The 138,502-nt window shown below is 36.8% G+C and overlaps 6 protein-coding genes and 1 non-coding gene across 7 annotated transcripts; 3 read left to right on the top strand and 4 right to left on the bottom strand.

The window, feature by feature from the left end:
• The first annotated feature begins 21,158 nt into the window (after nt 1-21,158).
• pdcd2l (programmed cell death 2-like) lies at nt 21,159-24,590 on the top strand. Its single transcript, XM_030136593.1, has 2 exons — nt 21,159-21,680; nt 23,682-24,590. Exons 1-2 carry the CDS (start codon nt 21,203-21,205, stop codon nt 24,302-24,304), a joined length of 1,101 nt encoding a protein of 366 aa, XP_029992453.1. The 5' UTR covers nt 21,159-21,202; the 3' UTR covers nt 24,305-24,590.
• A 632-nt stretch (nt 24,591-25,222) lies between these two features.
• On the bottom strand, nt 25,223-47,213 carry nfatc3b (nuclear factor of activated T cells 3b). Its single transcript, XM_030136592.1, has 10 exons — nt 46,832-47,213; nt 38,626-39,301; nt 37,605-37,976; nt 36,794-36,956; nt 32,162-32,361; nt 31,870-32,042; nt 30,985-31,125; nt 30,803-30,858; nt 28,957-29,587; nt 25,223-25,904 (listed from the first exon to the last, which is right to left on the bottom strand). Exons 1-10 carry the CDS (start codon nt 46,902-46,904, stop codon nt 25,768-25,770), a joined length of 2,622 nt encoding a protein of 873 aa, XP_029992452.1. The 5' UTR covers nt 46,905-47,213; the 3' UTR covers nt 25,223-25,767.
• A 4,374-nt stretch (nt 47,214-51,587) lies between these two features.
• dus2 (dihydrouridine synthase 2) lies at nt 51,588-67,428 on the bottom strand. The gene is made up of 16 exons (XM_030137516.1): nt 67,353-67,428; nt 66,538-66,672; nt 65,038-65,083; nt 64,195-64,286; nt 64,041-64,084; nt 63,479-63,539; nt 63,350-63,397; nt 63,186-63,251; nt 61,877-61,947; nt 61,654-61,740; nt 60,787-60,955; nt 59,547-59,668; nt 59,303-59,443; nt 57,639-57,726; nt 54,993-55,066; nt 51,588-54,066 (listed from the first exon to the last, which is right to left on the bottom strand). The coding sequence occupies exons 2-16, from the start codon at nt 66,655-66,657 to the stop codon at nt 53,793-53,795; spliced, it is 1,503 nt and encodes a 500-aa protein (XP_029993376.1). The 5' UTR covers nt 66,658-66,672; nt 67,353-67,428; the 3' UTR covers nt 51,588-53,792.
• Nucleotides 67,429-75,789: 8,361 nt separating this feature from the next.
• On the bottom strand, nt 75,790-102,579 carry slc7a10b (solute carrier family 7 member 10b). The gene is made up of 11 exons (XM_030137695.1): nt 102,366-102,579; nt 94,450-94,654; nt 91,538-91,689; nt 86,265-86,390; nt 84,436-84,589; nt 82,171-82,294; nt 81,012-81,115; nt 80,826-80,922; nt 77,771-77,920; nt 76,650-76,827; nt 75,790-75,920 (listed from the first exon to the last, which is right to left on the bottom strand). The coding sequence occupies exons 1-11, from the start codon at nt 102,493-102,495 to the stop codon at nt 75,790-75,792; spliced, it is 1,551 nt and encodes a 516-aa protein (XP_029993555.1). The 5' UTR covers nt 102,496-102,579.
• trnal-cag (transfer RNA leucine (anticodon CAG)) lies at nt 94,130-94,212 on the top strand. The gene has a single exon. It is a non-coding gene; the product is annotated as a tRNA-Leu (tRNA).
• A 1,105-nt stretch (nt 102,580-103,684) lies between the features above and the next one.
• On the bottom strand, nt 103,685-106,094 carry faap24 (FA core complex associated protein 24). The gene is made up of 4 exons (XM_030136812.1): nt 105,844-106,094; nt 104,673-104,815; nt 104,438-104,593; nt 103,685-104,143 (listed from the first exon to the last, which is right to left on the bottom strand). Exons 1-4 carry the CDS (start codon nt 105,944-105,946, stop codon nt 103,892-103,894), a joined length of 654 nt encoding a protein of 217 aa, XP_029992672.1. The 5' UTR covers nt 105,947-106,094; the 3' UTR covers nt 103,685-103,891.
• Nucleotides 106,095-108,581: 2,487 nt separating this feature from the next.
• Nucleotides 108,582-130,460, top strand: tdrd12 (tudor domain containing 12). Its single transcript, XM_030135606.1, has 32 exons — nt 108,582-108,605; nt 108,736-108,897; nt 109,003-109,133; nt 110,050-110,169; nt 111,387-111,442; nt 111,821-111,906; nt 113,790-113,967; nt 114,055-114,119; nt 114,421-114,552; nt 118,087-118,173; nt 118,390-118,469; nt 119,133-119,228; nt 119,419-119,479; nt 120,095-120,205; nt 121,767-121,952; nt 122,151-122,304; nt 122,404-122,531; nt 122,987-123,178; nt 123,488-123,616; nt 124,091-124,208; nt 124,320-124,459; nt 124,560-124,789; nt 125,018-125,099; nt 125,350-125,531; nt 125,647-125,854; nt 126,043-126,135; nt 126,396-126,565; nt 126,706-127,020; nt 128,112-128,225; nt 129,436-129,589; nt 130,222-130,285; nt 130,387-130,460. Exons 1-32 carry the CDS (start codon nt 108,582-108,584, stop codon nt 130,458-130,460), a joined length of 4,122 nt encoding a protein of 1,373 aa, XP_029991466.1.
• Nucleotides 130,461-138,502: the final 8,042 nt, after the last annotated feature.

Raw genomic sequence — 138,502 nt, 5'->3', positions numbered from 1 at the left:
GTGTCATGTGAAGCACGCATCTGAAAACCTTTCACAACGTAATACAGTTTTTATACCACATATAATGCTCCTCCACCACCAGAAACTACATGAGCAGATAAACAGGAGCTTCACAACCAGTAAAAAACAAATTATATTTATTTCTTCTTAGATTTAATTTAATACCTGTTGCTCCACTAAACTTATCAATACATGTAAATAATTGGTGTAATTTGCTGATATAAAATGTTTAATCCCTGTTGATCCACATTGTAAATAATTGGTGTAAAATACAGTTTGTCGTCTTTTCATGGTCATCAGATATGATCCATTTGGACGTTCAGAGACTCCGCAGTTACCGTGGAAACACTGTTACCTTCTACAACATTGATTCACCAGTAAAATCCATGCAGTTGGATCAATGACAGTGGATGGAGACACTGCTGTATGTTGAGTTAATGATATATTTTGCTGAAAAAGTCACTTTTTCTTCAGTTTTCTCTGTTTCTGATATAGTAACCCTCAACTTATCTGAGCTTTCATGAACATCTACATGATCAGTTAATTAAATATAGGAAAGAAGCAAGATTTTCACTGAAAAAAATATAAAATACAGAAATAATATTATAATAAATGATGAAAAATCACTTAAGTAAAGGTTAAATGTAGAGAACAAAATCATTTAGAAATGTCCACAAAAATATCACTGGGGTCTTTATGGGTTAAATTAGGATATCTGAGTTCTTTATTTTGATTAACTATGTGTGACAAGTATTTTTTTTAAAAATCCATGGAGTTGGATCAATGACAGCAGATGGACACTTGGTTTATGTTCAGTTAGTGATATATTTTGTTGAAAAAAGTCACTGTTTCTGATATGATAACCCTCAACTTTAATCTGAGCTTTTATGAACATCTACATCAGGGGTGGCCAACCCTGGTCCTGGAGAGCCATTATCCTGCATGTTTTAGATGTATCCCTCTTCCAACACACCTGATTCAAATGATAAGCCTTTCATCAAGATCTGCAGAGGACTGATAACAACTGTCAGGTGTGCTGGAAGAGGGACACATATCTAAAACATGCAGGATGGTGGCTCTCCAGGACCAGGGTTGGCCACCCCTGTGTTGTGTAAAATTTACTGCCACAGGTGGGAGACCTCTTTGGTCCCTTTGACGCTCTTCCACACTGTACTCTGGCATGTTGAATTTATGTTTCTGTCCTCCCTAATCTATGTTGCGGAGCTTCGTCAAGTAAATGCACACAGAGTCAAATCAAAGTCGGAGATCAAGCAGAATTGGAGCCGCATAAAGTGTTTATTTATGCATAAAATAAACACTGAGTTGATATCTGCAGAAACAACTGACTTTTCACTCTGGGAGACCACTTTTATATTGTCAAAAGTAGGTTGGGTTTAGCTACAAACCATACCCATTTTTTATCATTTTGAACATTAATCTAGTCACCTCAGAAACCCCCTTTTTAGCTTGTCTCTGATAGGGTATGGTCTTTTTTGGTGTCTGTAAGGATTGGTCAAAATATATAAATATGCAACTGATTCCCAGTATTAGTTTATCATATATTAATATGAAAGTTTTTCCCAGAATATGTAAATTATTTTACCAGAATGTCCAAAATTTCCACTCACGTGTACTTCTTTTGTACACCACGTTTTCCAAAACTTTCCATGAGCTCACATGTTCTTTCTGCCTGCCCCGTTTTGTAACTTTCCATAAATTCACGTGTTCTTTCAATGGCTACATGTGTTTGTTCTTTTGTGGTTCTCCCAGGAAAAAAGTCAGCTACTCTGGTACAATCCACACATTACAGTAAGAATAACTTCTGGCATGCAAATGAATACAGGTTAAATACTTTTGAATACAAATTGAATACTTTTGATTAAAATACTGGGGTTTTTTTTTGACACCACACCTGATCTACATGATCAGTAAATTACATTTTGGAAAATACCTGATTTTCACAGAAAAAATACAAAATACAGAGAATAATATTATAATAAATTGCTATAAATAATTTTTAAAGAAAGGTTAAATATAGAGGAAAAAATCATTTAGTAGCACTGGATCTTTATGGGTTAAAGCCAGTAGTTTAGTCATCATCATGTTGGCCCTTTGAAACCAGAAGTGACTTTATTTGGTCAAAAGGGGTGTAAACTACAGAAGCCGAGTGGTCAGAGATGAACAAATGCTACATGTTAGTTTAGTGACTCAGTAAAACAGTCAACTTTATCAAGCATTATGCAACAACGTTATTTTATTGTCTTAGTAGGATCTATTAACCATAATTACAGATGAGATGTCTGGGGGAAAAAAGTGTTTTATTGCATAAATGAACACTCTGAAAGTACAACTCAGCAGGTATACATACATACATACATACATACAGACCTGTCAATCAAAGCCCGACACAGCAGACATGGAAGCCTTCCATTTGCTCTAAGGTCTAATTAACAGATGAAAAAAAACATGTAAATGTGGACCACTAGATCACTTATTAGAGAGTCCAATTAAAATGGATGAGACTGAAAAATAATTATTAATATACTTAGAAAGCAATTAAAAGCAAGTCTATCGGAGACAGGGGTTTCTAGAGCATACCCTAGTGACCATCAGGTGTATTACAGCACTAAAATGTATCCACTTTGGCTTCATTTGGAGCAAAGGTTCTTGTCCTTTGTTGTGGAGTAGAGTTACAAAAAAAAAAAAAAAAAATTCTGGCTGTTACAAGACACAGGGCTTAATTTGAGCAGGATCCAGCAACAGACCCGGCACCTCCAATGTTGGATCCGGAACCTGTGTCATTGGATACAGCTCCTCAATGAAAAACTAAATAGCCCAAATGAAAAAAAAAAAGAAAAAGTACATTGTTCAGTATTGATATCTGTCTTGTTAATCTATATTCCCCATTGAAGTTATACAACGATCTTGTGCTCAGATGCAATTTAAGGTAAATTTTAAGGGAAGCACGGAGGGAGCTGACGGTCTAAAATGCTTAATGTAAAAAAGCTTAACATGGTTTATTGTCCAAAAACAGTGATCAGTCATCACCAAACTATACATGGACATCTCTAATCATGTCCACTTTCCCCTCCTAAAATCAAAATGAAAAGCCCAGAATGATGGATGCTGTCCATGTTAAGCCTTTTCCTCTCCATAGGTGCAAACCCCCCCCCAAAAAAACAACAACTTAAAGGTGGGGTCTGAGATATTTAACTGGAGCATTTTTTACTTTATTCCTTAAAATCCCTTTCACACACCGATTACAACTAATTAATTAAATGCTCTAACACACAAAAAAAAAAAAAAGAGTCCCCTGTTGAACGGACAGGACTGAAAAAACACCACCCAATCATTTTGAGCGCCCACTCAAAATGATTGAACGGTGGTATGTCTGTCAAACTCAACTGCCATTCGCCTCTCGCCTCTCCCCCCTTCCCCCCTCTGCACGCTCCCCTCTTTGAGCATGAATCGTGCGTTCCCAGAGGCTGGAAGCGCTTGTACAGGAAGTGAAGCCAGAACCTGGCTATATTAGTTATATTAAGATGGAAAATTCACCGGCAAACTGTTTTGTCACTAACATAAATCACTAGGAAATGTAATATTAGTCAGATAGGTATGAACTGGAGCTGTTCTGGAAGAGTGGGGGTGTTGGAGGAGACTGAATGAGGTATGCATGGATACGCGAGCCGGAGCCTCAGCCCGGGGCCGTAGTCAGCGTCGGACCCCGAGGCGGGGCTGTATGGGACTGGAGCCGGAGATGGAGCCTCAGGCGGATTCGAAGCCAGAGCTGGGGCCATGGTCGGAGCCTCAGCCGGTGTCAGAGACAGAGCTGGGGCCAAGGCCGGGCCAAGCCGGGCCAGACCGGACCATAGACGGCGTCGGAGCCCAAGCCAGGACCGGAGCCGGGGATGGAGCAGAGCCTCAGCTGGCAAATTGTTGTTGTGCAGCACTCGTGAACTCTCGGGAACAAGCATTGCGCGTGCTAGTACTCTGGAGGCGTGGCTTCAGAGGGACATCTGAAGAAAGGGGTTTGGACTTTTGAATTGAGTATTTTCAAAATGTAGCTTGCTCGAACCGTTTTTCTAAGATCTCATACCCCACCTTTAACATAGTTTAATCTTAGAATATTAGTTTTTTTTCATTCATTCATTCATTCATTCATTCATCTTCTGAACTGTTTTATCCTGGAGGGGGTCACTGGGGTATATGGTAAATAGTAACTAGACTGAACTTATATAGCTCATTTTATACACCCTCATGGTGCCCAAAGCGCTTTACAAGGCCTCACATTCATCCATTCACACACACATTCATACACCAGTCGGCAGCTGCCACCATGCAACTGAGCCGCAGTCGCCCTGGGGTACTGGAGGCTATCCCAGAATTAGAGATGTCCACGCACAATTTGGTGATGATTAATCACAGTTTTTGGGCATTAAGATATGTTAAACTTTTTTACATGAAACATTTTAGACTGTTCCCATTACCTCCACCCCCACTTTAAGTCAGCGGATCCACCCCCCTTCTGTGTTCCAGCACCTCCCACTGTACAAATTAAGCACTGACAAGACACAACAATAAGAGATGAAGTTCAGTTGGTTATCGTCTGCAGTATCGCTACTGTACATTACTAAATATCACACACTGAACCTTTAATTGCACAGTTTTCCATCAAGTCCACAACAGTGAAGAGGTTCTTCATCCTCTAAAGGCAAACAGAGGGACTACACTCTAAGGCTTTTAAGTTCCTGATTGTTGCTGATCTTTTTGTTTTGTTACTTTTATATTTTGTTACTGACATTGACTCAATTAACTTGGGCAGGACTGTAGTCTGCATCTTTGCCCTCATAAATGATTATGAAAACCTAAGCATTACTGGGAGCAGAAGTCTAATTTAGAAGATATATTCACCATATTACAGTAACATGTTCCAGCAAGAGCAGGAAGTATAGATCTTCTGTCAGAATTATTTTTGAGTATTGACTTCATCAATAAGTTAGAGTCAGCTATCATTCAGAGGTGAATAAGATATCTGCACATGTTGATGATTTGCGGTGCATAATTTCAGATGGGCTGAAGTTAAGATGCCTCTGGACCTCTGGGTAAACAGGACTTTCTGAGTTTGTGTTTGATTTCTGGGTTTATGACAGCCACAGAAGGACAGGGGTTAACACGATCACCTCACAGCAACAAGGTCCTGTGTTGGATTCCAGCGCTTTTCTGTGTCGAGTTTGTATGTTCTCCCATGTCAGTGTGGGTTCTCTGTGGGTACTCCACCCTCGTCTCACCTCCCACCATCCATATGTGAGAGTGAATGGGTTAGGGTTAGATACACAGGCTGTCCACAAAGTCTCTCAGTTGATGAGGTATGTTAATCAGATTTGTTCTATGTACAGTCTACTCTCGTTATACCGCCAACTTCCGTTCACAGCCAAATTGGCGGTATAGCGAAAATGGCGTTACAACGGGTTGCGTCCATAATGTGCATGTCTTTACTATATGATGTCTATGCTGCCTCCGTTAACCCGTTCTAATTGCGTTTCTAAATAAATATTGATTCTGTTATGTTGTAAGGGATCATTTAAAGTGGGGAAACATTTTAAGCATTATAATACCGTGTCGGGAAATGACACCCCATCATCTTGAGGCTTTGGCTTAATCCCACGTCCTCTTCCCGACATCCTGACCCACTGAGTGTTCTGCGGTGGCCGGTCCGTAGACCTACTCGTAGCTTGTTGCGATCAGCATCTGGCGCGTTTGTTTCAGTGCATTGTTAAAATTTATGTGTACTCGATGGCAATCACACTGGCGGTATAACGGTCGGGAAATCAATGGTATAAGTGTTGTTTGTGCATGGAACTGGGCTGGCGGATGGCGATAGGCGGAAATGGCGGTAGCTAATGGAATAATGCATTGGGGATTTTTGTGCAATGGTTTTGGTCGGCGGTGAGCAAAAATGGCGGTATAACGGCGGGCGGTTTAACGAGAGTAGACTGTACTCAGTGGTTTTCAAAGTTTTTAATCACATTGTGGATCATGTGCAATCCAACCACTGGTCCATTTTTCTTCAACAGGAGATCAATTACTGCATCATGTTGACCTTGACCTTTTGACTGAATATGTGTCACCACAACTGGATGACCTTCAACCAACCATCATTTTCCAGGTAGATGGTGCACCACCACATTGGGGACTCCATGTTGGTGGGTTCCTAAATCAAACATTTCCAGATTGGATTGGAAAGGATGGTCCAATTCACTGGACACATTGTTCACCAGATATCACTACCATGGATTTATTTCTATGGGATTATGTTAAAGATATCGTGTGTCAAACAAAGATACAGGAAAACGACCTGAAATAAAAGATCACTAGTGCCCTCTTTTACTCTGGCTGTCACACTTTTAAACTCTGACAGCATCCATTTTATATGAGATTTTTTAATGTTAGCTGAACTAACAGGGTCTTGTAGTCTTTTGTATTTATTGATTATGTATTGTTGATTATTTAGTGTATCTATTTGTAGTTGCCTTTCAATGGCCTGTCTTGTCTTGTATTTGCATATTGATTCATGTTTGTCACATTGCACTGTGAATGTTGACTGATGTCTGTGGTTTTCTGAATCTGAATCATTGACACCATTGATGAGGCTATGATACAGTCAACATGGCAAGAAATCCAGTACAACTAATGGTGTTCATATAGAGGTGGATTAAAAGAGGCAAAAAAACTTCAATATCTACTTTTCATTTTGTAATTATGTCCGCAGATTTGTCGATTCATATGCTTTGTAATAATTTTTTTTAATTGTAAATAGACTTTATGGACACCCTGTCCATGACATATACAGATATACATATGTATATGTCAGCGGTGCGATGAACTGGTGAAACATCCATGTTTACTCCACCATTGCCGTTTGGTAACCACGATAGGCTCCAACACCCCCAAAACCCTCGCAATGACTTAATTCCCTTAACATCAGTGCATTTTTTTTTTTATATACTTTGTTTTTTTTTCAACAAACAGACAATACAACACACAACTCACTGGTTGAACACAAAATACTTAAATCACAGACAGCACTAATTGAGTATTGTTTTGTTTATAGTCCAGCCATTTTCTCCAGCGCTTCATGAAGATATGTTCCTTGAGTCGTAGGTAGTAAGTCAGTCTTTCCATGGGGTATATTTCCTCTATTATAGCCACTGATCCTCACGAGGTGCATCCATTTTGAGCCAGTTCCTTTTAATGGCATTTTTGGAAGCGATTAAAAGAATTTTAAAGAGGTATTTGTCTTCTTGTTCTAATACATTTCCAGGTAGCAGTCCCAGCAAAAGGAATCTGGGGTCCTTAGGAATTGTGAAGGTCATAATACCCTCAATTATTTCAAAAAGCCTTTCCCAGAAAGATTTCAATTGTATACAAGTCCAGAAAATGTGAGAGTGATTAGCAATTGCGTGCCCACACTGTCTCCAACAATATTGTTGATGTCCCTCTACTTTAGTAGTGATACGTGGTGTAATAAAGAATCTGATCAGGCTTTTCCACCCAAATTCCCTCCATCTTTTAGAGCTTGTAGATGTTTGTTGTGTGTTGCGCATTGTAAACCAGTCGCTCTCAGACAAGACAATACCCAGCTCATCCTCCCATTTTGATTTAACATATAATGTGTTGTTTCCATTTAATTTCTGTAGCCCCTTATATAATTTAGACACAATTTTACTTGGCAGACCTTTGTAGGCATCTGTAAAAATTTGTATGAACTCAGCCCCACTACTTGAAATCCCTTTTTGTATTTCTGTATTGTAAAAATGTCGTATTTGTAGATGTCAATACAAATCTGTATTTTTTAGATTGAATTCTGTTTTTATCTGTTCAAATGATTTAAAATATTTCCCTCTACAAACAACATCAGTGCATTTTTAGTCCATTTGTTTGAGTTCAGTTATTTTTCCAGAAAGAAAGACATAAACATATACATTTTATATGTGTCTATTACACCAGAGGCATAGGTGTACTTACTTAGTCCTGTTTTACTGTTGTGTTTTGCTATTGCATGTAATTATCCTCAACAAACAGGCTTTCACAAGGTCTCAAGGTTTAACAAGGTCAGAGTGTGATGAGTGTTTTAATCAGTCATGGCCAACATGTGTTATTGTAACTTTCAATTACCTTCAGTATTCCTAACAAAAGACAGAAGAGAACAGAATAGAAGAGTAAATAAAGCATATATACAGTACACTGAAAAAAATATTTTTTGGTGCAGTAATATTTATTAGGTCATCTGTCACAATTTTTATTTTCTAATTGTAAGTATCAGTGAGAACTGGAATTATTCAAGTAAAACTAAATATGTCATTTGGGTAGTAAATAAACTGTGTGGGAAGAGTAAGTTGTATTATGTATTTTCACATAATATTCAAAGGTTATAGTCATGACATAGCAACTTAGAAATACGAAGTAAGTTGTAATAGACAATGTAAACTGCAGAAAAGAATTGTAAACTGTTGTGTAAATGTTACTTAAATATTGTCCATTAATAAAAGTTACAAAAAGTATTGCAGCGAGCCAAGTTCTAGCTAAGTTCTGCCTATAGGGGAGAGTATCTGCGTGTACTGGGTGGAAGGAATATTTCAGTTTGACACCATGACTGAATGGTATGTGCTGCTGTCATACAGTCTATGCTGTTTTTAACATGCATTGTTTTATGAAAGTAAACTTTACTGTTGAGTGTAACCAATGTTCACTCTCTGGTAACTTTGTTGTACCAAAATGTTATAGTATTTGAAAATTACCTTTAAAAAGCCATTAGCTTTGGGTGCATTAGCATTACTTAGCTTAAAGCAGTCAGAATGTAAGTAAAACATACAAAGAAGGAGAAAGTAAAATTCAATGACCATATTAATAATCATCAGTAAATTACCTGAGGTTTGCTAGTGAAATAAACATATATCCGCAAGTAAAGTTTACTTGATGATCGTTCGTGTAGAATTTACTTACAATTCTAAGTGCAAATACTTTCCTAAGTTTTCCTAAGTAAATAACACCCCCAATTTTTTTCAGTGTACTGTGCAAAAGTCTTAGGCCAACATTAGGTTTGTTGGTTTTGTAAAGTTCTTTTGACCACACATTTGCATTTGTCAGTCTGTGTTTTAAGATCCAATCTGATATATGGGAAGCATGTACAGCAGTAAAAACAAAAGTTCCATGGAACAAACAGCGTCTATAAACCAAAGTGATCATATTTAATGTGACCTCTCTTTGCATTTAACATGTCTTTAACCCTTTTGTTCAGACAATATGAGAATTACTGCATTAATTTTCTTATATTTTATATCAGGTTTCATTCAACGTATATCAGATGTTTCTAATTGTTTGTGTTGCTTCTTGTCATGGGGTCAGAGGTCACACTAAATAGTGGCTTTGTGTGTCTTTTAAGGTTGTGCACATATTTCCTGTATTTTCTTCTTGTATCTGAAGAAAAGAGATTGAGAAATAAACAGGTGTTCTCATTTTAATCCTGCAAAAACATGAAGGTAAAGATGTTTAATACTTTCGCACAATACTATATATGTGCACTAACAGGAATAATATTTCACGGGAGAAGAAAATCTACATTTGAAAGTAAAACAGAAACAGTGAGAACCTGTTCTATTTTGTTCTGTTTTGAATTGTGTGTTTTCTTGTGCATAATTAAATACATTTCTACCATGAATCGATACAGAAAAAGCACCAGTTGTTGAGTAAAAGCTTGAAACTTTGATGCACTTCCACATAAATGTTCAAACAAAACCCACGCATGGTCTGAGGTATTTATCAGTGAGTCTACAATCTAGTTTCCCTCATATGTAATTAATAACTTTACTGTTATATTTATGAGTTATTGTTTTGCGCTAACATGGTGCAGCGTGTTGAACCAGTTTCAGACATAAGGGACATATTGTACCAAACCTTCCCTCATAGTGAATGTCTGCAGACTCCATTCACTGTTTCCTTAATTATGCTGTTAGTCAAAAGAGGAACAAAAAGATTTCCTCTATGGTTTGTGAGTATATGACAGCTATGTGTGAACAAGATAAAGATCTGTTCCTCCTGAAGCATCTCTAATAATTATAGTAATTAGAAATTATAATGCTGAGTTGCCTCTAGTGATTATAATCTGTGAGAGGCCTCTGGGTGCTGAGATGTGTGACATAAACTGAGTGGGAAAAAACTTCACTCATCTCTGAATGAAGATAAATACTTTTTTTTAAATTGTGTTTCATCACGAAGCATGAGTTGAAGCTGAATATGATGTGTGACTGCCCCCTGCTGGCTGGAGATCTAACAATCACCTATGCAAAGACAGACTTCAGACTTTTAGTTGAATACTGCAGTGAAATATTGTATCTTTTATTCCACTAATTTTGTGTCTTAGAGCACAGGTGTCACAGGTGCCAGACTGGACTCCAAAGGGTCCAGTCTGGCCCGTAGGATGAATCTGTAAAATGGAAAAATTACACTGAAGATATTAATCATTTTAGTTCAGGTTCGACATACAGACCAATTTAATCTCCAGTGGGTCAGATCAATAAAATACTATTATAATAACCTGTAAATACTCACAACTCCAAATTTTTCTCTGTAAATGTAAACATTTTCATGCCATTTTACTGTATTTACAAAAAAACAAACTACCATTTCACAAAAATGTGAATAACCTGAACAAATATGAACATTTTGAAATGTCTGAAGTGTTTACCAAGTTTGTCTGTTATAAAATGTTTTGTGTATTTGTAGATCCACTGTGATCTGTAATTTTATATACTGTATGTAAATGATGTAAAGAAATTTCAGTTTGTTCATGCTATTCACATCGTTTTAAAGGATAATTGGTAGATGTGAACATTTTTATCGCTTAATTTTACTTTTTTCTCTCTAAAACATTGAGGAAAGTTTTGAGTTGACCTTATTTCTATATTATTATGTTATTATTTCACTGGTCCAGCCCACTGCAGATCAAATTTGGCTTTATGTGGCCCCTGAACTAACATGAGTTTGACACCCTGGTCTTAGAGCTTCATATAATTTTCAGATTGCATATTTCCATCTCCTTCCTGTCAAGTGAAAACCATGCATCTCCAAATGTGCAGAATTTTACTGAAGGAAACGTTGAGTCTCAAATTCTCTTTCTTCTGTAGTAAAATGAGCTTGGATTCATTTGCACATGCATCAGTGTAGAGCTGAAAACATGCCTGTTTTTTTCTGAGCTCATGAATATATGACTTTTTGGACAGATTGTTATTTTCATAGGACACAGGTGTCAAACATGTGGCCTGGGGGCCAAATCCAGCCCACCAAAGGGTCCAGTCCGGCCCTTAGGATGAATTTGCGAAATGCAAAAATTACACTAAGATATTAACAATCCTTTTAGTTCAGGTTCCACATTCAGACCAATTCAATCTCCAGTGGGCAGGACCAGTAAAATACTACTATAATAACATATAAATAATGACAACTTCAAATATTTCTCAAATATTTTCATGTATTTACACTAAAACAAAATATAATTTTGCAAAAAAAAAATGTGAATAACCTGAAATCTCTTAAGAGAAGTAAGTACAATTTTAACTACATTCTGTCTGTTATTAAATGTTTTGTGTTTGTAGATCCACTGTGATCTGTAAGTTATAATGTACATGTGTAAATGATAAACTGAAGCAGAATATTGTTAAAATTACAGTTATTTTTTCAGTTTGTTCATGTTATTCACATCTTTTGAAAGGAGAGTTTGTAGATGTAAACCTTTTCATAATGTAAATTTACTTTTTCACTCTAAAACATAGAGAAAAGTTTGGCATTATTTGACATGAGTTGACATTATTTATATATTATTATGTTATTATTTTGCTGGTTCGGCCCACTGCAGATCAAATCTAGCTGAATGTGGCCCCTGAACTAAAATGAGTTTGACACCCCTGTCATAGGATGACAACATTATGGTATATTATGATCTTACAGAATATAATGCATGGCTTTAGTTTAAACTCACTAACAGTAGATAAAGAAATAAATCAAATGAGTTTAACCTTAAACTTCTACAGCAGGAAAAAACAAAATAGTAAAACAGCAAATATTGATACAAAAACACAGAAGTGGAAGGACGGTCATGATTACCTCCGCCAAGGAGGTTATGTTTTTGCCAGGGTTTGTTTGTTTGTTTGTTTGTTTGTTTGTTTGTCTGTTTGTTTGTTTGTTTGTTTGTTTGTTTGTTTGTCTGTTTGTCTGTCCGTTAGTGTGCAACATAACTCAAAAAGTTATGGACAGATTTTGATGAAATTTTCAGGGTTTGTTGGAAATGGGATAAGGAAGAAATGATTAAATTTTGGTGGTGATCGGGGGTGGGGGGGCCCACGGGGGGGCCCATTTCCAACAAACCCTGAAAATTTCATCAAAATCTGTCCATAACTTTTTGAGTTATGTTGCACACTAACGGACAGACAAACAGACAGACAAACAAACAAACAAACCCTGGCAAAAACATAACCTCCTTGGCGTGGGGGGGGCCCACAGGGGGGGCCACTGATCAGCCTTGGCGGAGGTCTGCGCTCTCCGAGTGCTTCTAGTTTATGTACATTTTTCTGATAATACTTAAAGTATTGTGCAAAAATCTCAGGCCACTGATGTTATTTTTACAGGGTTGTAATGAGCATAAAATCTGCCTCTCAGTGTCTTTATCAAGATACAAGAAAATGCAAGAAAATGTTGTATAAAGTGTTAAAAACTCACAAAAATAGCTTAGAATAGAATATCCTTCATTGTCATTGTGTGTGCAATGGAATTATTAGTGCTACTCCAGTCAGTGCAACAATATGAAAAAAAAAAACCATACATCAGAAAAGAAGAATAGAGCACATAAAATTACAAAAAAGATAAAATAAGAAAATAGAATATTAAATTTTACAGAAAATAAAATAAGAATAGAACTAGTAGAACTAGGCTGCTATAGGCAACCATGCATAGCCCAAAAAACATGTTAAGTACAAAGCAAAGTCCTACTAAATACAGACACGTGGTTTTTTTCATGGTTTTAATGCTGTTCTCATGTTTTCTGTGTCTCTTAGACAGTATAATATTTAATTATTTTGCTGAAACAACAAACCTGCCAGTGCCCTGGGACTTTTGCATAATACTGTACATTCATCTACTTAATTAAGGTTTTTAATGCTGAAGTTTTCTTTTAGCATATTCATTTTGAGTATTAGTACTTTTGCTTGAGTAGGGGATCTGAATACCAGTTTTTTTTTCTGGATCACTGAATGTTATGAAGGAGTGTGTGTTTGTCACTGTTAAATCCTCTAGCTTCTTCAGTTAAATACATTATTTGCTCCTTGCATTGCCGTAGATTAACAGTATATAAAGTAGTTAAAATAAGTTCAACCCTGAGAGCATAAAATTCAACATACAATGTGTGATGAAAGACAAGCCTCTGTCATTTCATATTATGGTTTATCATTGATATTGTTGGATCACAAATGCAGAAAAGAGGACAGAGAAGAATGAATATGTCACAAAGTGGAGGTAATTCTGAACAGGAATTATTTGTATAGATGTTACAGAAAAATTACATTCTGTAATTGAAGGATCAGCTGTACAGTGTAGTTAAATTAATCCAGAAACATCATATCATATAATGATATAATAACATAATAATAATAAAATGGTGACAGGGACCATTTTAATGCACAAAGACTACTTCACACTTTAAAGACCCAGCACTACTTGAAATAAAATTGTCTCTTTATCTAACCTTTCTTAAGTGATTTATCACCACTTATTATAATATTATCCTCTGTATTTAGCATTTTATCAGTATCAGATATTTTCTTGCATTTAAATTACTGATCATGTAGATGTTCTTAAAAGCTCAGATTAAAGTTGAGGGTTATATCAGAAACAGAGAAAACTGGAGAAAAAGTGACTTGTTAAGTAAAATATATCATTAACTGAATATAAACTAAGTGTTTCCATCCACTGTCATTGATCCAACTTCATGGGTTTTACTGGTGAATCAATGTTGTCGAAGATGACGGTGTTTCCACGTTCACTACGGAGCCTCTGAACGTCCAAATGGGTCAAATCTGATGACCATGAAAAGATGACAAACTGTGTTTATATCAGTTATTTACCTGTATTGATAGGATTAATGGATCAACAGGTATTAAACAGTTTAGTCACTTCAGTAAATGCTTTTGATTGTCAGTGGACGTTTGGGTCTGTATGGGTTAAATTTATTTTGTTCATGATACTTAAGTATTTTTACTTAAATATGTTTTTCAATGTACAGTTTTTAAATGTAGTGGAGTATTTTCACTGTATATAAGTAACTTGTTCTACCACTGGTTTAGATTGATTCACACATTGTACTTGACCTTTGACCTTTCTGCCCTATACACACTGCAGCCTGTTTTCAACTACTGATATGCACTTGAGCAAGACATTCTCTAACTCTAAGTAAGTGGATCAGTCAGCGAATTTGAAATTAAGTGAACATGTGTGAACATACAGTGATTACTACTACTACTACTAATAATAATAATAATAATGGATTAAATTTCTATAGTGCTTTTTTGACCACTCAAAGCGCTTTACATTATTGACCCATTATTCATTCACATTCATGATTAAAATTTAGATGGTTTTGTATTCCCATCATCACATCATCACAGTTAGAAAGTTGCTGCTTTTGAGTCTTTTTGCTTTCAACTATAAACTAGTTTCAACTCTAAATGAGGGTTATTTGAAAGACTATTGAATAAATTAGTTTCCCCTCTTTTTCACAGTGAAATACACAGTATGTGGGACATATTTCCAGGGACATGGGGCAGGTAAACCCACCTGTTGTTTTTTTTTCCTCTCTCTTCTGCCCAGTTCACTCAGTTCTGGTTGTAGTTATGGTTACCATTATAATTGTCACCATGGTTGTTACTGTTTGTATTGTTGATACTTTCTTATGAGGGTCTTCACCTTCGCCGCCTTCTTCTTTCTTGCTCTCTCCCCTTCTTCACCCCCCCCACCCCACCCCCAAATGTCAGATCCGGCATCGAAATGTGATTCAACAAAACTTATAATAAAGACAGTAGAATATCAAGGGAAGTTTCATATACTTTATGAAGTTTCCCTTGGCAAAGCTAATTTGTTCAGCACCAAAAGGCAACCAGACTACCATTCTGCTGTTATCATACTGGACAAGACAAGTTAAAAAAAATAAAAAATTTAGATGGTTTTGTATTCCCATCATCACAGTCAGAAAGTTGCTGCTTTTGAGTCTTTTTGCTTTCAACTATAAACTAGTTTCAACTCTAAATGAGGTTTGTTTGAAAGACTATTGAATAAATTAGTTTCCCCTCTTTTTCACAGTGAAATACACAGTATGTGGGACATATTTCCAGGGACATGGTGCAGGTAAACCCACCTACCGGCCCCATTTCTGTCATGAATATACATCTTGATATTATCCACTGATGGAGTGGTTTGAGTAGAGTGTTAGTATTGTATTCCTGTGTACAGCTGGTCACACAGCAGAGGAGTTTCAAGCCTCCTCTGTGGGTTCGGGAACGGGGTCAGCACTCATCAGAGCTGGAGATAATTAATTGCTTTTGCTAAAAGTCTGAATCAGAACACAGAGTGACGAAACCACTGCAACTGTTATAGGGTAATCTGAGAAATGTCTTTTTTTTTAGATTCATAAAATAAATGTTATTTAAAATCCTTCAAAATAAAGGACTATATCCTCCTGAGACCCTGGAAAGTAAAATATTTGTATTTTTTACATTCAGTAATTGCCTTGGTTAGAAACAGCGTGATGTAACGCTTTTTTCAGACACATTTTGTTTTTTGTTTTTTTGTGATGCTGTGAAACTCTTGTCCCCTACAGAGAAAAAAAACATCGCTGGGTCCCATGAGCATATAATCAAATATGAATAATATTATAGAATGGATGTCAGAAAATTGAGTCTGATAAAAATATATATATATTTATTTCTAAAAAAACAACATCATATTTTTATGATGTCTCTGTGGTACAATTATTATCATTATTAGTTTTTTGAAATGATTTTTAAATAGAGGTAGAGTCTCAGTTTTTTTTTCGAAATAAATTAAAAAGGAAAGGCGTACACCTCCCATTTGAGCAAAAGTTTGGAACAAAAACAACCTGAAATAAACAACTTACAAATAAATCCCTCAAAACTTTACTGCCTCCCCCTTTACTTCCACTATGTATTGCAATATTTTGAGAGAGAAGATGGTTCCCTTGCAGTGAAAGCTTGGTCAAATAACTATTTCAACACAACACTGAACCTCAGCGTTGCTCCAAGCAGAATACTGCGTTTCTGAAGCAGAGGCCCCGCATGACACCTCATCTGAATCCAATACAGCACATATGAAGCCTGAACACAAGGTGGAAGAACATCAGGTGTCCAAAAACAGACAGCTCACACAAGTCATCACGGAAGATCACGGCGTTTATAACTGAACTGGGGGCTTTTTAGGAAAACGGGGGTTCTTGCGTAAAAGTATTTTCACTGGGTCAGAGTCTATGCAGTGCCACTGGCAGGATATACACAATTTTGACACCACTGTTTCAGAAAAGCCTTTTTGTGCTTGAACTCGCTATCTACTCTTTAAAGAAAGAGCCTCTAATGCATTTGATAATGAAATCAGTTCAGATGCATAAAGGGTTTTCTCCCTTTTTGGAGCGACTATACTAGAGACCAAATGAAATGACTGATTGGAACACTCTAGTAGATTAGGAAATGTCTGTATTAAATTATTTAAATATTGTAATTCCAATATGAATCTGAATATTACCAATATGTAAATTACTGATGTCTGATATACCTGCTGATTTATTCACTGTATTCACCATCATTGTTGGTTGAACTGATTGAGTGTCTGCTCCAGCTTCAGCAGCCACATTGTCAGGTCTGCTACCCTGTTATCTCTCTCCACTGTGTCCTTGAACAAAGCACTCAGATCTGGAGTTGCTCTATCTGTGCTTTGAGTGGCAGCCCACTGCTCTTTGTGCACTAGGATGTGTTAAAAGAGGTTGAATTTCTCTGCTCAATAAAACACCTCCTTCCCTCTCTGATGACCAAAGACTTCCAGCATGATGGACATGACATATTTTACTCCAGGCCGGAACGCAGACACAAGCCTAAAAACAGTGTTTAAGGTGTGTGAAATTAATGCTACTTCTGAGTCTTCTGAAAACAGTAGGGGATTGATATAGTTGGTGAAACTGTATTTCCAATCACACAGTTTGTTTATAAAGCATCTGAACAGCTCCTCCTGCGTTCGCAATAATTCCAATTTTGTTTCATTATATCTCATCATTGTGTCATTAAGTCTTAACTCTCTCATTATTGTAATGGTTGCGTTGTTGCTTTTATGCTGCTCTAATTATGTTTCCCATTTGTGTTTATTTATTCATTACTCTATCCCATTGTTATAATGCCTCCCAGTTGCATTTAGCTCTTGTTAACTAAGTAATGTCTGCTTTACTTGTAATTACCATAATTCTGCTGAGCATTTAAAGGCCACATCACTCATCCTCAGGCCCATGAAAACATTCAGCGACTATTTCAGTCGCCCATTGGCAGGGTTGTCCTCCCTACTGCCCTGTGCGGTACGATTTTAAAAGTTCCTCTCGTAACATGAAAGAAAAACCTCTGAGCTGCAACTACACACTGAAAATGACTAGTTTTGTTTTTAAGTGGTCTTCTGTTGGGATTTATTCATTTTGATACCACAGTGTGCTTCCTCGTGCACACATTCCGCCAAAATTTCTTTCCTGACACTATTAGGCAAATGTTGAGCACCAGCAAAGACAAATGCAGTTTGTATAGAACTATTATAAACCCAAAGATTTTTTTCCCTATTATAGAATGATAGTGGATTGTGCCTGATATATTGCCTGCACTGGCACGGCGCTAATGAAGTGTGGAGGTCTAGATATGCACCAAAGGTACTCCAGACAACTGTGTAAATTACTGCATTAACATGATGGACAACACCTGTGCATTACGAAGAGCTCATGAGACTTGTTAATTAGCATAATTAATGCCCTTGTAATATTAGGGCTGTGCATTCACAAGAATCTGGCAATACAATATACGCAGGGGTTATGCTTCAAAATATTGCAAAATATTACAATACTGCAAACAAGACCATATCAGAATCAGAATACTTTATTACTCCCAGAGGGAATTTATTGTGTGTTACAGTTGTTCCATTCAAGTATAATAAAAAGCTGCAGGAAATGAATCATCAATATAAATAAATAAATAAATAAATATAGGGGGGGGGGGGGGGTATCTTAGAAAAACTAGTTTTTATATAAAATATTTTGACTGGATCAGAGTCTTTAAGAAGGGGTGGATCCCAGCGTTGGCCTGCGGGGGCCTTTCTCTGTTGAGTTTTCATGTTCTCCCCATGTCTGTGTAGGTACTTTCTGGGTTTTCCAGCTTCATCCCACCACCCGAAGACATGGAACTTCAATACGTTAATTGGTCATACTAAACCACCCTTAGGTGTGAATGACTGTCACTATGATAAACAGGTGACACATTCAGGTTGCACCCCACCTCCACCTGCTGGTAGCTGGGATAGGCAGGATACTCCCCACCCTCCCAAGGATGATGCGGTTGTGTGATCTCTGATGGTTTCTTTGGTTTAATGCATCAGATTTTCTGAGAGGAAGAATCCCTATCAAAGGTACTAAAAACTGAATTTAAAATGCATCAGAGAGGGTATGCAAACCCTGTGCAGGGAGCCATCTGTTATAGGCACATGAGACTTGTTTGTGTTGTGAACACATAGTTTCAAGTCTCCAAATGCTTTAACAGATTTCTCCAATAAACACAAAGTAGTCATGTGAGAGGCTCAAATTCACTGAAAGGGAATGATGTGTGTTCAATGGTTTGTTCATTGAAGTCAGAGGCTCCAACTGCTGCAATATGAAGAATCCTAAATACTGCAGATCACTCCAAAAAACAGTTAAGTGCCAAAAGTCCTTAATGTTTCACCCATAACTGTGTGTAAATCCACAACAGTCATCATCATTAAGTTTGTGAATGACCCTACAATGGTCAATAGAAGGTTTGACACTTGTAGCCTCTCTATAAACACCCCTACTCTTCACACTCTTGTCCACAACAACTGCACTGAAATGCAATCGATCATCAGCTTCCGGTTTTTGGGCATTCACATTACTGAAGACCTCTATTAGACCCTGAATACATCTAGAGCAGCGATAGAGGCAAAAAAAACAACTCTACTTCCGCACAAGGTTGAAGAAGGCCAGACCCTCTAAGTAGACCTTGGTGAACTTCAAATCATTTAGCAGGTGGTTAAGGCTGCAGAGCACATTTATAACACCAAAGGCGCCACTAACGGAGGGCAAATGCTGTCTGAGGAGGAAATTAATCATCCATAAAGACATTTTCCCATCCACCCCTGTAATGGAGTACTCACACTTCAGGTGTCTCAGAACCAGAACCACCAAGTTGAATTTTTAGCCCTGTGCCAAAGTTAATTGTGTGTATTATTATTAGGAGTAGTACCTTATATTTGATTGTGGAAAAACCTGTTGCTGCTGTTGATATTTTTTATTATGCCTGCTGTATTTCAAGGGGATACATAACTCTTCACTGTGCTCCTTACACTATAAAATGACAATAAAGTTGGATTAAATTGAATGAAAGGTCCCTTCTAGAATAAAAAATGTAGGAGTCTCATTTGAAGAGATGAATAAGAAATTCCGAAAAACCAAAGAAATATCCAAAATGGTCAAAATGATCATATAAAATATTATTTTCAAAATGGCGAACGTAAATACCCTCACTGATAATTAAAAATTATTTGTATTTAGTGTAGTGAATATACACCAGTCAATAGAGAACATAAATGAAGATATTACAAAAACTTTGGTGTTTTGACTGTGTGTTATATACTTTTTTTTGTGTGTATGTACTAAGCAAACATTTTCGGAGAGATGTATTAATATTGATCTAAATATATTTCAATGATAGATAGAAATAGATAGATATGAATAACAAACTTAATTGGCTGACATATTGTATTCTTTTTAAAAGTCCTGTATGGTTATTCCATCTTTGCTGTCTCATAAATGTTTTCTGATCAGCAGGAGTAAACATTTAGATAAGGTTGAAAAACCTAACAAGATAACACTAAACTTATGTAGTACCTTCTTAAAACAGTTTATAGGTTGCTTATAAGTAGCTTATTTATAGTTTATGATATGATATATTATATAATGTGAACATACACACAAACTTTACAACATAAAAATGAAAACTTAACTCGTAAAAAAGTAAAGCCAAATCCAAATGTTGATAAATTAATAAATACATAGATGCATAATTAGATAAACACAAGATATAGTTTAAAAAATTAAATAAAATGAATTACTTAATTTTAAAAATCATCATTGTAAAAACACCTTTTTGGTGAGTAATGAAACTACGTTTTTATCTGTCCAAAAACAACCTTAAACAACATTACGTATTTTGTTTGTTAGGTTTAATTATTGGACAAATATCTAATTTTTGTGCATCCCATTTTATTTATAGATCTTAAACATTAATGTCCTGTAGCTGACAGAAGTAATACTCCCAACATAACAAGATAACACTAAACTCATGTAGTATCTTCTTAAAACAGTTTATAGGTTGCTTATAAGTAGCTTATTTATAGTTTACGATATGATATGACATTATATAATGTGAACATACACACAAACTTTACAACATAAAAATGGACACTTAACTCGTAAAAAAGTAAAGCCAGATCCAAATGTTGGTCAATTAATAAATACATAGATGAATAATCAGACAAACTCAAGATAATGATTTTTAAAAAATCATCATTGTAAAAACGCCTTTTTTGGTGGGTAATGACACTACGCTTTTATCTGTCCAAAAACAACCTTAAACAACATTACATATTTGGTTTGTCTGTTAGGTTTAATTATTGGACAAATATCTAATTTTTGCGCATCCCATTTTATTTATAGATCTTAAACATTAACGTCCATTATCTGACGGAAGTAATTTGGGAACGGACTACACGGAAGTATTTTTGTGACGGACCGCAGCGGCTGCCTTAAACTTCCGGTCGGTGCTTTTCAACATGTGAGATGGCTTCACCGAGTCCGGACTTAACTCTGATCGGTTTGTGTGACGGACAGCTCGATACTAAAAGACACCAGTCTACATTTTTGACCAACAAAGTCGGGGGTCAGTCGGACGTCGTGCCGGTTGTGTCAAGGCAGTTTCCCCGATGCATTCGCTGTGGAGCTGCGTTGGCCCATGTGGTTCAGGTGTACTGCCCCCTGGAGGCCTCGCCCTACCACAGAAACCTCCACCTGTACGCGTGTGTAGGTGCGGAGTGTAGCGGCAGGTCAGAGTGCTGGAGGGTACTTCGCTCTCAGTGTCTGGAGACGGAGGTAGCCCAGACCCCCAGTCAACCTGTCCCGGCTCAGGAGGCCCCTCTCTCGGCCACTGACTGGTGTGACACCGCTGATGACTGGGGGATGGAGGAGGAACAGGAGGATGGATGGGGAGGAGACGCCAAGAGTCAAAACACACCGCAACAGGAAGCTCCTGAGACAAAAGGTAGAGTTCAACATTTATTTTAATTTACTCAAATAGTTTTATTAACCCTTTGATGCATGAATTATAAGAACCTTAGTAAATATTTTTTTCCTGGGTTTTTTATTCCTCTTTAGGCATGAAAAAAACAATGAGATTGATTTTTTTTTTTTTTTTTTTTTTTAATTAACCTATTTTTCATGGAGTTACAAAAAATGTCCACTCATTTGGATATCATGTGTTCAATTTTTGAAGCAAAGAAACATGTATTTAAAACACAATATTAGAAAGTGATTTACTGTGTGAAAACTATGAAACAAAGCGTCGGCTTCCTGATAAAACCTGTTATGTGACTTTTGGCAAATTTTACAGGAAAAACAAAAAACTGTTTGTATAACAGGAAACTGTGAAATATGACCAAAAAAATTATCTGTTCCTTTAATGTTGGTACTTACGATGGAATGTAAACAACTTTCACAGGAGACTGAAACTTGAAGCTGTAATAGGGAAGATAACAGGTTTTTATTCCCAACCAAAAATGTCACTTAGCAGGTTTTATCAGGAAGCTGACAAAAAGCATTTTGATGCAGCTAATCTAATGTTTTTTCACCTTTTAACATACTCTAATTCTAGTTCTTACTCATTTCATGGAGATAATTTAAAAAATATATCTATTTGTTTATGAAAACGGTTAATTACATTCTAATAACAATTAGCAGTTGATTTCCACTCAGTCAGGTTACCGCAGATCATGTTTATCAAGAACATGAAGTTACAGTAATGGTGCATGCATAAGCATAAGGGTCCACTGTGTTGGCTGATATGCAACTAAAACAACAAAACCCATAAATATACAAGAGAACAGCTGTAGAATAGCTGTCCACTGTAGTGACCAGTATGAATGAAAGGGTTAAGAACAAAATCATCCTGAAGGCGTGGCTCCAAATACCTTTGACAATTAGATTGTAATAGAATAAATGTGGACTCTGATAGACTTTAACCCATAAAGACCCAGTACTACTTTTGTGGCAGTCCCAAAGTACTTTTTTCTCTATATTTAACTTTTCTTATCACCATGTATTATGCTCTGTGTTTTGCATTTTTCAGTGAAAATCAGGTATTTTCCTGTGTTTAATTTAGTGATCATGTAGATGTTCATTGAAGCTCAAATTAAAGTTGAATGTTATTATACCAGAAACAGAAAAAACTGAAGAAAATTTGACTTTTTCAGTCAAATCTATCGGTAACTGAATATAAACCCAGTGTGTCCTGTTCACCCACTGTCATTGATCCAACTCCATAGGTTTTACTGGTGAATAAATGTTGTAGAAGATGACAGTGTTGCCACGTTCACTACAGAGCTTCTGAACATCCAAATGGGTCATATCTGATGACCATGAAAAGATGACAAACTGCATTTTACACCAATTATTTACATGTATTGATAGGATTAGTGGATCAACAGGTATTATAGATCAGAAGATGGTTTTGATCACCGGTGGATATTTGGGTCTTTATGGGTTAAACATTATCTCCCATAAGGGAAAAGTTTATAAGTCATTTGTTTCTATCATTTAAGTCCTCAGACCCTTTACTAAAGTACAAGCAGAAGTACCACAGTGTTGCAATACTCCATGACACCTTAAAATTCTCAATATGCAGTGACGATTATTTTATTGTTGTATTTCAGTTTGTAAAGTTGCAGAATAATTTGTAAACTACAGGGTTATATAAGAATGTCATGCTTCTCTTGTGACTTGACTTCAAAGGTGTAATCTGAATAGTAAGCTGAGATGACACATATAGTGGAGTGTAAAAGTACAGTATTTACCTCTGACATGTAGTGAAATCTAAGTATGTTTCCTAAGTATGTCAAATTTGTACTAAGAATAGGAATAAAACTATTGTTTACATTTCTGGATTAATTTAAAAACAAACTGCAACAAAAATGTATTGTCCAGAAAAATTTCAAATTTATTGTAGATCTGACTGAATTTTGTGTGTTCTTCTCATGTTGTGCATCAGAAACCCAAGCAGCAGGTGAGATGGATGTGAGCAGCAGACTTCAGGACCTCCATCTGGGAGGTGCACCTGAGGATGCTCCTGTTTTTCATCCCTTCTTCATTAGTGTGGTGGAGGAGTCGGATCTGGGAGGAGAGGAAGACGACCTGGCTCACGCTCAGGATCTGCTGAGGGACTACGAGAGGAGAGAGGGGGTGGCAGTAGCAGAGCTGGAGGGCAGCGAGGGTGGAGGTGGTGGGGAGGAGAAGTATGAAAAAACCAAAGCCAGACACGGAGACGCCATCTTCTCCAGGTTCATGAAGATCATCTCACTTTGTCCCCAACAAATCCTGCGCTACTGCCGCGGCGGGAAGCCTCTTTTCATCTCCGAGCCACCGTCCAACATGGCTCACGTGGTCTCGTCGTGCAGCTCCTGTGGAGGCTCCAGGACGTTTGAGCTGCAGCTGATGCCGGCTCTGGTCAGTCTGCTGCAGAGGGAGGGCGGCGGCAGCTCTGAGGCACAGCTGGAGTTTGGGACGGTGTTGGTTTACACCTGCACAAACAGCTGCTGGACAACTGGCTCAGCCTCAGCTGTGGACGAGTTCTGTTTTGTTCAGACAGACCCAGACCAGCAGCTTTTTAAATGACCACATCCTCAGTTCATCCAAAAAAGAAGATGTAATATATACTCTACAGTCGGGTGAAAAATTAAAGGAAAACTAAGTGTCTTAGGGTGGTGGTCCACGAAGTGCCACCAGAACTGTTTCAGTGCTGCTTCATTCTACAAGTCTTAGCTTGTCTGTTACGATGATAAAATGTTTGGATGCTTTTATGAAATTAGAGCTACAGTAAAAAAGTAAGTAAAGTTGACACTTATCCTGACTATGGGATGTAACAGTACTTCCAACAAAGTAAAGTGACTGATTAAGGGAGAAAAAAAATGTGTATAAAATAAGTAACTTAGAATGGAGTCACTATTAACAGCTATTACAACTGTATAATGTGGTCCATCCCACATTTATGCAAATGAAATAACCCAAGTGTAATATGGCACATATTTGTGTTAAAAGTTCAACTTTTAAAATGTTGATGAATAAACTAGTTGTATAATATCAAAATGTCTTAAGACCTACAACAAAGTCAAGTGTTTTAAAAAACTGTTTGATTCCATGTTGTTTTGGAAGCAGTGTGGCTGGGCAGACCCCAGAGACCCTTTCACAGTTGTGATACTATTGAATATTAAATATCATCTGGTCTGGTGACTGTTAAGGCCATATCGTATGATTCACATCACCATTTTCCTTTACTTTGTCACCCATCTGTGTGTAGGGCAACTCTTGCAGCTTAGTAACGCTACAATGCTGTGACCTTTGACCTCTGATAAGAAAAGTTGCTCTACAAATTTAAAGTAGCATTGACTACGGTTGACTTGACAAATGTTGGAGCTGGAAATTAATGGGAAGTTATGATGCGTCTTTTCCATCTTTCAGTCCAGTGAAATCTGGATTTCTAGAGAATATATAGAATAAAATATATATTTAATTCATTAAAAACACAGAGCCCAGTCTTTTTTCATATTTTACTTCAACCTTGCAATATATTTCTACAATTCAGTGTCACACCAAAACAGTTCAGGTTGAACATCAGTAATGAAATTCAGCAAGAGTAATAATGTAAACTGTACAGAGAAAAAAACAAGCTATAAAAATGTAAATGATCAGCTCAAGGACTTCAGATTTTACTGGAAAACATCCAGAGTATCAAAAATAGATTTTTTAATTAACTGGCCAATAAATAGATTCAGAATATTTTCATTTTTGTACAACTTTAGCCTCTGTAAGGACACTACAGACCATTAGGGTTCTTGTGAGACAGATAATTTCAGCCCTTTTTGTTTAAACAGTCCTACCAAATCAGCCATGACAAAAAAAAAACCCTTTGGTTTGTCGGTGAGGTACTAAAATTCCTGAGACGAACGAGAAAACCTGATCAGAGACCGGAGGCTGTTGTTTGGATTTCAGGCACTTGAAGATTAGTTTGATGCACTTTGTGCAAACTGTTGATTAATTTCTCAAAGCTCTGCAGTTATCTTCTAAAGATGGCTGAGCGTCTACTTGTGGCCTCCACAGAATGGCAAGGCAGCATCCTTGGATTTGTGCTCCCAGTCATACTGGTCGTACTGGTCGTACTGGTCAAGCTGGACGTTGCTGCTCAGGCCACTGATGTCCCTGCCGATGATCTCACTCACTGCAACAAAAACAACCAGGAAAAATTATCCACAAATACACACTTTTACTGTTGCTTAATTCACTGATTCTTCTCTTTATTAATATATAAACTGTATAACAAAGCGTCAGCCAGTTTAACAATTATTTTAGCATTTTTTCCAAAACAGGATTCTTTGAGGGATACAGAAAGAAGAAAACCTCAACTGATTTTGCTTCTCCCTCAACCCCAAGAAAGGTTGTCAAACAAACCTGTAGGTCAGTATTACCAGAAAAATACAGTTAAAGTACTGAGAACAAAGTAGTCCTTTACCAGTAAAGCTGTTAATGAGGGTGTTTTACTGTTAAAATTGATGCCTTTGGATTCATTTTACGAGTGCATTAATGTGAGTACTGGAGTTTATAGATGTAGATGTTTCAGGTTGAGCTCATTTATTATTTTACATACTGCTGACTAGTTTTAATCCATGCTTAATTAATGTTTTCACTGGACAAGAGGGGGATACAAAGCTAAACCTTAATTAAAGCTCTCAGAGTCAGAGGTGCAACATGTGGCTCTGAGATGCAGTGGAGTCAAAGTGTAAAGCTGCAAAACACAAATCTACAATCCAGTGCTGCAGTTCCATAGACAGCCACAGTGGGGCGCAACTGGGTAAAAATTGCCTTAGAGTTGTAAACCACCAAATAGACTGTATTGCTTCTGTGCCCAGTAGAATGACCTCGACGTGTTTTAAAGGAGAAACACTCTCAGCGTATTTCTGTATCTTGTAATACCCAGTCTCAGTGAACAAGTTTACTTTATGACAGACACAGTTCAAACTGGAGGCAATAAACAATATTGGTCGCAGTAGTGAGAAACTGCTCAGTGCTGAGTCTATTTGTGGGGCAGCAAATGTCTTCATCTCCCCACCATTCAATCTAATCATAGCTCTGCTGTGAAACCTGAAGCACATGGAGCAGACCAACACAAAAATCCAGTAAACATAAACACTAAGATGCCCGATATAATATTTAACCCACATCTGGATAAACATCAGCTGAAAAACACATCTTTATCACTTCATAATCTGTTCATAAACTGCTCAGGGTTTTCCCTTTTGCACACCATCGAAAGTGGTGTCTACCTCCTTTTGCTGTCAGTTAAAATTATGTTTTATTTTACACCCTTACTTTGTATAGGATTACATCAGGACTTGTTTAATTTCCTACCGATGACAGCGTAATGGTAAAAATCTACAACCTGCAAGTACTCCTATATAAAGAAATAATTGCAACAGCCCATGTGAAAATGCAGTTTTTAGTTAAATACAAATTGCACAATCATGCAAAACCCAACTGCCACTGTAACACTTTGGAAAGACCCTCAGATGCTGCAACATCAAACTCATAGGTCCCATCCCCTAAAAGTTTAAGCCTCTAAAACCTATTTTTAAAGAATAGGACCAACGGCCCTGTAGCTTACCAGCATGCTCATTGAAAAATCAATAACAACTTGAATTTGCGAGGTTGTCAGGTTCTGGCGCTATGTTAGAGTCTTGTGTTCTTGATGCAGGAGATCAATCTCCCAACAGAAGTGGGTGGTACTTTCACTGGAGGAGAACTGACTTCCTATCAGTGCTCGATAATAACTATATTTATATTTGTAACCATTGCCATGGTATAAGCTATCAAACTATGGGCTATTATAAGTAAAGACAAATGTTTAATATTTCAAAAATCAAAATTTCAGAAATTTTGTAGACATGGTCCCAAGGAAGTTACGAATAAAATTTAAAATAATCCGACCAGTAGTTAGAAGAAGAAGGTTGTTGAAATGTAGACATTGGTGACCTTGAGTTTGACCCTTCAAGGTCAAAACTTATGGGGCTTGACCCTTCAAGGTCACTCAAGGTCAAAGGTAAAGGACCCAAATGAAAATCCATATGACTTCCTATCAGCACTCAATAGTAACTATATTGATATCTCTAACCATTTCCATGTTAAAAGCTATCTAAATATGACCCATTATAAGTAAAGACAAATTTTTACTAATTCAAAAATTAATAAAAAAATTCAAAAAGCTAAATTTCTTAAAACTGTGAATAAACTTTTTAGACATTGTAAAAAAAAAATACCTAAAAATTGAAATGATTCCAACCAGTAGTTTTGTCACAGAACATGCTTGAAGAAAATGCTAACGCAGATGACGTCAGACACAGCACCTTCACAACAGCTCATGGCCTATCAGCCGGTGAGCTGCAAAGAAAGACACTGCAGTGACAGACATTATAAAGCTGATCAGATGTTTTAATTCTGTTATACTGAGTGATGTTAATCCAGCAACAACACATTGAACTGTTGAAGTCTCAAAGTCAAACTGAAGTGCAACGAGGGTGGTGGTCGAGCAGGGGGTCAGAGGCCTGACAACAGCTGCTGCCCGCCAACAAATTTAACCTTCATCTGCATCATTCAGACAGCAGCTAGCAACCAGTACACATGGCTATTATTAACCCAGATCAGAGAGAAACACAGTATTCACAGACAAACACACACAGAGGCCCGAAATATAAATAACTAACATCACAGAGCAACAGAGCGTAGAAAGACGTAAACATGCAAACATCTCATGAGGCCGACAGCCACACAGCTGCACAGCGGAGACAAAAAAAAGCTCAGAGCACTGATTTGGATTGCAGAGTATGAGTTAACTTCAATGCTATGGTACAATTTCAGCCCTCACTTGAATTTAGCACCAGTTACCCCAACTTAAACCTGGGCACATATTCCATAAAAGTAAAGATTTTTTCATAGTGTCATGGTGATGATGATGAAAGAAAAGCAAGACAAACGTGTGTGGTGTAGAAGGAAGTAATAACCTCAGCTTATGTCATACCAATATTGTTTTTGGAGATGTAGCTTTTGTTCCTGTTAAGTGTCTCCTACATAATAAAAATGTCTTTCAACAGCCGATTAAATTTGATGGATGTGAATAAACTAACTGAATGTGTGTAATCATACAACTGTTAGGCAATGCATGACAAAGTAAATGAACAGAAAAGTATTTTACAAATCAATAAATGAATAATAAAACTTGCCATCATCCAGTGTGATCTCCTGGAGGCCTAAGGATCCCAGATTCGGTTGGTCCTCAGGCTCCTGCTTAATGTTCAGCATCTCCCCAGCACTAGACAGCGGTGAGTCCTTCTGGGGGTCAGCAGGGGTCACAAAAGCTCTCCTCGAGCTCAGAGATGGAGAATGCTCCCCCTGAGGTCCACTGGAGGAGGTCTGCGGGGGGACTGAGAAGAGCTGAGTAGGCACGGTGGAGGTCTGCAGAGGGATTACAGAGGTCTGATGGGAAGCGGAGGTGGTATGAGGAAACAATACGGAGGTCTGAAGAGGAGCAGGGGGGGCAGGAGGATGATGGAGACGAGGAGCATTTTGGGAAGGAGGACCACAATGCACTGGGAGCTCGCAGGAATCATAATAGGCCACATGGTGTGAGGGCTCGGGGGAGAAGCCAGGTGGATTATGGGAGATTTGGTCCACTTCCCAGAGCTCCTGTTTAACCAGCTGTGATGCAGCAGCGAGGTGACGTCTGGCTCCTGGCATAAAGGTGAAGCTCTGCGTTAGGCTTCTTCTTCTCTTCCCATTAGAGACGTAGAACTGGACTTGGACTGGACATACTGTCTTTTTATTGTACGGAGGAACCTCCACCACAATGCTGGACTGAAAGACGGAAACAGACAGACATGGAGACAATTACTGCCACTTGGCCTGAAAGATGAGAGAGGATTTGAAAAAAACTACATCAAACCCCAAAACAGTGGCTCATTTAGCGATGAAACATTTAGCAGACTGACGTTCTGCCAAAGGAGGTTTTTATAAAGCACACGTTGGTGCCAGTTAAAGTATGTTTTTGGTCATGAGTTTCAGTTCTGATTTTTCAGAGAATAAACATTTCATAATTTGTTATTTGGTCAAATATAATAAAAATATATGAAATGTTGTGTTGAAATAACAGATACTGTGATTATATTTTTGAACCGACAACACAAGATTCAGTAATATGGTGTAAACCAGGGGTGGGCAAGTCCAGGCCTCGGGGTCGGTATCCTGCATGTTTTAGATATTTCCCTCTTCCATCACACCTGGACCATTACATCGTTATCAGGCTTCTGCAGAGCTTGATGAGCAACTGATCATTAATTGAACCAGGTGTGTTGGAAGAGGGAAATATCTAAAGCATGCAGGATACCGGCCCTCGAGGACCGGAGTTGTCTACCCCTGGTCAAGATATGTGCGCTAACTTAATAAATGCTCACAATGTGTGAACCATTCTTTAAATCAGGGGTCACCAACTCTGGTCCTTGAGAGCTACTATCCTGCATGTTTTAGATGTATCCCTCTTCCAACACACCTGATTCAAATGATAAGCCTATCATCAAGCTCTGCAGAAGACTGATATGACCGTCAGGTGTGCTGGAAGAGGGAAACAAGTAAGACAGGGGAGGGCAACTCTGGTCCTCGAGGGCCGGGATCCTGCATGTTTTAGATATTTCCCTCTTCCATCACACCTGGACCATTACATCATTATCAGGCTTCTGCAGAGCTTGATGATGAGCTGATCATTAATTGAACCAGGTGTGCTGGAAGAGGGAAATATCTAAAACATGCAGGAGACTGGCTCTCGAGGACCGAAGTTGCCTACCCCTGATCTAACACATGCTCTCGAGGACCAGGGTTGGTGACCCCTGTCTTGAATGAACATCCAAGCAGCACCAAAGATCTTGTGAGTGTGTTAAGTATATTAATTTATTCTTTAGTGAAAAAATCTTCAAATGTCAGCTAAGTGGAATAATCATTCTATAATGTATAAATGGAGTCATTGTGTAAAAAAACAAAAAACAATAAGCCATGTCTTCATGTGTGAAGACTACTTACTCCACTACTTTTTTCAGGAACGACTCTGGCCTCCATTTCCCACAGCGTTCTTCCATCTGAAAAGACACAATCACCAAAAACATGGTGTTAAAATCCTCAGTACAGGCTCTTCTATAATATGTCCGCTGGAGGAAAAACACAGGACTTTTGAATGAATATAAATGAACATAAACTGATCTTACCTGGTCCTTTCTCCATGAAGACAACTTTGGACTGGGTGGAGATGTTGGACCCAGTGATCACCACCTCCTCTCCTCCATCTACAGAGCAGCTCAGTGGAGTAAAGCTCTCCACCTGAGGAAGCTCCTGGCCTGAGCGCTGGGCTGCAAAAAACACACAGCTCTGTTGTAGTAAATTAAATACAAGCAAACATACAAACATGTTTATACATTTATGGTTTAACCAGAAAAGAAAAGTATATTGCTTGAGTGTTTCCATTTTATGTTTCAACTGCCCTGCATTTCAGAAATAAATATTACATGTTTTAATGCAGTAGATTTCTGTCTTCTTTAAAGACTGAATCTAGGAATATTTTTCATGTTAAAGTTTATGTAGCAGTTTCTGACTTTGGTTGGACAAAATCATAATCTCAACATATAACATTTTATATCATCTTTTGGTTTGCAGTCCTGAGTAAAATTGGATTAGCATAAGAAAACACTTGTTAATAAGTCACCCTTCTTAGAAAAATCAAACCAAAATTAAATAGTCGTGTTTGTAAACTCTACAATATCATATATGTATACATATATAAAGAATTACTTTTATTTCAGTATAGAATAATTCAGTGTATTGTGTGGCGAACAATAGCTGCAGCATTTACACAGAGCAGAAAATTAAAAGAAAAAACGACTTACTGATTAAGATCTGTGTTTCATAAGTTTAGCAGAAGTATGAAGCAACACATCCTCTGCATTTCCTCCTGTACTTGTTCTATTATAATCAAGTTTCGACATTAAAAAAAAAACCTATAACCCTTCTTTGGCTTGTTTTCCATAAATGTGCTTTTTATGTGACGTTACCGTAATAACAAAATCAGGTGTAAATGTGTATTTATAGGGACTTACAACACTCGACAGGAACAGAAGCCGTTTGCAGCCACAGCATTTGCCCGTCTGGCTGAGCGACAGCAACCCTGAACACAACCCGTACTCTTGTGTTCTTGCGCCCGATGTCCGTCTCCCCTTTTTTCAGTTCAATGTCGGCATTACGCAGCTTTAGAATGCCAGCACAGTCAATGCTGAGGAAGATGAATGGACAGAGTTCAAAGACAAAACAGTTGGTCTCCATTTTGCAAATATGAATGAACAGAGTTGAGCGTCATCAACATAAACTGAGTATAAGATACTTCTCCGTTACCTAGCAGACATGTTGTTTTCTGGAAGCAGTGGGATCTCCAGGATTTTGGTGATGCCCATGATTTTCTCCTGGCAGGTGGTGGTAACAGTTTTTCCTGTTACCCGGTGGACTTGGTAGAAGGAATGAGGGCGAATGTATCTGTCGTCTGCAGTCCCAATGAAAAGCAGCAGGCTGACAGGCTGCTCATTGTAACCGCTCAGCTGCAGGGAGAGATTTAACCAAGAACAGATCATACAACACATGTACATATGCATATACAATGGAGCTTCTTCAGTTTGTCAACATATAACGAAAATTACACAATATAAATGTGAAAAGATGAGTAAGTCACAGAAAGGGTAACAAGTTAGACCTTGAAGCCACAACATGTCACAACAAATGACACAACACCCACAAAGCATAGAGTATCAAATTTCTTAAAAGGTGTTTTTTTCCATACTCAACAACCCCTTACCCAAATCGACCAAAGAATCATCAGTAAATTTAATCTTTGTTCCTTTTTTAGTAAATGGGAAAAAATTATGTAATATTACATTTGTAAAAGCATTGGTTTCTTCAGAATTTAACCCATAAAGACCCAAACATACATCATCAACCAAAATCATCTGCTGATATAAAATGTTAATCCCTGCTGATCTACATTGTAAGTAATTGGTGTAAAATACAGTTTGTCGTCTTTTCATGGTCATCAGATATGACCCATTTGGACGTTCAGAGGTTCCGTAGTGAACATGGAAACACCATCATCTTCTACAACATTGATTCACTAGTAAAACCCATGGAGTTGGATAAATGACAGTGAATGGACACACTTGGTTTATATTTGGTTAGTGATATATTTTGTTGACAAAAGTCGCTATTTTCTGTTTTCTCTGTTTCTGATATAATAACCCTCAACTTTAATCTGAGCTTTTATGAACATCAACATCAACATTATCAGTTCAGAACGCGGCAGCGAGACTACTAACAGGAACAAATAGAAGAGACCACATCACCCCTGTGCTCCAAGCCCTTCACTGGCTTCCAATCGAGTTTAGAATTAGATTCAAAATCCTCCTCCTCACATACAAGACCATTAATGGTATGGGCCCCTCCTATCTCAGAGATGCTCTGGTGCAGTACCATCCTAAAAGAACCCTTCGTTCTCAGAATGCTGGTCTACTGGTAGTTCCCAGGGTCTGTAAAAGTACAGTAGGAGCTAGAGCCTTTAGTTACCAAGCTCCTGTTTTATGGAATCAGCTTCCAGTTAACATTAAAGAGGCCGACACAGTCTCTACATTTAAGGTCAGACTAAAAACATTCCTATTTGAAAAAGCTTATGGTCAGGCTAGTTCAAACCAGACTGAACCCACAGTTCAGTCTAAGCTGCCCTAGGAGCAAGAATGCTGGGGGAAGTACAGGCACTGAGTCCTATCTCCTGTTTCTGGTTCTACGTACCATTCTGGTCTGCACTTATATTTTTAATATTTAGCCAACTTAGTTTGTGCAGTACTATTCACCTGGAGTCCCCTTTCCCCACTCCCCTCCGGGGGAGTGGCTACTTTTTCAGTTGTAACCGCTTGGGAGCCAATGATGACAGGATCTGCGCTGACCCATCTGTGTCCTGCCCTGTCCTGTGTCCTGCCCTGTCCTGTGTCCTGACCCCCTCCCCACCTGTCCTGGATGGACATCCTCGGCCTCACCACTGTGGATGGGCCTCCTCGCTCCTGCCTGTCTCATCCAGTGGGATAGACCCCCCATGTGTCCACCCTACTGCATCCTTGCAGACTAGAACTACATCTGCAAATGGACGTCCATCAGTCCTGGTGCATCTATAGCCTGTCCGTCCATGGGAGTGGATCTCTCCTTCACTGTGGTTCTCCCCGAGGTTTCTCCCTTTTCCCACTGGGTTTTGAGTTTTTCCTTGCCGAGAAGGAGGGTCTAAGGACGGGGGATGCCCTGGACACTACTCATTTTCTTGCTGTTTATTTGACTGTTGTTTACTCCAACTGCCTCTGTAAAGCCCTTTGAGATAACCTTGTTGTGATATTGGGCTATACAAATAAAGTTGAATTGAATTGAATTAAATTACATTTTGGAAAATACCTGATTTTCACAAAAAAAAAAAAAAAAAATACAGAGGATAATGTTATAATAAATTGCCATAAATAATTGAAGAAAGGTTAAATATAGACACAAATTTAGTGGGACTGGGTCATTATGGGTTAAAACCAGTAGTTTGGTCATCACCATGTTGGCCCTTTGAAAACAGAAGTGACCATAGATAGATTTTGCTGAAAAAGTTACTTTTTCTTCAGTTTTTTCTGTTTCTGATATAATAATCCTCAACTTTACTCTGAACTTTTATGAACATCTACATGATTAGGAAATTAAATGTTGGAAAATCCCTGGTTTTCACTGAAAAAAAAAAAACACAAAATACAGAAGATAATATTACAATGGTGATAAACCACTTAAGGAAGGTTAAATATAGAGAATAATTCATTTGGGAACTGCCACAAATGTCACACCGGGTCTTTTTGGGTGAAGTACCATTCTGTGAAATACATGTTTTGTTCTGGAAGTTCTGCAGTTCCACAGTCATTTCACAAAAAAATACCACCACAAAATATCTTCTACAGATAATGCTGTATGTATCAGCGTAGTGATCTGCTTCCTGTGCAAACAAGCTGCAGTCTGTTGTCCTTGTCTTGATGGTAAGCACAGTCAGCTTTTGCACATCTCTCTACAGGAAGTTCATCTGGCTTTAGCAGTGGCCAGAGATTGTGACACCCAGAATAACCCTGCTGGTGTCTGTTACATACGAGGCCTTGATGGGGTTTACTTGTCTGACCCTCCTCTGTTCTCTGATCCAGAGAAGCCATGAGGGTGTTTATACACAGCACCGAGAACACACACCTCTGACACAGCCACCTGTTTCATCCCAGGTGGACCATTAATGGATACATCAATATGAGTTTCCCAAAAAAGTAGCTGTAACCAATGTCTGTTTTCTCTTTCTTTTTTTCTAAATAATTTATCTGTTTTTTATGCAACATATATATCATATTGGACTCATAATTAGCCTTTACTTATGCATAAATGTCATTGTATTAAATTAAATTAAAAAAAAAAAAAAAACAGGTACTGTCAGTGCCCCAGACCTGAAGATCTGGTTCCTGAGTGACTTCAGTGGCAGCTCACTGCTCCTAATGTGAGCCATATTGCTAATGATAATGCTGGGTGTGTATTATGGGTAAAATATAGAGACCAAATTTCCCTGCAGGGATAATAAAGCAAGGTAACCTTTAGCCTTTAATAACAACAGGAAAGCTGAGATCTGAATTGCAGTATCACTGGCTGAAAAGTGCTTTGGTACAACTACCAACTAAATAAACAAAAAATAGTGTTGATTTATTTTTTGTTCATCAACTGTTCATAATTAGTTTGAAAACAGACCTGTAATTGTGTCACTATCACATATATTCATAGACATTATTATGTTTAATTAATCTGATAGTAAACCTAATCAAGGAACTGGATCTTGCTGTGAAGCTCCACAGAGTTTAAGAGACCCGAAAAGAAGCTGATAACTGTGGGTTCATTACACACTGACGACAGACTCATAACAAGATGAGTTGAATCTTGCAGCCACTTGCAATGCACGGGTCTGCAACACTGGGGACATGTGCCAGCTTACACCAAGCACTGAATGAGATGGTGTATCATTTCAGGGTTCATACATACTTTTCAAGGTCAAATTCAAGCACTTTTAAGGGTCATTTTCAAATTTTTCCAGCATAGCACCTTATCACTGGAGTAAAATACACATCTACAGGACCTCATGATTTATTTATTTATTTTTTTTTTTACTTTTTATCCCAATGATGTACATTGTATTATGCTACAAACATCTAAAATTATGTTTCATAATAGCAAAAAGTTTAGAAATAAAAAAAAAACAAAGTTTTATCCAAAAAAAGGGAAGCCACTTTGTATTCTTCAAGCACATTCGCCCCGAGCCAAAGATTAAGATAAAAATGTACCTGGAGTCGACCTAAGAACACCCGCTAATTTTCTTTTTCGACATCAACTTTTATTTTTCAAAATATTTCACCTCTCTGTAAGTAGCTTTGGCTTGGCATCTAACCTGGCAGAGTTAATATTAAAGATAAATAAATAAATCACATCATAGAGTTAGAACTGTAAGCACTTTCAAAAACAACATTGAAATTCAAGCATTTTCAAGGATTTCAAGCACTTGTGCAAACCCTGTCATTTCTATAGAACTGACTCTGCTTCTAATTCCTGACTTTTCGGGCTTTTGTAAGTGAGTTAGAATGGCCACAGTGAATTATTTGCTAAGGCTACAATTGTAGTTTTGATCAATGGTGAAAATATTAAGATGTGGGTTGAGAAGTTGGGAGAATTTGGTGACATTTAAAGCATATTTTGCTATGAGTTTATTGGCCTTTGAAACAGGTGATGTGCCTTAAGTTTTAAAGACATAACTTTCAGGTGATTATACATTAATTAAAACTTAATTATGAATACTGTATGTCTTTCGTTAGATCTTAAATCTCATATATCTTATACACCTTGAAGTATCAAAACAGAAATCTGACCTTCCCACAGTTTTCAGTGAGAACGAACCTTGACAACTGGATGTCCTCCCGTAGCTGCCTTAATGGACCCTCGACTGCCCTCGGTCTCATAATGGGCCCTGTGGTAGGATCTGGGCTGGACCTCCAGCTTTAACTCAAACTGGTCAAACTGACTGGGCAGAGGCCAATCCAGAGGAGGGGGTGACGAGGTCCTGGAGGCAGAGACACCAGGTCAGTTACAAGTTCTTCAAAAGCAGGGTACAATGTATCTTGGATAAAGCCATTTCACACCAGAGTAACAATAATACAAAAAAGATGGTGAGTTTCTGGAGCTGATCCAGGAGAAAGCAGGCACTATTTTCCCAGATGACTGTGGACTGTAGTTTGAACTGACATTTACAAACCATAATGCCAGTGTTGTCTTTGTGCTGTTTGAGTAATGTATTACCTAGGAGGTGCTTCACTTAAGGCCAGATATATGTAGGTAATAGCACACAAAAGTATTCATGTTGATGGTCTGTAGATTGTGTGTACAATGATGTTGATTAGCGTCATACTGTTTTATTAACAGTAAAACTTGTCAGCCACAAACCAAGACAGACAATATACATATACTTAAAGTAATCAGTAACAACTGTGTATATGTGGTATAGGTATGCCATTCCTACAAAAAAGAAATAAAGGGTTTCATTGGTCAAACATACGCTCCAAGTCTCAAGATCAAAAACTTGCTGACATTAAGGGATGTACAACCGAAATAATTTTTTCAGAAATTTCTAAACAGTGTTTTGGATGAAAATATGTGTTTGGTGTGAAATGGCTTTTAATCTTTTGAGAGCTGTCACATCAGTGAGACCGACCTGAACAGTGGAGGGTTTCCAGGTTTGGGTTTGTTCCAGCTGAAGTGTGATGGGACCTGAAGGAAGAGTTCGGCCAAGCCGTCTTGTTCGCGTGACTCCTCTCCTGGGGAATCCTGGAAGGGTATCACCGTCCTCAGCTCCTCAAGCCCTGGGTCTCCCTGTCCAGCCAGGAGGCCCAGCTGGCTTCCAGATGTCCTCCTGGTCTTAGAGGGGACGTCCAGCTCCTGATAGCCAGACATCAAGAGGGTCCCCAGAGCACCTGCAGGGCTTCCCACCCATGTGTCATCAGTTACACTGCCCCTTGGGGAGGCCCCTGGTGTGGGGCTGGGGGAGCGTCTCTTCCCACAGGGGGAGGTTGGTCGGGATGAAGGCCTGAAGGGGAGAAGGAGAAGCTTCACTGCAACTGAAGTTGTTCTTCTAGCAGCCTTTTTAGTCACATCTGTCCCATTCTTTGGCTTTAAAGAGTTTGAGTCAGTTTTGCTACATGAGTCTGGTGCTGATGTAGGTACTGTGGAGGAACCTGGACTTCATCTGATAGAAGGGTTTTTTTCTATTACACTTGTTACTCGCCATGTACTGGATGCGAAACCAAGACCAGATCCATGACACATATATCTCCATATTGTGTTACTGCACCTCTCACAACATGTTGCTACTATTGTTATGCTACACTATTACATTACTAATGAAAAAAAAAACTTTTTCATTCCATAATTAATGATAACCAATGCAGATCACAAAATCATTAGACAAGCTGTATAATTTATAAACATCACATATTACAACTATTTTATCATCTTCAAACTGTATGACTGTCTTTGTTCAGGTCTGTTTTTGGTAAAATGACTCATGCAACTGGTCTTAAAATGTTTTTTTTTTACTTTTTACTTGGCTCATGTTTGGTTAACGTACAAAGCTACATTCAGTGTTCTTTAGAGGTCTTGACATTCCAAACTGCAGTTTATTTAGTAAATCAAAGAATGTTTTAGTCATTTCATGTAATAACTATGGTGGATTTTACCTGGAGGTGGGCCGTCGGTTTAACCAGCTCTCCTCTGTGATACTGGTGCGAGGGGAGTGACAGGGCGACTGGCGTGGTGACTGATGAGGTGACAATGCTGGGCTAAAGGCCAGAGGATACTGGTACTTCTGCTGCCAAAGCTCCACACCAAAGGCGCCACCACCGCAGCCTGGTGATCCCAGAGGAGACCCCTGAGGGGACCCCAAGGCAAGGTGGGCAGCATCTCGCAGCTCCCCCTCCACATCATCATACACATGAGAGAAAGACTCACAGGAAGACAGGTCAGACATCCAGCTTCTGGAGGACAGGCTGCTGCACGGGCTTGGACAGAGCGCCTGGTCCCTGTAGCAGGGGTCCACAGGCAGGTAAAGCTGGTCTCTGGACCAGGATTGCTCAGAATAACCCCCCTCTGCCCCACCCACTGCTAGAACATCTTGACTACTACCCTGCTCAACATGGTTGTTAGGAGCAATGGAGGTGATCTGGATGCTGGGGCAATCAAACGCCCTGAGGTTCCCCTGGGTGCCATACTGGGCTCCCTGGGACTGGAATCCCACACACTGGTAGTTGTTAGTGGTGGGGAGATATTGAGGGTAACTCTGCTGTTCCTGGTTGATTGCATGCTTAGCCAGAGCCTGTGTGGAAGTGGGAGGTGACCTCGCATTGACATCTGGACCTGTGAGATGAACGGATGAACCAGGATGTAAATGTCTTGTGTGATCATTTGCAATGCAAACAGTTTTTAGCTGTACTGTAGCAGCTGACAGACGTCTGTGTACCCATGAGACAGAGCAGTCAAATTCTGACAATAACATACATTACATAGATTGACATTTGCTTCAGGAAAAAAGGCACCTTTCTAATACCAAGGTGCATAAATGTAATGTGAGTAAAAAAAGAACAAACTAAATCACTAATAGTACAAGATGTGACAGGATCTGAATAATACTCAACAATTCCATCAATCCTTCCCAGGCACTGGGCAGAGGTAGGGTACAGCTTGGACAGGCTTCAAAACAACACTAACACTTCAAAACAGAAAACTGCTCAAGCTCTAATTACTTCTGCAGGCAACTTTGAGTCCCACACAGACCACAGTAATAATATGCAAACGCCTCACAGAAATGCCCCTGAACCCATTCAGTCTATCACTGATTTTATGCAAATTTATAGTTCTACTCCATTACATCTCAGAGGCAAATATGTCTTTTTTAGCTCTACATCTGACAGCACTAGTTCCTGTTGTGACAGTTGTTTTTCATTCACTTCCTGTCCAGTGAAAACCACATATCTCCAAACATGTTGATTTTGAAAACTCTCCTCATTCTTAATCTTTAAAAACACTTATGGATTGTGTAGAAATTGCATAATACATTTCAAGTTTATGTAGAGTATGCAAGTTGTTTGGATTTTTTTGAATTGATGATTTAAAAGTACAGTATTTTGGAATAGGTAATAGTTGTTGCTTTCTTGGTAATTGTGTTTATTTGTTTTGGACAGTCATGAGTCATGACATAAGCAGTTGTTTTTCTGGATTCAGGAAGTGGAAATAGTTTAACAGTTTTTTGTTTTTTTTTTACCGACAGATTTATAACAGTACAATTACTACTTTTTTAATAGTTGCACATGTTGCTGACAGTATTTTCAGGAGGTAAAGCTTTAAATGCATAACTTTGACTTAAAGTGGAGTATTTCGCAGTCCACTGTTAGTACTTCTACTTGGGAAACGGATCTGATTACATCTTTCACCACTGACACTCACAGTAATATGAGATGTGCACTGACCAGCAGCAACATTACAGTGCAACTACTGTGGTAATTAACAGTATATGCACTGAAGTAATTATGGTAACATTATTTACGATAGTCTGGTTAGTGCATTCACACAGCTGCACACACTCATCACCACAACCCGACTATTATTACCCCTCTTTCACTGTCTCACACTTCAAATGCTACATGCAAAAAATGCGATCTGCTCCGACAACTTAACCAGCTGCAAGTAACTTACTATATGTTGGACAGAAGTACATGAAGTATGATGCAACCAGAAGAAAAGGGGAGGAGTAGGTAACACCAGCTGGGTGCCACAGAGCGGTTACAAAACCAGGAAGTAAAACCTGCTGGCAGACAGCATGGGTGGTATGTTGGTACCATAGAGGCAGACCGCATGCACCTAGTCTGTCTGTCTGCCAGCAGTACTAGATAATAATAATAATAATAATAATAATAATAATAATAATAATAATAATAATAATAATAATAATAATCTGCAAGTTTTTGGATCATATTTTAATTGTTTCAAACATTTTCAAGTAAAAAAAAAGCTCTCAAAACTGTATCATTTTATTACTTACTGAAGAAACAACTGTCTAAGTTAAAATTGTGAATCTCTAGTTCAAACTGTAATAAATATATTTTAACATCTATCTACTGTACCATCCGTGCATTTTCAGTATTTCTCCTTCTTTAAACCTTTTTAGAATCTTCAAAATATTCTCTTTTACTAAACTCACTCTCCACTGATGAACAAGCACTTTATCACCACAATAGCTCTGCATTTTAACACACGTTAAAAAAAAATGTCATGTGGCTATAACTCAGCCACCAGAAACTGAAAACGGCAGCAATTTAATTTAACTTCCGAATGGTTGACCAGATTTTTGAGGACTATAATAAAATGCATTCAATGTGACCTGATTAGGGCTGCAGCTCATGGTTGTTTTCATTAACCGATTTCACTAACCCTAAAGCCAATGAAAGGATTTTGCCTATTTTAAATGATCTGTGATTAAAAAAAACAAAAAAACCTTAAGTTTTCAGCAAGATATGACAATTTTGAAAGGCCAAAAACCAACATTTTTAGGTGAGCAATAACCAAGAGGATCAATAGATTGTAATAAAGAATAGGCAAACTGGTGTACTGTGACTTGGCCAATTATTGATCATGACTAATCATTACAACTACAAAGAGAAAAACCTCTTGTAAGTTACTTCATGAAGAATAACCTATGTTTGACTATCCATGATTTGTTTTTTTCATCCAAAACAGTATATTAATGTAAATTCTACATTCTCAAAAACAATTGCAATAATGTGACAGTAACAGAGCACAGTCTAGGAGCTGAGGTAATGGACGCTAACATCGGGCTGGGCAACAGAGCAATAATGACATGTCATAAAATAATTTTATACTGCGATAAATGCCATTGCACTAAATGTTTTTATATAGTGTCCTTATACTTCACTGTACTATCTCAGGCTTAGTTGTTTTAATGCATATAGTAGCAGTGTTGGGTAAACTACTTTGAAAATAAATAAATAAATAAATAAGATCTAGGAAAATTAGAAAAATTACTTTAACAAAGATCAAGCCTATAGTGTACATGTGATACAACATTGTAACAATACATAAAACAAAAAACACATTAGGGCTGTGCAATATGATAACATAATTATTTTTTTCATGTTTATGTCAATGCTTTTTGGCATTTACATGCTTTGCACAGAACACTGATGGAAAAACATACAAAACATGTCACATAACTGAGTAATTCCCATTAGGGACTGATTTTCTACAAATAATCCAATATGATGAAGTACAGCATTTCCTGTTTGAGCAATTTATTAACTGAATTCACTCATAATTCACTTCATGGTTATAATAACTGTATCGTGATATGTCCTTTAATATGATGTACAAGTACATACTCTGAGAATTTGGCAGTACTGCCCAATTTTAAGCCACATATCAGAAAAAATTGGCAATTCGATTAATTGGAAAAAGTGTGCTCTTGTTCACAGGACCAAACAATAAAAAATACCCCAGTACTCACTGGAAATATCAAGACATGTCAATATCTAATGTCTGTGAGTCAGATACTGCATCAAGATTATCCACTCAGACAAGTACCTTCCAAAATAACAAGAAACCACTTCTCTTAACATTTGTTAATACATTGAAAAAAAATATTTGACTAGAATTGAAATAATTGATAAATCAACTCAAATCTATTAAGAAAATATTTGATAACAATTTTCCTAAATCAAAGCTTCATTGCCTCAATTTCGCTGCTGCTAAACATTGGTTCTGCTGTTGTTCACACGGATGCTTATTGTGATGCACATGACGCCAGGATCAACACAAAGTTGTATGTTAGTTACATCTTAAATTGTTAGCACATTAATAAGTTATAAACAAATTTGTTGAAGACTGCAGTGCACATGTTGTTTGGAGATGTCATTAAACTTGTTTGTTACTGTTTATAGATACTTTTATATATAATTTTATACTGTTGTTATTGTTGTTATTATTTCTATATAGATTTTTTGTTATATATGTATATGTCCTTTTACTGTTATACTTTTGTGGTAGTGGTTTCAGCTGATTCTGGAGTAAAGGACAAGTTGTTTGTCATTTTCAGATGTCTTTTTCACATTTTTACTTTTTCTCACCTATTCAAATACTCATTTAATTGAACTGAAGAAAATAATCTACATTAATTGATTACAAAAAAATAATCACTAACGGCAGCTCTATTTTTGATTAACTGAAACCTAATATTTACAGCAGATCCAAATGAAATACAGAAGTAAAGATGATACAAAAGCAAAGACATTCCTCTCGTGGGAAATTTGACATGAACAAGGGACTAATAAGCTATTTATACACTTGAATAACTAGAAAGGGTGGGATGATGGGTGAGAATAACGCAGAACAATAGGAAAGTTCTGAAATAGCAAACATTTCTGAAATTGTGTTAATAAACAGAAATAATTGATATGTACTGACTGATATAACTGATATAGTCAAGTTTACCTGTATCATATTCAATATACAGTAAGAACTCTGTTATTATATGGGCCAAAATACTGCAACAGCTAAATAATCATAAGCAGAAAAATAATGTAACTATTTACATCACTATGCACATGTAAATGTAGATGAAGTAGCATAAAGCTGACTCCAACCCTGGTTGCATAAATAATCTTTGTCATTAAACATGTGTGTAGTAGCAGTGTTTACTAGTGTCTGTCCAGCAGGTTTAGTTACATTACATACTCAGAGCGGATAAATAACAGCCGACATCATTAACTTCAGCCAATAATCAATACACTGAAACTTTAGCCAGATACTTAATTGCGTCTCTTTGACATTGTGTTATTTCACAGTAGGCTGATTAGGTGACTTCACCTCCTGAGACACACTCACAAGTTCACCTAAATTTAACAGTAGACAGCGCCACATGTCACACACACTATCACAATGACACTTCCTCTTACGCCTGTCAAAGTAAGAGCTTCTCTCAAGTTCACCCTGAGAAGACAGTTTTACTAATGATGATGCACTTTTATTACTTTGTTTATTTAGATTAAGATAACTTCACCTGTTTTATTCAGATTGGCCTTTTGAAACCTTAATTTACATCTACACTTTTATGTGGCACCTTTAGATGGATATAACACAGTTATAATGAAACTATACCATTGCACATATATGTAGCCACAGCCATGTCTTTGTACTTGTCTGTACTATATTTCACGTATCTATGCATAATGCACATCTACTACTATGAAAGTAAGTTTGTGCCATCAGATTTTGAATTATAAAAGCCATTGAATTTCTAGCACTGATTTTTTTTTTTTTGCACTGAAATTAAGTATATGAATTTTTTGCACCTGAATGTTTGCATCTGAATTTTTTAAATTCTGAATTTATGAACATAGTTGAATTCAGAGACAAACAATTCAGATACTTAATTTCAATGCAAAAAAAAAAACAAACAGATAATTTCAGTGAAAAAAAAAATTTCAGATACTTAATTTCAGTCCAAAAAAAATCAGATACTTAATTTTAGTGCAAAAAAAAAAATCAGATACTTAATTTCAGTGCAAAAATAAATTCATTGCTGCAAATTCTATGTCTTTTATAATTCAAAATCTGATGACACAGATTTACTTCCATATACTACTCTTATTTACTTTTTTTTTCTATTTAGATGGTCATATTGTTGACTGTTTACCTTTTATACGTTTTTGTTATACTAGGCACTTTCCAGAGATGTAAACAAGATCTCATTTCATTATACTAGTTTTCTGCAATAACAATGAGCCTAATTCTAAGACATTCTATTCTATTGGTTGAATAAACAGTTTTGGCAAGTTTTTAAAACATTATTTTCTGATTTTATGCCACCTCTAAAGCAGTGAAAGGGACAAATTTGAGGGTGCCACCTTTGCCTCTATTTCAGGTTTTTAGAAATAATGTTATACCTCTTATTACCTCCGCCAAGGACGTTATGTTTTTGCCAGGGTTTGTTTGTCTGTCTGTCTGTCTGTCCGTTAGTGTGCAACATAACTCAAAAAGTTATGGACAGATTTTGATGAAATTTTCAGGGTTTGTTGGAAAAGGGATAAGGAAGAAATGATTAAATTTTGGTGGTGATCGGGGGTGGGGGGGCCCACCGGGGGGCGCAGACCAGAAAATTTCATCAAAATCTGTCCATAACTTTTTGAGTTATGTTGCACACTAACGGACAGACAAACAGACAGACAGACAGACAGACAAACAAACCCTGGCAAAAACATAACCTCCTTGGCGTGGGGGGGCCCACGGGGGGGGGGGCACTGATCAGCCTTGGCGGAGGTCTGCGCTCTCCGAGTGCTTCTAGTTTTATCTTTTTATATTAAATATTGACATATAACAACTGCTCAGATCATTATATCAATCACACTTAGTTACACCCTAAATGTAATAACACTACCAGGATTAAGAGGAATAATTAAACTTTAGCAATGTATATTCACTTTTTTTGGAAGCTGTTTTCAATAACATGCGTTGGTTAATCAGCCATTACATCAGGGGTGCCAAACTCATGTTAGTTCAGGGGCCATATTCACCCTGGTATGATCTGCAGTGGGCCGGACCAGTAAAATAATACCAGTGAAAAAAGTAAAATTACATTATGATAATGTTTATGTCTACATCGTTTCCTTAAAAATCTGAATAATGTGAGCAACTTCAAATGTCTTAAGAAAAACAAGTGCAGTTTTACCAATATTCTGCATCAGTTTATCAGTGTATTATTTACACATGTGCATAACAACTTACATTACAATTACAAAATACACAAAACATTTAGTAACAGGTATAATATTGATAAAACTGCATTTACTTTTCTAAAGACATTTCACATTGTTCATATTTGTTCAGGTTATTCGCATTTTTTTGTAAAAGGGTAGTTTGTTAATGTAAACATTTTCATGTAATTTCACTTTTTTACACTAAAACAAAGATAAAGTCTGCAGTTGTCATTATTTATAGATTATTATGAGAGTTTTTTTTTTTTTTTTTCTGGTCTGACCCAATTGAATTCTAATAAGTTTATATGTGTATGTATGGAGCCTGAAATAAAATGATTTTTATACAATTGATTGTTAACCCTTTCATGTATAGTGGTCACTACAGTGGACAGTTATTCTCCAGCTGTTCACTTGTATATTCATGGATTTAGTTGTTTTAGTTCCATATCAACGAACACAGTGGACACTTATGCATCATCTCATAAACTGCAATTCATACCATTACTGTAACTTTGCTGTTCTTGATTGGTTCTTGAGTGGAAATCAATTGTTAATGGTTATTTTTTGCATAATATCTCCATGAATTGAGTAATAACTAGTATTAGAATATGTTAAAATGTGAGAAAAAAATCAGATTAGCTGCATTAAGCATGATTTCATTTCACTGTTTTCATATCACTTTATGATATTGGGTTTTAAATACATGTTTCTTTGCTTCAAGAATAAAATTCATGGTGTAGCTGAGTGGACATTTTTGTAAATCTATGGAAAAAAAAACAAACAAAAAAAACTTAATCTCATTGTTTTTTTCAACACTAAGAAACACTAAAAAAAAAAAAAAAACCTCAACTAAGGTTCTCATAATTCATGCATGAAAAGGTTAATAACTTCAGTGTAATTTTTGCATTTCACAAATTCATCCTACGGGACAGGCTGGACCCTTTGGCGGGCCGGATTTGGCCCCCGGGCCGCATGTTTGACACCTTTGCATTAAATTATTACCACTGTTACTCCAGTACACGACTTTTATTTTGAAAGCAACTTCCGGTGTCACTCACTCTTATTGTCGCCATCTTGACACTGTTGTGAAATTGCTAACTAATGTCGCTAAAATGACACGTACCTGCCGTCTGTCTCCCGTCTCCCTCAAAGATAAGTCTGAAGTCCAGCTCCTCAGTGCAGTTTACTGCGGACATTGAGCCCCGGAGACACTAACCGTCCACAGAGAGCTGTTAAACCGACCTGTCTGTCTCTAAAACTGACCTGTCTCACTCACTTCCATCCGACCGAAAGCAGAACTGTTTCAACTGGAGCGCCAACAACAGCGCGTCGACTATTTTCCCGCTAAAAGTTGTTAATCGACATCGACACGATCAATAAACACGGTTTCGGACTCTGTATGTTCGCCAAAAACGTCCCATAATGATGTTTATTAGCTACTTTTCGGTGTTTCTGTTCGGCTGCAGCGAGTTTTACTCTCCTCCAGGTTGATCCTTATGTTGCATTCAGGGTTTCCTCGGACAGATGCATTACATATACGCTGCCAATGAACAACGCACCCTACTGTTTATTTGAAGATTTAATTATTTTCATGCCATTTCCTCTTTCGTGTGATGAGTGTTTTACTTTTTTTTTTTTTTTTTTTTTTTTTTTACGTTTTAAAATAAAGTCTTATGTTACAGTTACCCCTGGAATTGTAGAACTACTTAAATAGTGTTTAAGACTGAGAATGTTTGTAAAATAGTTTGGGTCGGCTGTTTATTCAATTTATGCTCCATTAATTATTTCAACAAAACATGTTTATGAATATTATGTGTTTGCGTGTGTGTATGTATGTGTGCATTTTTTCAGGTATATATGGCACCATCATTTTTTTTTTATTTTTATATTGGTTCATATTGTACAGCTGAAACAAGGATTGTATCATCCAACTCCTTAGATGTAGCCAGCACTGTACGAACTAAACATTCTAATTTACTTAGTTTACTTAATTTACTTGAAATTAAAAATATATTTAGAAAAAATCATTTTAATATCAATTTTAATTAACCCTTTCATGCATGAATTATTAGAACCTTTGTCGAGATCTTTTCTTGAGTGTTTTTTATTCCTAGGCATTCCTTAGGCATGAAAAAAACAATGCAATTGAGTTTTTTTTTTTCATGGATTTACAAAAATGTCCACTTGGCTACATCGTGCATTTTATTCTTGAAGCACAGAAACATGTATATCAGAAAGTGATATGAAAACAATGACATAAAAACATTTTTAATGCTGCTAATCTGATGTTTTCTCACATTTTAACATACTCTAATACTAGTTACGGCTCACTTGATTGATTGATTTGATTGACTGATGTATTTATTTCGAATATGAATGTCAAAACAGAAGAAAAGAAATTTAAAAAACACTTAAACATAAGACATATAATACATATCCGAAAAGGAGTGAGAAGAAGCATAACTTATAAAATCCCACCCCTTCTCCTTAAATAATTAGTAACAGTAATAATCTTCCTAGTTCATGGAGATAATATGAAAAAAACAAAACCTTTTTATTTAAAAAAAAAACAACAAAAAAACCCTGTTAATTACAGTCTAACAATTAACAATTGATTTACACTCAAACATATTACTGCAGATCAGATTTATCAAGAACAGCAAAGTTACAGTAATGGTATGAATGTGAGTGTATTGGATGGAACTAAAACAACAAAACCCATGAATTTACAAGAGAACAGCTGTGGAATAACTGTCCACTGGAGTGACCACTATGCATGAAAGGGTTAACCTTTAGTTTCACATTAATACAGGCAAAATAACACAAAATACGCTTGTGTTGTGAAATAGAACCTAAAAAACACAACATTAAACCTGGCATATACATTTCTAATAAAAACGTTAAAGCTTCTTTGCAGTACGGTGAAATAGATTATGGGTTTTAAATTTCCAAGTGACTTGAATGCACCATCAGACAGCCCGGTGATGACGTCGGTTGTTGGGTGTGTATCATATCTCAGGTTCATTTCAGGAGACCAAGGGTTAAACAGTAGGAGAAAACTGCAGCCTTTTTACACTTTAATCACCTCCAACTCACAGTGCATGTGATATTATGAAGGAATATGTCACATAAATGCAGCACAAAGACTTTCTGATGTGCATCACAGCATGACATTAACCCTTTCATGCATTGTGGTCACTCCAGTGGACAGTTCTTCTCCAGCTGTTCTCTTGTATATTTATTATAGGTTTTGTTGTTTTAATTCCATATCAGCCAACACAGTAGACACTTATGCAACATCCCATAATACACTGCAATTCATACCATTACTATAACTTTGCTGTTCTTGATAAACCTGATCTGCAGTAACATGTTTAAGTGTAAATCAGTTATTTGTTTGACAAAAAGAGTTGTTTTTTGCATATTATATGAGGTAATAACTAGCATTAGAGTATGTTAAAATGTGAGAAAACATCAAATTAGGAGCCTTAAAAATGTTTTTATTTCATTGTTTTCATTTTACTTTCTGATACTGGGTTTTCAATACATGTTTCTTTACTTAAAAAATTAAATGCATGGACATTTTTGTAACTCCATGAAAAAAAAAAAACTCGATCGCAATTTTTTTTAATGCCTAAGGAGATATAAAAACACTCCAGAAAAAAAAAAAAATATTGACTAAGGTTCTCCAAATTCATGCATGAAAGGGTTAAACTAGCTCATGTACATTGTGCAGTAGGTCATTAATACCTCAGCCATATTCAGGAATAGTGATTCATGTTTTTACATTTATTTTTAGACACTTTGTGTATTTATTACTGAAATACAATTTTGACCCATAAAAGGAAAGGTATAATTTAACCCTTTCATGCATGAATTATGAGAACCTTAATTGAGATTTTTTTCTTGAGTGATTTTATTCCTCTTTACGCATTAAAAAAAAAAAACAATGCAATTATTTTTTTCTTTTTTTTCTTTTATGAAGCTATTTTTCGTGGAGTTGCAAAAATGTCCACTCAGCTGAACACCATGTGTTTAATTTTTGAAGCAAAGAAACATGTATTTACTGATATACTGTGTAAAAACTATGAAATAAAAACATTTTAATGCTGCTAATCTGATGTTTTCTCTCATTTTAACATACTCTAATTGTAGTCATTACTCACTTCATGGAGATAATATGCAAAAAGGAAAAAAAAAACTTTTGTTGTTAATTACAGTCTAATAACAATAACAAGGGACCGATTTACACTCAAGCATGTTAGATCAGGTTTATCAAGAACAGCAAAGTTACAATAATGTTGTCAATTGTATTGAATGGGATGATGCAAAAGCGTCCTCTGTGTTGGCTGATATGAAACTAAAACCACAAAATCCATGAAAATACAAGAGAACAGCTGGAGAGGAGCTGTCCACTGTAGTGACCACTATGCATGAAAGGGTTCATTTTTACTTGCTCGCTGCTTTTCTGCTGTAACTGAAACCAGTTTATATATTTGGTACCAATCAATCTTAGGAATCGCTTATTGTTATTTATTTTTTATGCATGTTTTTGTTTCAAAACTCTGTTAACATACATTTCCATTTCAATCATTTGTTCAGTCAGTGTAACCAAAGTACCAAGAGATAATCAATAGGGATTCATCGATTCTAGGTCGAAACTGATGTTATTCCCTCTGATGTTATCATTCGTCCTTGATTGATGGCCAGGGAACAAAGACATCTTTATTATGAAAAATAAATAAATAACTGAAATCTTCCACATCTATCACTGTCTATAAATGAGCACAAACTCAATCATACACATTCATGAGAGAATCTTTAATGTAACAAATAAATATCGGCCACGGCATCAATGAAACATCTTATCTGCTGATAAGAAATAGATGATTTACATAAAATTAAACATAAAGGAAATAAAAGCATCTGTGTTCTGCTTTTTTCAGCTGATGGTGGTTTGGAAGACTTCTGTCCTTTTCCCCAAAGTAAGCCAAAGTTATTTTACAAAACAGAACTTCATCTGAACAACAACTACTAATGAAGTGGCAGGAGATGATGTCGTTAAATCCACCCAGTGTGGATTTGTAGTTTGAATAAATACATGTACGTTTATGCTTTCAGAGCAGCTTCGCCAACACTGAGAAAAGGTTTTTGCGATGCTTTTAATAAGTTTCAGAACATTCATCTACTACATCACAGGTGTCAAACGTATGGCCTGTGGTCCAAAACCAATCCTGTGAAATCCAAAAAATTCCAATGAGGATATTAAGCATGTCAAAATTGTTGGATGTCAAAATCATTTTAGTTCAGGTTCCATTTTCAGACCAATATGATCACAAGTGGGTTGAACCTGTAAAATAATAACATAATAACCGATAAATAATGACAACTCCACGTTTTTCTGTTTTAGTGTAAAAAAAGTAAAGTTACATGACAATGTTTCCAACTACAAACTATCGTTTCACAAAAAATGTGAATAATCTGAAGAAATATGAACAACCTGAAACATCTTAAGTGAAGTAAGTGCAATTTTAACAATATTCTGCCTGTTACTAAATGTTTTGTGTATTTGTAGATCCACTATGATCTGTAAGATGTAATGCACATGAAAATGAGGCATAATATTGTCAAAATTGCACTTTTCTTTTTTTAAATTTTATATTATTTATGCTATTTACATTTTAAAGAAACACTGTAGATGTAAACATTTTCATAAAGTAATTTGACTTTTTTCACTGTTATTATTTTACTGGTCCGGCCCACTTGAGATTACATTAGGATGAATGTGGCCCCTGAACTAAAATGAGTTTGGCACCCCTGTACGACATAATACATTTATCAGCATGTCCACAGCCCAATTGTCTTTTTTGTTAAGTCACTGTATTATTTATTACTGTTACAATTAAACTGGCTCATGTATTTATGATTAAGATGAAAATACAAAGAAAATGTTGTCTGGAAGACTTAGAGGTTTTCATAAATGTAAAGGCAATATCAATGTCAGCTTTTTGGCACCACAAATCACTTAAAAAGTTAGTGTAATCAACAGAAAGTACATGAGGAAACACAAAAAGTTTGTGTTTAAGGCACCAAGGTTGATTTTATACATTTATCTGAAATGAAGAGTGTGAAGGCGCACGACTGTCCCCGACTAGCAGCAAATCCAACTTCAGGTACTAAGTTAAAACATGGATTTAAATATCTATATATATATATATATAAATTAAAAAAAACTGAAAATCAGGTTATGCAATGGGCATTTTTACTTTGGAACTGCACTTGAGCTAGGGCTGCACGATACTAGCAATTCAAATTGTTCTTCAATATTCAGAACACACGAGTTCTTGAGCTGTGTGACGACTCCTCTGAAATAGAGTGCGACATTAAAATAATTGTAACCTGTTGTTTTTAGCATTCATATCGCAAGACTAATGAACACCCTTCAGTCTTTTTTAGTGAATCCATCAGTGTTTTACAGGAGTTTAACATGTTTTGGAAATAAAAGTCATAAAAACGAGTCACAACAGTAACTCGGTTCAATTCTTAATGCCTAAAATGACTGTGTTTTTTAATAGCCTGATATATAATTGCCAGAATAACTTGATGAAACACAACATCAAAGATCTTCTATGCCATTATGAGAGGGAAAATTGTTTTCAATTCATTATGAAACTGGAAAATTAAATTAGACTGTAGCAGGCTACCACTGTGTAGATAATTACAATGATGAAGACAAACAAACTCTATATAAATTGTAAATTTGAGGGGTTTTTTTATAGATCAGAAATAAAGAAGACTGAGCAAGTGCTAAATTAATCTAATATTATCTTTTTTAAATTAATTTGCTTCAAATGGTCTCGCACGTGATGACAATGCTGAAGTGTTATCATGCAGCCCTTCTCTGAATCGTCTTTCCAAGGCAGTTTTTACTTTTCTTTCATAAACACACTTCCCTCATGCATGGAGGGAGGTGTAGAGCTGGTCAGATTTAGGCCCCTGTCCACACTAACGTGCCTATTTGTTCTAATAGGATATTTTCTTCCTACGTTTAAAAAAAAAAAAAAAAAAAAAAACACTTTACAAAACATCTGTCCAAATCAACACAAAAATGACCCCCCCAAAGACCTGACAAATTATTTTTTGTTGGACTTTAAACTGTGACCACTGTGAATAATACTGGACGTCACACATGCACAGGGTTTAATCTGTCATGAATGTGAACAGCAACAAGTTCACTTATAAACTTCAGTTACCTTAAATGTTAATTGGGGTGGTTGATGTGTATCTTTTACCTGGTGTAGATTTAGCCATAACACCAGTCTGGTCGATCTCTCGAAGGTATCTGTGCTGACCTCCATCTGCTGCAGGTCATACACTCATTCATACACCTGGATTTGATGTTTCAGATGCAGCTTCATTAGACAAAGCAAAATGGGGTGTGACACCATAGTTTTCCAATCTCTCTGTCCACATGGATATATACAAACTGGTTTTTGTTTTTGTTTTTTTAAATATTCACTTTGGATTCAGAGTCTCCAATAAAAAAACAAAACAAAAAAAAACCACCATTAACATGTGGACGAGGCACAAAGTACAGACAAAATACTTGATTAGCAAAATACCTGCATTAGTGTGGATGGGGCCTTTAACAGTAGAAAAACAATATATTCCTGAAGTCATCTTTGTTTTTGTTTTTTTGGCCTAAACAATATACCTTCAATCCTGTATGGAAAGCAAGAGGGATTATAATGACCTGAAACTATGGTTATAAATAAATATCTTAAATTTACTAAGAGGCACCAAACCAGCTGATCCAGTTGAAGACCACAGTCGTACTTGGTGGCTACAAGTACAAACGTAAAACACTTGAAGAGATGAACAAAAAAAATGGTCCAGTAACATAAAGGCAGAGTCATGCAGCAGTGGGAAACATAAAATTCAGGCTAAATCTGTAAAAAGTCAATACGCTGTTTGGTGTTGAAAAAATAAAAGTCACCGCTAAAGGCTGCTCATAAAACTCACATCAGTTCCATTTCCAGTGTCTTTTCCTTATAATTCAATTGTTTCTGATGTTTGTTTTGTTTTTATGAACTCTTCTGTCGTTCTGGAGGTGTGTCTGGTTTGTGATGGTTGCCGTTGGTTACCACAGCAGTCTCTGAGGTCTCCGCTTCCTGTTGGACATCAGCTACGTGACGTTTCTTGCTGATTTCCTCCTCGGCGCTACCGTTCACCTTACGTTCCCTCTTCCTCTTGCAGACCAGACCGGAGTCTTCCTCACCGATGCGGCCTTCAGGAATCCCCAGCACTCGCAGGCAAACGATGGCAGCGGCTTGTTCTGCGAATTTCTTTGACTTCTCCCTGTAAAATTAAATAAACATCTTAGTTTTAACTTTAATTAAGAGATCAGTATTCTGGTTTCTATGGAAGTCAAGAGCAGCCGTGCTTGAAATGGTTTATTTAATGCTGTTATTTCAAGATTATAAGTTAATTATTTCATTTACCTCATAATAACAGCAATCCTCTATCCTTAGAAAAGTTATTAAAAAAGCTAATAGTGTCATTAATCTGCAATTATTTCATCATCTTGTGAAGTCTTCCTTTTGTTTTCTCAAGATAATAAAAGAATAACCCTCAGCATGAGAGGATTAAATAATAATTGAAAGTATAGATGTTCTCAGCTTCAGCAAGTTTATTTTGCAACCTTTTATATTTAGTTAAACAACCTGAGTGTCCACCAAAAAACATCTCAACAGAGCCTCAAGTTGCTCCTTGTGAAATTAAACACCTCGTGAACTTGTGTTATTGGTTCAGTACATTCCTTAACTTAGAAAATCAACACATTTTCCTTCTTTCCGTCACATTAACCTCCATATTAAGAGGACTGAAATGTTGTTTTCATGTGAATGTAGCGTTTAAATGATAAAAAGATGCTTGTGCAAGTTGCAAGAACCACACATAAACCATGATAAAGTTACCACAGTAAAATCAAGATGAACTTTTTTTCACTTTAAAAACACATATCTTAAAATCAGAGTGAGTGGTTTATGAGGATACGGTGTCACGACATTCTGAAAGAGAACAAGACGGTAAACTAATAAACAATATTATCCATACGAGGTGAAAATACTTTTACAAATGTTTGATTAAAAACAGATGAAATGTTAGACCTTAGGGACAGATGTGAATGTTATGGAGTAATTCTGAGTGAACATTGGCACAGGAGCCTTTTAAGATAAGAATATGGATTCAAGAATGGTACAAAGGACACAGGTGCGTTTACTGACCACAGTGAAGATCTGTACTTCTTCTCCGCTACCATCACTGTCGACTGAAAGGCTCGATCCTGAGCTCGCTGTACCTGAAAACGTATCACACGCAAACACTGTTAAATCCTTTTCCATCTCAACCTGGTGGAAAACAGTTCAGTTCTATTTCATATTTCATCTGGAACGAGTTCAGCAGCCTTCTGTTTACAAACCATTATTACCTCCGCCAAGGAGGTTATGTTTTTGCCAGGGTTTGTTTGTTTGTCTGTCTGTTTGTCTGTCTGTTTGTCTGTCCGTTAGTGTGCAACATAACTCAAAAAGTTATGGACAGATTTTGATGAAATTTTCAGGGTTTGTTGGAAATGGGATAAGGAAGAAATGATTAAATTTTGGTGGTGATCGGGGGTGGGGGGGCCCACGGGGGGGGCCACTGATCAGCCTTGGCGGAGGTCTGCGCTCTCCGAGTGCTTCTAGTTATTTATTCACTCATTTGCTTGTTAACTCAGTTTACACACAGCACAGACCATTGAATTTATTATTGATATCATATTGAAATGGCAGGAGCTAGTTAAGCTACAGCTACAGGACAACTTGAAACAGATGTGTATATCAGTGGTTGGTGTTAAACTCTGGAATTCTCTTTATAATGAGCTGAAGGACTGAAAAACATATTCCAACTGAAAAACATGTCTAAAGACAGAACAATGAAATTATATGAACAGTTATAAGTTTTTACACTTTGCTTTGTATTTGTTTTGCATCTTGTGACACATTTATTTACTTTTGGTCCGGTATCGTAATTGTTTTGCATCATTTCGTTAGGTAATATATTTACCTATGTTTTGTTTGTTTTGTACCTCCTGGATATGTAGTTTTGCACTAGGTTTTGTATTCATTTTGTATTACCTTTGGATGTATTTTGTTTGGTTTGTTTGACTTTACACAGTATGATTTTATAGCTAGTTGTGTATCGCTAACCATTAAGGGTATTATTATTTACAAGGGGGCAGGAAATATAAGATTTTCTTCATCCTGCTCCTTTTCGAGCATGGGTGTGTACATGTTTGTTCACCTGATGATTATTGAATGTCTGCTGATGAAATGCACAACTATGAATCAAATAAATGAAATGAAAATATTTTGGTACTTTTTTTATTTTAATAAATCTGTTGCCTGTATTTATCATGTCTGCACTAGTTAAAGGAGCCTCATGACACTTTCCATTGTACTGCTCCATGTGTTCCATAATGATAATAAAGTTCAACTGGGAACAATGACCTCAAAGTGTTTTGGCAACAGTTTAGAAATTAGAAATTATTCATAGTCAGGGTTTAAAAATCACTTGGTATTAGATTCCTACACATTTTCACAAATAACATTTCACTATTTTTCTGGGAGCCATAATAATAAATAATAAATGATAAAACAACCAAACACCTTATGTAGTTGGACTACACACACTTTCCAAACCACCGTAGAACACTTAAATCACTGTGTCACTTTATATCACTGTTTCACTTTTTTTTATCAATGCCCTGAAATGTGAATACAGTCAGAAGTCTTTATGTACAGTACTGTACAGGAAGCACTTTTAGAGTAGTTTCTTTAGCAATTGTCTCTTAGAGTGTCTATACCAGGGGTCTGCAACCCTGGTCCTAGAGAGCCACTATCCTGCATGTTTTAGATGCGTCCCTCTTCCAGCACACCTGCTGGTCATTATCAGGCTTCTGCAGAGCTTGATGATAGGCTTATCATTTGTTTCAGGTGTGTTGGAAGAGGGATACATCTAAAACATGCAGGATAGTGGCTCTCTAGGACCAGGGTTACCGACCCCTGGTCTATACTAACCTTTTTGTCAACCTGGTACTAACCCACTTTTATGTTGTGTGTAAGCTGCTGAATACTTGAATTTCCCCCCGGGGATCAATAAAGTATCTATCTATCTATCTATCTATCTATCTATCTATCTATCTATCTATCTATCTATCTATCTATCTATCTATCTATCTATCTATCTATCTATCTATCTATGCATGTTATTTCAATGATCATTCATAATAGTTTATACATAAACAAAATACACTTGAATGACAATTTTGGCCAAAAACATTGCCAGCGACACAAATGTTGTTATCGCAAGCATTGCTGCCTGTTTTTTTTTTTTCTCCACACATTTCTGAAGTGCACTAAAGAGCAATACTAAGCATGTTATACCTGTCAGAGACTATTATTGGCAAGTGATCACATTTATGCAGAGTGAATTTATGTCACTGTGACAACTTTTTTGACCCTGACTGTATTGTGTGAAACTTAACAGGAAACATTTTCACACCCACTCAAACTACTTTGTAAAACTGTTAAGCTAATAAGATGTGTTGTAATGGTTGTAATCACAAAGATCCAGAATTCTGCAAAAAAAAAAAAAAACTTCAGCAGCAAAATAAAGTGAAGAACTAATCCTAGAATGAATTAATGCTACTGTTCCGACAATGACAAACTAAAAAAAGAAGTAACTTTGAAACCCACCTTTCTGAATTTACATGGTCTGAAATTCATTCAACATTTCACTAAAGACATCCTGTGTAAAAATTTAACTCCATGATTTTTTCCCTGAATGTCCTCGAGATACTACACAGTCGTACCGTTTCAGATACTTATTCTTACCGTCTCGTAGAAGGGCTGCTCCAGTTTCTCTTTGCGGCTCCATTCCAACAAAAACATCTTTGGAGTAATCTGAGGTGGATACTCCCTCCTAAAAAACACAGAATCAAATCACAATCACAGAACATACATATGACACATGGGATATGATAAATCTACATCAGTTTTACATTAGATTCGATTTGATTGGATTAGATAGATCTTTATTGATCCTTTGGACAAGCCCTCAGGAAATTGAGGTTCCAATAGCAGCACAGCACCGAATATACACACAAGAAAATAGCAATACAATAACTATAAAAAAAATTAAAAAAAAAAAAACATAGCATGCTGTGCACTTTTAATCCCCCTCAGGCAAATATAGCATAAGATTCTGTTGAAAGTTACTGCCCTATAATTTAGATTAGATTGTCTTTGTGTAAAACTTATCACATACATATTTATATTTGAAAGTACTAAGATACTATAACTGCACAAAGCCATTTGACCTTGAAAAAGTAGGTCAAGGTCACCTATTTTCAAAAGGCTTCTACTCCATGCCAAGATGCATTCACAGTATAAATTTGGCGCCGATATTTCAATGCATTCTTCAGATAACGTGATTAGGTCATTGAATGGACAGATAGTCGAATGATTACAATACTCCCTCACCCACAAATTGGCCATGGGTAAAAAAAAAAAAAAAAAAAAAAAAAAACAGGGCATGTGACACAGGTGACACATGATGAGATGAGATTCTGAATCCAATTGTAATTTTAGCACCTTTGATAAATAAACGTATGATAATTCTTGATTTTTACATTACAGTATACCATCAAACTGCAAGCCTAGTCACATGTGAGCCAAAAATTAAGAGTCACCAGAATTACATTGGACCATTTTTGCCTGTGGTCTAAACGCAGCCTTAGATCTGATGATATTAACTCACCGTTAGGGATGTAACAATTACCGGTATAACGATAAACCGCTGTAAAATTGCAGACAGTTAGTATTACCGTTTAAATTCTAATTATCATGATAACCGTGTTTGATTACAGCATTTTTTAACGGGAAAAAACACCTATTTAAAGATCTGCTTTTATGTCAAATATTTGAGTATAGTTTTAATTTATTACAATTTAAATTTTCTATACCTAATATTTGGAACCAATATTCACTTTTAAAGTCTTTGAAAAAGTTCATTAAGCATCTTTATGTTATTTATGCAATAAAGTATATACATTTTTCAAATCGGATTTTATACTTTTTGTGTGTTTGTTGTCCTTTTATGTTGATATAGTAGGTTAAAGTGAAAAAATAATAGGCAGATGACATATATGAGGTTGTGCTGAAAAAAAAGATATCAAACATGGCTATAATAAACATTTGTTTATATAGTATATAAAGGCAAAATCAACAGTACTGAAAAACAGCCAAAATAGGCTCAGACCACTATGAGTTTATAATTGAATGTTTCTGCCAAGAGAAAGTACATTGTGCCAATTATTTTATTTTCATTTTTTTATTTTTTAAATACAACTTGGTTAAATTATTTCAGTGTGTTTATCAGTACTTTTCGAACATTCTGAACACAATTTCAACAATACCACGATAATAATGATAACCGTGATAATTTTGGTCACAATAACCGTGGTATGAAATTTCCATATCGTTACATCCCTACTCACCGTTCAAACTTGACAGCCATGGTGATGACGTCTCCATCCATGACAGGCTTGTCGGGCTGGCTGCCATTCTGAAGGGCGTCCCTTCTAACCTGCTGCTGTTCCTGGATCTGCTGGTAAAACTCCTGCAGCCCGTACGCGTTGCTGTAACACAAAACCACCGGTCAATCACATCACACCTCACGGATACCCGACATCGGACACTGACGATCGCACTCTGTCACACCCAAGGGTCATAAAGCTGTACCTGATCTCAGCGTTGGTCTGGGCCGCCTGCACCTGCTTCCCCAGAGGAGACTCCACCTTATCTCTCAGCATTTGACACAGACAGTACTTAGTGTTGAAAGCGTTGTTGTCGTACCTGATGGCCTGTAAAAACAAAACCAGAATGGGAGTTTAGTCTGGATCCAAACTACAAGAAGATGCAGAAGTCACAGCCCTGCAACACACATCTCAGTCACTGCTTTTATGCAAACACACTAATAGTGCACCAATATTTTCCAAACATGACAAATTCTGAAATTACATTAGGTTGTGCAAACACAGAGTTCCTACACGTTAAATTTAAGACTTTTTAAGACTACTTAGAACAGAATTTAAGGCCCATTTCACGGCCATACTGGCAAAAATTCATGACTCCTAGAATTTAGAAAACTGTACTTATTTACTCCAACACCTTGATTCCTATCACTCCGAGTCATTTCTCACCAGGGGCTGCAAAGTTAGCAATAGCGGTTTCCTAATTTTAATATAAATTGTCGGGTTGGCACTGAATACGCTAACCTTACTTTCTTTGCTTGGTTATTTCCCAGACACTTTAACCATAATGCAACCAGCATGTTCATGGCAACAAAACTTAAGACCTACCATATCACATTTAATACTTTTTAAAGACTTTTTTTTAGGTATTAAATGCAGATTTGTAAATTGAAGACTTTTAAAACTTTTTAAGACCCTGCAGGTACCCTGAAACGACGTATTCTGCTTAGATAGTTGGAATTAGCTCTCATCTTGAATATCCGTAACACTTTTTGATTAAGAAATGTGGAATATGCTCATTTTATTCCAGCTTTTTTAGGATTCTCTTGACATGAACACCAAACGTACATCTCATGTGGGATTTTATTGCAGTTTCAGGCGCAAGGCCCCTGTTTATAGTCGGTTGGAGTGGAAACAATGATGCTCTGGTAAAAAAAAAAAAAAACACATTTCTGATGAAAGGAGAAACACACCTATTTAAAACATTCTGAAAGACAATATCGACAGGTTTTTGAATATCACCATGTTGTCCTTTTCAAGAAGGTAGTTGAACGAATGAAGAAAGAAGGCTGTGCTTGCATGATCAAAAAAGTCAGAATAGTCATGTTAGCAGCAGCAGGAATATTGTCTCTCTTTACAACAAAGATTACAACACAAATACTTTTTGTGTATATTAATGTATTGTGCATACAGGATATAGGAGGCAAAAAGTCAAGATCCACACTCACGTATTTGAGGTATTCCTCCATGACCCTTTCAACAGGAACTGGACCCTGGCTGTTGAACACTGATGCGTTCCACATGGCGGCCCGGGCCAGCATGACTGACGAGGCTCCCGTTGCCTTCCTGAACTCCTCAATGTCACCGTTTTTCTTCACCAGATCCAGAGAACCCCCGCTGCAATAGGGATGATCAGGCTATGACTAATGAACAATCTATTATAAAGATTTTTACAATACTTCACTTTTTTTTTTTTTATATTTTAATTTTGCGGTTCTTACATATTACAGGGTTCCTACAGGTTTCTACAAATGAAATTTAAGACGAATTACAACAGAATTTAATGCCCATTTCACAGCTGCTCCCCTCTACTCATGTCAAACAGGTCAAGAAGGATCTTTTCTCCAACCAGGCATGATCAAACTTGCACTTCACCTTCTCCCTTGCTTGCTTTTTGCTTGCGAGCCATCCATTAAAGTTCCCAAAGTCAGGTTTCTCGGGCGACTAACAGCTGCACATGTGTTAGGCTGAATGTTCTGTGATCATTTCTCACTGGGGGCTGCAAAGTTTGCGATAATTGGTTCCTAATTTCAATATAAATTGTTGGGCTGGCACGGGTGGAACTGAGTCGACTAACGTTACTTTCTTTACAGCTTGGACATTTCCCAGACACATTTAAACACAACTCAGCCAACAAGTTTATGGCAACAGAACTTAAGACCAACCATATCAAATTTAACATCTTTTAAAGACTTTTTTACGGTATGAAATGCAGATTTGTAACTTCAAGACTTTTAAGACCCCGGAGGAACCCTGTATTAAATTGAAGCACCATAGAACAAATTTTTATCCCTACTGACCTAACATTTACTTACTTGGCGATGACAGGGATGGAAACCGCCTGAGAGACAGCCTGAATGTAATCGCAGTGGACCGGGTGCCTGGGACGCTCCTCCTTAAACCTGATCCAAATGATTACAATAAGAAAAAGAAAAACTCAAACAGCCATTTGTGAATCCTAACATGTGGATGTGAGAAAACACAGTGTTGCCAGGTTGCTGATGTTTGTGTAAAAGAAGTGTTTGTAGAGTGGTTTACCTGCCATGCACAGCGATGGCAGCAACGCCAGTCTTCTCAATCCTCCGAACTAGACTGACCGTGTCTTCCACCTGAAACCAGTAAAATCTGCAGATTTATTACTCAAAGTCAGAACATTTATAAAACGGATAAGGATAAGAGTTAAAGTACTTATGATTCCCTCAACAGAGACAAACCTGTTTTCTAAAATTTAGTCAAAGCTGTTAAGCATCATGAATTAAACCATCTCATGAAAGTAATCAGGAGGAAAAGAACTTCAAAAATACCCACATATTATGGACGTGTCCTAAGATCAGACCTTTCTGGGATGATATATTTGTCGCATTGAACACAGTTTTCAACCAAACATTTTCTAAAGAATTAACGTTTGTTATTTTAGTGTTCTATCTTGTTGATGAATAAGCGGAGAAAGCCCTCTCCTCCCGCCCACTTGTTATATTTATTCTATATTCTACTAAAAAACTTGAAATATCATCTTCATTCACATTTGAGGTGTAGACATTGAACTGTACCCAAAAGGGAAGCTTTGAATGATCTGCTTCTCCAATAACACAAAGAATGGAGAAAAAAAAAATGCTATTTTAGGTGTAGCCCCAGAAAGTTTAGAGGGAAATAACTGAAAAAATACCTTTTGCGAATTTTACTAACGGCAGCCATTAACCTCCTAAGACCCAGCTATGGGTTTTCTGTCCACATATGTGGACAAGAGTTTCACAACTTTATACAAAAAAAAGGAAAAGAAAACTGTCCACCACAAAGGACATTCCATAAAAATTGTAAAAACTGCATCTGAAAAAGCTGTTGCATCATGATGTTTCCAATATAGGCACTTATTTAATAAAAAACAAAAAAAGTTTGTACTTTGCTGACATTTCCTGGGTCTTAGGAGGTTAAATGCATCACTATCAAGTGGTTGAAACCTGAACCTCCCACATATAACATTTGGATTGAGAAGGTGAGGAAAGTCTATTAGATGGAGCAAGTTACTTATGTACTTAGAATTCAGGGAGAGCTATTTACAAAGAGATGGAGTCCCATGATTAACCTTTTAATGCAATAAGCATCAGAAGTGGTCATCTACATGTATGTTTTTTTTCTTTTTCTTGGTGTCATTATAGGGTCATTCATATTTCATTTGTGACTAATTGTAATCAATATCTACTGCAGATAGATATTTTTTCATATATGCCATACAGGGATGTTTGATTAGATATGTTTATGCATGTAAAATGCTGTGTAAATTTGTATGAGCAAAACTAAATAAAAATCAAGTTTAAAAAATACAAAATGCAGTGAATTCACATCTTACCGAGGGCAAGATTCTGATTTTACATGTCACAGGAATGCCGACTCCAGTCACCAGCTTCTTGAGGATCTACAACAGAGAGAAAAAGAAAAAAATACAGAATCAGTTTCTGGATATAAGAAAGAGGATTAAAAAGGGAACTGTGATCATGGTGTGGTTATACTCACTGCCTCAATCTTATCTGGATCTGACAGAAGAGCAGCTCCCATCCCACCCTGGAGGGTAGTAAAAGGTCAGAGATCAAGTAGGGGTCAAAGGTCAGAGTAGCAGAAACACAGCACAGACAGATAATATACCTTAGTGGAGTATTCCTTAGGGCAGCCCATATTTACATCGATAGCGGCCACATCCTTTTCCCTGTATGAAACATACATCATCAGTTACTCAGCTACTTTTCATTAAACTATTGTTTTTATACTTAATCTGGGTTAATTGGAGCTGGGACAAAAAGGAGGATAGCATACAACAAACACCCAGAGCCAAGAGTAAAACCAACGACATTGCTTTTCATGGTTCATGCCTTTCACCTCCTGGAAAAACCACTAAACTATGTTATGCTGAAACAGCCTCTGCTTCTCAGCTCAAATTGTGTCAACGATCATTTCATACCAGCTCAATCAGAATTCACAACTTTTTCCACACTTCAAAGCATGGATCATTTCTCATTTTGAATCTTTTCATAAAATAACCTAATATGCTTAAAGTAGTACATCTAAGTATTGTTTATCTCTATTGTTTGTAATGTTTCTCCTTTTCTGTTTTCTGTTTGTGACTTCTGAACTCTGAATGAATAGCACAGAGCAACCACCACTGTTTCCCTTAGGTTCTACACAATCTGAGGTGAGGCTGTGAACTTACACAAGCTGGGCCACAGTCAGTGCTCTTTCTGGGTCAGCAGTTCCCTGAAAAAAGAAAAGAAGAATCACTGCTCTGACTTTTAATCAGTGGCATACAGAAAAGATCAAAACATAGATTACAGTGTCTATAATAAATGCATGTTCAGATGTCTCACCATCTGGAAGACAACTCTGTCCCTCTCCCGCTCACAGGTCCTGAACATTACACGATCATCAGGAGCAACAAAATCCACCGTCTCCAGCACCTCTGACAATGTTTGTGAGGAAAATAAATAAACACATTTTCAAACCAAAATGTTCCAATGATGATGTGTGCGTCACTGTTTTCAGAAATGGTGGAATGTAACAGAGTTCTGAGATGAGTAGGTGCAAAAGTACAAATTTGGGGAACTTGTATTTTGCTGGAATATTTACATTTTAAACAGTTTTATACATCTTCTCATCTTCATAAAGGAATACTGTTGGATATTTTATTGCACTTGATTTGTCTGACAGGTTTAGTTACATTTCAGTTGATAGGTGTCCATCCCCTTCCTCTTCTTTGACAACCACATATGTCTAAATTCATTATCTGAAAAGTGATCTTTTGGGGCCAGATTCAGTATCTTCCAAATAACGTTACAAAATCCTCTTGAATTGACCACAATGAAAACATGTCCATATTTCTAAGCTTCAGAAACTTATTTTAAGAGGACAGGACCACAATGCTATCCACATATGAATGGAAGGATTAAACCACTCAACAGTGTATAAGGGAGTTCAAATAAATTAAACCTTGAGATCTGCAGCAGTGAAATACAAAATATACACTAATGCAGCAGAAAAATGAATCCAAAATTATCATCAGTGCTTTCACTTCTAGAGGAGTATTTCCAAACTGTGCTATTTGTACTGTTACTCCAGTAAGCAGTCTGAATCCTCTGGATCTAAGTCTGGATCATTAAATGACAGCTCATATGAAGCATGTGTAAAGGAAAACCAAAGTGTCAACTTCTTACCGTTCACCACTCTCTGACACTGGGCCATTTTAATGTCAATCAGCTCCTGGAACAGACAGAGCAGAGTTTAACACATCAATTTGTTTAACTCATAAAGACCCATACATCAACCACTGACCAAAACAATCTACTGATCTAAACTGTTGATTCACTAATCCTATCAATCCATGTAAATAACTGGTGTAAAATGCAGTTTGTCATTTTGTCATGGTCATCAGATATGACCCATTTGGACGTTCAGAGGCTCCTCAGTGAATGTGGAAACATCATCAACTTCTACAACACTGATTCACTAGTAAAACCCACAGAGTATGATAAATGACAGTGGATGGAGATGCTTGGTTTATGTTCAGTTAATGATATATTTTATTGAAAAAGTCACTGTGGCTCAGTTGGTAAAGCGGGTCGTCCAATGACCAAAGGGTTGGCAGTTCGAATCCTAGCTCCAACTGTCCACATGTCAAAGTGTCCTTGGGCAAGACACTGAACCCTAAATTGCTTCCAGTAAGGTCTAGCAGTGCCTTGCATGGTGGCAGCCGCCTACTGGTGTGTGAATGGGTGAATGTGAGGCCTTGTAAAGCGCTTTGGGCAGCTTAAAGTATATAGAATGCACTTCTATTTACACCCCAGTGAATACATGTTACTGACTTGACTTCTTCCCTGGAGTTTCTGTGCTTTATCAGCTCACAGGTTTTCCCAGGATCATCACAGGTTTTCCCTGGATTATCTCTGGACTTGCTGCTGTGGTCCTACCTCTCTCTCCTGCCTTCATCATTATCACTCACTTATCCATATAGTTATGATAGTGTTTATTATATAGTTCCATAGATCTTCTAGTTCAGTTATCTGTGCATCAACTGCATCCATGCCCCCCCCCCCCCCCCCTGTCTCTCTCTATCTCTATCGCTCTCTCTTTTCTCCTCCTTTACTCTGTATCATTAACCCCAACTGGTCAAGGCAGACGGCCATCCTCCAGGAGTCTGGGTCTGCTCCAGGTTTCTGCTGTTAAAGGGAAGTTTTTCCGTCCACTGTCACCGGTCACAAGTGTTTGCTCATGGAGGATTCTGTTGGGTTTCAGTAAATTGGCTTAGAGTCTGGTTTTGACCAGCTCTATATGTAAAGTGTCATGAGATAACTTTTGTTATGACTTGGCGCTATATAAATAAAATTTGATTGATTCATTCATTGATATATATATTCAGTCCATTTACCATTTACTTCCCATCAGTTTTTTTCTGTTCAGATACAATAACCTTTGACTTTACTCTTTTATGAACATCTACATGACCAGTCAATTAAACATAGAAAAACAGACGATTTTCACTGGAAAAAATGACAAATTCATAGTATAATATTATAATAAATGGTGATAAATCACTTGGCAAAGGTTAAATACAGAGAAAAATGTATTTGGGAACTGCCACAAGAGTCAAACTGGGTTATGGGCAAAACCTGATATTTAAATCAGTGTTATATCTCCGTCATAGCCTCGGTTCTCACCTCACAGTAAACCACATCAGCTCCATAGTCCAGAGCCAGCAGCCTCATGGGGAGAGTCCCCACCCGGACCATAGGAGCCAAGGCGGTGATGTTACTGAAGCTCAGCCTGGCTGCCATCATGGCGGCTCAGTCCACCTGCAAACAACACCACAGAGGAGGTAACAGTCAGGGCAGCCTCATCCATCTGTGCTGCGTAATAATGAATTAAGTAGTTTGTTTGTGTTGTCCAAGAAACACGCCTCATCTTACGTCTTCAACTTTAGGCCGAATCTCTGCTGAAAACTGGGCTATTTAACGCCACCTCCAAGCAAACGGATTTCACGCTTATATAACATTGACCAGAGAGATTTAAAACGCAAAGCTTGTATTTGTTAACGTCTTTATTTGATGTGATGAACCATTAATAAGCCGTAAAAAACATGACACTAAATTCTTAACTTTTAATAATGTTTTTCTTAATGTAACTACTCCTACAAGACAGTAAGCTATACTGCTGTGTCAAGCGAGAACACCTGAAACAAAAGTTAAGATTTTTGTAAATACAAATTAAATATGCGATTCAAACCTATGCCGATATACTCACAGTACAATGCTGATTTGTTTGGCATTTTGATTTATATTCTATCGGGGAAGAAAGGTATAAAATCAAACAACAAATACTAAAATATTGTTTATTCTGCTATGCTAACACTACAGCTGCTCTGTCAATGTGTTTTAGCATCACATGAGCTAAAGTACATAAAAACACAGCAAGGGGCCTCGGATTTACAGAAAACACAATGTATATTATGCGTTACTTTAAATACACAACTCACCGGCATTTACTTGTTGTAGATATTGACGACTACAGCTGTACTGTGCGATCATGTGGGGAACAGACCGACGCATGCGCTCTTTAAACTTTCTGTTTGGACGTCAACGTCACCACTACGGCGTCGGTGAAAGGCCAAAAAATATGTATTTATGTCATATGAAGCAGCATGCATGAAACAAAAATTGATAACGTGTTACAATCTCAAGCTTTTATCAAATCATAAAAAACATTTTAAATTATATTTAAAAAAATACTTAACATGACAGTGTATAACATTATAAGCAGATTCTTTACTCAGGTATAAGTCACATACTTGTGTTAAAGAATACAGGTTTGTTCCTCTTGTGCAGTGAATTCTCTGTCACGTGATTTAGTGATTACTAGTTTGTCTAAAATTATCCAGTTATTCATAATGGATGTTTAAATTTATAGGTCTTCTTCATCACTCACGCAGAACTCTTAAGTGTAGTATAAAAATATTAAAATACAGTATACCTTTTTACACAACTTTTACAATATTGTAAAAAAAAAAAAAAAAAATCATCAGTCTTCTACAGCTACTTTTATTTTACGTAAATTAACATGAACAGTTGTCTTTTTTAAAATGTTTCTACAAATGCTTATTTAAATTGAAATTTGTGATTATCCAACAAATTAATAGATGTAATTTTTTGTATTTGATGTAATATTCGTATATATACAGGGTGGGGAAGCAAAATTTACAATATTTTGAGGCAGGGATTGAAAGATAGTGTATGACCAATTAGTTTATTGAAAGTCATGAGAATTTATTTGCCACAAGAAAATTTACATAATAGAAAATGTTTTTATTCTGTGTGTCCTCCTTCTTTCTCAATAACTGCCTTCACACGCTTCCTGAAACTTGCACAAGTGTTCCTCAAATATTCGGGTGACAACTTCTCCCATTCTTCTTTAATAGTATCTTCCAGACTTTCTCGTAATAGTTTTGCTCATAGTCATTCTCTTCTTTACATTATAAACAGTCTTTATGGACACTCCAACTATTTTTGAAATCTCCTTTGGTGTGACGAGTGCATTCAGCAAATCACACACTCTTTGACGTTTGCTTTCCTGATTACTCATATGGGCAAAAGTTTCTGAAAAGGTATGGATAATAGTGTTAGGTATGATTATGACATCAATATATGTTTGGTTTCAAAACAATTGATGTACTGCCTGCTGAGAAAAAAACAACTAAATGTTCATTGTAAATTTTGCTTCCCCACCCTGTATATATATATATATATATATATATATATATATATATATATTTGTGTTGTAAGAGATAGATGACCTTGTTACAATGTTAGTTCTTAATTAAATAAATGAGACAAAAACATCATAAATCTATTACAGATTTGCCATGTATTGATCAGCAATACTGAAACTGTTATACATAAATTCAAGTTTACAGTTCAATTTAATGAAAAACGAACATCAGTCCTCATCAGTTCATTCTCGATTTATTGTGCTGCTATAGTTATTTACTCTTTTTTACAAAAAGTGCTCTAAAATACATCCCAGTTAACATTCAATGTAATGATCCCATTGTAAACACTGGATGTTTTACAAATAATTTACAGAGGAAAAAGTGTCTACTTCAACGCAAAACAAGACATGTGAAGGCACCGCATCCTGTGCTGTGGTTCTCCTGATCTTTTCCAAGGGGAATACAACTGGATTTCACATTTTAACATGTTATTATACCTACAGCTAAACAAGTGTCTCTACTCTAAAACCATTAAAATGCTGCAGTGTAAGACATTCGTAGACTTTAGCAACAGATTGCCACCATTTGAGATAGCAGATTCACAGAAAACAAATAATTTCACCCAAAAAAAGACATGTTGAAAAATAATATAATCCCAGAACATACTTACATATTAATATCATAATGCATCTGAATGAGGTGTTCATGTGTTGCTGGGAAAGTTTAATATCTTAGACATCACAAATAGATTTTTTGTTTAATCAGAAAATCAAAGGGAAGGGTGATAAAGATAAATAGAGACATTTTGAGTGTTCGGTGTTAAATAAATTAAAACTAAGTTCATTATTTAATAGCATTCAGAGATTCTGCCTCGCCATTATGAAATAATAAATCACTGGGAGAAAGTCAGTTATTAAAGATTTTAAAAAAGACATTTGTAAATAAAACAGAAAATATCCTGCAATAAATTGTGTTGTAAACAGAATCAGGGTCAAATAATTCATGATAACATGCGTTTGTTGTTTACCTCTCAAATATATTTAGTATTTGATTGTTTCTTTAATAATTTCTCATAACATTTTGTATTATAGAGGGGTGGGTACGGCCTGTTAATAAAATACAGTGTTATTCATCTGAATAATATTCACAAATGACCAAAATGATAAAGGTGTCACCTGATGTCTACATTAAACTTCAGGTTAAAATGGTTATAACAGACAAACATGAATGCTAAGGTCTTGAACATGTCATTTTAAGTTGGAAATACTAATTTGCCAGAAAAGGTAGATTCAGAGTAGCATATTTGTTGAACTGTAATTTGTTGAAATCTGTAAATAAAACGGGCATTTGTGGTTAAGATCTGTTTTTAACCCAGTGTATCTCCACACTGATGCACATCAGATCTTTAAAATTTTGTTTTTTACTTCTCATGTTGTAGCACTACTGTTGTGACAGTATTTTAATGAAAATAAGTAAAATTTTCTGATTCACAAGGCAATAAAATCATTTGATGCTTGTACTTCAAATGCATATTACTCATTTATGACAAGGTCTACTGCAAAAAAAAACAATTATATCACTGGGAAGAGCATATCTGTGTTGATAAATGCACAAAATATAAAGTTGGTACCATCAAGCAAACTATTTTAGGGTATCATGTAATTAATTGCAACCAATTAATTATTTCTGACTTGTACACGAAATGAAGACTGATACATCATTTACATCAGCTGGCAATCAATGAAAACATTTTCTATGTAGTTATTGTCAAATATCCAACTGTGAATCATCGTTTACTATCTAATGAAAATATGACAATAATGTTTGTATGATGTTCCATAGTGCATATAGCAGTATTTTTTTTATATATGAAGCAAATTAGAGCTGGTCAGTTGAGAGACCTCTGGTTATTTCACATTTACTGACCCTCAGATGTGTGTATAACACACTGTATAAAGTCATATAAACTCTAACAATGAAATACAGACAGATAACCAATTAAAGGAACAGCATCATGTATTGGTTTTTGACAATGAGAAAAGGAACAGTGGGTTGTTTTTTGTTGGTCTTAAGGTGCCCATTTTTGTTTCACAGTTAAAAAAAAAATGAAATGGCATATCCAACTTCAAGTTTTTGGTGTCTTGACACTTGTTTTGTGAGCAAAAAGATCCTTAGATATTTTACTGGAAGCAGGTTGTCAGGACTACAATACCCATAACCACACGGCAAAACAGCTCACTGAATGGATGGATGGAAACCGAGTGAATCACACACTACAACCTTCATTCACTGGATAGCAACTGAATTGAACATGAGAGATTTTAGGCTCATATGTTCGCTCTCCACCTCCATTATCAGAACATCAAATGTAGGAATTGTAGGAGGAGAAAACGCCTGTTATCTTCAAGGAAAAATAGCGTGGCAATTTTTTTTGTTTTGTTACAACATGCTCTTTTTCTAAGAGGTGGTTTTGCATGATTCCTGATTATGCTGCAGTAAATCATTTGATGCTGATTGATTCTTATTCAGTTTAAACCACTAAGGTATGATGAATTAAAAAAAAAAAAAAAAAAATCTTGTGTCTTAGTAAGATATTATCAGACCATGTGCTTCCTGAACAGATTTGACGCCCCATGTCATCGACTTTACTGAAGGGATATGAAAACCATTCTAGCAAAACATATTCCAGTGCAGAGTGTTATCTAACATATTGGCCCAAATCTCCTATAGGTGTTCAGTTTTATTGAGATCTGGAACTATGAGGACATTAGGAGGAGACATATCATCCAATGGATGGCAGTGATGTCATCCAGGAAGAGACCACTCCCATTAGGTTTTACATCAGTGTGACACCTGTCTGGACCAGTGTTTCCCAACCACTGTGCCGTGGCACATAAGTGTACCGTGAGAAATCATCAGGTGTTCTGTGGAAGATTATCCAATTTCACCTGAATGGTACTGGAAGTGAGAAGCGTGATATACAGGGGTTGGACAAAATAATGGAAACACCTTCACCTCAAGATGATAATGCCCCAATCCATACAGCTAGAATTGTTAAAGAATGGCATGAGGAACATTCTAATGAAGTTGAGCATCTCGTATGGCCGGCACAGTCCCCAGACCTCAACATTATTGAGCATTTATGGTCAGTTTTAGAGATTCAAGTAAGATGTCGATTTCCACCGCCATCGTCTCTAAAAGAGTTGGAGGGTATTCTAACTGAAGAATGGCTTAAAATTCCTTTGGAAACAATTCACAAGTTGTATGAATCAATACCTTGGAGAATTGAGGCTGTAATTGCCGCAAAAGGCGGACCTACACCATATTAAATTATACTTTGTTGATTTTTTAAGGTGTTTCCATTATTTTGTCCAACCCCTGTAGATACATAAAACTGCATGCACCAATGATCCACTCTACAACAACAGCCTCCTGTTTCCCTCTGCAAAATAAAAGTGAAAATGAACCGGCCCCGATGGGGTGTGTTCTGTTGATAAAGCTCCCCTCACTAGTGATATGTGGATTGTTGAGTTACTGGCAAACCCTGGGTATCAGGTTGGAGGGGGGAGATATGCCTCCCATACTATTACATGATGGACCTCAATCTGTAAGCTGGGGGGTCCATCTGAGGGGTTGCTGATGCAGCCCTCTCAGCTTTATTGTTCTAAATGCAATACAATGTTGCCAGAGGACCCCCAAAAAGGAAGATTTGTGTGTGTCTTTCTTCAATTCCTGCAAGAATATTAGCTTTGTGTTCAACTAAATAGGCCCAGGTTTCACACTGAGAAAGTAAATTCAGACTAGATTTGCATTATATTTTGATAAAATATACTTTTTGTGACATTTTTGTCTGGTGGTGTGCCTTGTGATTTTTCTAATGTGAAATATGTGCCTAGGCTCAAAAAGGTTGGGGAACACTGGTCTGAACATTATTCAACACAGACCCCATCAAACACATCTAACTATCAAACAAGTTTGCTAAAGTGTGTACAATGCAAACCTTAAGACTAACTCTCCTCTTAAAAATCACAGTTCTATATCAGTAGATGTATGAGAGCTACTAATATCATGCAACAAATAAATAGCAATTGCTTCACAGGAAAGTTCTACAGCATGCACTGCCTGACCAAAATAAAAGGTCCCATGTGTAATATTTTATGGGACATATTCACCATGGCAACCACACAGTGCTTATGCAGAGTCACAATAATGGTCACAACATATTTTGTGTCTGTACTGATAATGGAAGTCAGACCACCACATGCCAGAGATTCTTCTTGGGTTCAGGTCTGGACCCTGTGGTGGCTAATTAATGTGGGAAGATGTGTCTCATGGTCCCTGAACCTGTCTTTCATAAAACTGATGAGCCTGACGACATTCTCTGACCTTTATACTCTCTATCAAACTGATGGTTGTTGAAGAAATAAGAAGCTACTCACTGTTCAGGTTAAGGTTAACCAAAAGCATCTTCTGATATAAAATGTTTAATAACTTTTAAACCATTAATCCTATCAATACATTAAGATAATTCAGGTAAAATGCAGTTTATCAGCTTGTGACTGGAATCAGACATGACCCATGTGAACATTCAGAGGCTCTATAGCCCAGGTGTCAAACATGCGGCCCAGGGGCCAAATCCAGCCCACCAAAGGGTCCAATTTGGCCTGTGGGATGAATTAGTGAAAAACTGCAAAAAAAATTACACTGACGATATTAACAATCAATGGTGTCAAAATCATTTTAATTCAGATTCCACACACAGACACATACAGTCCAATTAGATTTCACGTGGGTCAGACCAGTAAAATATTATCATAATGACCTATAAATAATGACAACCCCACATTTTCTCTTTGTTTATTGGTGTCAAAAAGTAAAATTACATGAAAATGTTTACATTACCAAACTGTACGTTTACAAAAAATGTGAATAACCTGAACAAATTTCAACAAACAGAAATGTCTGATGAAAAGTAAATGCAATTTTACCAATGTTCTGCCTGTTACTAAATGTTTTGTGCGATTTTAATGCTCATGTGTAAATGATAAACTGATAAACCGAGGCATAATATTGTTAAATTACACTTGTTTTTCTTAAGACAATTCAAGTTGTTCATGTTATTCAGATTTTTAAGGAAACTTTGTAGATGTAAACCTGATCATAATAGAATTTTACTTTTTTCACTGTTATTATTTTACTGGTCCAGCCCACTTGTATGCGGCCCCTGAACTAAAATGAGTTTGACACCCCTGCTCTATAGTGAACATGGAAACACTGCCATTTTCTGCAAATTTGATTCACCATAAAACATACATTGACAAATGACAGTGCTTATAGATGCATATATTTATGTTTATGTTCAGTTAATGACATAATTTGTTTCACTTTTCTTTGTTTTGACATAACCTTTGAATTTAATCGGAACATTTATGAACATTTACATGGTAAGTATATGAAATATAGAAAAATACCTGATCTTCACTGAAAAATGCAGAGGATAAAATGATAAATGGTGATAAATCATTTAGAAATGGTTAGATTTAGAGAAATATCCACTTGGAAGTCACCAAAAACAATAGTTCTAGATCGTTTAAGGTTAATCCCTACAGTAATTATCCAAAGGAAGGCTCTCATCTATTTGCTTAGTTAAATCCAGGTAGTGACTCTTCTTTTGGCCAGGTTCTGTACTGTGTCCTGTGAAAGTGGGCAGTTCAGTCTTGATTTTGCACAACAGCATCTTGGAGTCATAATTCCTCCAGCAGGCTCAAGTGAAGGAAATGTGATTAAAACCACAGTGTGAGTGTTATTCCATCTGACTTAGACAGCAGCAGGTAAAGTGAACACAGCTATTTTGTTAAAAGTAGATTAATAAGCTCCAGTTTCTCCTTGGTCTCAGGGATGTAGCGGTGCTTTGTGCAAAATGACTCCAACCTATGAGGTGAGTTCATACTGATAGATGATGATGAGGGAACAGACCAAATGGAAGACCAAAGTGCTTCTCAAATAAACAGATGCAATACACAAAGCAAAAGGCACTCATAAAATATATTAAAATCTAAGATAGTGAATCAGTTAATAAACATTTAAAATACATTTTCCCCAGTGAAGGCCTTTTCACACGAAGTCTGACAGTCTTATGTAATATAACTTAATAAATTGTTGTGTTCTGATGGTGTATTGTAAACTCGTTTAAAACAAAGTTACTCTCTTATGGATTAGTTTTTTAACATCATATATGTGAGAATGATGCTGCTTTCCAGTAGACAACAATTTCAATATAACAATAAAAGGAACTGTATGACATTCTGTAGAAATAAAATTATTAATTATCAATATTTCTTGATCAACAGATATTTAGGATTTAACAACAAGATTACATTTTGCATAGCGCAAATGAAGTGATATTTACAGGATGTCTAAGAAACAGGCAGCAAATTTCCTTCTGTAAAGCTATTGCGATGTGGTGAAAAGACTCTCGTAAAATGAGTCTGAGTATGTGTACATCACTAATGTCTGCAGATTGATTTCAAAATATACATGTTGTGTATTGTTGTCTTTCTAAGAAGTTCAGGGTGAAACATTGGTGATTTGGTGGTGATCCTGCTCAGTATGCATGTGTGTGTGTGTGTGTGTGTGTATACCATATATATATAATTCATTTTCCAAAGTACCTAAGAACTCAATGCAAAAAAGACAAGTTGCATACATTTATATTTATTAAAAGTTGATTAATAATACTGACTGCTCTCAAATAAATAAATTGAAATTACTTGCACCAAATTATGTGTACAAAGGGTGTTTTACCTTTTTAATGTAGAAAAACAATAGTTCTCTTTCAGACTTGATGTGAAAAGGCCTGAAGGCACAATAAACCCCTGCAACATTCAGACAAAGACGAAGAGTTCTGTCAGGTTACATATGAGGGAGCAAACGGTCCAAAATGGAAATAAATGTCAATTTCACAGTGTGAAACCATTGACATTAAGTTGTTGTACCCAATGACTTAGTAGAAAAGAGAAGAAAATAAAAAGTGCACACAGCCTGCGCTGAACAACAGGCATTTCCTCTCAACTGTAGGGAAACCAAAGTCTCAGAGGGTCAAAGGTCAGACCGGAAGCTCCCAAACCAGGAACAGGTGTCTGGACTTACACAGAATAAAAACAGGAGGTAAAAACAAAGATCCAACAAAGATACTCAGCAAAGAGTTTTAAGAATTGGCAGACAGACTGCTCCTGCCTGATGACCTGTCAGTCCATTCTGAGGGACTGGCGATCTCAATGGGGTCGATCTGAGGAAAGACCACAAAACACAACCTCTGACCCACATATGTCGCCGTCTCTGCAGGGAAACACAACAAACATAGAATCAAATTAGCTCTTACAGCTATTAGACAAAGCAGTCGAGTTTCCATCCAGATGTATCACAAGAGACAATGTTAATTAATACATGTATCTATCTACTAATGTTGTGTGAGTATTAAGAGCTATTTCATCATCATCATCATCATCATCATCATCATCATCATCATCATCATTATCGTTTGACTTTTTTCCTGTTGTATTTAAAACAGTTCCATACGATCTGAGCTGATGAAATGGTGAGAAGCCAAGAGATGTAAGAAATATTGTGTCAACAAACTGAAGCAGTTTTAGCTGTTGTCCAGGAACAGGTCTGGGTCAAATGGAAATAAACTCATCCACAGTCCTCATATATGGTTCAACTCTTGATACATTGTGGCATTTTATTGTTGCTACAAGTTATTGTCATAAATCAACACTGAATTCTCCTTATGAGTCTACATATCCACACAAACATAATTATTCATTGAATCGTTTAACTTCCTTTTAATTAATATGTACTTACCTTTTCCTGATACAACAGCGTTTCCACTTCTATTGAGCATAAAATTATGTTTACAATATTTCAAGTTTTTTCAAACTTCCACCATTCTTACTTTGCTTTTTTAATGCACTAATTAAAAATGCAAACAAAACAGATGAATGGAAAGACACTTAATGTGATCAAAACTACATGTAAAGATCTCAGAGACATGCTTTAAAAACATACCAATGAAATCGTAGATACATTTTGGTTTTTCTTTCCAATGGACACCCAGGAAGTAGACGGGTACACCGGTGAGCATGATGACAAGACCCACACCACAAACCACCGGCTCTGAGTAAAGGCTGAAACCCAGTAATAAAGCCCAGAAGAGCAGGTAACACACAGGAACCAGAAGATTCACCTGGGAAAAAAACACAAGGTAACACGTATGATAAACACTCATGTATTAAACATTTTGCTATTATTACTGCAACCATAAAGTCATTCTGATTTTATGCAGTTGTAAAAATGTAAACTATACTCCAAGTGAATTAAAAGTAGAATTAGTAGAAGTAACAGTAGAGTACTTTTTTTTATGACACTGAGGGCATTCATCTGTATACTCTATTGCAAAGAAAGCTGTCACATACTGGTCAATTTTTGCTGTACAACATAGTAATGACAAATAAGTATAAGAATAAGTATGTTCAGTTCAATTCAATAACAGCTTCTCAAGGTCACTACATGAAGGTAAAACATTCATTCATTCATTCATTCATTCATCTTCTGAACCCGGTTTATCCTCACTAGGGTCGCGGGGGGTGCTGGAGCCTATTCCCAGCTACCTATGTGCAAAGGCGGGGTAGACCCTGGACGAGTGTAAAACACTTTAAGGAAATTTTTTGGTTCTAAAGAGATTTGTTTTTTTTGTTTTTTTTACATTTCTGTCCAAAAATGGCTTGTTAAATAGAAAATGTTGCCAAACCTCGGCCTATGTCTGATTCCCTTTTGAACCACCATCACTTTTGAGCATTAACAGAAAAGCAGGTGTAATGACATCTAGGGGGGATATGATGATCTGATGTAAAAAACAGAAGTGTAACCAAAATTTTAGTGATGCATGTCTTTTTTTTCTTGTTTTGCCAAGAAAAGGATTTGAAACTAACAGACCAATGTATGACAATAACTTATTCAATACTTAGATGTCTTATGTGTCAAAGAATCTGGTATATTTTAAATCTTACTTACTCCTGTTAACAAGTACTGCAATACATTAAACACTGAATCATAAATATCAGTCATGTAGTTCAGAAGTATTCTTCAGTATTATATGTGTGTCACTGTACTTCAGATATTTGTGGTACCTTAATGGGTCGGTACAGGTTGGGTTTCTTCCAGCGGTAGTACAGAAGACCTGCGATGGTGACTCCGTATGACAGATAGTTGATGAAGGAGACGTAGTTGATGAGGTTGTGTGTTTCTCCAATGCAAAGAATTACAATGGTGGCAGTGCACTGTAATATACAACAAGCATAACCATCAATTAATCAATATTAATAGTAGCTTTGGTGTATAATATATGATGGGTTTTTTAAACACTGTGTGTGTTGTAAACAAAATCATTAACTCTTTCATGCATGAATTATGAGAACCTTAGTCAATATTTTTTTCTTGAGTGTTTTTATTCCTCTTTAGGCATGAAAAAAGCAATGCAATTTAATTTTTTTTTTTATGAACCTATTTTTTGTGGAGTTACAAAAATGTCCACTCAGCTGGACGCCATGTATTTAATTTCTGATGCAAAGAAACGTGCGTTTAAAACTCATCATCAGAAAGTGATATACTGTGTGAAAACTATGACATGAAAGTATTTTTAATGAGTGCTAATCATATGTTTTCTCAAATTTTTTTCATACTCTAATAGTAGTTATTACTCATTTCATGGAGATAATATCATCCTGAGACCCAGGAAATTGACAATTTTAGCTTTTTTACATTAAAAAATTGTCTTGATTGGAAACTGCATAATACAACAGTTTTTTCAGATACATTTTTAAAAATTATTTTTATTTATTGATTGATTTTTTTAATGGAATGTCCTTTGCAATGGATAGTATTTTTTAAGTTAAACTGTCAAATATTTGTCCCCTACAGAGGACAAAATGCATTGCTAGGTCTCAGGAGGATATGCGAAAAAAAAAGAAAAAAAAAAACTTTTTGTTTCAGAAAACTGTTAATTACAGTCTAATAACAATTAGCAATTGATTTACACTAAAATATGTTTCTGCAGATCAGGTTTATCAAGAGCAGCAAAGTTACAGTAATTGTATGATATGCAGTGTTTGGGATGATGCATAAACTCCACTATGTTGGCTGATATGGAACTAAAACAACAAAACCCATGAATAAACAATAGAACAGCTGGAGAATAACTGTCCACTGTAGAGACCACTATGCCTGAAAGGGTTAAAATGCATGACATTACAGCTCTAGATGTTGATATAAAAAAGGAAGAAAAGCATGTAAACTATGATTCAGCATAAATATCACTTTAAAACTGCAGGAGATGAAATCAGAAGAACAAAACCACCAAAATTCGATGATGCAGACCTTCCTTGTGTGGTCAGTCCTCTCTGTCCAAACACAACGATGACATATAACAGGGGTCACCAATCCTGGTCCTCGAGGGCTACTATCCTGCATGTTTTAGATGTACCCCTCTTCCAACCCACCTGATTCAAATGATAGGCCTATCATCAGGCTCTGCAGAAGCCTGATAATGACCATCAGGTATGCTGGGAGAGGGATACATCTAAAACATGCAGGATAGTAGCCCTCGAGGACCAGGATTGGTAACCCCTGACATATAACAACAGATGATACTGACACTGCTTCACGCTGTTTAAGAAAAAGAGGTGACACTCCAGGAGAGGTCACGTCTGAGTGTCTGTGACCAGTAATTGGTAGTTACAGCTGTCAATCATGTATTTAACCCTCCTACCACTATTAAAACACCTATGTTTAGAGTCTGAGTCTGAGACATGTGGTTGATTTTCTACTGTCCAAAAACACTACACAGACAGGAGAAGAATGAATTCTCTGATCTCCTCAGACCACCTGAACTATCATGTGCTGAAAGGCAATTATGACTATCATTTTATCAGTAACGCCAAAAAAGATCAAGCATTAAAACTCAAGCATTAAAGTGAAACAAAATGTGATTCTGAACTTGAAAATGGGATTTTAAGTGAGTATAATGTAAACATTGCTTTCAATTATATTTCCGTGAACATATTTATTGCACATTTTGCATTATAAAATCTCAATGGATACAATCAAATTTGAAAAAACAAAACAAAAGGAAACAAAAAAAAAAACCCTGAGGAAACTCACAAACACATTTTACAGTCACTTGAGGTCATTTTTGCCTTTTAGGGAAAAAGTGGAAATGGGCATAAAAGGAAATGGAAAAACCTGATGCAGCAGATATTTTATTCATGATTAAACAGCTGACTCATCCCCAGTGTCTTCCACAGTGTTCCCATAAAGCACGAAATCATATCTTGTGGTAGAAGTAAGTGAGTAGACAGAACAAGCTCAAACACCACCTTATGTAGACAATAGCAGAAGAGTTTGCTTCTTTACCTCTGTTTGTTAAAGCCATACTTAATGTAGCCTACACCGCCACCCTCTGATGATACTGTGCAGCCTAGGTTATTCACTGTAAACCAGTTTATGGAACTGCACATAATATGCATTTTCCTTTTTGCTACATCTAAAAATAAATAAATAAATACAAAATTACTTGTCATTTTATAGAAACACAACTATTTTCGGTTCCTGTCAATTTCAAAGCATTATACTGAAAATAAAGAAATATGTGGCAAAATGAAATGCATTTTTATTATTTGATTGATAAAATAATATTATATAATATATAATTATATAATAATATTATTTTATTATTTATTATTATTTTTAAAATTATGTTATTCATGATTAAACAGCTGACTCATCCCAGTGTCTTCCACAGTGTTCCCGTAAAGTACGAAATCATATCTTGTGGTTGAAATAAGTGAGTAGACAGAACAAGCTCATCTAGAGGAGTCTCTGCTTCTTTACCTCTGTTTATTAAAGCCATACTTAATGTAGCCTACATCGCCACCTTCTGATGATACTATGGAAGTGCACATAATATGCATTTTCCTTTTTGCCACATCTAAAAAAATAAATAAATAAAAAAATTACTTGTCATTTTATAGAAACACTACTATTTTTGGTTCCTGTCAATTTCAAAGTATTACACTGAAAACAAAGAAAGGTGTGGCAAAAAATAAAAGCATCTGCTATTAGAATATGAAGATAAGATAGACTTGGATCCAGCAGAGGATGGTTTTATAAAGGTGAGGTTATACATACGCAGACCAGCAGGGCAGGAATAGGTGTGCAGTTCTTGTAGTGGATCATGGCGAGCAGACTGGGCAGGTGACCCTCTCTGGCACCAGAGAAACACAACCTGAAAAAAACAAACAAAATAAACCATCAGAGACAATATTAGAAAACATGTTTGAAGACTCAGGGTGTTGAAGATGTGCTGGAGCTCACCTGGAGGAGGTGAACAGGTAGCCGTTGATTCCTCCAAAGGTGGACAGAGCCACAGAGATTGGCATGATGACGGAGAACATCCCCAAGAGCTTCTCTCCAAACGTCTAAACAGAAAAATGGAACTATATTATGTATTAACTATTCAAAATATATTGCATTTTCACGTCATTGCTTTGTAAAACTTGCATGTGGTGTCTGAATGCAATGTTTAATACATTTCTCAGCATTTTATGTTATTATATAAACTATGGTGGTTATTAAAAAGTATGAAATGTGCAATTTCTACATAATGTACACGTAACATAACAGTGTACTAACCAAAATCTGTATAACCCCCTGGGACCCAGGAAAGTAAAAGTTTTGGCTTATTTTTATTATTATTTTTTTTTAATATATAATAAATAGTCACCATGATTGGAAACAGCATTATGCAACAGTATTTTCAGATATAATTTAAAAAAAAATAAAAAAATGGAATGGCCTTTGTATTAGACAGTGTTTCTTTCTTTTTTTTAAGTAAAGCTGTAAAACTCATCCCCTACAGAGGACAAAAAATGCATCGGATCTCAGGAGGATATGTGTCATATTATTATTTTTTATATAATTAAGCCACATTAAATGTCCTAAATATTAATTCAGACTCTGATCTGAGTCTAAGTAGAAGTAATAGGATACATTTTTCATATTTTTATTATAAATACACACAAACTCAAAGATTTCACCACTGCGATGGTGGTGAAAAAAGGGCTCATCAAAAAGACAATTAAAAACCTTCAGCTGATTCATGAACTTGTAATAATCACCATCATACATTGCTACAAAATACAAGTTATATTAATGAAGTTATAATATGTGACATCATGAGTTATTACATACTGTTTTGTTTTAACCTGTTGTGTTGAAGAAATCATTTCTCTTAATCTGGTGTAGGTTCTGTTCCGGTGCAAAACATATTTCACCACTAGAGGGCTCTATAAATAACATGCAATACCCTTAAGTGCATCTGAGTTTTTTTTCTGATTTCTCCCTTTGCCTTTGGACTCTTTTTGTTTTAATGACCTGAGCTGGATGTTAATTCAGATCCCCCAACTATGAGCTAAGGCGTGAATGTGACAGCAAACTGTTGTTGACGCTCATTGTTTTTTGCCGCTTTACTCACTACGGCCACAGCATTGGATGAGAGCAGCTCCTCAGGAGACATGGAGGAGAAGTAGGCGATGTTGGTGAGCGTGTACACAAAGGTCACCAATGGGATGGAGATATAGATGGCACGAGGTAGATTCCTGAACGAGGCAGCGCACCATGCACAGATGATAGAGTCAAAACCAAAAACATCAATGAGCCATGCATGGAAGATGACAAAACAAAAACAAGCATTAAACATCCAATTTCACATTGAACCAGCCAATATATATGGCTTACACTTATATTTTATATGAGTTTATGTTGTTTGCTAAAAGAAGATATGAATAATACACTTGCATGAGTCAGGAAAACCTCTATATGGAAGTAAATCTGCCTCATCAGAGTTTGAATTATAAAAGCTATTGATTTTCTTGTGTTGAATTTTTTTTTTTTGCACTGCAATAAAGTATCTCAAGTTTTTGTCTCTGAATTCAACTATGTTCATAAATTTAGAATAAAAAAAATTTTGCATCTGAATTTTTTGCTGTTGAATGTTTTGCAGCTGATTTTTTTGCTTTTGAATTTTTTGCATCTGAATATTTTTTGCTTTTGATTTTTTTGCATCAGAATTTTTGGCTTTTGAATTTTTTGCATCTGATTTTTTTGCATCTGAATTTTTGGCTTTTGAAATTTTTGTATCTGAATTTTTTTTAATTCTAAATTTACGAACATAGTTGAATTCAGAGACAAAATTTCAGATACTTAATTTCAGTGCGAAAAAAAATTCAGATGCAAAAAAAATAATTCAGATACTTAATTTCAGTGCAAAAAAATTCAATGCTAGAAATTCAATAGCTTTTATAATTCAAAACGTACTTTTTCTCATTAGCTTTTAATCAGTGAGTGACATGTCTGTTTTTTTATGCTGTTTTTAACAGATTTTAATTTGTCTTTGTTTTTATGATGTTTGTATTTTGTTGTTCTTAGCCCACTTAATACCCTGTGTTTTCACTAGTTTTATTTGCTTATTTAATCCCTTGTTTTATGTTTGGTGTACGGCACTTTGGCCAGCTGTAAAGTTCTTAAAGGGCTTTATAAATAAAGTTGGTATGATACGGTATGGTATTCAAAATCTGATGAGACAGATTTACTTCCATAAGAATCGATTATTTATCCTTGGTGTCCCGGATGTGTAATCTGAATTTTTTTTTATTTTTTAATTCTAAATTTATGAACGTAGTTGAATTCAGAGACAAAAAATTCAGATACTTAATTTCAGTGCAAAAAAATTCAGATTCTAATTTCCGTGAAAAAAAATCAGATACTTAATTTCAGTGCAAAAACATTCAGTGCTAGAAATTCAATGGCTTTTATAATTCAAAATCTGATGAGACAGATTTACTTCCATAGGTCTAGGTGCTCAATATAATAGATGAATGATAAAAAGAAAATTACCAACTGCCTAGGTGACGAAAACCCATTGAAGTACATATAAAGGCAAATGATTTCACATTTATAAATGGCTTTTATCATTTTTATCTGTTTTCTTTTTTAATAGATTTCTGAGTTACCTGAAAAGTAGAGCTTAGAAAATACACTGTTGCCCATAAAGTTGGAATAAGTTTGTTTTCAGACACATTCCTCTTTTTATTCCTGTTTCTACACATCAGTAATCGCCTTTGACCAGGGACAATGATTACATACTGAGTCCCAGTTACACTTTATCTATCTAGAGAAGTGGTAAAAATATTTTATTCCAACTTTATGGGCAACTGTGTATTTAACAGAACACTGTGACAGTAGTAAAAAGCAATTTGCCATGAAGTAAAGCCTTCTGAGTTTTCTTGCATGCACATATGAAACAAGCATCTGGAAAATGGCATATGAAACATTTTCTTAAAAAATATTGCCGTACTTGAAAGCATAATATTAAAATTGCATAAATTAAGGATTGATGTTCAAAAACAATGCAGTCATAGTTACTACATCAAGAATAAAATCTCCAAGAGTTATACTGAGGAACTGTTATATTAAATTTCTACTGAAAATCACAGCTTGTCTATTAATTATTACCAAAGCTATGTACATTAAATGAAAATAAATAAGATGAAACACAGTAAAAAGATTAGGATGAGGGATCATGGTCTTGATAACAATTAACTAATAAAATGTAATTGAGGTGAAATGACCCTGATATTTTCCATACATTTACATGTCTGAGTCAGTATAGAACAATAAAAGCAGCAACATTTGAACCAGGAGACATAGGCAAAGATAAGATAAAAACATAAATATTCACCGTCTAGGTTCAACCACTTCCTCTGTGACATAGTTGAGGAAGTTCCAGCCGCTGAAGGCGAAGGAGGCCTGAAGGAAGGCCAGAGCGATCTGTCCGACTGACGGCGTCCTGTCCAGGGAAAAGGCCACCTGAGGAGTCAGCGCCTCGTAGTTCCCTGAAAGACAAGTCCATCTTTGAGTTACTGTGTCTTGTTTTATATTTATTAAAGGCTGAAGGATTAGAGTCAGGGGTTTTTTGAGATAATTAGGAGCTTTGGTTGTAGTGAGGAAGAGGTTATATGACTAAAAATTGCATTTTCACATAGTTTTCAACTATAACGTTATGTGATTTAATATAAAGCAGTAGGGGTTGCCTGGAATTCAGATGGGGTCACCTGAAATTTCTAGTAATTGCTAAAAAAAAAACAACTAAAAAAACATACTAATAAAAAATATATGGTGAGTTGAGAGAGACAATCACAATCCATAAAAGACATGACAAACTGTGAATCTGAAACTGAAGTACTGTGGTACTGTTTATCTGTCAAATGTTCATTGTGGTCAGTTTCAGATGCTGCAGCTCTTTCATAATTCATAGTTTGAGTTCTTGTTTGTTCAGTATTAATTGTCAGCCTTGTAAATCCAAGCTGGACTGACTGTACATATCCTGACCGAGGAAAATAAAATTCTCACTTTGTGCAGTAATCTACACCTGGCTTTTCTGCCTCCGTCCATAATGATATACATTATATAGACTAAATGTTATCTAAAATTAATGTTTATTTGCAACATAGTATAGCAAACTATTACATGATCAAAAACACATTTTTAGCAAAAAAAAAAAAAAGTCTCTGTTTTGAATGTCTGGGGTCGCCAGAAATTTGTGATGTTAAAATGGGGTCACGAGTCATAAAAGGTTGGGAACCACTGCTATAAAGTAATAAAATATATGTTTTTGTTTATTTTTCAAGCTATCACCATCAACGTTGCAGTATGTTGTCGCTTCTAGGTAATTTAAGTCAGTTAAGTTGAACGTGATCCCATCTGAATATTTATTTGATTTGAGTGGGAGCCACAACAGGCAGTTATTTACATAGAGGTAATTTTGTATCACTGTTAACTGATTTGTTAAATATACATTAGTTGTGCGGACAGTAAGAAGTCTACCTTAAAACTACAGAGTTTACATGCAGAACTTTTTGGGAGCACCAAAACTTAGTTAATATAAAATGAATGTAGAGGGCATCAAAACTAAATAGAATGATCTAGAATGCTTTTTAAAATGTTTGTACACATATATAATGTTAAAAATGGTCCAAAATAATGCTAAATTATATATATTTTACTAGAAAAGCTGATGTTTTGAAACAGGTAGGGAAAATGCCCAATCCTCTGTAGAAGGGAGTCTGAAATCCAGGGGAAACCCTATAAATGACTTCTAAATAGGTTATGATTTACATTGTTTATAATTTAGGAGCAAAATCTCTTAATGTAAGTATTTTAGCTGTAATGTGATGATGGTTATGTGTTAGTAACTTATTATAAATGCTGCTGATGTAAAGCCCAATATGACAGCACATTTCATGACTGATTAAGTGTTCGCAACCTAATTAAAAACCTAATTAATTATTAGTCATATATCCTTCCTAATGCTGCTGTTATTGGAAAGTGTCACTTGTCCAATACATAAACAGGATTTTCCATTTGAAGAGTCAATGGAGCAAGCAGTAATTTACTTTTGACTGTTGTTAGTTGTTTTCTTACTTTAATTATATCACTGGAACATGCACCACATTGTGTCACAGTGTCTTCAGTATGTCACATGTATAAATACACGGCTGTAAAGGTTACCATTGAAGATCTGGACAAGGCCAACGACGATGATGAGGCCCAGAGCCATCAGCTTCCCCACGGTGAAGACGTCCTGGATCCTGGTGGCCATACGAACACTGGAGCAGTTCACCCAGGTCAGCAGCACTGAGCACCAAAGAACATTAACCCTTTAACCCCTGAGACATTATTTCAGGTAAATGTGCTGCTGTGAATTTGCATCTGTGCAAGTGTCATAAAAGCTGCGGTGAGTATGTGCTTGTGTTCCTTTTCTTCAGCGGTTTTGTTTTACTGTGTGTTTTCAGGTCAAAACAGGGTGGAATAACAGAAAAAAACAGAGAGGAATTGAAGTTTGACAGGTTTTTACTAAATAAAGCACTCAGAATGTACATCAATGAAAGATTTAGGACATTTACCATGAACTGTATACTGGAACACACTAAACAAGTATTTGAATTTTGGCCCTTTTTGGCACCTGGTTGAACTTCACAAAGCAGTTACATGGTCGAAACTTGGTAAAAACACAGTAAACAAGAAAAGCACCCAGAGAGCACAGACCGATGCCAAGACAGATCTGTGCCCCCCCCCCCAATCACCACCAAAATTTGATCATTTCTTCCTTGTGCCAGTATCAACATTTCCTGAAAATTTCATGAAAATCCATCCATAACTTTTTGAGTTATCCTGCTAACAAACAAACAAACACCCAAACAAACACACAGAGCAAAGCCTGGCGGAGGTAAATTAATAAAGGAAAATCACAACAACGCCATAAACAATGGTAAAAACAAACAAAAAAAAGCCTACTTTTATAGTGAGTTGGTCTCACTCAATGCTCAGTGTTTTGCCCCTCATTCCACAGGTGGTGGGGGGTGCACTGAGCATGCTCAAATGTCTATGGAAAGCACACAATCTATTGTATCAGCATGTTTTGAAATCTTTCTTATTGAGCAAACTGTTGAATTTCTATGAATATTTAAAATAAATCATACATTCAGAATGTTCGTCACAAACAAGTTAGGTTTTAAAGGCTTTAAAGAGTTGAGAGAGACAATCACAGTCAACAAAAGACATGACAAACTGTGAAGCTGAAACTGAAGCACTGTGGTTCTGTTTATCTTTCAAATGTTCATTGTGGTCGGTTTCAGATGCTGCAGCTGTTTCATAATTCATAGTTTGAGTTCTTGTTTGTTCAGTATTAATTGTCAGCCTTGTAAATCCAAGCTGGACTGGCTGTACATATCCTGACCAAGGAAAATAAAATTCTCACTTTGTGCAGTAATCTACACCTGGCTTTACTGCCTCTGTCCAAATAATATACATTATATAGACTAAATGTTGTCGTAACGTTTAATTGCAACAAAGTATAGCAAACTATTACGTGATCAAAAACAAATTAATTTTAGCAAAAAAAAAAAAAAGTCTCCATTTTGAATGTCTGGGGTCGCCAGAAATTTGTGATGTTAAAATGGGGTCACGAGCCAAAAAAGTTTGGGAACCACTAGATTAAAGGGTTAATCACCACAAAAATATTATCAATAAAAGTTGTATATATCAAATTAATAAATAGAAATAATTTGCTACTCAAAAGTAATACATATTGCACTCCACAAGTTCCATTTTCTTACGAATCATTTTGATTCTTTGTAGAATTAATACAGTTTTATCATATAGAGACGTTTTAGGTTTCAGCACCCCTTTTTTGCAGCAGATCGGGGAGGGTCTGGGTGAGTTTATTACAGAATAAATTGTTGGATGTTATTATCATCCATCACACGCCCACGTGGCTCCATCTTTTCATGGACTCGGACGCAGCAGCCGGTCGCCATGGGAGGCAGGAATGTGGGAAACTGGTGAATGAAGATGGGCGTGATTGTTTCAGCTCGTCCATCATTGTCACCAGCTTTACCCTGCTCTCTCTCAAGGTGGCCTCACTCTCCAAAACAAAGCGGAGCTGTCAGCCCAACGAAACAAACCACTTCCGTTGCGAAGGGCAAACAAAACGTGGCGAGGTACCCCCCTCCACAGCTTGGAGGAGGCTGGACAGAGCTCACGTTTCGGCATCCAGCATCAAAAACAAGCGTGAATGATGGCATCAGAGGCAAGGAATCACACGCTTAAGTCCCAAGGTTTCACCTCGTCTCCAGAACACTATTTTATTGGACAATGAGGCTGTGTGGATTAATGGGAGTGAGTGCAGGTACTCTCAGGCAAGACACCAAAGTAATTAGGCAGCCTGACAGGTCCACACTGGGTAATGAAATGTCCCCTCTGGGCTGTACTCCGAGGTCCTGTGTGAATGAAGTTTGCCTGGCCTGCCATGGCAGGTCTGGAGCGCCAGTCCTCAGGCTGCATTTCCTTTTTTTTGTGGAATACATCTTTAATGTGAATACCTAAATTTTTTAGAGGCAAAGATGCCTCTCCGGTCCTTTCAGATTACGTCAGAACCCCTGTAGGTGCATTTCATGTGTCACAGAGCAAACTGAGACAGAGACACAAACATATTCAGCAGTTTTCAGAAGCCAATACAAACTGACAGGAGGCCAGGAGTGTGGCCGGGAAAGGGCAACGAACGTACAAACACATCTTTTGCTTTGCACTGTTCTTATTCTGCAACACCCTCCTTCTGCAGTTCTGTCCAAATGAAAAGAATAAACATAAGAGACAGATGACCTGGTGCTATTTCATGCTGCTATGGAAGAACAAAGCTAAAATATTACAGTTATGGAAGCTGCCATGTTGTTTCTGCATCAAGCCACAGACTAGAGCAGTAGTGTCTCTACACTACGACGCAGTTGTGATTGACCAAACTTTCTCAAAATTTTTGTTCGATGACTAGATTTTCCACATTCTGTGAACAGAATTAATAGGTCAGAGGAAGGAAGAAGAAGGAGGAAGAGGAAGAAGAAAGAAGAAGAAGAAGAAGAAGGAGAGGAAGAAGATGAAGAAGAAGCAGCTCCATCTAGGAATAACTAGGAATAGTAGCAGTCGTCAGTAACTATTTTCAATATGTATGTTCTGTTTATAAAACAATCTCTAAGTTTCCTTTAGATTCACTTTAAGTCCTTATTGTTTTCAAACTAATTTGTTTGAGAATATAGAGAGTAAACTTCACAAACATGTGTCTTTTTGGGAGAAGTGGTGGATCACACATATTCATGACCAGCTTTTGTTTTCCAGAAACCAAACATTCCTCCTCATCCCGTCTCCTAGCCTGCTCGCCTCTTGCCTCCAGGGATGCCATGCATTTTTTACTACAGCTCTACAAAAGGTTTTAAAGAGCCTTCCGCCTGGAGTTACATAACAGAAATGTTACATGTGACCACTGCCTCTGTGATGCATATGCAGATAGAAAGAGTTTCTTGACTACTGACTGTCATCAGCCGCAAAAAGGACATGAGTGATGGCAGACATAGACCAGAGAGCATCCAACAACAGCAGCAGGATAACCGCAAGACAACATGTCATCCTTAATGAATGATGCAAACGCACTTTAGCTTAGTCAGCACTAAAGTAATGCAGTGAGCCAAGGCACATCAAGCCGAAACTGAGAAGAACGAATGTCATGATCTCCAGATTACTCGATGAATTTATCTCAAGAAAACAAATATTAAATCTGTAAGAACTGTTGTGTTACCTTGTTACCTCATTATGAGACTCATTTGAGCCATTTGAGTCATTTCTGCAGATACAAATGTCATAATACATAAAACAGGGGTGAGTTTCTTCTACAGTCTGCCATGTCACACCATATTTCTATTACAGTTTAGAACTGATTTTTATTTCTTCCACCAATTTTACGTGGGTCTTGTCCTATGGTGAAAAATGCTGGTTCTGTATTTGGAGAGAAACTGGACACACTGGGGACTGTGGTGGAGTGATGCACACTGAGGAAGGTGGAGGACATCTTGTAAAATCCAGATCATTCTCTATACCTCGTTTTGGCAAATCAGAGGAGCAGCTGCAGTGGGCATCTGACCTCATTAAAATGCACGACTGAGAGGTACAGAAGATCCTTCATGACAACTGCCATCAGAGACTACAACACCTCAGTCTCATGATTCAGGTTTTCTTTTATTTATTTTGGTTTTTAAGCTGATTCAGTTTCTTAAATTTACCTAAAATCCTCTGGGGATCAATAAAGTTCATCTGTATCTGTATGCAGTATTAAGGTGCATCGCTGTAATCTATTATGCTTATGTTCACACTCCAGGCAAAAATGGTGCATATTTTGACTCAGACCTGTTTTCCTTTTGTTTGTTTTTTTCTTTTTCATTATAGTGTGAATAGCACAAATCACATGGAATCTGATCTGGGCCATGTCCATATTTGGTCATTAATCAGATACAAATCTAATCTTTTTCAATGTCTCAGTCTCAACAATCAGGTCAGAATTTACGTAAGTTTAACATCACCTTAAATGGAGATTCATCACAATTCTACACTAGAGGGAGTCGCTCATGCTATAAAGTAGTTCACATGTAGTATATACAGGAATGCACCTGTAAAATGAATTCAAAACACCACTTCTGCTGCATGTAAGGTAAGGCTGTGAACGTACAATTTTTACTTGCAGAGACGTATTTTCACTGCGTGCATTATTACTTTTACTGAAGGGCATTATCTGAACACTTTTAACTGCACTCCTTTGTGTTTGGGTCTCACTCCACAACTGTGACCAGTTCACATTGGAAACTGATACAAACAAACAGATTAGATCAGAGACATATCAGAATTTAACACTAAGGCTAGCTAATAAATATCAAGATAACTCAAGATAATAAATATTAAATCTGTTATTATGGGGGTTTGTTTCCTTTTATTAGTTATGTTCATCAGAAAGTTAGATGACCTCTTGAAAACTGCAACAACTACGTAGTTGCAGTTCCTCTGTATTACGTCATCTGCCAGACCAGTCCTTGTCATTTAATCAGGTTATAGTGTTTGTAGTTGTTTGGGGACATCTTCTGCATCATCAAATAAATAAAGTACAGACTGACAGCCAGACAGGAAATACACTGCAGAGAAGATGACTTGAAACAATGGATACAAGCTTGAACCTGGGGCATAATGTTATGACCTTAAAACACGCAATGCACTCTGCTAGATGAGCAAGCAGTTCCATAGCTTCCATAGCTTCTAAAAGTAAACTTTGTTTTACTTAACTATGCTCTTCACTTGTCTGTCATCTTAATCTCCTCTGTGATTAAGATGTGGGATAAATCTGATCAACATATGGGACAAATGTGAGCCCTCATGAATAATAGGAAATGAATGTTGAGGATGTTACTTACAGAGACAAGTGGCAGACAACATCCGTGTTGCCATGTATGGAGGGACACAGTTTGGGAAAACAGGCTGCAGGACGTAACTGGAGAAAGTGAGGGCAATGACAGCCAGTGTGGTTGGGTACATGATGAGGACAGCACTCCACAACAGGAGGAACCTAGAGGACAGGGGCAGAGTATCCAGTTTATTTAGCCGGCCAAGCTGCCTGCTGGACTCCATCGAGGAGGTGGTGGACAGAAGGATGTTGGCTAAGCTGACATCCACCATGGCCAACCCCTCTCACCCCCTGCATCAAACTGTAGAGGCCCAGAGTAGCTCCTTCAGCACCAGCGATACCCCAGGTCAGTCCTCCCCACAGCCATTTAGACATGAATAGTTCCTAGCAACAGTAACCCCCACCACACATGTGCATGTCTGCATGTGCAATCACAATGTAAATAATAACATAGATAATATTTAATTCTAAATGTATATAAATATATGCATTCATTATTGTTTGGTCCAGTAGTAATACTGTTGCACTGTTGTTCTGACAGTTGTCTTTGCTCTGACTGTTTATTATTACATAATATTACTATTAATTTCTGAGAAAGTCACACTTGATATCTGGATCTGGATCCAAATCTAGGCCATCTCCTGGGATGAACAAAATATGGGATAGACCTACCTTGTGCAAGATCTTTAAGTTGAGGTGTGCTGTAGTGTTTAAGTTACAAGTGCAGATGGACAGAGAGACAAATGATCGTAATACCCTTTTAGGAGCAAGAGTAATAAAATATTAATAAATGAGAAACTGAAGGGGGAGAGTAAATAGCATAATTCTTCACAGGTAATTTATGGGGACCATTAAAAAATTCTTTTGACCTGTTTTACAGTCATTATTGTAGATATTTTACAGCATTGTCAAAATAATGAGCTAACCCTAACCCTTAAAGAAATAAAGAAATAAAGAAAAAAAGGAAAAAAATAATAATAATAATAATGAGCTATAAGACTGAGGTTGTCAATATGACAGTGGCCTTAACATGTAGGTGTGTAGGTCAGGATGGCTGAGTACACTAAGGTGCTACTTTAGGTTGCAGTTTTCCTGGGAGAAGTGGGTTCAAATCCCACTTCTGACAATATTTTCCTTAATTTCCAAAGATCCATCTAATCTAGGTTGAACATGGTACATAGAAACAGGTCCATTTGTATATGACTGTGCAGAATAAGGATGCAAAAAATGCAGCTTTGCCTTATAAATGTTAACAAAATCAAAATAAAAAAAAATAAAAAAAGTCAAAAAAACATACATGCTACACATAATTTCTTTGACCTTGAAAACATCCTCCCAGGAAGTAGATTCATGTTTCTGTCATCCATTGATTTGAAGTTAGTAGTGGTGGAGTGGATCTGATTTCAGTGCCAATACTATCAGTTCTAATATCGGACTGAGTATGAATGAGTCCTACATGAAAAAGGAATGCATGAACAGAACAGTAGAAATTAAATGAAAATATGCTTTCAGTTCTGTCAAAACTTGTTCAAAGTGAAATATATACTGTATATTTTTTCAAAACTGTCTTTAGTATCTGCCTGTTTCTTTCATTAGTTTTTAGGTCCCTCTCCTCTTTTGTTGCTCTTATCGCTCTAATGAGTTACTAATTTTACTATTTTTTATGTTTTTTATATTTTCTCTTTTCTACCCATTATCCCACTTTTATTGGGACTGGCTAACGGCCACTGACTTGTTTTCTTTTCTTTTTAATTACTGTTAATTATTAGTTAATTATTTCTACTGTAATTCTATTTTTGTTTGTATTCTTGCCTTTATGTCATGACACCCTTACAGAAGCAAGGGTAATATAAAAATTATGATTGAGAAACCGAAGGGGGAGAGTAAATAGCATAATTATTCATAGGTAATTTATGGGGAACATTAAAAAACTCTTTTGAACTGTTTTACAGTTATTAATGTTGGTATTTTACAGCACTTCCAAAATAGATGGCTATATTTATTTATTTAACCTTTATTTCACCAAGAAAACCTCACTGAGATTAAAAATCTCTTTTCCAAGAGTGTCCTGGCCAAGACGGGCAGCAGTACATTAAATAGTTACAGACACAAACTTTCATACATAAAACGAAAACAAGTTTTCAATACATAAAAACACATAGTGAAGTCAAACCTTCCAAAGTCAACTTTGCAAAAAGTTCTCATGAGATGAAGACAAAGTGCGTCAGGCAAAACATCTGCAGCCAGATGTCTCTCTCTCTAAGTCATACAACATCCTCTTAAAAGTTTCTAACGAAACCAGATCCTCAGATTTCAGGTCTTTTTGTAGTTCGTTCCAGGTGAATGGGGCCGCAAACCTGAAGGCCTTTTTTCCCTGTTCAGTTCTAACTTTAGGAACAGACAAAAAGAAAAGATCCTGAGAACGAAGATTATAAATGTCTGTGGTTCTCTGACTGATGTAGGTCAGAAGGTAGGATGGGAGCAGACCTAGAATAGACTGATAAATTAAAATACGCCAGTGACTAAGTCTGCAAACTGACAAAGATGACCATCCTACACAAGCATGAAGCTAATAATAAAATATTGAGCTTATGAAGTGTAAGTCAGAATGGCCAAGTGGTCTAAAGCGCTGTGTTCAGGTCACAGTCTCTCCTAGAGGTGTGGGTTCAAATCCCACTTCAGACAATATATTCATTAATTTCTGGGAGGGTTCTCAATTGTAGGAGGTTCTTTGGTTGAGATCATGTGGAAATGTTAGGAATAACAAATTGTGCTGTTTTCACACATTATATAGTCCTTGACAAACATTAACCCTGTGTTTTTCAACCTTTCAATTTGTGATGTTAAACTGGGGTCACGAGCCAAAAAAGGTTGGGAACCACTGAGTTAACCAGTAAAGTGCATTAGAGAGTCTTTACTCACCCCATAAGACCTCCAAATATCTCTGTAACATAAGAATAATCTCCCCCAGATTTGGGGATGGTGACGCCCAGTTCGGCATAGCAGAGGGAGCCCAGGGCAGCGATGCAGCCTCCCAGGACCCAGACCACCAACGCCAAACCAACCGAGCCCGAGTGCTCCAAGACGCCTTTAGGAGAAATAAAGATCCCAGAGCCGATGATGTTTCCTGCAGAGAGAAGAAAGAAAGTGAAGGTTTAAGGCAAGTCAGATTTAAGACCATGTAACGTGTGATTGTCTAATGCCACTTGGAGATGGATTTAAAAGTAAGTTCAAAGTGACAAAAACTAAGGAAAAAACTTGAGGGTGACTGTTACTTTAAGAGTAACATAGATTATCAGGACACATGGGTAATAATTTAACCATCAAAATATTAATATCCAACATTGTTTATCTTTTATAAAACCAGTGAAGTTTCTATTAAAGTTATTGTTAAGTTGGTTTTCCTATCCTGATCTTCATGATGTTAAATGTAAGAGGCATTTGTTCAGTTATTCTATAAAAAAGAAACCAATCCAATCAAGTTGAGATCTTAACCCATAAAAACCCAGTGTTACTTTGTGGCAGAATTTTTCTCTCTATTTAACCTTTTTTAAGTGATTTAACATCATTTATTAAAATATTGTCTTCTGTATTTTGTTTTTTGTTTTGTTTTTTTTCAATGTAAATCATGTATTTTCCTGTATTTAATTTATTGATCATGTAGATTTTCATTAAAGCTCAGATGAAAGTTCAGGGTTATTATATCAAAAACAGAAAAAAACTGAAGACAGAGTGACTTTTTCAGCAAGTATAACAACGAACTGATCACCAGCATTGATCAGCCATCCACTGTCATTGATCCAACTCCATGGGTTTTACTGGTGAATCAATGTTGTAGAAGATGACAGTGTTTCCATGTTCACTACAGAGCCTCTGAACGTCCAAATGGGTCATATCTGATGACCATGAAAAGATGACAAACTGTGTTTTACCCCAGTTATTTACATGTTGTGATAGGATTAGTGGATCAACAGGTATTAAATATTTTAGATCAGTAGATGGTTTTGGTTGACGGTGGATGTTTGGGTCTTTATGGGTTAATGCAGTAGTAACATGAATCCAAATACCAAACCAACTGAAAAACAATTGCAATGACTACTTTTACTTTTAGCACTTTTTACTATTTACAAAAGGTTCTGAGTTTGTAATAAGAGCATTTGTTACTTTTTTTTAAGAGTGGAAACTTTTATTAAATAATAAAAAAAATGTACTTAGGGGGTCAAATGAGTGGCCATTTTTGTCAAAAAAAAAGTTGTAAGAAATGCATAGAACTGTGTTGAAATAATGCTAATATATTTGTGCACAGACTACTGATATTATTTGACAGTGGAAGCTATATTTTCAGAAATATTGGATTTTGAATAGCTCATGTATGTGAAAACTTTTGCTGGTGGACGGACGTGACATTACCCATGATGATCTGGTCAGTACCAGTACTTTATTAGTAATAAACGTATATACTTACTATTGCTAATTCTCCTCTTATTCATAAATGTTAGTATCGTGGATCTAAAACAATAACAGCTGACACAAAAACACAAAATGTGGCAGTGGACGGATGTGACATGGCTGTTACAGATCCCATCATACTGATGCTCGGCAGCCATGTCACCGTTTCCACAAATGATCCCTGTGCAAAAACTAGGATCAGAATTATTTATGGTATAGTTTATCATCATACTAAAGAGTAAATAACAATATAGAATTGTTATTTCTTTATAAAAATGCTTATTATTAGAAAACTGTTGATTTAAAAAGTGACGTGTGACATTCTTAATGTATGTATTGGTGTAACATAAGCAGGATGGATCAGCACCATACTCCATATTGCAACCTGTAAAAATAAAACATGTGATATGTAGGATAGAATCTTGTAAGAAAAATTAGGGAATCTAAAAGAATAGAATATTTGTTTTTCAGGTAAATTCAGTTAAAATATAACTTGGCCATTTGTGACATGAAAATATAGCATTAATTGTGATGAAATTGGACATTTTGGGCCTGAAAACATAGTTCATATGACCATCAACATGTTGCAACAGAAAAGAAAACCTGTAAATTTGCATAACTTGCATTTACCAACACGAAGTTCCTTTGGGGATTCACTTATATTGATTTCTTATGCACAAAGACATAAATAAGACCTCTACGCAAATTTTAGCCGATATATATATATATATATATATATATATATATATATATATATATATATATATATATATATATATATATTTTAGTAACCTTTCTTTTCATATTTTACTCCTGCTGCATTTTCTCTTTTTAATCACTGTTGCTTTTTATCCCTGCTGCTCATTTTAAATTACGTCTGTATTTTGCACGCATGTACATGAATTTTTAATAACGTTATAGTAGTATTTTATAATTATTTATTAAACAACTTAGCACTTTATATTAGATTCTTGTCCCGAGCCAAATGCAACGAAATTTCATTCTGTATACACTTTGTGCATACCTGAATGACAATAAGATTTGTCTAAGTCTTTCTCTCCATTGCATGTGTACATATAGAATCCAGAACATGTCCAAACATCACACATGCTTTAAACATGTGACTTGTTTGTAAGAGTTTTCACATCCTTTAGAGCATCCCCAACTTTTCCACCAGTGACCCATTGAGACTCTTGAGCAACCCCAGTCACACCATTCACCACTTTTCCCCTCTGAGTTTATACAGAGGGCATTAAAACACAAAGAGCTCTATCACAGAGTGAGTTAGAGAAGGAGGTAAAGCCCATCACTCAGCCCGGGACAATCCCTCCTGCCCAGAGCTTCAGTATGCAGTGTAGAGTACCAGCAGATCCGACACATTCAGACGATAGCACTACCAGTAGCACGGCAGAAGGCAGCCAAGTGGCACAGACAGCCATTACATAACCAGACATAAATTATCCACTCCATGCTGCAGAGGTGGGAAGTGACCGACTCACCTCCCGCATCTGCTTTTATTCCTGCAGCTCCCGGAAAGTGACGAGGAGGATTAAAGACTCTGCTCCACAGTCTATGAAAAGCTCTGTTCACAACTTCTGATGCTGAGGCAGGTCCAGTGTGCTGAGCAGCCAGTCTGTTCTCTGTATTTTTTCTCTCTGAATGGAAAGGTGCTTCAGCATTCTGCACACAGGACTTTTCTCCTGTTCTGGACACGGATTTTTACAATAATGCCCCTACTGAGCAAAGATCTAGTCAGTCAAAACTCGAACAAAACACAGAGCAGGATACAGGGCCAGTGTTTGGGTCACTGTGTCATTCACTGTGGAAAATACTTCACATTTTCTGTTATCTTTATTATCTACTACACTATATTTCAGAGGAAAACATACTTTTTTTTTTTTTTTTTTTTTTTTTTTACAGCACATCAACCTGCACGTAACAAAAGATGCATTCAGATCAGATCCTTTACTTAAGTATAAGTACTCTAATATAGAGTGAAAATACTTCACTAAAAGGAAGTTCTGCATTCAGCACCTTACCTAAGCAAAAGCAGACACATATTATCAACAAAATCCACTTGGTATGAAGAGTAAAAGTAGTCACTATGTAGTAACATGATCCCTGTTAGTGATTTACTGTTCTATATGATGTTTTTACCTCCACCAAGGAACCGTGGAGGTTATGTTTTCATTGGGGTTTGTTTGTTTGTCTGTTAGCAAGATAACTCAAAAAGTTATGTACAGATTTGGATGAAATTTTCAGGAAATGTTGATACTGGCACAAGGAACAAATGATAAAATTTTGGTGGTGATCGGGGGGGGGGGGGGGGGGGGGGGGGGGGGGCACTGATGTGCCTTAGCAGAGGTCTGTGCTCTTCGAGTGCTTTTCTAGTTTATGTATATTTCTGCTGACTAATGCATATCTTGTATTTTATTGATGCTGATGTATAAGGTTCAGCTTATTTTGACTCTTTTAACCCTTTAACAACTGCAATCGCTCCAGCGTTGCATTTGTACTTTATACCATTCAAATTATTGTAACTCCTGAACCATTTGTGCTATCCACAAAATTCAAACACTATCAGAGAGCTGAGATCCTGAAGTTTCCGACACTATATAACATTTTACGGGACTCTATTACAAGTAGAAAAGAACTTTTTCATAGTCTTCCACACAGGCTTAAAAACGCCTGGAAATAACAAAATATATGAAGCCATAATAAGGATACTGAATGTTCAACACCAAAAAGTATGTGTGAGCAGATGTAAAATATTTGAAAGTTTATTTCTGCACTTTCAAAAAGTTTTGTTATGGACATTTACAATTGTTTCTGATAATAAATATGCTAAAAACGTCAAGTCTGGTTTTTTTTTCTTTTTTACTAAAACACACTGTTTTAAGCATTTATTATTTATATTAATGATAATTAATGGACAGATATTGAAAGTTAAGTTCTTCCTGAAAACAAAGGTGCAAAAGAATTGTCAAAAATGACATTTTCTGACACTTTTATTGCGAAGAAACGATGACGACACCTAGACAGCCTTTTATAATGTCAGTCTTAAAAGGATTAAAACTACTCTGTACTGCTATGTAGTTTTATCTGATATAATGCATCTAATTCATAAAGTGCTCTGGTTAGCTTGGATTGGAAATTTACTCTATGACTTAAATAAAATTTCCTGCCATTTATCTATAGGTCATTACACAGTTTTTGGAGTGGATGTTTTATAAGATCATCATATGTTTGCAGGTGCTGTTCTGTGGGAACTAGCAAACTTTTCATCAGCAACCAAACCTGCTTTTAGATTTGTGATGGTGCATTTTTCAGCTAATGCATGAGGGATTAAAACATTTTATTTATCTAAAGAAGCCAGGAATTTGTAGTTCAATATTTCCATTTTATGCAAGTGTTTTCAAAGATTCATACTTGGGCTTGTTGGAGAATCAGCGTTCCGTTTCTATGCTCCGTATATCTGGAACAAACTACCAGAAAATATCAAGTCTGCTGAGAGTCTGAGTTCTTTTAAGTCAAGGTTAAAGACTCGACTGCCTTTGACGAAAAGGCTTTTTACTTTTTAAATTTGATATTCTTTCTCGAAACTCTGCACTGCAACTCTTCTTTAATATGTGTGTGTTATGTGTTGTTTTCTTACTTGCTGTTTTTAATCACCTTTTTACATGTTTCTTTTATAATGTTTTAAATGTGTTTTTTTCCCTTGTCATTGTATTTCAATGTCCTGTGTGAAGCACCTTGAATTGCCTTGTTGCTGAAATGTGCTATATAAATAAACTTGCCTTGCCTTGTTGTGTCGTTATCGGATAGAGTAGGGTAAGTCAGTAGAGACAGGGAATGCAGGGAGAGAGTAAATGGGAATAATCAGAGCCCAAATAACTAAAATCAAACCAGGACATGTGGTCCACCAGCTGAGCCTCTGGGACACCCACCATTACAATGTATTTTCATGACTTTGAGGGGAATCGTTGATTATTTTTACAACATCAAGATTTCAATTTAACCCAAAAACACCCAAACAGCCAATTACTTAAGTAAGGTTATAGATATAGAGGTATAGAGAAAACATCATTTGGGAACTGACATAAAAGTAGCACTGGGTCTTTATGGGTTTAATGGGTGGGTCATTCTGGTGTATATTAAGTTAACGCACACCAGAATGGCCAAAACCAGCCAAAACTCCTAAAAGTGGTACCATTTGAGGATCGATAGTCAAAGGCATTTGCTCAGTGGCATCTGACTGCTTTTTAATCTATGGAAGGGCATACTTAGTTTTTCAAGCATCACTTCTCAATTTTGGCTTACTTTTCGTTAAATAAATAAAACTGGGAAAACTGTAGAGCTGCAACCAATTAATCGACTACGTGCTTGAAGTCAATGCAGAAAGTCCCGATTCGATTAACTGACTCAAATTGATTGAAGGGAGATATTGCATTGCAGTTTTCCTGAATTGAAGCTTCTTTGTGCGTCACAATAAGCGTCCGTGTGAAACACAACAGTGGAACCAATGTTTAACAGCAGAGAAATGAAGGAAACAAAGCTTTGATTCAGGAGAATTGTGGTTGAATGATTTTTTTTTTTTTATCACTTTGAGTTGATTAATCGGTTGCAGCTCTAGAAAACTGTTGTGTGTTGTTTTACATTTGAACGTGGATTTAAATAATTTTAGAATCTGGTAAGGACCAGATCATTTTCTAATACACAACACCAGTGTTCAAAGCAGAAAAGGTGTACATTCTTTTCTCTCATGACAGTCTATATAGTCTCTAAGATATGGATTCTCGCAAGCTATTCTCAAAACACTGCAATAATATCTGTTCAAAATCATGAAAAAATCCAGTGATTTTAGCCAAATAACAACTAAAAGCCATCACGCCACAGCTAGGGTTTCAGAAAACTCAGCTCTAAACTAAAGGAAAACTTAAATTGCGGTTGTTACCAATCTACATTTTATAAGAAATGAGAAAAACTGAAAGATGACAGATCTGTACAAATCAGTGTCATTTGTTCTTTTGGCCATGTTATTATTATTATCATAATAATAATAATAATAATAATGATAATAATAATAATAATAATAATAATAATAATAATTATTATTATTATTATTATTATTATTACCACTTTTATTTAACCAGGAAAAAAGCTCATTAACATTAAAAATCTCTTTTTCAAGAATGTCCAAGACAGCAGCAGCAGAAGTTATACAAAATAGAAATCACAGCCATACATCCACACTAATATACCTAAAACACAACAAAAGTCAGTTCTAAAACCATACATAAAACACTAAAATAAGTACATATTAAACACCATCATTATTTTAAAAGATACTGAAAGTATAACAACAATGTTCTTTGAAAGCATCTCAAAGCAGAACCCAATTCAATCAATTAGAAAAACATCTACATCCAGATTAATCCTTTTCCCATTCATTTAAAGTGACTTTGAAGGTATTTCAAGAGACCAGTTCCTTCAGTTTAATCTCCTTCTGTAAGTTGTTCCAGGCAGTGGGAGCAGAATATTTAAAGGCTTTCTTTCCCAGGTTTGTTCTGACTTTTGGAGCTCATACGGATAACAGATCCTGGGACATATCACCAAAGTCACAAAACAGTCCAGTCTGTCAGTTTTCTCCTCTGTGTCAATGGAATGAGCATGCAGAGAAGCAGTGTGACTATATATTAGACCTGTGGGAGTTAGACTGACAGTACCTAAGAGTGTGACTATATGATAGACCTATGTGAGATAGACTGACAGTACCTAAGAGTGTGACTTTATGATAGACCTGTGGGAGTTAGACTGACAGTACCTAAGAGTGTGGGGCCACATTTTTTAAGGGCCCCATAAAGCCTTGGACCAGTCCTACCTCCTGTTTCCTCCACCACTGATATTAACACCAATACTCCTGATAATGTGTTCCCAGTGCATGCAGCCTGACTCCCTGCAGGCCTCTCCCTCCATCAGGCTTGGATGCTCATATTTACGCTGCTTAGGTGTGTTTAAGGTCCCCGCTGTTCTTTCTGCTCCACCACACAATGTCATTCTGCTTGACCAGCTTCTACACTTAATATACTTTAGCCACGTAAGCACTACAACTCAGTTTGATCTGAACCCACATGCAAACAAACATGGAGTCCCCTCATTTTCTAAACTGGGGGTCCCTTGTATTTGCTTTTCTGTGGTTTAATCTGATTTCTTAATACTCTGAGGGGCGTTCAGGTACTCCCATTTGAACACTTAGTCTAATTGTGATGTATGCGTCCTGTTGGAGTCTGTCTGAAAAGTCAAACAACACACAGAGGCTTTGAAAAAGTTCTGCAGTGATAAAGGCAGAACTGATCCTAAGTGGCAGCTCTCTTGTTTTCCTGCCTCACCTATGATGATGGTGCAGGCACTCAGCAGTCCGATCTCCTTCTTCAGAGTCACCCTGTCGGGGATTTTCTTCTTCTTCATCTTTCCGTCCGGCCGGGAGCAGATGCTGTTGCTGCCGTTCTGTCCATCCATGTCCTCCGCCTTCCCGGGTCCGGTCCGGTCCGTCCAGTCCACTGAGTCCTCCGAGTCCCAGTACTCCCAGAGCTCCTGTCCTCTCCTCACTCCGTATTCATGCAGACTGAATGGGCTGCGCTTGCGCAACAACCTGCCGCTGTCCAGGGTAGAATGTTAAATACCCAGGGCTCACCATGAGGCGTTCAAGGACACCGGGAGGAACCGTGTGGCTGCTCTTACCTTTTCCAGGGATTTGTTTCGTATAATTTCAGTTATTCTGTTGAAAATCAAAATAAATATTCAACTGTAAAATGCAGTTTTGTTAAGAATAAAGAGTTAAAGCTGTAAGCCCGAGTTGAGGATTGGTAGTTGGATAACTACAAGTCATTCCTTGTATTAATGTAAAAGTACTAATACCACACGGCAAAATTTCTCGAAAGTGCAAAACCTTTCCATTAACATCTCTGTGTTAGCCATGGTAAACAAAAACAGGTGACTTCATAAGAGTCCAACCTACATTTATTTTTATTATTATACTCTTCAAATGAATGTTTCTATCCTTCCAAACTATTCCTACAAAGATATAAAAAAAGATATCAGTGTAGATTGCTCATTTTGTAATCAGCCAGAAGAAAATGTATATCATCTGTTTTGGTCCTGTCCCTTTTCAAATATTTTCTGGCAAGATGTCTGTTTTTTTTATTTGTCAAAATATAATTTCTTATTTTTCTTTTACTTATTCAAAAATATTGATTGGTATATGCTCATATCCTGCTAACAAATCGGATCAATATTACATAATCAATTTAATTATATTTTTGGCGAAATACCACATTCATAAATGTAAATTATAAAATCTCAAACCTTTTTTAATTTTTAAAATTGAGCTTACCCAGTATATTTCAAACATTCAATACTCTAAAAATAGAAAAACTATCAAAACCACTGATTTATGCAACAGATTTGAACTTTGTGTAATTTGATATATTTTCTTTTTTTGTTGTTGTTGTTTGTTTGCATGGTTTGTCCCCTGGCTATGTTCTGTTCTGTTCATGTCTTATTAGTATGTTAATATTGCATTGTACTTGTCATGTCATTATTGTACTTTATACAAGATTAAATAAATAAATAAATAAATATGTTGGGGGAAAAAAAAAAATTATACTAAGAAAAATAAGAACTCCTGAATGAAGCATTATTTTGTCACATTTTACAATATGTAGCCCCAAATTCTATTGCTGAGATTAATACATAAAACAGAGACATGACAATCTGACCAAGATATTATTTTAACATTTTTTTTTATTAACCAAATTTTACTTATAGTCACATTTATACAAATAACAGTAATTGCCTTCTTGATGAAAAGGAACCTCATCCATATAAAATAAATAAGACCTTAAATTGAGCATCTTCAGTTATCAGCTGTAGTAGGTTTGTGGAAAAAGCTGTGGATTTGCTGCGCAGCAGCCTGACCCACGATGGACTCCAGCTCAGCAGGGGCAGCATTGCAGAGTTGGTGGATGCTAGAGAAATGCTGCAGTAGGGCCAGAGCTTTGACCCTGCCCACTCCAGGGACCTGCTGGACCAGAGCCAAGACCAGCGGGTCTAAGAGGCGAGATGAACTCCTCCTCTTGAAGGGGTTTTCTCTGCTCTCTCCATGAACCTGCAGATGACCAGAGCAAGTTATATTCACACCCGACATCAGACTCTACTGCTACAAGACTGTGGAGTTGGATATTTCAATGTTCATTGTGACCAAAGAAATTAAATCAAATTTTCCTTGATTTGATTGATTTCATTTACTAAATTCACCTTTACTCGTGATCCTTCAGTCAAACTCAGACTTAAGTGCTTCAGATTAAATCAGTACAAATTAGATTTAATTAAAACTCAGGTCTAAGTCAGAAAATCAAATGACTATTCTCATAAAGCCTTCTGCACTGTATCCATTACTTACTATTTGAGTGATAAGTTGTGAAGCCTCAGTCTGTCCACTGACTGGCAAAAGTGTCAAGCCCAGGTCAAACAACACAAATTTCTGCACAGCTGAGAAGTACTGCTCACTGAGCCTGGTATTCTCCACCAGCACCAACTCCTGGAAACTACTGCCAGCCTTCAAAAACCAGTGGCAGACAGTTATTTTCACATACAGCCCTCCTCCCAAAAAAACCCACATAATTTATTAAACTCACATTTCTGTAGCGAACCAGTTTCCTTTTGTAGCTGTTTCCTGCTATAATGTCACACTCAGATATATAAAGGATGCAGCTTTTATTGGGAAGATGAAAATCAGACACACCAAGCTCATTTTCAAAGATGATTTTTACACCTCCACCTAAGAGGAAATAAAAATCTATGAATGACAGCTTTATTAATTTGTACACTTTTCATACATTTATTTAACATATGATGAAGTAGCCTAAATATTTGCTGTTGTGCTGTTGCTCTTTTAGTATTTTCTTTTGCTTTGTATGTGCTTGTGATAAATAATACTGAAGGGTTAAACTATATGTGCTATTATTTATGTATTTATTTAGTTATTAGTTTTTTTTTTCTTCGCCTTGATGGCCATATGGAGGTTTTCTCATCCTTGATTGCCATGCCAAAATAAGTGATGAGAATCCTTTAAATAGCTTTAACTCTCTAGACTTCTGATTAGCTTCCTGTTTCTGTCAGCAGTGATTAGAGTAATATTATATATTGCATTCATACTTTTTATTGTTTTTATTGTTTTTAATTGCAAGTTTTGTGGTTTTATTGTCATATGTTTTTATGGTTTATCAGAGAAATAATGGTGCACCAGCATTATTTCCCTGATTATACTGTTTTCCTTTGTGTACTAGCCTGTTGGTTGCAGCATACACTATGCCCAAGAAAAAATATGTATCATACTCCACCATGTATGATATATGGCATTTATGGCAAAAACAATACAATAAACAGATAAATAAAACAAACACAGTATGATATACACTTTTAAATGATTCAATTCATACATTGCACCTAAACGTTTTGGTGCCTGTGCTTCATGAAGTACTACATCCAGAAATCTTATTAAACAATGCTTTAATAGTCAAAAGAGTTAAGTGTTGATAAATGTTATAAACTAAAGACACTTGTCTGATGCATTACTTGTCCATCCTCCTCTTAAAATAATCGCAGTATACTAGGATGCATTTAATCCTATAAAAGGTCAATGCTAGAACAATCATTTTTGTTTTAATATGAATAAACCAGCTTAGCTATGATGACAAAACTCCGAGTTAAAGCTTATAGCAATTTAAAAAAAGATACATCATTAATGCTTACAAACGCTTCATGTAAAAGGCAGACTCTGACCTGTTAAAAATATATGTTATTTACCCTTTAAATGTTGAATAAGAGACGTGTTTCTCCACTTCTCACTGGCAATAACATGTCCATAAGGAGGAACGGCGTTTATCAGAACAGGCGCTTTACTCTCCATAAAGGAAATGTTTCACCGTCTAGATAGGATTAAAACGATGTAAAAACCGCTGCTTTCATTATAATGGAAACAATTAAAAATAGCTGAATGTATATCTACACCAGGGTCTTATGTCTAACTTGTCTGTTTTGTTTTGCCTCCAAGATATCCGAATCTTTTCCTCTTCTGATGATGAGTACGACGTTTCCATGTCGCCCCCTAGAGGACGGGAGGGGAAATGTATTTTATATTTTATGAATTTAATAGAAAAAAAATATTTAGTATCCAAATACTCATAATAAGTGTCATTAATTTATATTTTATCACCCATGTTGTTTGATAAATGCAGCTTATTTTACAATTATACAAATCATTTATCCAAAAACACTATGTACAATTGGCCTTTACAGAAATTATGTTTCTAGTTTTTTTTTTTTTTCATAATTGTACTACAGAAACAGTTACAAGTTTATGGTTTGAATTCATTTATGGCCAAATATTTGGAAATAATTTTAAACATATTTTAAATGTCATGTGCTGCTAAAGTGAGTTCACAGAAAAGAGATGCTATATTGAATCATGGAAAAGTAGCGTGTTTTGGGTTTTTTGTTTTGTTTTTTTGTCATCTCAATATATAATGAATATAATAATTAATTTACATAAACCCCCAGTGGCATGCTCTGAGTGCATTAAACATAAACACAGAAAAAAACCCGGGCTTGTCTTTTAATTCTTATTTTATATGACTGATATCCGGCTGATGTTTTTAGATGCACATGGTCTGAAAAGAAAACTAATGTTCTCAAATTCAATATGAAATAAAACTGGACTTATAAAAAATGAACATATGAACTGTAAACTATAAAACTGCATTCCTCATGTGTGTGTAGTTGTTTTGGTATTTTGTTTATTGTTAATAATAATAATAATAATAATAATAATAATAACAATAATAATAACTAGAAAAGCACTGGGAGAGCGTGCCCCCCCCATCAGCACCAAAATTTAATCATTTGTACCTTGTGCCAGTATCAACATTTCCTGAAAATTGCATCAAAATCCTTCCGTAACGTTTTGAGTTATCTTGCTAACAAACTAACAAACTCCAATGAAAACATAACCTCCTTGGTGGAAGTAATAGAGGGTATGCATGTGACGTCACCGCTAGCGAAAGTCACTGCGGTTATGCCCCCTGAGTGGCAGAAAGACGGAGATGAGTAGCGGCTTTGGCTTGAATACTGCGAAAACTTTAGAACAATCTAAAAAATGGGGATGAGCTGTTGTGCCATTGATTGCACAAATAGGTTTAAAAAGCACTCGGAGCTATCCTTTTAGTGGCGACCTAAAGCCAAAGACAGAAGAAGCAGATGGATCGCTGCAATTCGTAGAAAAAACTGGAATCCAGGCAACGAAACCTGGATTTGTGGTTGTCATTTCATGTCAGGTAACATTAATTTATGCTGTATTCTTGTGTAAAATCATACCTTAAATTACATATCGTTTTGGCTAACATTACTTCTTAGTAAAGCTCTTAATGTTAGCATCTGTCATTTAGTTCTATATTTCATAACTGAAATGTTTTTGCCTTCAATTGTGTGATTCTGAACCTTGTGCTCTACATGATTTGTAAACTAGCTTAAACTGAGGCTAACCTAGTTTTCCAAATGAGGGGGTACTCTGGCACAAAGCTGTTGTAGCTGTGTTGTATCAAGTATTTGATGTTAACTCTACTTACATCTCCACAGTACCAGTAGATCATCCACTCACTTGGGTCAATACTAAGGGTTCAACTCCAGTAAATCAGTAGTGAACTGTGAGCACTACTGCTGGGCCTTTACCTCGGCAATCACCGCCAAGAAAATACGTCTGCACTGACAGAAAACCTCAAAAACAATAGTATGTTGAATTGAAAGCACTCACCAGCTGTAATACTCTAATTAACGACGACGAGGATGTCAACAACTCTTTGGCTTTTGTATGCTTTCAGCCTTTGCAGTGGGTATTTTCCCGGCGATGAAATCAGTTACATATAAATGTCAGGACAGGTGATTTCCGGCCACATATTAATGTTCGTAGACCACTTGTTGTTTGGTAGCTTGTATGGATCCATGTCGAGTCCAATTGTCTTTAGTTTCATGTTATATTCCACATTTTTCCCAGTCTCGCTGTAATTACTGCTATGCTCCGCCATGTTGAGCCGGTTTGTTTTTGCCACTCAGTCTGATTTAGACGGGCGTGGCCCAGGGGGGAAGTGACGTATGTACATTCCCTCTGTCATCACAGCCGCCATCTTAGAGTGAAAAAAACGCAGGGGCGCCATTTTGAGCATTCTAACAGTGCCAGTCACAGGTTTGGAAGCAGGTTATTTTAATATTTAACGCTGCCTAATATAACAGAATCTATTATTAAGGAACAGAAACCTGTACTTGTTAGCAGTGAACGGTTGTTGTATAAACTACCCGATTTAGTCTTTCTGTGTTTCTTCTCTCTACTAACTTATATACCTTTCCCTTTAGGATGGGTCCTGTTAATGCTAGCTAATATAGCGACTGGCTAGCGAGCAGAATCCGTCTTGGCTGATATTTTTCACCGGTACCTTTGGATATAATTTGCTTTCCTTCTTGTGTGGTATCGCAGTTGTTAAGCAACTCAGAGGATGTTCAAAATATCCATTTTGAAGGTATGTTCAGTAGGTTTGTCGAAGTTTTCGTACGCCAACCTTTTGCACATGGTCATCGTTAGCTTTAAACATGTTAGTTAGCTATCGGTCTGACTCAGTTATTCGTAACTCGTGCGTTTTGGCCTTGTAGGCGGAGAACCCATTCAGCATCTGGGGCCAAGTAGTTGGTGGTCCAGGAGAGGACATACAGACAGAGCAGTATGACGATTTGGTGAACCAGATGAACCTGTACTACCGCAATATTACCCGGAATCCGCAGCTGCTGAAGCCTGCCTCATTGGGGAAAGGACAGGTAAGGAAACACCATGAACCCTCAATGCATTTTACACCTAATGTGTATCGTAGGTGGGCTGGGTGTGGGTATTGGACGTGTTTTTCTTCTTTTGTGTCATCCCAGATGTGTGTGGTGTTCTGGTGGGTGAATAAGTCGTGGTGTCGGGCAATGATAGAGTCGGTCACGGATGACTCGGTGTTCTGTCAGTGCCTCCTGGTTGACCATGGAGAAACTCTCGTCGTCCCCTCTGACCAGTAAGACCTTGACACTTGTGTTTGACTTTGGCAATAACAGATAACTAAAAAAAAATCTTCAAATGTTATACATACAAACGTTTGCTTACAAGTCATGAAATAGTAATAAATCACATTTGTGAGGTCATAATTGCTACATTTGATATATTTTAGTCCATTCATTGCATAATTTATCTTTCTTAAAGTGGGTCAAGGTTGTTTTTTTTGCATTAAAGTCCAATTTTCTAATATTTCATAGTTTTCAACCTTGCACCGAACTGTTATTTTACTTAATACATGCACTTATTTATTTATTTATTTAGAACATGCTAAGAAACAAAATAAAACAAAACAAAGCAATAGAAGACAAAAACAAAATAACATTTAACTGAACAGAATCTATCTTCAAGTACATGCAAGTCTGAATGTTTCATGCTGGAAAAGGAGTAGGATGAAGTATAAACTTATTTAATCCTACCCCTCAAGTGCTTTTACGCCTTTATCACTAACTAAATACAAGAATCAAACAATACATTTTTTCTTAATTTTAGCATTCAGCCACAACTAATACATAATGCAGTAATTGAATCATACCCAAAAATGTGATCATGGCACTTACCTGTATATATTCCAATAGCAATATTCCCGCTTAAAACCTATTTCTGTAAGGCATCACATACATTACAGTACCTAGATTTATTCACATATACAAAGTTGCCCTTTCTGAATGTTACTACCCATTGCACCTTACCTCGGAGAAAATAATGTAATGATGTTATATATTATATGTGTCAAATATGATATATATATATGTGTGTGTGTGTATATATATATACATATATATATATATATATATATATATATATATATATAGTGTTATAATTATTAATTGTGTGTCTGGGCTTTGTGATTTTTATCCTCTCTTGTTTGTATTCAGGATTCGAGTGGTGATGGAGAACTTTCTCCAGCTGCCTTTCAAGATGAAGAGGTTTTACCTGTCAGGAATCAAACCAACAACCCTCCAGGTGTCTGTCCATGAGGAAAAGGCAAAGCTGATGTAAGATGAAGTCATTCTTCACCCTTGAAATGTTAAGAGAAGAGAATAACCATTCAGTTTTGTACATATACAGTGTATCTCACAGAGTCGTACCGTATCTATGGTGTGCATGAGTGGGGGTAGTTGATATTATGACTGAAATTGTAAGGTATTTGTGAGGGTATGTCACTTCTGGCCAGCAATGCTGCTCCCCATAGGTTCTGCCCCACTTGTAACTTGCGCAATAAAAAGGTTCAGTGTGGTGCATTTATGGCACTTTTTTTTTTTTTTTTACTGAATTTGCGCATCTCTTGCTTATAAGTAATTCACAAAGTACAGTTAGTGTCATAAGCATGACCCGTACAGGTACACTTTAAGGTTAGGCAAGACTCTGGTCACAGTTCTTGTGGGTAATAATAAGACTGAGTTGGAGCAAAATAGAGTAATGGGAAACACTGCATATCTACAGAGCTTGATTTGTGGAAATTAAAAATAAACTAGTTAGCTAGCTACAGGTACAGATGTGTCAGGTCAAGCGATGACATGGTTACATGTTTCATGTTCAGTGGGCTCTAACTTTGTACATATATAACCTATATCAGTGTGTGTTATATATTTCAGTAGGTATTTGCAAGTACTTAAATGTAGTGAGGATGATGATTGCATAAAAAAACATTTTTGACCAAAAATATTTTAAAATGTGCTTGGTAACACGTTTCATCAAAATGTCACTGATTTTGACAAGGTTTACGCCAACGTGCTTAACATGTGGTTCCCGCTGGAAATTCACTTAAATTTGCCAATGATTTGTTAAATAACATTAAGTTACGCTGATGTCAAAATTTAAGAAAATATATTGGAAACTTTTGGACTTATCTACATAGAACACAGTTTTCAATGGGCATAGTGACACAGTTTCAATTCTTGATCTTATGATGATGTAAGGACCAATGTGTCTGGAAAAGAAGTCAGATATTTTTAATACAAGCATTTGTTTTAGATCACAATAATAAGCCAACAAATGAGTGCATACAGAATAGGTTAAGAGAAACTTAGATTTTTCTCAGATGTGGATGTTCCCTTGACTTGACCCAGATATAGGTGTTTTTGCCAAAATTGGGGCAAAACGACCTCACTCAAATCTCAGAAGCATCACTTACCTCTTTTTTTCTATTTGACCAATTTCAGATTCTCTGCCATGATTTTGTGTATTCATGTTTTATTTTTTTCTTCTGTAGTCCATCCAGTCACTGGGACAGTTCTGCTATACTCTACATACACCGTCTGGTACAAGGTGAGCAACATGATCTGAAGAAACCTTTGATGTTCTGTCGGTTCCTTAGACTTAGAAAAGTGGCTACTTTTTGCATCAGTAAATGTTAGGAATCATACAAATCATATATTTCATAAGTCTTTTCAAATGTCAGAGTACAGCAGTCAACGTGTCAATGATTACGCGTCTGACCCCCTTGGTATGTAATTGTTACTTAAGCAAAACAAAAAATAAAGCATTAAAATCAGATTTGGCCAAACCTGTAGAAACAAAAATGCTGTCCTTAGCAATGAAAACGATGTTCAGTTTTCAGATTTTAACCATCAAATGAAAAGATGATTTGGTGATGTTTGATTTGTTTAATTTAATTCTTTTGCTTTTCCTTTTCTTCCATCAAAGCTTCGACTCAGGCAGAGGCAATGTTGGATGCATCTGAGGCAGAGTCCACAGCTATTTATCTCTACCTAACAGTTAGCAACATCAAGGTGATTTTTATTTTACCTCTTATTGTTGGACAGAGGAAGTTATAATCATTCAGATCTCATTTGGAAAAGTAACTATGTTGATGGCACAAAATGTCTTCTACAGGGCTTATTGCCACACCAGAAGCATTTCAGAAGTAGTGTGTCTGTCCTGATTTTGTTATTTTTGCTACATATTTGTGCTTCTCCCAAAGATAAATTAGGTCATGTAACTAAGTGGTGTCTGTGTTTTTTTCTGTCACGTTGTGGTTCACAGACAAAATGAGTACAGTTAATGAGAGTTTGGAACAACATGGGTCAAAAATATTTGCGATTGCGTTTAAGTTATTAAAAATGTATTCATCCACATAATAATTTTTTGTTAGTATTTCAACCTATTAATGTTTATGTAGTGATGTGTATATTATTGGGAGCCTGCACAGTGTGTTTCATTTTAAAAATTGCCCAGTTCTTCTGTGCTGTTAATGTACAGTGGTACCTTGACTTAAAAGTTTAATTCATTCCGTGGCCAAGCTCGTAATTCAATTTGCTCGTATAAAAAAATCAATTTTCCCCTTTGAAATTAATTGGAGTGTCAATTGATCTGTTCCAGCCCCCAAAAACCATCCCAGTTTCACACCTAACTTATAGATAACTTATGCCAATGAAACCTCAGCGTGTTGTCTGTGTTGTAGCTAATAAAATGAAAAATGTTGGAGGACAGCTTGTAGTTATTCTGAATGGCAGATCCTCCATGTCTCTGGTCACCACAGCGTCTTGAGGAATACCGACCGGTTCTTCTCTAAACCCCATTTTTATATAGTCCACTGGTCCCTGTGGCTTTGGAAAATTAATGAGTATTTCATTGAAATTTATTTTATTTTAGTTTGTTAGTTTTTTTAATCTAATTCTAAACTTGAAGGTTATGGTGATGGTAGGGCATCTCAGTGGTGCAGTGGTTAGTACTTTTGCCTCACAGCAAGAAGGTCCTGTGTTCAGTTCCAACCAGGGACCTTTCTGTGAGGAGTTTGCATGTTCTCGCTGTGTCTGCGTGGGTTCTCTCCGGGTACTCCGTCTTCCTCCCACCATCCAAAGTCATGCACTGATAGGTTAAGTGGTCAACATAAAATTGTCCATAGGTGTGAATGTGAGAGTAATTGGTTGTTCATCTCTGTATGTCAGCCCTTCGATGAACTGCCGATTCGTCCAGGGTGTACCCTGCCTTCGGCCATAGGTAGCTGGGATAGGCCCCAGCACTCCCCACAACCCTAATGAGGATAAAGTGGGTTCAGAAGATGAATGAATGATGATGATATTAGTTATTACAAGTATTATTTCCTGCTGCATAGCCAAGTCCAGTCGCTGTCCAGAGGGGAGGTGCTGAAACACTTTGCTCTTTGTCTGTAAGAGGTGAAAAGAGGTCGGACCCATGGTTAGAAATAAGAAATTTGACAAAATAACAGCACAAAAAGTACAAAATATGAGCACAACAGAGATGCTTCCATGGTGAGGTAACCACATGCAACTTGCAACTTAAAGCAAAAATCAACTGAACACTGGCTCATAACTCTGAAAATTCAGAAGTTGAGCAACTCATAAGTCAAGGTACCACTGTATTTGATTCTGTATTTGTGTTGCCTGAAACAATATCCATCAATATAGAATCAGTGCGTATTTTTAACAAAGTTGCACTAAGTTTGATGTGTTTGTAATGTTGCCATCACTAGTGGAAATCATGGGTTAGAGACACAGTAGGACAAGAAAAGCTTTCTCCTTTGATGCAAACAGTGAAACCTTACTTGACAGATTAGCATCAGCTCTTTTTATGATTTTTCTTTGTGCTTTTTATTGTTGAAGCTTTTATAATTGTTATTGAAAGTGATGGCTGTGATTCTGTTCATTTCCAGATCTGTGTGAATGATGATCTTGTGGCCAAAAAGTTTGCATATTACACCAGAGAGTCTGCTCACGACAGCATGCTCAATGAAAAGGACCAATGTCCAGTCATGTGGCCCTCCAGCATTTTAAACCAGGCTGTCTTTGTGACCCCAAACAAGCCGGTGACACAAACCCAACACCCTCCTGGTAAATGCATAGAAAACTTTCTGTCCAGGGCTCTTAGATTTGATCTTAAAGAGTTTGTTCTTGATCTCAAATTGGTTGCCTCTTCAGTGATGTCGCACACTCTGGATGAAACAGGAGCATGCAATTCGCTGACAACGGCGTGTATAACTCAGGTCAGTAAGTCTGCTCACGTTTGCCATCAGGACTAGGACTTTAACTGTAACTTCTAAATCTCTAAATCCTCCTGTTGTGAATCTATGACTGATTTATCAGATGAATGATGATATATGAATGAACATGTGTCACAATAATCAGTGGCTACCGGCCACTTTGAATCATTAACTCATGTTCTTAATCAGGCTCCAGCCTGCTAGCATAGTGGTATGTAACATAAACAGGAGAGACAGGTGAACTATGAGTTACAGATTTAGAGTTTTTGTATTATATCGCTCATTTTTTGATGTGCACATGCAGAGACTTGTCACTCCTGTGTCCTCATGTGAAGGGTCCTTTTTTCCATGTAGCTTTCTGGAGCTCTTGGAGGTCTCTCTTATGTCATACACTGCAGCTCTGAGCATCGCAAACACAGACATCTTGGAGACAGCAGTGTGTGACAGACATTCACCATCTCTCATATGTCTCTCTAATGCAGTGGTTCTTAACCTGGGTTCGATCGAACCCTAGGGGTTCGGTGAGTCAGTCTCAGGGGTTTGGCGGAGGTCAAGACACACACTCGACTCATTAGTCGGGTGTGTCTGTCAGGCTAAGTCTGTGTATGTAAACAAACGGCTTCGGAGACTCTTTCTCTGATTAACATCCAATATACGCGGTGTATTATTGTTGCTTATAGCACTACAACACATCCGGAAGTGTTTATAATCTCTTCCACTCGTCTGACGATGAATTATTTTCCACATCGTTGTTATGACTTTTGCTACTTCCTGTTAACCACGGAGGCAGCCATGTGTAGCGTTTGTTTACATTTTTTGGTCACCGCACTGGTCAGTTACAATCATGTGACAACCGACGCACCATCACGGATGGAGAAAGAGAGTGGCACTCGCCAAGGTGAAGCCACACATTTCTGAACTGGTCTGTCAAAGGCGACAGCAGAAGTCACACTGATTTGCAGTAAATATTCATTATTATTGTAGCCTGATGGAAATTAGGTGATGGGTGTGTGTTAAAATGTTAAAAAGTGATAAATAGCATAAATACAACAAGTTCATTATTGGAATACATAAGGTTAAAAATTAAAACCATTTCTGTGTGGTAGTATTAAAAAAGGTCATGTCTTTGTGAAAAGGTATGTAATTTGTTGTGAGTTCATGCATTGTATTGGTTTTGTTCTTTGAACACAGTGATGTTAATTCATGGTTCATTTTCTGCACCAGTAAAACATATACCTGTGTCTTGAATTTGAAAAAAAATCCTATTTTATTTTTTAATAAAGAAGGGTTCGGTGAATGTGCATATGAAACTGGTGGGGTTCAGTACCTCCAACAAGGTTAAGAACCACTGCTCTAATGTGATGGAGAGTTGACCCGCCCCTCAGAGACCTTATCCTAGGTTTCTCATCAGGGTCAAAAATATATCACAGACAAAACATATTAGTCTGAAACATAGTTTGTGAGAAAATTTGCCAAAACAGTTTTATGTTACTGTAGTGCATAGGAGACCTATTCTTCTACTTTTTGTTTTCCAGTAGTGTTAGGAAAACTGGTAATGTCTGAGCTTATCAATATTCTGGTCTGCCATTATTTGACCCCAGGGCACATTCAGTACCAGGGCTTGTGAGAATATATCAACACACTGAGTTCTGACCTTTTTCTTTGCTCTAGAATCAACCACATGAGGCGATGATCTGCACAGGTGGCAGCAGGCCAAAGGTCACAGGACAGATATTTCCTGGCAGCCAACCAAACAGCAGTCTAGATGGGTGTCTTGGTCTCACTCACGACGGTTCTTTCGCGAGAGGGACGCAGAGGAAGGATGGGAAAACCCCTCCGCGGGAGGTCCTCCCGGCCTCAAACTCAAACCTGCAGTGTGGAGGAACTGGCCGGCAGAGGTGAGTCATGGAAGCCGGTCGTTCTAGAAATATTTACTTCGATCACCTGTGGCTGGGTGCGGAGTTAGAGGAATAGTAAAGTGGCAATTGTGAAGCGCTGCCCACCCTCCCCTTCCAGTGCGTCTCTTGTACCAATGGTCCAACAGGATTATGTTTCAGGGGGGCAAAATTGGTAGCAGTGCCCCAGGGTGATAGTAATGTGCCTTAAGGCTAGAAGCACCAGGTATAAAACAAAATAAAGATGACGAAGAAGTCCGTTCTGAGCCACTGTAGAAACATGACAATGTTTCTGTTCTGTTGATAATTTAAGAGCAGATTCAGCTATTTACTGCTGAAATGTCATATTTATTTCCTTCCTAATGTCAATATTGATTCTGTGTTGCATGGCTGCAGTAGTCAAATAATCAGGTTACAGCTCAAAATTATACTTTGGTATCACTAAACGAATCTGAATCAATCAAATAATACTGAATCGAATCGATATTGAATCGAATCGTGATTAATTGATTCAGAACCTTATGAATCAAAATCGAATTGATTAACACTTTCAGTGCCACGGGCCGATCAGATCGGCTTTGGAGAACACGCCATATTTGTGTACAAACAAACCATCCACCCCCATTTCTTTCTCACATTTCGATGACATTCTTTCTGTGTCCCCCTTTTGAGACCAAGCAGACGGGAATTTGAGGTCACGCGACCGAATAATATTTTTATATCTTTTTAATGTTTCTTATTCTCCGGTGTTTCATCAGAGGGAGCCCTCCATGCCGGGGGGCGGCTGTGGACTCCGGGGGCTGTGGCGCCTTCTCTCACTGGGGTCCACTCCTTTCTGGTGGGTGGGGGTCCCAGTTGGCCCTCTCCCACTAGTTGGGATGCGGGGCTGTGTTGCTGGTGCCTGGTCGCCGGGGTCGGCGGCTGCCTCCTGGTGCGGATGGCTCCCTGAGACAGCGCCTCCTAAATTGATGTTTTACTTTTACTTGTACATTTTTGTTCTGGTCTACCCGTGCTCAGTCAGTCTTCTTAAGTATGTGTGAGCTTGTGGGTTTGCATGTATATGTGTGTGTGTGTGCGGGTGAGTGGTGTGTGTGGGGTGGGTGTGGGTGGGTGTGGGTGGGTGGGGGGCGGTACTGATTTTTAAACTGATATATAAAGTACTTTGTGCTACAGTTTTTAATGTATGAAAAGTGCTATGTAAATAAAGATTATTATTATTATTATTATTGTTATTATTATTATTATTATAAATTATGCAAATTACGATCAATAATGAATCGGCTGCGTCCGGTGCGTTTTGGATCTAATCAGCAATCGGTCGGATGTTACCGAGCGGTTTCCTGCAGGATTCTTCAAATATTATAAAAACGACGCGAAATACTGAAAAACGTCCAAATTCTGTGGCACTTTTAAGGCTTATTAGCCCCTTAACTGTCTGGCACTTAAAGAGTTAAGGAAATTGGCCATCATACCCAGCCCTACTCACATCTAAAGACAGTTTAAGTCGTAGACTGCAGGTTTAGTATTTGCAAGACTGCAAAAATTGCTTATTCATTTGGCGTCTGGGTGTCTCACCTGTATTCCTGCAAAGAATAAAAATAATAAAAATGCTGCTGGTTAAACTAGGTATTGAATGAAGAGACAGCCCTATCTTTAGGCTGTGATAAAACTATAATTCTTCCTCTGGGTAAGCACAGCAAAATGTAGTCATCTACTGCTTGTCTAAATGTAAAAGTTGTTTGATTTCTTTGGAACATAAAGACAAGAAGAAGAATTAAGACAACTCTTATGATCATTTATACCAAGAAGTCAAGATGGGTGGAGTGTGCCACATTTCTGTCATGATTATTCCAGAATTTGATATATGCCTATGACACTGAAGTTGCTTGTAAAGCTGTTTGGTGTACAGTTGTATTAGCATGATTAATGTCTGTTATTTAAAGTAGCATTTCCAGCTCTTCTTGTATTTCAGTGACATATCTGAGGACACAGACTCCTCTTTGGCAGCATCTTTGGCGAAAATCCTCAGTCTTGTTCTTGTTTTTTGTTTTTGTTTTTTTTTTATGCCTGACCAGTTAATACTGACAAAGCATTTCCCCATCATTCAAAGGTTCCTTGAGTTTCTGAATCCTGGTAGCAGCCCCCAGCAGACAGCTCCCAGTGTGAGTATATATTCAACACAAGCTGATTGTAAAAATGTATCAATATTTACCTACCACTAAAATGTACTACCAAGCTCTTTCTTCACTAAATATCTGTGTATGATACAATGTCAATTTTGCTGTTATATTTCACTCAATTCACAGAATAGTTTTGTTGAAGTAAGAGTCAGTTGTTAACTTCTGGACTTTTTCTCTCTTTTTTTTTTTTAATTTCAGGTTAATCAGCATGATGAGGATAGTGACTGTCAATCAGAAGAGACAACTCCAACCCTCAAAACCTGCACAACACAGGAAGTGTAAGCTGCTAATTTACTGTAGAACTTTAGTAATAAGAGAATGTTAGTGTAGGCCTGTCAGTAACGGCTTAGGTTTGGCTCTGTGTAGTTGTAAGTCCAACACTGACATAATACACAGTGTAATATGCCATTTTACCTAACAGTGAGTCTGTAATCCCAGAGGAGCCAAAACTACACAATATGAGATGAGGACATTTTTGGTTTCAAGCGTTCATGTAGTTCTGTTTGGTAGTTTTCATTTTACCTTTGATGCTACAAACTATATAATAGTCTGAATATTTAAGTAACTGTGTTTTTTGCTTCACTACTAATAGAAACATTTTCATCTCTTTTTAATAGAAAAGGAAGTGAATGTGAACATCTTTTTGAGGTTGAACATTTTTCAAACAACGAAACAAGGTAAAAATATGTTTTGCATTGGTAAAGTTTAAGTCTGACTCACTGCATTACTGTTTAAATGTCTCTGGTAAATGTAATCTAGGTAATATTAAGAGATGAACAAGAACTGATAGAGATGACTTTATTAATCTCCAAAGAGGAATATATTGTTACAGTGGTTACTTGTGTGTTGATAATACTTATCCAGCCTCAATTCATTTTTATTGTACACACAAGCTTAATTTATTCTTCCTGATTTTGAGCTGATAATTTGTAATTTCACAGTATTTTCAGTAGAACAGCAGAGTCTGCACCAGAAGAGTCGGGACCAGCAGAGACAAAGGAAACACAGAATAGTAAGGAGAACTTGGCCTGTACATGGTGAGCAACAATTAACATGTTGAAAGATCTGACATACCTGAATGTTTCATCTCAAAATGTTCATTAATAACATTATAGGACAGGAAATTAACGTTTTATTCAAGGCATTATTTCTTATTTTTCACTTTAGGGGGCAGAACATTAGACTTAATAAGACTGTTGTGTTTTTGATCATTGTGTCTGGCTACAGGTTTTTAGAGTATTTGAACCCCGAGCCCCTGAATCCTGACCCAGATTCAGCAGCTGATACGGTAATTCTACTATATAATACATGTTCTGTGTCCCATCCATGTTGCAGCACAGGAGGGCGTTTGTATGGATTTTCCTCAGCCTTCACAGGCCCGATAGCTACCAAACTCGCCAAATGAATAGAAACATTACCTGACTATCTACTAGGCACAATTTTATGTCCATATTCAAATGTTGTGAGATATGCTGGGGGATTTTAGCCTCTTTCTACTTTGAATTCTTCATCCCTGCCGCCATACTCCATTTTCGGAAGTGGTTATGCTGCCTTTCATGAAATTTCTACTGCTAGCAGACGATGCTTGACAGGCCAAGCAAATACATGCTCTTCCCTTCATCCCTCACATGTTGGCTCAAATTATTACCTGCACAATGCATGATTAAATGGTAGTTTACAAATGGATAGTGGTGGCAGACAAGTTCTACTTATCATGCTATCGTACAATGGCACCACGGGTATAGTGCCGCTAGTAGTACACAACACATCAAACTAAAGTTACACAAAGATAGCTCAATCAGTAGTAACTCTGTTGGAGGTAGTTAGTGAAAACATTACATCACACTGTGTTAGTTCATGAACATTGGGCTTGAGATTTACTCTGTCTTGTTTGTCCCGTCAGGTTATTCCTACCAGGGATCCAGAGAGTACTGGGATTTTGGTTCACTCCGCTCTTCCAATAGAGCCCTGCAGTGGTCTGGATGATGCCCCTGTTACTGATAGTCTGCGCTGGGTAAAAAAGATTTAGCTCTGAGTCTGAACCTCTGAACAATTTAAGGCATTTTTGTACCTGTAAATATTTTGGATGTTTGCTGAAACTCCACCTGCTGTTTTGAATGTTTTATTGTTTTGTCTGTGTTTTGCAAATAATGCTGTTAACTGACCCGGTTTAATGATGGAAAAAGTATGGACTTTATGTCCCTTCTAACTCTCTTTGTATGCAGTTCTTTAAGATTCAATAAAGCCAAAATCCCTGCACACTTGCCGTCATTATGTGTGTATGGTTGTTCTGTCATATAACGATGCATTTCAGACTTAGTCACAGTGACCAGATAAAAGCTAAGATTGTGATTATAGCCACTCCCAAACTTTTTTTTTCTGGCTAGAGAAGAGAACCACGCCCTGACTGATGGTTGATGAATGTTTGATTTAGTTTTCATCTCTCAGACACCAAACCACTGTAAAAAACTGAAATAATATAAATTCAAACATATAATATCAAAATGTTAGTGTCAATAGGCATATTTAACATAAACGTCACATACATATCAATGTAAATAAAAATTGCAAGTAACCCATACCGTGTGCGCCCCGCCAGAAGTATGGAGTAGCTCTTCTTAAAGATGCATCTTTTCCTATGCACCCTTAATCTCCAAAGGAGCAACTAAACTTTCACTATCCCTACTATATCACATCGCATGACTGTCTGGATGCATCACATGACTATGCAGCCTTGAAGTGTAATTCTTTTCCACCAGCAGGGGTCAGTAATTAGGAGAATTACGGAAAACAAAAATAATTCTGGGGTGCAAAACTGCATAACAAAAATACATACATATCAAATATTTGAATAAACAAAGACACATATTTCAGTGACGGCTACAGTGATGTTTGGACCGAGGTAACTGTCTACTTAACGTACATTTTGCAGTCCTCATCAAGCAACTTGGGGAAAACAATGTTCAAACACCTAAAGGCAAAAGTCAAGCTGATACGCTGCCAAGTATGCTACTCTTGAAAGTGGGTATGGGTCTGTGATGAAATCTGAAATAATCGAAACCACGGAAGGTGGTCAATGGACAAAGGTTTAAGGTCCTAAAAACACTTGTTGGGCTGTGACCCCACTCACTAGAAATATAATTTAAATGAATGCAATTCAAACACTGTTTAAATATTGATATGACTAAGGTGCAGGATGAGTAAAATATATTTATTTTGTAATTATTTTTGCAACAATTTGTGACTGTTTTAATTGGAGGTTGGACAGTGCCCTAGTGCAGCCAAATGGGAGTCTTTAGGCTCTGTCCATTAGAGGTATCCCTTTGTACTATAGATGTGCCTTCACATTGTGGATGTTGATGCAGCACCAGATCCAATAGATTCATTGTTCTTGTCTTAATGATATGTTGAAAATATGCAAAATAAAAGAGGTATTGCTTTGTTGAGGAATGTTTGCAGGATAGAGAAACTAAGAATGTTCAGATGAACCTTTGTATCTTGGTGTTAAACTTGTCTTCCTTGTATTAAAACTCCACCAGAATGCCATTGTTCACATGAGGATCATTTGTCTCCAGGTGCTGCAGAGGAAGAAATGCTATACTTTGTCTCCAGCTGACTGTTACAGCTGGCCAGTTGTGGCTCGAGGATTTAACACTCTCCTCATTTCCCAAAATGCTGATAATCCACTCAGCTACCTCCCTTCGCTTCTCACCCACATCCAGCTCAACTCCATCCACGCTTCTCTGACCTCCAGCTTAGGGGTGGGTACATCAGTGTAAATCATAGGGTTATGCCCCATGCGCAGGCTACTACTTTGAAGGGATACAACAATAGAAAGAGTTGGTCTAAACGATTGAAGTTACAATTTTCCATGTCTTTCTCTTAACATTTCCTTGAAGTGTAATGTTAAGTGTTTGTTTTGTCTGGTCTGTGTCTCCTTTGTGATGTTTAATAAATAGCCTGTAGTGGTGCTGGTGTGTCCGGGCTGGGAGAAAGCCCAGGTCCTTTATGACCTACTAGAGGAAAGCAAGATCACTCAAAGCCTCCACCCTCTCATCATACTCTTAGGAAATGGAAAAGATGAGGCCAAGGATGTCCAGATTCCAAAAAATTGTGCGTCTGTATTTTTACTCCATAACTAATTTCCAAAGTATTTGAAGTTTCTTATTTGAGGGTTTTTTTTACCTGTGCTGTTTGGTTTTGTTTCAAAAGGCTTGCTGTTAGTAACCACTCCCTTCAGCCTGGTCCGTCTGCTGTCCCATCACTGCTTCCTGTTCTTGCGTCTGTGCCACTTGGTGTTAGATGAGACTGATCAGCTCTTTACTCTTGCCCCAGACCAGGTGACAGACTGCCTAGCATTTACTGTCAGTTACTACCTACTCATTGAGAGTCTTTTGATACAGTTCTCTGCCCTCCACAGAGGTGTTAATATTTATTTATTTATTTTTTATTAAGAATTTTAGAGAAACATTTAACTCCTGGGGTTGTGTGTCCCTTAGAAGTTTAACATCCACAAATCTGCATTTTAGCTTTTAAAATGACAACTTATTAGTATGTTAAATATAGCTGGTGTGATGCCAATAGGACAGATTAAATCCTTTCATTCACTGTCTGTTTTAAACATGAACTACTTACCTCACTGCTTATATGGACAAGAAATAGATCTTAAATTATTTTCATAGAAGCCTTAAAGAGTCTTTAATGTAACTCATTGATCGAATTGCTGTATTCTTAACGGTTATTTTCTTTCATCTTGACATAAGATCAGTTTTAAACTTTAATGTCCTCCTGTCAGATGTCAACCATCCTGGAGCATTTCCAGAGGGTAACTTCCAGTAAGGAGCAGTACTTCTATCCTCAGCAGCTCATCGCTGTGGCAAAGCAATGGACCAGTCAAATGGAGGGTTTGTTAGCCAATCACATGCCTCATCCCTCCATCATTGTGACCGTCCCTGAGGATGCAGCTCTCTATGCAGGTGTCCAGCAGGTTAGTACTGTACAGTGACTCTGTAAATGAACTCTAACATGGTTGAATTCAATATTCTTGTTGAAAATACAGTTGATGTAAGTGATTGTTGTAGATTGAAAAAGTTATACGATTTGTCACTTTATCTTAAGATTTGCAAATGTGAATTCTGTTTAAATCTTTTATGTGACTCACAGTGATTGTAGAAGGTGTACATAAATTACATAAAACACAGTCTTAGTTGTACTTTCGATGCAACTTCAGCTATGTGGTCAGGCGTAAAGTTAGATTTTTGTTGTAGTCTTAAGAAATGTTTCCCCTTCCCCACAGATCCTTCTCACATCCGTAGAGAGCAGTAAGATCAGTGTACTGCTGGAAGCGATAGACCTCAACCCAGATATCGGTCAGAAGACTTTAATTATAGTCGACTCTGCTCAGGAGACTGAAGATGTGTTTGAGGTGAAAGAACAGATTCAGTCATTCATCCAAGTGTTGTCAGTTTTCATCACAAAAGAGGCTTCTAAACATTCCCACTGTTTAGAAACCACACCCCTGGACTAGAAATTGTGTTGTAGTTACTGGAAAGCAATTTAAAGCAATATTTATGCAGTAATATTCTATGCGTAGTTCATGTACCCGAATACTGTACTTCTCACTAGTACAAATTCTATTTTGTGCAGCTTTATACTTGCACTTCATTTCATCTTAGAGGCAGACACTGTGCTTTTTATCTTACTGCATTTGTGAAAGTTTACAGCTTTAGTTATGTTGCAGCTTGCAGGTTTTATATCCCCTTACTTCCATTGAATAGCATGTATCTGTATTGATTTTGACCATGGTTGAACTGTGATAAATTACAGGATCAAAAAAGACCAAAAAAACCCAAAACAAAAGCAGAGAATGAAAGAACAGGTCACATTTGTCTCATTTCAGGCATTGAGCAACAAATCAGCTTTCTGCCTTAAGACCCATAAGGGGTTAACACACCTGTTTGACTCTGTCATTGAACAGTGGAGGAAAGACATTGGCCCTGGAAGTCATGTTATTCTCGGTAATGTTAACGCATTTGTAAACTAACATGGAGCCATTAGTTGAATTGTCTCTCTGTAATGATTGAAAATGCTGCTGTTCCTTAACTTTTTTGTTTGGGATTGTCTTGTAGTGACAACCAGTGACTGTCTGAAAGCTCTGGGGATCCAAGATGCCACTTGTGTCATCCATTACAGCTTCCCCAGCTCTCCCAGACTGTTCGGCAGTCGACTTTTCTGCATGGCTGAAAATTTCAGAAACCTCTCTGAACCAGTGAGACCAAACAAATATAACACAGTAAAAACGGAGTAACTTTGGGTTTTTGTGTCACAGCCTGTAACTGTGGTATACTTTGGTAATGTGTTCCTCCAAGGTTTCCTCCAAGAATCACACAGAGAACAGCCATCATCTCGCTAGGTCAGTGCTGCTGATCTCAGAGAAGAATGCTCGCCATGTCATCGGGATCCTACGCTACCTGGGGCGAACTAGTACCCCACTACCTCCTGAGCTGCTCTCCTTTGCCAAGGGTATCAGTGTAGCTCGGGAAGAACAGAAGATAGACAGGCCTCTCTGCAGCTACCTGAAGAGCCTTGGAGTCTGCAGGTTTGCGTTTCCACTGCTTTAGGCCTCCCCATTGATTTATGTTTTGAGCAAGTCTTTTTTCTTTTACCTAATTTGGAGAGGTTTTTCAATTGTTATGCTCTACTATCACCCAAGAGACTTGTTTTGATGTCAGAGTGGGAGTGTTAATTTAAATCGTATTTATGGGGCTGTTAAAGAGGATTATATCAAGTGTAGAATGTGACAAATGATGTTGTGTGTTCTCTGCAGAGAGAGCAGCAAGTGTCCCAACCGACACAGGTTGATTTCACAACTGGATCAGTCAGTGCTTCCTGCATCTGGAGTCATAGAAGTAAGTACTTTGACATCTTATTTTCATGTAAAAATGAAAGTTTAACCTTCAGCGGTCTGTGATCATGCTGGCATGATCAGATGTTACGACATTTTCAAAGCACTATGACAAAAAAACCCAGAGTGCTTCTTCCAGTTGAATTGGTGACTAATTAACAAAGTTGAACTCACAACTTTCAACGAGTTTCACAGTGTCATTCATCAGTACACTGTAGTAAATCTAGACCTGATCTATGTGTACTTGCTCCTAGGTTGTGCCTCTCTTCATAAAGACTGCATCAGTTTTTTACGGGCGAATTGTCGCAAGGGAAGACAGCAGTTTTGACACCTTAGCATCTGAGATGGCTTCTTATTACACTGACCAGAAACCAGGAGTCAGGGAGGTGCTGGAGGGACGTTTTTATGCTGTGCAAGACAACGAGGTCTTCCACAGGTTAGACAGGAATTCTAATTAACACTGCTTTTTTGTGAGTCAAAGCTCATCAGTGTAGTGTCTCTATTGGAACACCAGATGTATCCCACGGTGTAACGGATGTGCTCTCTGACAGGGTGAAGGTCCTCTCTGTCCCTGACAGAGGAAACCGGCTGTTTTTCAGTGTTTTGGTTTTGTTCATTGATGTGGGGATGGAGAAGGAAGTCAAATCCTATCAGATCTTGCAGCTGCCAGAGCAGTTTCACTCTCTGCCTGCTCAAGCTGTGGAGATCATCGTCTGTCGGGTCAGACCAGCTGATGCTGAGATCGACTGGCACCCCAAGGTTTACTACTCAAATCCTAATTTTGTCCCTACACATGATCCCATACCTGCCCCATTTCCATGCCAAACTAAATTTATTCTCAACTATGTCGTGTTTGTTTTAAAACTCTCCTTAACTACAGATTGACTGGTCAGGGGATTTATTTTAGCTTGTGATTGCAGATATTTGTCATATTTTCTGCTTCACAGGTCACCCAAGCAATCTGCCAAAAGATCCAAGGTCTGCATCACCAAGCCAGAGTAGTTCTCAGTCTGGGAAACACCATTTTTGTTGATCCTATGGTAGGTTTGAACCTGTCACCAGCTTGTTCTCTGAACTAATTTAGCATCAAAATTTGCCTCTGAATACAGGTAATATTCAGTCATCTGACTTGGAGGCCTTTAAATATTTTACAATTTTAAAAATGTCTTAAATGTGATTAGGACAGGTCTTAAACATGATTTTTTTTTTTTTTTTATGTCAATTTTTAGAAAAAAGAAAATTTCACAAAATTGATTAACCATAAGTAAACATGTTGCTTCCTATTTTTTATCTCATTAAGGTGAGGGCTACCCAAGTGCCAGGTATGAAAACAATGATCTATGAATACAACATCCACACGGAGATCCTGAACACCGGGATGGGGGTCAGTAACCCAGAGCATGTGAACCTGCTGAAGGACTTGTATCAGATGAGTGTTGCCACCAGCAACCAGCAGGAGGAAACTTCAGAGTAAGAAACCAAACTGAAAAAAACTAAACTGTCTACTTAGTTGTTACTAGCATATGAGCTCATCCTGATTCTTCATCAAATGGTTTGATGAGTTTACCAGTGATTGGCACAAAAATATTTAGTTTTTTTGTTGACTGCAGATTGGTTAATGGTTCAACGCCACTGGGTGTCACCAAAGCTGAGGAGGACATTCTTGCAGAAGCTTTCAGAGCTGCTGAAATTGGAAAACCTTCTGCTGCAGATCCTCCTTACCTCAAGACACATGAGCCACTTAGTCCATTATGTATAATGAACCAGTCCCTGATCCCAGCATCCCCAGTATCACAAGCTGCACCAGCCCATGAGCATGACTCAGTCTTAGTCTGTGATCTGGATTACCTGCTGAATGGCCAGGTTGTAACTGAACAGACACATCCCAAAACTATTGATCTTATATCACCTGAGCGGATAATCAGGTTGGTATCTTTTTGCTCTGCTTGGACAAATTACTCTTCATACTGAGTTTGTAATAATAATATTTTAATCTTTAACTGATGTAGTTTTTGTATAGGATTAGTACATTTGATATCAAACATTTTGCCCTCATCTTCCTTCATACGGGGTTTATAATGTAAAAGTGTATTAAATAACCATTGATGTGGTTAAGTCAAAGGGCCTTCACCTTGATTAGATGCTAAAATAAAAAGTGTATTTACATAATTTATACAAAACGTAATTTGAAGTGATTGCAAAGGGTTAAACCAAAATGCAAGACTTATTGTTGTTACCTTGTATTTATTTGGGTTGTTTGTCCTCTCATTTCTTATAATCTACAAATAGGCGCAAACTTTCTCATCAATAGTAGTTATGTATCTTAGACAATATTTACAACATCCTTCTTAAACCACAGATATTTTATTTATTTATTTATTTTTTAAATTGAACAAAGATTTCTTGGTCTCACCAATGAGCTAACAGGAGACTTTGACTTTGATACACAGCGATGAAGACAGAAGTAAAATCTCCCCATCAAACAACCCGATGGCTCATCTCGTCCGCTGTGAAAATGGTAAAATTAGATTGTTGATAATGTAACTATCTGCCTCTGTAGAATACAAAAAAAACCTGGCCTCCTACCTGATTATAATTTGTACATCCGCTGAATTTATGTAAAGGTTATGTTTGTGTTTGTTTAGGTGTTTCTGAAGATGATCTCAATTATAACAAGTGGCAAATCATCAGAAGTAATGAGGAAGAGAATGAGAACTCAACAAAAAGGTATATGATTCCTAAGTATGTAATTAAAACTCAAATTAGTTCAGCATAAAAAAAATTACACTATATTCCAGCTTCTGTAAATCACCAACTCCTGTGTGCCTTGTTAAATTACATCTCACATGGAACTGAAAATCACTACCAACTCAAGGTTATAACGAGTGCATCACTTACGTAAGTGTTGTGCTTAGGTGTAACTTTTACACCTAGTACGGAGCTGTTGTCTGTTGACACAATATATGTATATGACCTTTGTTGATGTGTATTTGTGTTGTATTGCGTTGTGTTTAAGCTTCCACCCTCAGGTCCAATGGTACCAGACGCATGACTCTGTGATGGTATCGGTGAAGTTGCAGAACCCGGAGAACCAGCACTGTCATTTCTACCCAAACAGAGTCATATACAGGTCTGTCAGGACCACACCACCAATTGTTGACTTGCTTCTTATCACACAGTGGAGCTTCTTATCCAGAGCACTTTACACTGGTGGGAGTGGGTACATGTTTAGACAGTCTCAGTCTTCATGTATGTCTTCACCAAAAAAAATACTTCTGATTGACTGGGTCATATTGCTATATGCATCACATGGAATGTAGTAGTAATGGTAAACACTTAAATTAGTATAGTATGTCCACCAAAGGTTATGTGATCATCAAATAAGTCTGTAAACAACAGTTGGAGCCAAGTTCACCGTTACCCCAAGAGACACAAAATGTTAGTGCAAACAGAATACACACATTTGTTTATGATACCTGATATTAGGGTTATAACGATGTGCTGGCGTTACGATTAATCGCGATTTTAAATATCATAGTTAATTAATCATCAAGGCTGCCAAAAACAATCTCATAAAGTACAGTAGATTAAGAGTGGAACCAAAGACACACCAATATGCTCTTCCCGCATGGAATGAAAGCTACCCATTGTACCCATTTTGAGGTATGCACGGCACAGACTGCAGCCCCATGTATAAACCCCCTGCAAAATAATTGTAGTAATCGTAAAACCGCGATTATTTCTCTGACGGTAATTGTCGCACCAAAATCTCTAATCGTTACCTCCCTACCTGATATTACTGTTCTGTTGCAGTATTAAGATTCACTTAAACATTACCTGCAGTCATTTCTTTAAGTACAGGTTCAACCTGCTTTTGTGGCACAAACTTCTCAATTCTTATAGCTTGCATTAAATAGTTTTAAGAATCCATAATTAGTGTAATATTTGTAAAATGGCTTTTGATTCATATTTACTGTAGAGACACATGAGTGGTATTGATTTTCCTATCTCAGTAATGGGCACACATGGACTCAAGATGCCTATAAAAATTAAAACTATTGCTGTTTATTTTCTGCATGTTCTGTTGGAGAGCGTGCTTACTCATAGATTTCTTAATTTCAGTGCTGATTGATTGGTCACTAAAGTACTTATAGAGTCAGTGTTTTAGTGGATTTATGGAAAATGTGTATCATTTATGCACTGGTGAACATACACTTGTGAAGGTTGTAAAAGGTGTGGTTTCACACGGTAAGAAAACCCAAAGGAAATACTTCATGACACAATGGAAATATTAGCGTAGACCTAATTCATCAGTTTGACAGTGTATCTCTTGTGTTCAGTGGTACAGTGAATGGTCGGTCCTACAGAGCTGATTTGGAGCTTCAAGCAGACATCGCTGCTGACCGCTGCTGCTGGGAAATGAAGTCCAATGAACCAGTCCTTAAACTGGTCAAACAACAAGTTGGACACTGGGAAAGACTCCTTAGGACCAAGGTGCTGGAGTTAAAGATACACATTGTAATTTTTAGTGGCATCTATTGGGGAAAGTGCAGAATCTCAACCATTGAAACACCCCTCACCGAAAGGACATTTCTCCAAAAAATCCCTTTGTTCCAGGACTCGTTCCTCTGTCATACGTTTTATTTACAACCCGAACAAGTGATCTTTGGATCTGCCTTAAAATTTTTTCCTCTGATAATAAGCTCACAGGTCTTATGGCAGTGCTTCATGTCTACCAATTCAGGCTTTGATCGGGCCTGTGTAACACCTTGCTCACCTACTGAGTTAGACTCCGAACTCTTTTTTTCAGGACAGACAGCTTGACTGTAGTTGTGATTAGTAGGTTGCACTAACAAGGTTGTAAAATTACTATGTTAATGCAATGCTTGATAAAGTTTACCTTTTTGCCAAGTTGGTAAGCTAGCAGTTAGCATTAGCTCACCTCTGACCCTATAGATTTCTGTAGCTTCTCCCCCATTGTCCAAATATGGCCACTTTTGGCTCTAAAAACCCTATGAGGGGACTACCAAATCTAATTATCTATCTGTCCTGTCTATGCTCCACATTTGTGATACTTTGTAGAATCTGTTTTGACCAACACTTACTAAGGTTTGTTCTTTCCACAGAATATATTTGTTAGTTACGATGCAGACCACATTGAAGAAGAAGAACAACACGGAGTACCTAATGGTAGGACACAGTCATAGAAAACCCAGTCTGAACCTTGGAAATGTGAGAGGTATTGTCTTTAAATCAGTTGTATCTCTACTGTTCTGTATTTTGGTCCTCAGGATCATGGTTTGTGGGGGACACAGGAGAGGACTACTGGTGTATGAATTCAGAGAGCAGCAGTGAAAGTGACTGAAGAATGTAACCTCAGCCCTATTGTTTATGTCTCAACACTTCTGTCATCTGTTACCATTGAAAAATCACCTAAAGAACCATGTAGTGTGTTTATTTTACTAATGCTGACATGATTAGTTTTGCAAAAGATAAACAGTACAAACATTTTGATGCACAGTATTTTATGTAGTTGAAGAAAGGAAAAATTTTGTTTAAATATTTCGATTTCGAAATTTTTCTTTTGCGTAGGTTCTCAGATGCAGCACTGCATTTAGTATTTTTTCTATTTTATTTTTCTATTTTAAAAAAGCAGATTTGGATATTTTCCAATTCAGCTGTTTTTCAGTTTAGTGAGATCAGCAGTTCACTAATAAATGGACCTTGAGTTCAGAGTTTTATCAGCTACAGTTGAGGTTGGTTGTTGATAAAGGTTTTCCATAGGGTATGTGGTTCTTTGGTTCTGCTAGGGGTGTTTGAAGTTATTCGAGTAGAATCTGGATTTTCATTTAATGATTGACCATTATCGTTATGTTCATTCATTTTCTGAACTGCTTAATCCTAGCATTGCATACACTAATACTTTAAAAAGAGCAAGCTTCATAATAAAATAAGTATTGCGTCAACAGCATTACTGCAGTGAAGGTGGGAAAAATGCGGGCTAAAAAATTAAACGTGACACACTGGCAAAGTGATTAGCACTGGTGCATCACAGTAAGAAAATCCCTGGTCCAACACTGATCAGCCTTGGCGGAGGTCTGCGCTCTCCAAGTGCTTCTAGTTATTACTTTTATCATTTACTAGAAATTTTAGGCGACCCCATTTGAATTCCAGGCGACCCCATGTGGGGTCCCGACTCCAAAGTTGAAAAACACTACTCTAGTACATAAAAATATCTATAGATATAAACAAGTCAAATGACATCTACAAACAAAACGTGCTATTCAACAAGTATGTATACAACTTACTAACAATTTAAGATGCAACAAATATACAGCTTAAAAAGTAAAGCCATCTTGCACACAGACAGACAGACAAACCAACGCTGACGAAAACATAACCTCCTTGGCGGAGGTAAAAAATAGTAATAACTAGAAAAGCATTCAGAGACCGCAGACCACCGCCAAGGCAGATCAGTCCCCCCCCCCCCCCCCCCAATCACCACCAAAATTTAATAATTTGTTCCTTGTGCTAGTATCAACATTTCCTGAAAATCTCATGAAAATCCATCTGTAATTTTTTCAGTTATGTTGCTAACTAACAAACAAACCCTGGCTAAAACATAACCTCGTTGGCGGAGGTAATAATAATAAATATATGGTGAGTTGAGAGAGACAATCACAATACATGAAAGACATGACAAACTGTGAGGCTGAAACTGAAGCTCTGTGGTACTGTTTCTGTCAAATGTTCATTGTGGTCAGTTTCAGATGCTGCAGCTCTTTCATAATTCATAGTTTGAGTTATTGTTTGTTCAGTATTAATTGTCAGCCTTGTAAATCCAAGCTGGACTGACTGTACATATCCTGACCAAGGAAAATAAAATTCTCACTTTGTGCAGTAATCTACACCTGGCTTTTCTGCCTCCGTCCATAATAATATGCATTATATAGACTAAATGTCATCTAAAACTATCACATGATCAAAAATAAAGTAATTTTAGCAACAAAAATTCTCCATTTTGAATGTATGGGGTCACCAGAAATTTGTGATAATAAAATGGGGTCACGAACCAAAAAAGGTTGGGGACCACTGTACTAGAGCATTGACCTGCGGGGAACCAAAGGTTTTAGATGTGGTAGCTTTTATGCTGGAGAGAGCTGACTTTTGGGAAAAGATGGTTTAAGTCTATATTTTATAAGAACTGACATAAACGTAACATGTCCGCACTTGAAAAACCTCAGCCTTCAGTTCATGGCAAAGTTTTTGCATGTACGGAGGGATGGATGACAAACTGACGACAATACCCTGCGGTGAGGGTCGAGGGTACAAATTGCTTGGTAAATCATTCTTTAACATTTAAACAACTAATATATTTAGACCGATATCTAGGGACTGAAGTTAGTAAATGTGTCATTCCTATTTTACTTCATTTCCCATCATGAAGTGTGGTAGTGCGCTTCCCATCAACTGCCATGGGCGTAGCAATGTGATTGTAAGGCTATTGAATTCCAAATTTACTAGTATCTCCCAAAATATTAATCATATCAACTTGCCATTTTTGCTAGTCTCTTCCTTGACCCAAAATACATAAGTATGCCAAACTGCAGCAGTCAGCTCTTTCCGGATTTTGTGTGATGCCTGAGACACACTCAGAGTCCACTTCCTTTTTACAATAATAGATGCTTTTATTCTGTTTTTATTTCTATATAAATTTTTTTTGTAATACATCCTTTTCGCTGCAGGGTATTGTCATCAGTTCATCGTCCATCCGTATGTGCAAGAATGTTGGCATGGACTGAGGACATTATGTTCCATTTATTATATCCCTGTTTGCCCATAGCGTACCAGGAAAAGATTTTTGTCCAATCAAGGAGAGGAGAGTTGATGGTCGAATTTTAATTTGCATTTTTTACAAATCTTTGAAAATGTCAACTTAGAAAATTTCTCCAACTGACTTCTCTGAGATTATTCACCCAGTTCTTTTCAAATTTGGCACATGTTCTTTACATGTGCCTTTCTCGCAATTTTTGCATTTCTTTACACATTTTTGAAAAGATTGGACTGAAAATAAATCCCTGGGTAGGCACTGGTATCAGTGAGCAGGAGGGGCAGTGTTGTGTGGCAGGGCAGGGGTATTCATAAGCTCCACTTTTTCAGTTGTACATTTTGTGGTTGTTTCAGCTGCTTCAGGAATTAAGGACAAGTTGTCTGTCCTTTTCGGACATGTCTTTCACATTTTTACTTTTTTTGCCTCTTCAAATAATTGTTTATTCCAATTGAATCAAACAAAGTTATTAATAGATTAAATAATTGAAAAAATAATCGATAGCTCTATTTGTCTCTATAGGTCAGCCTTGTGATGAACTGGTGACATGTCCAGGGTGTACTCCACCTTCACCCATTGGTAGCTGGGACAGACCCCGGTAGTCCCGTGACCTTGATGATTAAGCAGTGCAGAAAAAAATAAATAAAGAATATACTCAAAATAAGCTGCTGTAACTTGATACATTTGAAACATTATATAAAATGATTTAAGGAAAACGTATTCATTTAAATATTAACTGTCCAAAGTTGATGCCTTTAGTTAACTCACATATAACCTTCCAACCTCTACTGCATGTTGTGTGGTACTGAAAACCTGAACCTTTCTTTGAAGATTACCTGAGGAGAAATGACCAGACATGCCACAGTTTTTATGTCAGGTCAGGCTGCTATTTTCTTTTAATATCATTTTGGAAGAAGTGTGTTTGAATGGATTTAAATGAGTTTTGTGAGCTAAATTTGTCTTTAAAAATATTTGTCATTGAAGAGTCATTTGTTGCTGTGATGCTTTAATTTTTGACCCATGATTAAATTTATTGATCCCACCGTAGGGAGATTACCGTGTTTACAGCAGAAAAACAATAAACAAAATGCAGAAACATTAAAGAGTTTCATCATAGAGAGATTTGCTCAAGGGGTTTTACAGTCTGTCAAAATACTACACTCTTCTATCCTTAGATACACACTACTGATCAAAAGTTTTAGAAACACCCCAATTTTTCCAGTTTTGTATTGAAATTCAAGCAGTTCAAGTCCAATGAACAGCTTGAAATGGTACAAAGGTAAGCGGTGAAGTGCTAGAGGTAAAAAAAAAAAGTTAAGGTTAAACAAAACTGAAAAATAATGTACATTTCAGAATTATACAAAAAGACGAACAATAAATGGGTTAACAACTTAAAGCAGTTTTGCAGCAATGGAGGTTGATCAAGCCTCGAAAGTTGGTGCTACCAATTCCTACAGGTGTCCCAACGTTTGTGAATTCCTTCCAACCCCCTGTCTGCATAAAAGTAGTGTTGGAACACACTTTGCGTTATGTGAACATAATTGTACTGCAGAAAGTAGTGTGTTACTATAAAAATGGCAAGGAAAAGGCAATTAACGATAGAAGAGAAGTTGAAACTCAGACTTGCTTACTACGACCACTATCTTCACTGTGCTTGAAGCTGTTGTCCTGTGAGTCTCCTCTCACTCCAGCTGTTGGCTGTCATAAACTTGTCTTCTGATTCTGTTGTGTCTTTGGCTCTGCCAGACTTCTTCCTGTCAGCATTTCCCCCAGTTTCTGAGTGCCTTTGGATGGTGAAGGAAACTGGACTTACTGACACCTGGACTTTCTTGGCAATTTCTCTGTAGGACAGACCTACATTTTTCGGTGTTATGATGGTCTGTCTCTTCTATCGTTAATTACCTTTTCCTCTTTTCCATTTTTATAATAACACACTACTTTCTGCAGTACAATACTGTTCAAATAATGCTCCCAACAGTATGGTACCAAAGTGTGTTCCAACACTATTTTTATGCAGACAGAGGGGGTTGGAAGGAATTCACAAACGTTGGGACACCTGTAGGAATTGGTAGCACCAACTTTCCAGGCTTGATCAACCTCCATTGCTGCAGAACTGCTTTAAGTTGTTAACCCATTTCTTGTTTGCCTTTTTGTATAATTCTGAAATGTACATTATTTTTCAGTTTTGTTTAACCTTACCTTTTTTTTTTTTTTTTTTTTTTTAAACCTCTGGCAGTTCACCACTTACCTTTGTACCATTTCAAGCTGTTCATTGTACTTGAACTGCTTGAATTTCAATACAAAACTGGAAAAATTGGGGTGTTCGAAAACTTTTGACAGGTAGCGTAAATAAAATCAGGTTAAGTATTTGGTCATGTATTTTGCCTCTGAACAACACAGTAGATTTGAGATGAAACAGTAAAGATGCGATTGATGTTTAGACTTTCAGGTTTAATTCAAGGGGTTTAACAGGGTAGAATTAAAGGTGAAAAATCTCAAGTCAGTTCTTCAATTTTGTGAGAACAACCACATCAGCTGTACAGCCTGCTACATACTCTGCAAGAACAGAATTTTCTTGTCATTCCCACGAGTGCGAGAACAAAATGATGTCATTTTGTTCAGCACTTGAGTTTCTCACGAAGTATGAAATGTCCTGGCCAGAATTAACTCTGTTTTTCTTCTCACCACCTCGAGGAGACGTGCAGATTTCTCTGTTTTTGTGGAGTATCCAGAAAGTGTAAGAACTGCCAGTTTTCCAATCTGAAATCTAATGCAGTTTAATCTTTATTGACAGCACTGAGCAACATGCGACACTGAGATGAAATACTGTTTTATGTCTCTTTCCCTGGCAATGACCAAATATAAAATAGTTAAGCTGAATGAAGAATGACAAGTAAGTTCACAATTAATTACAACATTAAAAATGAAAATACTTTTTTTGTTAGTAATATCTCCTTGTGGCCCATATGCAGTACCTTAATAATCCACCAGGAGGAGTTGTAGCCCACATTTGGGGAGTCTGGTTAACAGCAGAGGTTCTCTGCTAGTCTGACTTAAGATTCATGTTTACTATCAGTTACTGAGTTGCAACCTACTGTTACAAAATTAGAACAAATATAATTTAATGTAATTCATTTTTTTAAATGACTTTTTGTCAAAAAAGAACTGCTAAAATTTCTTTATTGCCATGTACAATGCGACCCATTCAGAACGAGTATACGACCCACATTTGGGCCACGACCCATTAGTTGAGTCAGGAAGTCTTGCGGTGGAAAAAACCTGATAGAGGGTGAGAAGAAAACCTTTGTTAATAGTTTATGTTTGAAATAAATTGAATTATTACAACCTGACTTTTTAAATTGTGCTTGTATTTGTGTATGTTTCTGTTAAATATGACTTTTGTTCAGAGATGGGGTACATTCTCTCCAGCTGCATCTGTTTGTTCATATGTTTATTAACAACACTGAGACTGTGTCAGTGTGGATCACATCTGAGGACATTTTATTTATAAAATTAATAATAAAACGTTTGAGTTACTGGTTGTTGCCTTTTTTCATCATTTGGGCTCAAAGTGTTTCCTTTCCCAAGCCACTACACTGTAAAATGCAGTAAAACTGACAAGAACACAGTCATGCAATTAACTAACAAAGATGTGCGGAAAATGGTCAAAAAGAAAGCTTGATTAAAATAAAAAGATTTAGTAATTAATGTAAAGGTTCAGTTTATAAGATGTGCAATGTCCCATTGGGAATGTAGATATTTTGGAACTGACCGTTTTTGTGTCTGCCAGGAGGTTATGTTTTTACTACCATCTGTTTGCATCAGCTGGACTACACACAAACTACTGCACAGGGAGCGATGATGAACCCATTAAACTTAAGACTATATCCAGGAATCATTCTGTATACCTTGGCGGAGGTACTGAGGTCTTTAACAAGTGCCTTCCTCAATAATATCATGATTTTGTTTTTACTACAGTTTCTTGTCCAACTGGCATTAAGCTTGGTCATTGTGTGTGGAAGCTGGAGTTGGCAGAGAATTTTGGCTCCGTTTTCAGGCTGTAGAACATACTTCATGACGGGAGACTTTGGCCAATAATCTGTCTTTGTTCATCTATTCATTCATTCAAGCTCTGTTTATATAAGGATGGCTAACAGTTGTTTTCTTTCTCTTTCATGGATGCACCGTGTAAATGGTATGAGACAACTGACGCATGTATATTTAATTAATTCTTAGAATATTCTGTGTGTTAGTTATTTTTAGTATAATTATTGTATTATTAAATTCATGGCCTGCTGGTCCACTGATCCAAGGTAAAATTACAAACACCTTTAGATGACATTGGGTTGGTGTCGGTGGATTCAGAAATGGATGCATCCAGAGCAGAACAGTCAAGTGGAGAATCTGACTGAATGTACTTTTTTTTTAATGACTTACATTTTTTAATTTTCTTTTCCCTAACATATCACATCATCACACATCTAACATTAAAATTAGAATTCTGAATGCACATTTTTAGTCAGAGCACTTAGTTCTTGTTTTCTCTGAAATATTCACATCATGTTTAACATAACTGAATTTTCACTCTATTCTGCATATCATGCTGAAATTGACTGTACTGTAGTCTGTAAGAGTTATTTTAGTTGAATAGAAATCTGCCCATGTGATTTGTGGTGTTCATATTTACAAAAATAACCCTCCGGTATCCCATCCAGCAAGGCCCTTACTAAGCACCAAGTGTGCCTTCTTCGCACACTTGTGGAATAATGTAAAAAAAAATTCATACAGTTTGTTTTTAATTCTTTTACACTTTTTTTCAATTTCATCAACTTGAGCCGAAAATAAAAATACCAAATACTCAATAATTGTCACATTTTTTAACCCTTTAAATGTCGTGTTTGTAATGTAAACAAGCTATTTTTTGGATGCAAAAAACAAAAAAATTTTTTTTCAATATACTACATAAAAAGTGGATCACATATTTGATTTTGGCAGCCTGGCATATGTCAATGATTAACTCCAACATTGGTTAATTTGCATTATTATTTTTGGCACTAGGTCAAATGTCAAAAAATACTAGCATCTGTCACCAAGTGTGCATAAAATGCACACCTATAAATCAAACTATTAAATATTATATTTTAACTTATTTTTCTGCTCTAATTTGATTTTGTTTTTGTAAATCCAGGTCAGCTCTAATCATACATATCAAATGGAAGAAATAGTGCGTTTTAGGCGCACTTGGGAGACAGATGCTAGTCTTAGAATTTTCTTTTGTTTACAATGTGCAAATTTTAGTTGGTGGCCAGAATTTTAAAGATCATGCAAAAATGAACAACTTTTGAATTCTAACCTTATTTAAGTTGTGAAAAATAATATGAAGTTTTTTAAAACGAGGAGCAAAGTGTGCCGAAAAGGTGCACCCAGATACCAGAGAGATAACAGATCTGAGTTACATGTGAACAAAAGGATCAGAATGGGGTCACTTTTGGCTGTATTGTGAACATTCAGACAAGCCAAAAATATAAACAAATGAAGATGAAAAAAACATGTCAAAATAATTTCTACAGAAAATCACA

The sequence above is a fragment of the Sphaeramia orbicularis genome, chromosome 6 (genome assembly GCF_902148855.1).
Source record: "Sphaeramia orbicularis chromosome 6, fSphaOr1.1, whole genome shotgun sequence".
Lineage (NCBI taxonomy): Eukaryota > Metazoa > Chordata > Actinopteri > Kurtiformes > Apogonidae > Sphaeramia > Sphaeramia orbicularis.
This window is presented reverse-complemented; position numbering and strand designations above follow the sequence as displayed.

Bases quoted from the DNA above. Each gene is read 5' to 3' on its own strand.
- faap24 (XM_030136812.1), bottom strand. From the start codon at position 105,946: ATGGAGAGTAAAGCGCCTGTTCTGATAAACGCCGTTCCTCCTTATGGA. The intron at 104,816-105,843 runs GTAAATAACATA...ATTTCCTCTTAG, and splicing joins TCTTATTCAACATTTAAAGG to GTGGAGGTGTAAAAATCATC. The intron at 104,144-104,437 runs GTAAGTAATGGA...GGTCATCTGCAG, and splicing joins CACAACTTATCACTCAAATA to GTTCATGGAGAGAGCAGAGA.
- pdcd2l (XM_030136593.1), top strand. From the start codon at position 21,203: ATGGCTTCACCGAGTCCGGACTTAACTCTGATCGGTTTGTGTGACGGA. The intron at 21,681-23,681 runs GTAGAGTTCAAC...GTTGTGCATCAG, and splicing joins GGAAGCTCCTGAGACAAAAG to AAACCCAAGCAGCAGGTGAG.
- slc7a10b (XM_030137695.1), bottom strand. From the start codon at position 102,495: ATGGATGGACAGAACGGCAGCAACAGCATCTGCTCCCGGCCGGACGGA. The intron at 94,655-102,365 runs GTGAGGCAGGAA...TTCTCTCTGCAG, and splicing joins TGCCTGCACCATCATCATAG to GAAACATCATCGGCTCTGGG. The intron at 86,391-91,537 runs GTAAGTAACATC...TTTGGTGCTCAG, and splicing joins GTTGTCTGCCACTTGTCTCT to TGCTGCTGACCTGGGTGAAC.
- tdrd12 (XM_030135606.1), top strand. From the start codon at position 108,582: ATGTTCAAAATATCCATTTTGAAG. The intron at 122,532-122,986 runs GTGACAGACTGC...TCCTCCTGTCAG, and splicing joins TTACTCTTGCCCCAGACCAG to ATGTCAACCATCCTGGAGCA. The intron at 129,590-130,221 runs GTGCTGGAGTTA...TTCTTTCCACAG, and splicing joins AAAGACTCCTTAGGACCAAG to AATATATTTGTTAGTTACGA.
- nfatc3b (XM_030136592.1), bottom strand. From the start codon at position 46,904: ATGTCCGCAGTAAACTGCACTGAGGAGCTGGACTTCAGACTTATCTTT. The intron at 39,302-46,831 runs GTACGTGTCATT...TTCATCTCACAG, and splicing joins AGACGGGAGACAGACGGCAG to GTCCAGATGTCAATGCGAGG. The intron at 32,043-32,161 runs GTAACGGAGAAG...CATCTTCCTCAG, and splicing joins GAAAACAACATGTCTGCTAG to CATTGACTGTGCTGGCATTC.
- dus2 (XM_030137516.1), bottom strand. From the start codon at position 66,657: ATGATGGCAGCCAGGCTGAGCTTCAGTAACATCACCGCCTTGGCTCCT. The intron at 60,956-61,653 runs GTAAGTAAATGT...TCCCTATTGCAG, and splicing joins TCCATCCCTGTCATCGCCAA to CGGGGGTTCTCTGGATCTGG. The intron at 54,067-54,992 runs GTCAGTAAACGC...TTAATTTTACAG, and splicing joins AAGTACAGATCTTCACTGTG to GGAGAAGTCAAAGAAATTCG.